Source organism: Gouania willdenowi, chromosome 20 (genome assembly GCF_900634775.1).
Source record: "Gouania willdenowi chromosome 20, fGouWil2.1, whole genome shotgun sequence".
NCBI lineage: Eukaryota > Metazoa > Chordata > Actinopteri > Blenniiformes > Gobiesocidae > Gouania > Gouania willdenowi.
Window position 1 is genome coordinate 17,195,936 of NC_041063.1, and position 109,089 is coordinate 17,305,024.

At 39.2% G+C, this 109,089-nt stretch overlaps 5 protein-coding genes across 22 annotated transcripts in view; 1 reads left to right on the top strand and 4 right to left on the bottom strand.

The window, feature by feature from the left end:
• The window catches only part of hhatlb (hedgehog acyltransferase like, b), a 9,106-nt gene extending 4,099 nt beyond the window's left edge, over positions 1–5,007 (bottom strand). Inside the window, exons 1-4 of one of the 2 annotated variants that reach the window (XM_028434420.1) lie at positions 4,814–5,007; positions 2,632–2,773; positions 1,284–1,351; positions 1,090–1,203 (exon numbers count right to left, since the gene is read on the bottom strand). In XM_028434420.1, coding sequence (XP_028290221.1) covers positions 1,090–1,203; positions 1,284–1,351; positions 2,632–2,737 — 288 coding nt within the window. In that variant the 5' untranslated portion in view covers positions 2,738–2,773; positions 4,814–5,007. Of the gene's footprint in view, positions 1–1,089; positions 1,204–1,283; positions 1,352–2,631; positions 2,774–4,813 lie in introns of those variants that run through there. The other variant, XM_028434421.1, reaches the window with a different exon arrangement.
• Positions 5,008–11,537: 6,530 nt separating this feature from the next.
• On the top strand, positions 11,538–23,297 carry shisa2b (shisa family member 2b). Its single transcript, XM_028434422.1, has 2 exons — positions 11,538–12,418; positions 21,569–23,297. The coding sequence occupies exons 1-2, from the start codon at positions 12,115–12,117 to the stop codon at positions 22,132–22,134; spliced, it is 870 nt and encodes a 289-aa protein (XP_028290223.1). The 5' UTR covers positions 11,538–12,114; the 3' UTR covers positions 22,135–23,297.
• Positions 23,298–24,757: 1,460 nt separating this feature from the next.
• Positions 24,758–87,247, bottom strand: atp8a2 (ATPase phospholipid transporting 8A2). Of its 16 annotated transcripts, XM_028434135.1 has the most exons (38): positions 86,980–87,247; positions 86,700–86,886; positions 83,190–83,297; positions 74,007–74,184; positions 71,008–71,107; positions 69,089–69,187; positions 68,517–68,562; positions 68,240–68,280; positions 65,906–65,979; positions 64,509–64,578; positions 64,267–64,394; positions 64,069–64,180; positions 62,935–63,103; positions 62,705–62,832; positions 62,540–62,617; positions 62,366–62,454; positions 62,162–62,206; positions 60,604–60,679; positions 60,289–60,477; positions 60,151–60,200; positions 60,007–60,076; positions 59,837–59,921; positions 59,620–59,759; positions 57,780–57,918; positions 56,319–56,383; positions 48,124–48,296; positions 42,578–42,761; positions 41,137–41,247; positions 39,386–39,460; positions 37,869–37,991; positions 37,335–37,413; positions 37,181–37,242; positions 36,789–36,845; positions 35,819–35,926; positions 34,328–34,416; positions 34,030–34,134; positions 28,023–28,114; positions 24,758–26,213 (listed from the first exon to the last, which is right to left on the bottom strand). In XM_028434135.1, exons 3-38 carry the CDS (start codon positions 83,221–83,223, stop codon positions 26,119–26,121), a joined length of 3,558 nt encoding a protein of 1,185 aa, XP_028289936.1. In that variant the 5' UTR covers positions 83,224–83,297; positions 86,700–86,886; positions 86,980–87,247; the 3' UTR covers positions 24,758–26,118. The 16 variants fall into 16 exon arrangements, with proteins under 16 accessions (XP_028289936.1, XP_028289932.1, XP_028289931.1 ...); XM_028434131.1 differs by lacking the exon at positions 86,700–86,886 and having other exon boundaries at positions 74,007–74,151; XM_028434130.1 differs by lacking the exon at positions 86,700–86,886.
• A 1,790-nt stretch (positions 87,248–89,037) lies between these two features.
• Positions 89,038–94,061, bottom strand: LOC114454501 (E3 ubiquitin-protein ligase RNF6-like). 2 transcript variants are annotated; one of them, XM_028435043.1, is made up of 2 exons: positions 93,945–94,061; positions 89,038–90,973 (listed from the first exon to the last, which is right to left on the bottom strand). In XM_028435043.1, the coding sequence occupies exons 1-2, from the start codon at positions 93,955–93,957 to the stop codon at positions 89,859–89,861; spliced, it is 1,128 nt and encodes a 375-aa protein (XP_028290844.1). In that variant the 5' UTR covers positions 93,958–94,061; the 3' UTR covers positions 89,038–89,858. The 2 variants fall into 2 exon arrangements, with proteins under 2 accessions (XP_028290844.1, XP_028290842.1); XM_028435041.1 differs by lacking the exon at positions 93,945–94,061 and adding an exon at positions 91,673–93,515.
• Positions 94,062–102,637: 8,576 nt separating this feature from the next.
• Positions 102,638–103,649, bottom strand: LOC114454502 (E3 ubiquitin-protein ligase RNF6-like). Its single transcript, XM_028435044.1, has one exon. The coding sequence runs from the start codon at positions 103,542–103,544 to the stop codon at positions 102,684–102,686; it is 861 nt and encodes a 286-aa protein (XP_028290845.1). The 5' UTR covers positions 103,545–103,649; the 3' UTR covers positions 102,638–102,683.
• Between the last annotated feature and the right edge of the window lie 5,440 nt (positions 103,650–109,089).

A 109,089-nucleotide genomic window follows, 5' to 3' on the forward strand; every position in this document is an offset into this window, starting at 1 on the left:
TAGGTTTCAAGGTGTTTTTACCTCAAATCTGGAAAAATTTAGATATGAAATCAAGTTTTCCTGCCCTAAATTCATCTCTCTACCATCATGCATGTCTCCCTCACAGTATATTTTGCAATACAAACACTTAACTCTGTACTTATCTCATTTCTTAAAGGTCCCACATCATGCTATTTTTCACCCATCTTCATTTGTTCTACGTACCCCAAAAACATAGTATTTGAGGTTTATTTTCCCAAACTTGCCGGTTTCCAGAGTTTTAGCCTCTGAAAAGTCACTTTCTGAGCAACTCTACACAAACAGGCTGATTTCCGTCCTACTTATGCATATTCATGAGTAGGCGTGTCTATAGACGGGACACTGACTTCCTCCTCCCCGCACGGTGACGTAGGGCCAGAGGACGGCCCGCCCTCCTCCCACCTACTCCGTAGCTGAGCTCATGCTGCTTTATAAACACGAGACAGAGCGTGGGGGCGGGGCGTTCACCGGTACATACATAGACTGTAGAAAATACATACATAGCACTGCGCGAAGGACGCTGAAATGCTCACCTTTGTGGGCGTGTCTGTTTACATGTCAATCACGGCAGAGAGCTTCCTGGAGGCGCGGCTTCTCCAGCTCAGTGCTGCGTCAAATTCATCATCAAAGTGGGAACGCGTCATCAAATTGGAGCGAAGTGTTTGGGCTCACCCTGCAGTAAGAAAGGAGTAAATCACCCTTTAACTAATGATTGAGGGACTCAATGAAAAAACTTTGGACATGTGTATGAAGCCCATAATGACGTTTAAAGCACAGAAAAGTCAATTTAGCATAACATGGGCCCTTTAAGCAAACCAGTTGAGCTCCCTGCCTTTTATTATCTCCAAAAGTCCCTTCACCAGTGAAGCCTGTGTCTACCCACCTGCTCCGATTCATCATCTACAGTTTAGCTAATGATATAAAAAGCCACTGTGCCGTGTTGTAAAAATACACGACAACAAAGATGGTTTCGAATATCAACAAGATTTTCTGACGGCAACTTACAGTCAGAGATCAATTCACCCTAAATGACCCACAATAAATGTCTTTATCCTTTATTTCAGTGTTCACCTGTGGAGCCAGCATGGAGCAGATCTTTGCAAACAGCACATGACCAGAGAGAGCGAACAGGATGTGCTCTTTGAAGGTAGAAAACCACATCATCCACTCATGATCACCAGTGTCCTGCAGAGCAGAGAGAGCAGCATCAAACACCAGAGATCCTCATGCATCACCATCATGATGATCTGTAAAGGCTCGCTCACCATTTTTCTCCCAAAATAATACCATCCTGGCTTCACGTTGGACTGGAAGGTCTTCCTGTTCACATTAGCTGAAGAATAAAGACCAAGTTACTCTTGTTCATCAGTCTAAGTGCTTTCATAATGTTTGAATTTGGCTTTTTTTTTTTTTTTATTAAAAGACAAATCCTTTGTTACTCTGACAGTTGGAGACGTGCAGAGACTGAGGTACTATTTTCCTCCGATTCACCGCGTCGTTAATACTGACATCCGATCCCTCTCGGCATACGTTGCATAGCTACATCTCCTCACCCTCACACAGGGCCACGCCTCCATGTCTTTCCCTCACATTGTGTTTGAACGTGGCAGCGCCACAGTGTTAAATTTAACCCCTGAATCCTAAACATACTGCACAGGAAGGACAAAAAATAAGAGTTCATTTAAACTTGGATTTGATATTTACGAGCAACCCCTAGGGAAAAACGTTTTGGTCTCATCTCAGTAGAAATAAATATCAACTCTTTATTAACACTGCTGAGCTGTTATCGTCAGAGTTCTTTCTAAAAACTACCATCTGTGCAAACATGGCGCAATGCATCAAAACCAAGGGCTGCTTTAAAGCTCATCAGTGGTGTTAGCAAAAGAAATACGCCTTCCATTGTTTTATATTTTAAATCCTTAGCGGTTATGGTCGTAAACAAGGTCTAATATTCTCATTCATGACAACAAATCCTCAAATCTCAAGTTGAAGAAACACAAACTGTGAGTAATGCGACGATATACTTTTGTCCTGATTCTATTTTAATAAAGATAATTGGGTGCCGATTCGATTTATATTCATATTTGGATTTATTAATTGATGTGTGATTCGATTGTAATGATTGTGGTGATTTTAGTTTCCTTATCCAAAAACAAAAGTTGAAGCATACACTTCTAAAAACAATATACGAGTCATAGTTTCAAAAAGACAATGCACAAGTCAGTGACATTATTTCAACCCCATACGTATGTATATATATATAGATATATAATCATTTTTTTCTTGGATTCTGAAGAGGAAAATCACTGTTCAATATTGTTACTCTTAAAAAAAAAAGACAAAAAAAAAAAAAAAAATCACAATACATCCACTTTCCAGACTACCGTATATTGCCTTTAGCCTGTAGATTTACATAATACATACAATGCAATTCAAAAACAACAACCAAGAACTGAAGTTTTTAAATCTATATTTTAATATTTAAAAGGACTTTAGACTATGTTTCTATCTACATTTTGTGAGCACGTCAGACTAACTGGAAATAAAGTGTATTTTGTACATTTTAAAACAGCTACTTCTTTCCTGAGTGTGTTGATGTGTGCAAATACTTACAACTGGAGGCCTCAAAGACCCAGCTGGCTGCCCAAAACATGGCCAGACACAGCACAGTGTTATAGAAGTACAGCTCATACTTTGGTAGAGCAGCTTTAATGCCCATGGTGACGCTGGGAGGAGAAGAGACCAGTGGAAGCTCCTGGGGAGAAAAAACACAAAAAGGAAAGGCAACAGTTGGGAAACAAATCAAAAAGGAGTTTTAGCGTGTTTTTATAGTAAATATAAAACCTAACCACACTATACATCCTCTATGACTTACTCTGCTCTTCATATGTTAAAAAAAAAATCACACTTAGGCTCAGAAAAGCCTAAACAATAAAAGTAACTTTCAACAACACACATCCTACAGGGTGTGCAGTGCACAACTCGGTTAATTATCGACATCCTTGGGATTATTTCCTAATTAACTCGGTTAAGAAAGTCCAGTAATTCAGTATTTGTGTTGGTTCAAAGGAAAGATTTATTTGTCATTATTCGTACCTACATTGTAGAGGTTCCCATGCGCTGATGCGTTAAAAGGCGTGAAAAACCAGTTGACACTCCTCACTCTGTGTGTGTGTGTGTGTGTGTGTGTGTGTGTGTCCTGTTTAACAGGTGAATGCAAACTGAGCATGCGCACTGAGTCCCACAGCGCTACCCACATACACCTGATTACCAGGTAAAGACCAGCTGGGACTGGATTGAATAAGTGACCAAAGCAAAGAATATCAACATTTCATTAATTTTAGATTATTGGTTTAGTTTAAAATTAAAATAAAAACAGCATTTAGTGTTTTACGAAAGATTTTTTGCCTCGAATATTATATCTTAGATATTTAAATTCCTGCTATGGGGTGAGCAAAAAGCACTTCTGAAATTGAGTTGTGAATTGTAGGCAGGAAATACGCAATAAAGTTCAAAGTTTTGAGGTTAGAAATGATAACAGGAAATGGAGATGTCGTGTGTGTGTGTGTGTGTGTGTGTGTGTGTGTGTGTGTGTGTGTGTGTGTGTGTGTGTGTGTGTGTGTGTGTGTGTGTGTGTGTGTGTGTGTGTGTGTGTGTGTGTGTGTGTGCGTGTGTCAGCTTCCATCTTCTATTCAAAATATATAATATATACTATGATTTCCACAATCAGCCCCAAACATGAATGCTTGATCAATTCAATTTAAAGGATCTGATACGTCCATGTGTGTAAATGTATAATATTTGTAGACTTAACTTAATTGTATACGCTCTATATTTATAGCTATAATTTATTCACTGCAGAGCCATTGTAATAAAAGTCATTATGGAAATATTTCAGTATTTCTGATTGTGGTTGTGCTGTAACAGTTTCCAAATGCTAATGGTTTATTTAGAGTCAGTGACAGAAGCTAATCTGTGGCTGTTTTTGGCCAAAGTTGGCAGCAGAATCTGACACAACAGGTTGCGTAGCATCATTAAAAATCCACACACACACTTTCTGTTTTATCTCCATAGTTACGTGATAATCATTGTAACCCTATAGTGATGTCACTGAAATAATGTCAATGAATCCTGTTGCTTCTGCCAGTTCAAAATTGACAGGTCGTCAACAGCCACATTATGAACTGGTTTTAATTAAGACATGTTTTACTAGATTTAAAATCATTATTCATGGACAGTGGATTGACTGCATAACCAATCCGATCTATGCAGTTTGCATGTTTTCCCCAAGAGTTTGTTGGGTTAAACCTCCACTGATCAACAACACTCCAATATGTTAGTATCAGGTTTGGTTTTTGCATGGAAGGGAAATGTCGAGATGGTTTTCTTTTATATTTCTGCTTCTTCTTTATTTTGATACAAAGACGAACGATTGAAGATGGCTCTCCAACATCTTTGAATTGTACATTTTACAAACAGTATCAGGTTTGCTTTTCCTCATCACAATTAAAGAGTCTAAAGATACCAACAAAGAGCAGCTGTCTACTATTTATAACCATGCACACAGCACTAACCAGCTGCACGTCACACACACTACAACAATTACACAAAGCTTCAAAACATAAAAATCAAACTTGTGTTGTTGTTTTTTGTCCCTGTTCTCTTGCTGTCTGTACAACATATCAATCACAGCAGATCACACTCCCTGGTGTGTGTGTGTGCTCAGAGATGCCTTTAAATGCCACACAGTCACGGGCCTCACTTTGTCCTCTGCAGCACCTGTCGTGATACTGACCTTGAACGCAGCAGTTGGAGGCCCTGAAGAAGTTTTCCTAAAAGTCTTTGAGGTTCCTTCACAACACGATGAAACTCAGAAGGTGGAGAGGTTTTGATGATTGAAATGGATGACAACGTGAAGTTTGACATGTGCTGGACGCACAGGGTGGGCTGAGGATCCCTCTGACTCCCAGAGAGGGAGATGCCACTGGTTAAAGGTGACATGGTGTATTTATACTTTGACCACTGACACAGAGGGAGGCGGAGCAGCTAAAATCAGAAATACACTGTAAGCCATGGTCATCAGAGCTTCCTTTCTTATGTGTCTCCATCAAAATTAAATTAAAAAAACCAGCCTTTTATCAGATATAGAAAAGAATATAATCATTTTATTGTAATTGCACAAAGTACAATAAAATTGCACACGCCCCTCCTAATAAAATTCAAGTACACTTCAAAGATTCAAGCCAAACAAACACAGCTATCATAAAAACAACTTAAGTTACGGTAAAAGTCTGTCGGAATAAAAAGTTCATCAGTATAAAAGTTCATGGCGTAAAATAATAAAAAAGAGACATATTTCATTTTCATATATAATGTAGCTGTGATCTCAACATAAAACATATATGTTAAACTAGGGGTTCTCAACTGGTCTCACCCACATTTTGCCGCAGTCATTAAATGGTGACCCACTTTTTTTTTTTTTTTTTTAGAATTCAACCAATCAAATTTAGTTTTTCAAAAATAGCTGTTGAAAACACACCTAAATAATGTTTTTTTAAAACATAAATCCATATATTTTCCTGTACAACATGCATTTCACAGCGTGCCTGGCAAAAGAAAATATTATTTCAAAATAAAAGACAAGTTCAAAATCAATGGGAAGAACGCGGTAAGAGGCAAATTCTTCTCCTGTTGGTTGGTGCGGTTTGATTTGCGCGGCAAGAGCGTTGGCCGCGACATGCATGCTCCCGTTGTTCCGTGACATTTGTCATTCGCTTGAGTTGTAAATATTGAACTCCTGCAAATGTTTCACGTAACGCGCATTTACGAAGTCAATCAGAGTCTTTGCTGTCAATGACGTCAGGCCGTCAGGCCGTCAAGGCGTAAACTGGTCTTTTCACCCATTTCAGCATGGTGGCGGTGCGTGAACACCTGGATCTCTACAACATCATCAGAGCAGCGATGTTACTGGGGTCCTCCATAGTTTCTGGTAAAAAGGGAGTCTGGTTTTATATTCGCTTCAGATGTGCATATGAAGCAAATTTTGGGGAATATGTTTTTCCATCCTGCAGAAGCATTCGCGCGATGCCCGCATTACAAATATTTGTGCCGCGTCCGATGTGAATAAGCTTACTTGAAAGGAAGTGAAATGTTTGATACCTGTTCCACTGCATCTCCCAGCTTCATGATCTGTGCAGACTGACCACTGGTCTGAGCTTTGGATGAATATAACAAGATCTCCAGATCCGCCACTTTTGAAAACTTCGGGTGGACTTTCTCATTCGGGTCCACAAAGTGTTCAATCTCAGCCATGGTGAACTCTCTGCATGCAAAGCAAAGCAAACGTCTTGCTAAGTGTTCTTTGATCACCAGCTAAGAACGTTTGAAATGGCCTGAGTTTAAGCACCGAACACGAATGAGTCCAGATCGAGGAGATATTTCATTTCTGAAGGAGTTTCCGATCTGAGCAGCTGCGAATGGCAGCTTTCCTTGGTTAAACTCCAGCAAAGGTTTGAAGAAACATTCCCTGAGCGGTTTCAGGTCTCAAAAAACTGCAGAGATCAAATCACATCAAACAGGTTGATCACACTTTCTGTTCTTTACACCTTAAGCACACTGAGACGATGCTTTACCCAGGCACGTTTCCTCCAGGCCCGATGGATGTCTGAAACAGTGGGTTGAAGGAGACAGGAGGACTGAGCTCATTCTTTGTGGAAGGAGACTTAACTTTATATTTCACAAACAACTCAGCCAGTTCTTGTTGACTGGAGTTATCCATCTGAGATACAAGAAATCACATTTAGAAGGTTTACTGACTGACCACTAGATGGGAGCCTTACAACCATCACAGGACAGTGACTTATGGCCACACACTTGACTGAATACAGTGTCCATCTCAGCTATCTTCTCCTTTGAGCATTTCTCATCAGACATCAGCTTTTTCAGGTGAGCTGCAGGGGAAACAAAACAATAAAATGTATCAAGACAAAAAGCGGCAACATTGCTCACTCCCTATTAAAATGAATAAACTCCCATCAGTGAACATATGACTTAAAATAATATGCTACTGTTAAACTGAGGATACAAAATATATATAATCAGTAAAAACAATTAAAGAAAACATCAGGTTAGAGAATATATAATATATAAAAACAATGAATATTGGTAATAAAACCTCTTTTAAGTAACACTTAAATAAAATTAATAAGTAACTAATAATTAGAAGGGGCACCTTCAATATTGTAATCAAAATATAATGACTCACCTGGTTTGTATTACAATTTGGAAAATGTAAATAATCGATTTTTGGAAATGTAAGAATCTATCAGTCAAATAATAAAATTCTGATTAATCCATCTCTCTTTTTTTTCTTTGTTTTTCTTACCACCCCAATACAAATATGATAAGACACTTAGAAAAAGACAATGATAAAAAAAAACTACAAATCATATGTAAAATGAATATTAATAATAGTATTAAAATGTGAAGTATATTCATCACATCAGCTTTTTCACTAACGCAGTGAATAATAGAGAGATAACAAATTATTTAACAGCAGAATTAATACAAGTCTACTGCACCAGTCCTTACAGTGCCACAAGATTCTCCCCTATGGGTCACAATTCAACTTCAAAAGCAACACTATTGCTCCGTATGTAAAATAAATGATGTGTTGCTTACATCATTCAAATATGAGTGAAACATCTACATCCTCCTCCACATTTTTTCCCAATGATTTGTTATCATTTCATTCTTCAGAAACCTGCTCTGCAATAAGAACTGCCCTGAGTGTTACCTTTAAAGAGGTGAGCTATTTATTATTTATATTCACTTGTCACCTTTGAAAAGATCATCTGCTCTGTAACATTCTCCTGCATGGACATCCTTCACCATGTTGTCTGTAAATTTATCCACATGCCCCGACGTCCTAAAAAGAGATGAATGTCGGGTATAACACTGCTCTCCCTTTTTATATCCTCCCTATAATAAAATGTTTCTTACCCTTCCTTAGGGAGGGCTGGTGTTGGTCAAAATTATACAATAAAATAAATGAATTTATTTCATTGCATTGGTGTCTCATAATGATTGCACTTCTTGTAGTGTTAACCTTTGACAGCATGTGCAGACAAGTGAGAACAAAAAGTATTTATACCCATAGCCTGAGATTTATTTTATTTATTTTGAGTTCATTGGTGTTATTCTATTTAAAAATGAATTGTACATTTTGACAAACCTCGTATTTTATACAGATGCCTTTGTGGTAAATAAATTCAGTTCCAATTGTGAAAGATTTGGTCTCTTCCTTTTTAAGTTTATTCATGAGATGTTTAATGTATGCAAGGAAACCGTGGCAAGATTTATTACAAACAATAAATGTGAGGCGTGAGGTTAAAGTAGTAACTTTTACTTTGAATATTGTTTTATTGAGCTACTTTATACTTGTACTTGATTATTTCATGTATGACTTACTTCTACTTGAGTACAATTTCAAATGAGCCATTTTGAAAGTCAGATCTTTGCTTCCAGGTCCTTCATCCTGGCTTTTAGCTCAGCAGAAGTTTGGCTGACCTCCTGTACAGAGAAGCCTTCATCCTTCAGCAAACAGAAAAGCCAAGTATTGACGTCCCAGAAGTATATTCTGTCATATGAATTATAAACATTTGTGCTCCAAAGCTGAGGCTTGAACCAGCTCTGACAGGTTTTCTGACGGATGTCAAAACTGAGGAAAGCTCATTGTAAAGAGAAGTGAGATCTGCTGGCTCAATGCCCTGCATGTACACTGAAAAGAACATCCTAACTCAGTTGCATACATCTGGCTGCTTGGCTGTGGTAAGCCCAAACATCTGGATTGACTGACCTGCTCTCGTACAGCCTGCCTTAAAGGAGTCAGTGTGTCCTCCATGGTGATGGTTCTCTTGTGGCTCTGTGTGTCCAAAGAGGTTTCTCTGTTCAGCTCTGCTTCACTGTGAGTAGCAGTGAAAGGGGCGTGGCCTGTGTCTGCACACTGACTATGGTAACAAGGTGTTCTTACTGTACACACAGCTTTTTGTTGCATCGTCCAAGAAGTTCAAACTAAACTATTCCCTCCGAGCAGTGTCTTTAATTCCACTGTGAAACAAATGATCAGGAACTAAGAACAAAACATATTGTCACCTCATCCAAAACTGTGCAATCATAAACATGCGGGTCCTGCTAATATGCACTTTTATTGCAATTTTTATTTCTTTTTATTGTTATTTTTATTTAGTTTTAGTAACTTTTTAACCTTTTATTTATTTGTGTATTTATGAGTATGTGTGGAATTTATGGCACACTATATGCTACTGCTACTGGGTACTTGAATTCCCCCTTCTAGGGATGAATAAAGTATCTATCTATCTATCTATCTATCTATCTATTTATCTATCTATCTATCTATCTATCTATCTATCTATCTATCTATCTATCTATCTATCTTCAGAGCTCTTTGTTTGCTTTTTTGTAACACTGCATAGATCAGGGGTCTGCAACCTGCGGCTCTGGAGCCTCATGTGGCTCTTTGACTCTTTTGCAATGGCTCCCTATAGCTTTTAAAAAAAAACCTATTGAAATAAAGAGTTGTTATTTTCCAACAGAGGTTATTATTGATTAATGACAAATAAAATCAAGATATAACAATTTGTTAACCTAAAAATAAATCACATTGTGCAATGACTCAGCACCTTCCTATACTTCACTTCCTGCAACATCTACAGACCATTAACTTTCCTGCACCTGTGGCTAACCTTAAGTTTTAAATCCCTGGTAAATAATTAAACCAACAAAAACACTATTCTGGAAGAAAATAGAGATTTTAATTGTGTGGGGACAGATTCATTTAACCACCAATGTGCAAGTTAAATATGCATGTTTTATGTGTGGCAAGAAATGAGAAATTAGCATGTGTTGTCAAACTTCAAGTTACTTTTTGTAGCTCTTTAAATACATTAACTAAAAATAATCTTCTTTATATAACATTGTGTTCATGTAAACTGAGATGTGTAAGAATTTGAAGATGCAAGATACTGTTTTGTTGTTATTTCTTGATGTTAATTTATTTCATTTTATTTTAATCTGTTTTAAAGTTGCCATTTACATGATCAATATAAATCAAATCATGAAATCAAACATTATTCTATGTCATTTTAACTGTATAGAATTTCATTCACTGTATTGTCTTCATTGAGAAGGTTTTTCTTCTGGCTCCAGGAGTTTAATACAGGTGAGATGAGGCAAAATGGCTCCTTTGAGAGTAAAGGTTGCAGATCCCTGGCATAGATTGTGCACAGAACTTGTGTTTTTCTCCTAGTTCCACCTCTCATACATTCATTGCTTCTACCCCTTGTTATGTATCAATATAGATTATTTTATTGTCATTATGATTCCTGTATAATTTCCTTTTTGCTTTTATTTTCCCGAGAAAAATCCAAATATTCAAATACACACAAAAAAGATGATCTCACAGTAGTGTGTGTGTGTGTGTGTGTGTGTGTGTGTGTGTGTGTGTGTGTGTGTGTGTGTGTGTGTGTGTGTGTGTGTGTGTGTTTTTCATGATTTGTGTGTTTTCCTTGTTCTAAAAATTGTTTTATGTGTTTCTGAAAATATTTTTTTGTATTTCCATCCATCCCCGTCATTACATGTTTTTGTTATTATTATTTTTTCTGTTTTTAAGAGTTATTTTGTGTATTTTTGTTGGCATTTTGTATGTCTTTGGAGTCACTCTGTAAGTGCACTATTGTTTTGTGTATTTTGTGTTTAAGTGGATGTTTTATGCTTCTCTGGTCTTTTTGTGTGTTTTATAAGTTAATTTGTGTATCTTTGAACACTTTTTGTTGTTATTTTGTCTACTTTTGTCGACATTTTGCACATTTTTCGGCTGCTTTGTGTGTTGATGCAGTCATTTTGTGTGTTTTGGGAGTTTTTGTTGGTCTTAACGCATTCCAAACAGCTTATTTTGCAAAGAAGAAATCCTGTAAATGCACCGCTAGATGGCGCTGCAAACTCATAAATCCTGTTTGTTTCTAGTGCACACAAAGTATCTCATGCATGGTGATGGTTAAACTTTTACCAACATGAGCAGCTTCAGCAGCACAAAGTTACCAAAGGGTCTAAACACAGTTTTACACCAAGAAAAGTAATGTCACCTGTTAAAAATCAACTTCAAAATAAAAGCATTTTGTGGATTTTAAGTTTGTAGATAGATAGATAGATAGATAGATAGATAGATAGATAGATAGATAGATAGATAGATAGATAGATAGATAGATAGATAGATATAAATTAAAAGATATAAAAACACTCTGGTTAAAGTTAGTTTTTTTTTTCAAAATAAAAGCAAGCAAGGTGAACTTTTCTCAAAGTACAACATGTGTCATGGCATTTTACACAATTTTTTACTAACTCTTTAATTTGGGGGAGGTAAAGGTTTCATCATGTCATTGTTTTTGGCATATTTCTGAGGCTGGAAAGGGAACTTCATGCTTTACGCGTCAAACATCAGCCCTTCAGCCTCTGACTGTGACTCCTCCGCACGCCCTCCGTCCTTCTTTTTCTTCTTCTCCTCTGTGGCACTGACAGGGGCGGACGCAGCTCTGCTCAGCGGTGACAGACCAGTGACACTCAACAATGCACACCGAGCCACAGACGTGTGAAACGTTATCTTTACGCACAGGGCTGTGGGTGAGGGCTCTGTGGATTGACAGCTGCTGTGCGTCCAAGGATCAGACTGCATGTGTTGCTTTCTTGGCATCTCCGCGAACAGTTATTTGAAGAACGAGGAGGAGACGCCAACAGATTTTTTCCCCCACCTCTACCTGGATATACCAAAGTTTGAATGTGTATAAGTGGAGTAAATTATCTGTTTGTTGGATAATCAAGCCCGTGGGTCACTTTTGGAGACGTTGGATCAGATTTACGCACGGGATTTACCCAACAAATGACAGCCTTTCGGAAGTTTGTGGCTTCCTCTTTTCCACCGGACCCCCTCGACCACCTTCACCCACTGGATCCAAACCTTCAACTGGGTTCATCAACAGAGTAAATCGGGCTCGTTTGCTGTACGTCAGCGTGCGGCCGACAATGTGCGTCGGAGGTTTCACGGTGTCTGTCACCGTGATTGTGACTCTTCTGCTGGTCATCATTGACGTGAAAGCCAGTGGAGAGTACTGTCACGGCTGGCAGGACTCACAGGGTGTGTGGAAGGAGGGCTTTCAGTGCCCGGAGAAGATCGATGCCGGGGACGCGATCATCTGCTGTGGAAAGTGCGAGCTGCGCTACTGCTGCTCCAGCACCGACGCACGGCTGGACCAGGGCAGCTGTGACAACGACCGACAGGCCCTGGAGCCCGGGGCGGAGAGCAAAGAGGACAGGGACTCCAGTGCAGGTACAGGAACCAGCAGTAGTGTTTCATACTGGGAATGCAGGTGCCAGAGCAGTGGTTCTCAAACTTTTTTTGGTCCATTATTTCTCTATTTTTCTGAAAATCAAGTACAGTACCCCCTTTGTCCAACTACAACATTTTGTTCAGAATATTATTAAATTATAGAACATAATGATGGAATGAATGATTTCCATTTTGTAAATAAGTGAATGAAGCAGTATTTAGTGCCTCCTGAATAGATTTATTATTATAGATTGGAGCATTTCTGGTCATTTCATGCCTGATGATATTCTAATCAATATAATTTCATCATCATTATTATGATTATCATTTTAAACTAAAAAAATAAACATTATAAAGCACATATTTTTATTATATATAAATATAAATGCTTTCATTTGCTAATTTTCCGCTTTCTCTCTCTCTCTCTCTCTCTCTCTCTCTCTCTCTCTCTCTCTCTGGCATCACGTACCCCCATTTGAGAAGCATTGTGTTAGAGGATGCACATTAGAAATCAGAGCCTATAAAAAAAAAAAGCATGCCTAATAATGAAGTATTAGTGACTAATTTAATAATAATCATTATGTGAGATGTGGTTTTAAGGCAGCACGTCTGACAAGGTCCAGAATGATCATATATGAAGGTTTCATTTATTCACACAACTTTTTTTTCAGGAAATTACTTTATGTTGCAATTGTCAACCGCCAGTCTTCTTCAGAGGCGTCTGCTGATCACTTTGATGTGTGCTTGGCTTTGGTAGTAATTCCAGCAAGTTCATTTGGTCTTCTTTTTGAATATGTCGAGGTTTTATTCAACAAGGCAAGCTCTCGATCAGTTTCACAATAAGTTCCAAATCAGATCATTAAACCAGAGAGTTTTGTTTTTTCACTGTTGAAGATTGAATAGCTGTCAAATCACAGGGATAGCACACACAATCAAAGAAAAACACAAGACCAGTCCACACACACACACACACACACACACACACACACACACACACACTTTAAAAAAAAAAAACAATAGGGAGGATTAGAGTTGATTTTGTGTGTACAAAAATAATTAAAGCTTCCTCTAAATCACACCTTTACTGTAAATAACAGGTTAATAGTCACAGTATTAACATCTGATTGACTTGTAATTATTTCACTATAAGAACATAAGTCACTGTTTGTTTTATAAGCCACGAGACCAAAGAACCAAAGCATTTAAAAGCTGTTTTTTGTATTTAATTACAGACTTGTTATTGTTGCACTGGGATTTTGATGTACAGTAGGTGAAACATAGAGAAACCAGAGGAACCTGAACACATGGGAGTGGTCACATGGTGGAAAAGGCTTTATCAGCCTGATACAAATACTAATAATAAGTAAATAATATGATGTGTTTATGAGAATTGTGGGCTAATTTCCACACTAAGGCTAACAGGGCTAATGCTACAGATTTTTGGACGAAAGGACAAAATATAATTACCACATATTTAAATAGATCCTTTCAATCCACACGAGACATAGTCAACTGGGGGGGGGGGCACATGTGGCCCTGGGTCTAATTTTGTGCAGCCCCCAAAATAAAGGCAGATAATGACTCCAAAAACACAACATAGAATGACAGAAACATACACAACAGCAAAAATACATAAGATAAAAAAATAAAAATAAATAAAGTACAGAAAAATGCACAAAAAGACATTGAAAAAATACAAAAAATAACACAGAACAACAAAATACACAGAAGGACTCTAAAAACCCATAAAATGACAACAGAAATACACAATATGACTTTAAAACACGCAAAAACATCAACAATTAAAAAATAAAAATAAAAACACAGCCATTGTTCTTTCCTTTATTAATGCACAGATTGGTCATTATTCTAATTGTGGACGTTAATGTTGATAATGTTACCCTTGTGTAGGATACAATCAAAGTTTTTTTGTGGCTCCCACTGTGATAAAAGTTGCCCATCTTATTCCACTTTTAAATGCACATCCTTCAGGGACCAATCAAACAGCCAGGGTTGCACCTTTGTCCAATCAGGTGCATCGTCCATCTTCTAGCTCCTCCCCTGGGAGACACACAGGTGGATCAGCTCTGTTTCCACATGTGGGGGGTTCATTCTTGGAAGCTGAAATCTGTCTTGTTGCTTTGCTGAGTGCATTGTTGAAATGCATTTTTCTTCTTTCCTCAAACTGCCTGAAATGATGAACACCGTATAAACCTGGGAACATGACATCATTCAGTCTCAGACATGTGGATATACCAAGTGCTCAGTGGGGGAAGCTTAAGTATGATACTCAAACCTGGGCGCCGTTACAAGGCTCAGTTTGCAGACTCACTGTGTCTTCCTGTCACCGGCTTCATCTGCTGACTTCCTGTTTGGCAACGACAGCTGCACTGGAGACAGCAGAGGCAACGCTCCCAAAAAACCAGTTAACTACACTCACTCACAAATGGTAATCTCTGCTATCCCACTGCACTTCGTACATAGCCGTGTTTGTTCTGTATAGAGGAGTGGGGCCAGGCTTGGATCAGGCCGTCCTCACGGGGATCAGGTTTGGACTTGACCGGATCTTGGACAGTTCTTCACCAGAGGTGCTGACAGCTCTGTTCATAAAAAAATACAAATTGTGTTATGTATCATTTCCTTGCAGGCTTGTCAAGCAGCTCCTGTGTCCAATATGTGTGTCCATGCTTTCAAATCCCTTTACGCACTTAAAGAGAATCATCATTTAGAACAGTGGTTCTCAAACTTTTTTGGCTCAAATACCCCCCTGTTCTCTTATTTCAGAATCCAAGGACCCCCTTAGTCCGACTACAACATTTTGTTTACAAACGATTTAAAAACAACTAAAGAGCAAAATGATGGGCTAAAAAAGTGATAAAAAAAAAAAAAACACACATTTTAAAGACACTAATTTTGTAAATAAGTGGAAAGAAACAGTATTTAGTGCAGTGGTTTCGCAACCTTTTTTGGATCGTGACCCCATTTTGATATCAAGAATGTGTGGCGACCCCAAAGACAGCACAGATTTTTTTTCCCCCTGAATTTTAGTTGAACTAGATTCACAAAGTGAATATATAGACATACAGTTGTTTAAGATTGTGTGCTGTTTTAATCTAAAAAAGAATAATAATCAAAAATGTCAAAAAATTGATCTTAATTTTTCTAAAATTTCAGGCGACCCCATTTAAACTCCAGTCGACCTCACATGGGGCCCCGACTCCAAGGTTGAAAACACTGATTTCGTGGCTCCTGAATAGATCTATAGTTTTTTTCAACCGTCATCTCAAGCTTGGATGAGACCAAGACTGACACTTTATTTGTTAATTTGCCACTCGCTCTCACTCTCTCAAGTGCCCCCTGTAGTGCCCCGAGGGGTACGCGTACCCCCATTTTAGAAACACTGATATAGACAAAACTGTGCTTCTATTTTCCAATTCTTCTTGGATTAGTTTACAGTACAATCTTTGTTCCCAACTCCAGCCCCTCATGCATCATTGCCTACATTCCTCTAAGTTAATCTACCATAAATGGCTCCAAGATGCATCATATCTCAAATAGAAAGTCAACAAGTCGATATGGATTCTCCCTGAAACTGGGAAATACTGACATGTCAGCAAAAAGCAACACAGGCCAGTTTGATCGCTCCCTGGAGGATTATGCCCACTTTGGTCTCCCAGCCATATTCCATCATTTGCTAATGCTATCATGTTTTCATCACAACAGGAAGAGATGGATTCGCTTCATTCATTGGCCTCCAGCCAGAAGAAAACACAGAAAGGGGTTTTTTTCCTTCTGTTTTCTGAGAAAAATGTGTGTTTTTTTTTTTTTTTTACAACCTGATTCACCAAAAAAAAAAAGGTAACACGGCACAGTGTCAGAGAGTAACAGACAGGAAACTATTAATGCAACATGAAGAAACATATGGTGTGCAGGAACAGGAGAAAACCCAGGAGACAGCGAGAGTAGAGCTAAGCTTATAGCAGGCAGGGAGCTGCATCATGGGCCATGGCTGCCACAACTCAAGCACAGCAACAGGTGTGGAGCAGTGACGGGAACAATAGCAGCCGTCCAACTGCTCAGGAAGGGATTTCACTGCTTAAAACCTGCTCAAAGCAACAGGACGAGGGATGAAATCCTTTGAAATACGGGGAATGTCTTGGATTGGGTTTGACCTGACATATATATTCCAAGTGGATTAAGTAACCACATGGATCAGATGAAACCACTGCAGTGGGTGCAGTTACTTAAATATAGAGTACGGTTTGTGCAAGGCAAACAGAGGGTAAAATATATACTTACTGTATGCTGTGCTCAAATAGCTTTAGTTTTGGACATAAATTCAATTGATTACTTTGAACATCAATAACAAAAATACAAGAAACCTTAATTACAGGTGGTTTTTGTTTCTGAGATTTTCAAAACATCTGCGTTCTGCATCTCAAGACACTTTCAGGAGAAAATATTAAGCAAAATGAGAACATATTTATATGAACAGAGCTGCATTGATCTCCAATGTTTAAGTATTTTAGTGTTTTTTTTAAAGTTTAAATTTATTGTATATAACTACAACCTTTAAAGTTAAAGTTTACTCTCGTATTTGTGCATGTAATCATAAGCAAATGCACACGAAACTGATGAAAAAAGCCAGATTTACCTTTAATTCAGACGTCAAACAGTTTTGTATTTAATTTGCTTTTTCGACTTTAAAAAACTGATTTTAGGGTTTTACATTTAAACAGTTATTTGGTAAATGTTAAATAGGTTTACCCTACAAATGTTTGTACATAATGGTCTCATAATAAATATATTTTTATTAGTTTAAAGCTTGAGGCTCAACCTGAAAAAAATATATTATTATTATTATTATTATTATTATTATTATACATTTTACATTTTTTAGGGATTACAGAGATTTAGAAAATTATTCACATGATAAAACATGTGCACTTTTCATATTTCTATTGCTTCAGGATTGATTTGTAGCCAACATTTGTTAGTTAATGCTCAGTAAAGAAAGGAATTTTGTAGTTAGAAAACATAAAAATTATCTGGCTCACCAGAGATTAATAATAGGGTGTTTTTGTGGCCCCTGAACTAACAAGAGTTAGTTAGACCCCTGCTTTAAAGCCTCTGTTTTCTTTTCAGGATTAACATGCCAAAAGGCAGATTTGTGCAAGGATTTAAAGAATTTTTGAAACCACTATTTATGCAGTAAAAATATTAAGAGAAGTGACTCCACAGGATCAAATGCAACTTGAATTTACTTCATTAGAACAAAATAAAGTCGGCTGCTCGCTGTGTTAGCATTGTTGCTCTGCTGGTGGTTCGATTCTAGGCCTCAGCCTGTGCATCTTTTTAGATGATGCAAAAACAAGACATTTTTTGAACCAGGCTGCACCACATGATCAGGGTCATGTGATGTAAAGGAATAGACCAGCTCCCTCTGTGCACAATACAGGCCATGAGGATTTTACACTGAATTTGGCATGCTTTTTGTTGGTGGGAGAAAAGCAGAATGCCTGGAGAAAAGCCATGCATGAATTTACAGGGAGAACATGCAAACTTCACACAGGGAAGACATTAGGTATCCACATCCAGAAGTGTAGAGTATTGATATATCCTAGTAGAAGCACAAGTAAGTCATACATAAAATACTCAAGTACAAGTAAAAAGTAGCTAAAAAAAACGTTTATTTATTTTTAGTTATTTTACTGGTGATGTTCTGAGAAAATAACCTCCATTCAATGCTGTTTTAGCGCTGTGCGTTACGTTTAATCTGATTGGTCGGCTCTAATGTATTGCATTTGGTTGTTGTCTGGTCATTTCATTTTTTGTAGTTTTCACTTATCCGTCGATCACATGGATTATGTTCAAACTATAAAATGGAAATACAAAAATAATCATAAAAAATACAAATTCACTCAGTAACGGTTGGGTGTAGAAATGCAATGAATTACTTTACTTCTTTTAAAACATATTTAGTAAAATTACTGATTTAGAAATACACTCAAAAAAGTACAAGTACCCGTAAAAGCTACACAGTTACAGTAACGTGAGTACTTGTAATCCATTACTTTCACATCTGTTCATATCAGGGATTGAACCTATACTGTAGGACCTTCTATATGTAAACTGTTGTCAACAGTGACATTTGATTTAGATTTTAGGGGTAGGTTTTTATAAGTTCTTTGAACTTCTTTCTGCTCCATTTGAGCACAATTGTTTTAGTTTTGTTAATATGTAAAATAAGTTTGTAAAACACTGCTCAACTGAATGAATGAATAAATAAATACTGGTTAGAATAAAACAGAAATGCCTTTAGAGACTAAAACTAATACATTTTTAGATGTAAGGCGTGAGTTAGTGTGTTTAGGTTGACTTTGTGAACAAACCTCATAGAACAGTGTTTCTCAAATGGGGGTATGCGATGGCACTACAGGGGGTACTTGAGAGAGAGAGAGAGAGGAAAATTAACAAATGACAGCATTAAAAGTCTGGGTTTTTATGTTTATTTATTTATTTTTTTTTAAATAATAATCTTACTAAATATTACCAGCAACTCACAAAAATGACAAACTAAAGAGAACAAACAACAACAAAATACACAAAATGACAAATGATAAAAACTATAAAAATATTAAATACTATTTCATTCACTTATATACAAAATTGATTCTTTAAAATCTCACTCATTTATGCCATTATTATGCTCTACAGATGTTTTTTTTCACAGAATTCTGATCAAAATGTAGTCAGACAGAAGGAGGGACTTGCATTCAAAAGTAAGAGAAAAGGTACTTGAGCCGTTTGAGAACCACTGTTCTAGTGAATCTAAGAAGTCCTTAGTCTGGTGTTCACCAAAGCAGGACAAAGGAACGAGGACAGAGAGCTTTAGGTAACATTCCTGCTCCTGTATGTTGGGAATCTGATTCTCCTCCTAAAGCCTGTTCCCTGTGAGGGTGTGCTGGCCTCCAAAGTTCACACCACTTAACGTTGAAAGGACGTGGGTCAAGGTCCTGGTTTGTTTCATCACTCCTTGGCTCATATCATCTGTTCCCAGGACTTCAGGGTTGTCTGCCAATGAATGACCTCACTCAGTAATCCATTTAATGCTCGCCCACTTCTGATATACATTTTCGAAGTGTTTGATTTAAAAGTGGTACGGTTGTGTTTCAAAGAGACCACAGACAAAAGGAAACCGGAGCCAGTTGCCACCTCTTGGTCTCTGGCGTACAGTTACACCACCTCGTAACACTCGGGCACATTCAAAGCGGGGAAATAACGACACCCTGCAGGAACAATAAAACACAACTAATCACTTATAATGTAACACGGAGGTTTTTTGTGTTTGTGAGGCGTTTGTGAGCGGTGAGCATGGGAATGAGGAGAACACCTCATTAGTGACCTCATTGTTAGGTGCCGTCCTCATCCAGCCAAAAATGTTCACGTCTCTCTGAGATGTTTGGCCAAATTGTGAGAGTACGAAAGCTGGAGAGTGGACGAATTGTTGATCGAGTTTCTCCTCTGAAGACTCTCCAGCTCATTTTAGATTTACTGAGTGAAACTGAGATCCGTGCGTGTAAAAACGTCAAAGCTTTTACCTGAGCTCAAGCAACGCCTCAACTGGTCATATCGTAATCTGATTGGTGGAGCTGTAGGAGCCGCATGAGCATGATTTGCTGTTTCAAACAAAAGGAAAAGAAAAGGTCAGGGAGAACGAGCTGGCTCCATCCTCTGATTTAAAGGCTTTGGATATCTCGCTATCGAGCGACTTTAAATCAGACCACTTTATAATACCATTCTCTAAGCACACGCCAAGCACTCAAGCTCTCAAGCTCAACCCAAGGAACTTCATTTCAAAGGCTTAAGTCATAAATAGCAGAAGAAGGAAAAAAAAAACACACACACACACACACACTTGTCACAAATATCTGGAAGCCGAGCTCAGGAATGTCCTCGTCCCTTGCGAGCAAAACGTCCACATGAACACAAGCACAGGTTCCACACACAGTGTTTGTGGAGGCTTGGAGACACAGTAGGGTGCAGAGGATTAAAAGTGATCAAAACAAAGTTAATAACTCCTAATGAGAGCCTGAGACTCCCTGTGGACTCACCAAAGCCTGCCTCCACCCAGTCTCCCACTCCAGTTTGGACTCGTTTTTGTTACTTTCACCTAATCTTCTCTCACATGTGGGAACTGAGGAGGTCAAAGACCAGATGTGAGCAACTGATTGATATTACTGGGATTTGGTGGCAAAGCTACATTTTTTTCCTTGGGTACTATGAAGTTGAAATCAAATGTGCATGGCTTTATTGCTCAGTTTTGGGGAAAATTCAGTTTCCACCATGTTCACAGCCTTTGCAGGGAGGGATGTGCAGAGTGTGTGTGTCTGTGTGTGTTATGATGTGTAAATAGAAGATTAAATAGATATACAAGGATTAAATACAAATAAAACATAATTATAGCAAGTTAATTCAGTCTTCTTTTGAAAAATCAGAATCAGATATACTTTATTTATCTCTGGGGGAATTGCTTTTTTTTAATATATATATATATAGATGCTCCAGAATATTGAATGAAAAGAACAAACTAAAACAAAGAAAAGAAAAAAAAAGATGTACATAAGTAAATAATAAACTATTGATTAAATAGGGATTACATTTACTTTCATCTCCTGAAATGTTTCGACTTTCAACTGCCAGTCTTTTTCAGAGGAATCTGCTGATCGCTTTTATGTTTTCTGGACTTCCGCGTTTCTCCCACCATCCAAAAAGGTGCAACATTTTTGCCTTTGATGGAGTTTACCACCTGCTTTGGGCTGCATTCCCCAACAACCTAACTCCAAGAAGACGAAGTCAAGGAAACATCAAAGGAAATATCAAATCGATCACCAGATGCCTCTGAAGAAGACTGGCAGTTGACAATCAAAATATGTCAAGAAATCAATGTAAAATTTTATGTAAAACAGTTTTCTGAATAAATGAAACCTTAACACAAATAAAATATATAGATCTATTCTAGATCTTCTTTCAGGGACTATAATCATGAACACAGAATATACTGACTTGGTACTTCCGTAGGGGGATGTTGTCATAATCTAACCCTGTTTTGAAAATGTTTTTTAATTGCCCCCCACTCTTGCTTTGCAGTGCCCATATACGTGCCCTTCCTGATTGTGGGCTCAGTCTTCGTAGCCTTCATCCTGGTTGGCTCAGTGGTCGCCGTGTGCTGCTGTCGCTGCCTACGACCCAAACAGGAACTGTCCACCACGGGGGCCACAGGAAGTGGAACCAGCAGCGGCCGCCTCCTGGAGACCATCCCCATGATGGCCAACACCTCCAGAGGATCGTCATCCCGACAGTCGAGCACTGCCACCTCTTCCAGCTCCTCGGCGCCCCCTGCGGCCCCTCGCCCTGCCCCGCCCCCTATGATGAGAGCTCAGGCCTCCTGCTGTTTGCCCCCTGACGCCAGCGTCTTTGTCAACATGCCCACTAACTTCTCGGTGCTTAATTGTCAGCAGGCCACGCAGATCATGCCACACCAAGGACAGTTCCTCCACCCGCAGTACATTGGTTATGCCCATGCTGTGTCCCCCGCTGCCACCTACATGGACCCCACCCAGGGGGGCTACCGTCCCCTCCAGTCCCCCTGCCCTCCTCCCACTGTAGGGTCCAGTGTCGCCTGTGAGCAGAAATACCCTCCAGTGACAGTGTGATGAAGGCCAACAGCAGATCACTCCATCACTGCTGAAGTTGAACCTTGACGCCACATGAAGAAGCCCCTCCTCTGCTCTGTGTCTGTTTAATATGCTGCCTTCTGGCTCGCTGTACTGTGACAGGTTTGGACCAATGCATAAACATCTCTCTGTCTTGATGCAAAGATAAAAGTGCATCTGAAGGGTTCTGCAGCCCAGTTGGGTAACAAGGCACAGCTCACTGCAGCCTGCATGTGGTTGTGTTTGCAATGGATGTGTTTGAGAATAAGATTTGTTGGCTTTATGTGTTGGGGAGTGATGCCTGGAGGATTTACAGCAACAGACAATATGAGAAAATAGGATATTTGAGCAACTAAAACTATGACCACATGTGCACATCTGTGCTGTCGAAGGACGGTGAGCGGCTTGTTTGTTAGTGTTTGTCTTCTAAGTATGGAGAAAGAAAGCGGGCTGATGGATGTTTGTACTGTACGTGTGTGTGGAGTGAGTGACTGTGATGGGAAACGCAGGTGGTGTGATGTGAAACACAGTCAGAGTTTCCCCTATAGGCCATTTAAATTCTAATGAAGTGAACACAGGACACAGGAGTGTGACGCTCCACCCAAAACTACACCGTCCTCCAACCACCCACAGAGAGAGAAAGCAGAAAAAGCCTGAGTGGAAACAATACAATATTCACCTCAGGCTTATTGGAAGTGTGAGTGTGATTGAATGCTCCCTGCCAGCTGCCACTTCACTTCTTTCCAGTCAAAGGAAAAGTGTGTGTGTATGTGTGTGTGTGTGTGTGATACCAACACACTTCATTGCATTGGCAGCTTCAAAGCAGCTCTGATTCATTATTTTCCACTTTAAATGGCACAAAAGAGCCAGTTATTAGTCCTTTAATCCAAATTGGCTGAATGTTATTATTATTTTGTAACTAATGTTTGCTTCTCTGCTAACTGAGGAACATGCAACCTGAGGAATGTGCTGCTCCACTGAGCGTGCAGTGCAGTCTCTTCCGTACCTCCGAGCACAATGTCTGTGGGACAGTGGGCAGCTTGGGTGCACCTTTGGAAAAAAAAAAAATGATGAAAATTATCCGAGCAGCTCGCTTTGATATTTGAGTCATATGAATTGTTGTTTTTCATATGAAAGTGAAAAATAAACACTTGAACACAGAATTTTCTATTATTTTGCAATTGAAGTCAACATCAAGAGGCAGTGTTCGTGATTTTCAACTTTGGGGTCGGCGTCCCACGTGGGGTCACCTGAAATGTCTAGTTAAAAAAAAAAAAAAAAAATCTGGTAAAAAATTTATTTTGAATCACACAATAAAATATAACTGTATCCTATACTTTCTCAAATATAAATCTAGTTAAATCTGCATAAAAATGCAGCAGAAACATATGAGGTGGTGCACTTTGTGCACTAATCCTGGCTGTTCTGTATTTCTAACACACTTTAATAATAAACATGATCAAAAACTAATCCTTGAAAATAAAAATGTCTCTGGTGTCACCAGACATTTGTCATGTCAAAATAGGGTCACAACCCGAAAACGGTTGGGAACCACTGAACAAGACTAAATAATTAAAAAATAAACATACGATTTCAAAAACTTTTCATCTACTAACAAAAACTAAACTATGAAGTTCACATAAGACAAAACCCGATCTGAACAAGTTTCATTTTTGGAAGGTATCAATCGAAAATACTTTTGTTGTGTGGAAGGCGGGACAAGCTGGTAAATGGTCCAATAGGAGGGGAGGTTATTGTCTTTGATGATGTGTTGATCAAATCAAATCTATCTGTATTTTACAAACATTAACCCCAATATCAGGCTTTATATTTTAGTCAGATTTATAGTCCCTTTGATTGTTTGTAAACATTGTGACATATTTTGTTGGGCGGGGCTAAGCCTGGAAGCAAAACCACAATTGTCTGTTATTTCTGAGTAACTGCTGGAATCCTATAAAACTTTCATTTTCGTCCATTAACGTTACTCCTCCTATTTTGGCACCCAAACACAACTGAATTTTGACTAAAACTATGTTGCATTTTAGTCAAAAAAGCTTTGACTAAAACTATATCAAATTAACACTAATGGTTTACCAGTAAGAACGTCCGTGTGTGTGTGTGTGTGTATTGAACAGTGGCTGTAATCCCCTTAAAATGCAGACAAAGACACACATACTTTAGTTAATAGGAACATAACACACATCCACAGACAGCTCGACCTCCCACATTGGACACAGAGCAAATAGCTGCCACACACAAGACAGGAAATCAGCAGCCACAACAATGGAGAGTTTAAGCCCACGGTGTGGAGGAGGCCCAGGTTTGGCCCTCTGCTTTGAAAAAGTCGACTCTAGTATAATGTGGAAAGTGGAGCGGAGCCATTGGAAAGCCACAGGGGAGGACTTGAAAAGCACAAACGGCTCTCTGACTTCTGCTCCTGGCCCGATGGATTCTCCATACTGCAGCAGCTGTAGCTGGTTTGGACTGGGACACATCCAGGAAGGTGGGTGGAAGTGGGGCTTATAGGTGGTGGGATAAATTAATTTGCTAATATTCCATCTGCAGCGACTCTCCTGAGTTTGAAAGGGAGCGTGAGAGAATCAAACTCGCCTTTCCATCCGTATTTTTTTTTTTTTTTTTGCTTTAATTTTAGAATGAAACCAACTTCCCTGGAGCTACATCTGCTCCAACACTGTTCATGGTGAGCGGAACTCTACAGCTTCTCGAAACAAACCACAAAAAGTCATGAGATCAGGCTGGGATTTGGTTAGATTTAATGATAAGGACCTGGATGGACTCCCCGCTCCCCGCACTTTCTCCCAACCCCTCACACACTTGCATTCCTGAAACCAGAGTGTCTTAAGCACAGAACACACATACAATGGACACTCAGACAAATCCCAGATAAACAGAAGTCTTAGTCCAATCCCGTCTGGATGTCTATTTGGACCAGTTCAAGTATAATGCTTCCTCTACAACATGAGTACAAAAACAGGCCTTGTGTAAAAGGAAAAATAAACACACGTCAACTTCAGTGATATAAAAAAAAAAAACTCAGTCTGGTTAAAGTGAAAATCCAACATAACTGAGGAAGAAATTGCTGATGCTAGGCATGCTGTGGAAGCTAGCCAGTTAGCATCAGGAATCACAGGAGCAGTCGGAATAGCAAAAATGAAATAGGAAAAAGTTAATTTTTCTTTTTTTTTAAAGATGAGGGGATCAGCTGCAGAAGACAACAGACATGGCGGCTGCAGATCAGCTATGAGATGAGCAGATATGGATGTGGTGGGAGGGGCTTCAGCGGGGCGATGGTTCAGTTCTACCTCAGTAACATCTCTGCGGCTCGATGCAGGACCTCTCAGTCAACACGTTGCTCTCCTCCTCCTCCCTCCACTTCTCTGCGTCTGGATGTATGAGAGCGTTTGTGCGTTTATTTTGACGTCCCCGTTCTGCGTCGGCGTGTGATGACAGATGAGCTTGAGGCGCCGCGTGAGTGGGAGATGATGGAGAAGCGGACACACGTGGACATGCACACAAACACGGGAGCACCATGGCGTGCAGACATGCATGCACAGGCAGATACAGACGCACTGGAACTTACACGCACACTCCAACACACGGCGGCACAGGCAAAAAAAAAAAAAAAAAAAAACGGTCCCGTGGGAGGGGGGGGGGGGGTGGGGGGGCAGGTTCTACAGGAGCGAGTAGCAGTTTGAGTCCAGCCCGTCCCAGCTGTGCATGGATATGATTGCTCATGCCTGTGCAGCGTTAGTTGTGTTTAAATAACGTGTTCCGTTCACCCGGGTCCAACGACGACCCCCATGTTTGACCCTGAAGACGCACGTCACAGTTCCGATAAGGCCGCAACAAAGGGGCGGCCACCCGACGTGAGGGGCGTCACTGCAGTCTGTCACCCGGACAACTTTTGCTAGGGTGAGCCCAAGCCTTGTTCATGGGTGGGGTGGGGGGGGGGGGGGGGGGGGGCTAGATGCTGGGGCGCTGGCGGGTGGTGTCATAGGAGCGCACCACCTGAGATTGGGACACCACGCCGTGTTCCTCCTGAGAGAAGGCGTAGCCGTCTGCAGAGAGAGAGTTAACTTACAACTTAAACTAAAATGAACAAAGTCTTTGATTTAAAAGTGATGGTTTATTCATTAGTGGAATCATTACTATCTCAGAGGAGGGACCAAGTCATTGTTTTGCAAGTAATAAGTAAGTCTCAAGTCCTTACCCTCAAGTCCTAAGTCAAGACCCAAGTCCTACCACTTGAGTTTCAAGTCCGTTTAACAACAGAGTAATAATATTTACAAACACTATGTATGCTTTAATCGTCTATATTTATTGATCATTTTTAATGTTCTTTTCACATGTTAAAATTCTTCACATTAGAAAAATTATTATTAAAAATTATGTTAAGACTATATTTTCTTTTATCACTAATAATAATATAAAAAACCTGCCCCGATTGCCCCATAAATCCTGGCAAATTACACATTAAATTGAACAAACTATCACAAATAATGGTAGTATATTTGTCAGTTATTTATAATTAATGTTATTATTTCATAATGAATAAGTTCATAAACCCAACGTAAAAATCCCTTGACAAAACAGCAATTTTACCTTGCACCACACTGAAATTAATGCTTAACTTTTGCTTCAATAATTATGTTTCTTTGCGTTATTTCGTGTGTTTAGTGATCGTTCAGCTTAGTTGTGAATAAATAAAATTAAAAAAACGGCCCAAACGAGGCAAAAAAAAACAGAACTGCGGCTGTATGCTGCAAAGTAAAACTGCAGTTTTTGTAAATAGAATCTGGCGTGCTGAAGAGAACTGGCCGAGAAAAGTCATCTGACAGGAAACTAAAACTTTTTCTTAATATTGATGACCTATAAAACTGACTTTGATTTGAAAAGTTTTAGTTGTATTTTTTGCTTTCATACATGTGCTTTAAATGACAAATGAAGTTAGAAGTTGTTGCTTCTCCGTCCGTGATCTCTGAAGCGCATGTTTTGCATACTACAACTAATTTTTTTTTTATTACTTCATAGTCTTCCGTCGTTGCTATTAGAGTGTGTAAACCCTATTATCGGAACATGCCGTCAACGTCAGCGCGGATTGATGGAAACGGAAGAGAAAATAGTGCCGATTAAAACTGGAGGTATGAATTTTTTTTGTGGGCGGTTTTGTGATGTAAATGAATCAAGCTTTCAAACGCATATATTTTTTTCTATTAAAAACGCACAGTTTTGTGGCCCCGGAAACTAACCGGGACTACTTTCTTGAACAACTTCAAGCGGCCAGAACTCGGACCAGGGAGGTGACCACTGAGTGAGACAATGTGTATGCACTATAGTGCTGGTGAGGATTGCATACAACGTCATGTCTTAAATAGGCGAACTATCCCTTTAAAAACGACGTGCGTCTTATTTGATTGGATATTGTGCTGACAACACCACCTCCCCACCTACAAACCCACTCCTCATATGAAGACACACACACACACAAACATGGCTAGACCGGTATACAGCAACATGTTTGGCTTTGGGGGAAAGTAGGAAGTCCTTCCATGTCACAAGGCTCAAGTCCAAGACGAGTCGCAAGTCTCTTTACATTTTGTTGAGTCTAAAGTCATCAAATTCATGTCTCAAGTCCAAGTCATGTGACTTGAGTCCACAACTCTGCTTCATCTAGACCTTTATACTAGACTTCTGAGGTAAAGGATTTCTGTAATATGTTTGATGATTACATAAGGTACAGGGAAGCTGCCTAGGACCGTTACTGTTCACTGTGTTCATTAATGACAGAGGGAGCTTACGTTGGAACAACTCATCTCTGAAATTCATCATTTTCACCATCAGTTTCCCTGTAAAAGCTCGACACTCACGTGACACAGTCTGCTGCACAGAGTTGGAGCGTCCCACGCTTGAAGGTGTTTTCCTAAAGACTCTTGTCAGGAGATGGGCACGTTCGTTGAGACTGGGAAAGAAAAAAAAAAAACACAAAAAGTCAAACCGCAGCTTCAGGAAAGACGTGAACACTAAATGACAGATTTATAAATATCTAGCTATGAAACACAAGCGACTAAAGTATTACAAGTTTGTTTGTGGAGGGGAAAGTTTCACCTTCCCAGATAAACATGGAAACACTCAGATCAACATGTCCTCCTACAGTCCTACATGGATTCAGGGTTTGATTATTCAGAGGAAGTCGTTTTGACACTGACCGTCTCTGACAGCCGTTTTTCTCCTGACACTGAGCCGTAAACAGAACACCCGCAGTAAAGCGTCCCTCACCCTCCGACCACTCCTTCACTCTGAACTCGCCCTGTTCTAAAATGAAGACTGGATCCTCTGTTCAGGGACCACACGCCGTCTGCACTCCTCTCCTCCGCTGACCAAAAACAACAAAGTCCTTTCCAGGTATTTCACACAGATGCACGAATGCGCGCAAAATTATTCAGTTTGTGTGTTTCTCTCCTGGCATCGTCAGCGTCATCACGGCCACGGCCACAACCCCCCCCCACCGGCTTTGGATGTGAATGTTAGCTACTGGCTGCCATGTTGGAAATTGAAGGGTTGCGAGTTTAATTCAAAACACAAGATTTCGCGAGATTATCTTTCAATTCACACACACATGAGTTTTCTCTGGCTCAAAGTGGTGATGATGGTTGTGGTGAGCAGCCAGGTCTCACAAGGCTAAAACTTGGAGCTGAAGCAGAGAGGAAATCTTTTAAACTGCAAACGACCGCTGGAAACCTTCAGGAGGGGAAAAAAAATGTGGCTCTGAGGTTTTTGGCCCATTAAACGCCGTCGTTAGGATGGATGGCTGCACTGAGTGAATGACAGAAGACGGAGCAGCGGCTAGACAAACCATCGCACCACTCACGCATGACTTAAGCCCTCTTTTCCCCTCCTGTGATGTTTCTCTCACGATTAATAACAGCCTGAGGATGTGCTCTGTTTGAACGTTTCCCTCGAGACATCGCTGATCTCCACCTTCTCTTTCCTTTCATGACGACACCAGGATCTACTCAGGAACTACCAACACAGATGTTCTCTCTTCCATGTTGCTCTGCTGGGCAGAGCTTTTAAAGATAATTAAAGCTGCTTTGGACGATAACTAACATTTCTAAAAAATACAGATCAAGGGGAGAAAAATGCGAGGATTCACCGAAAAGTAGAAATTGGTTTGTTGACAAACTGTCATGTGACTTGAACTTTGGAAAAGTTTTGTGCATTGCATTGTGGGATTTGGAGTCTTGTAGAAAAATGCAAAGATGGTGCAGAAGCAGAAAAGTTTTTTCATGAAGTGTTTCTAGTGAGACATTATTTATTAAAAAACTTTAGTGACAAACACTAATTCTAATGCTTCAGAGTATTTATGTCTGTTATTGATTTTATTTGAGTTGTATTTGTTAAAATGTCTGTTTTGTAGGTGTAATGTGATTATTATTTTCATTGTATTGTCAATGTGTAATTTGTGGACCTCAGGAAGAATAGCAGATAGCTTATGCTGGAGCTAAATGGGGATCCTAATAAACAAACAAATGAACAATTTATTGTGATTCGAGACAAGAAAGAGAGTGATTCGCTTGTTGCTTTTTGTTTTTGTTCTCCTTTGTATATTGATTTTACCGTGATATGCAGTCAAGATTTTCTGGTTGTTTCTGTGTAAGCTAAAGTATCAACATTGTTTTGTCAAGAACTTCCAATCTGTAAAAACAACAAAAATGTCCCCTTGCCAGTGTTTTTGGGGTCACACTGGCATCAGTAGTGGATGAGAACCATCTTTGGATGAACTATGGGTACATCGTCTCCAGCAGCTTTAAGGAGTTATGTGTGGTTTCCTTTTTATACATGGCTCAAAAGCTTATTCTTACTTCGCTTTAACATTATATTTTTGATCTGAGCTCGCACTCAAAATATCTGTTGGAGTCGTTAATGTTGGATAGGAAGACTGTGTCTGTCTCTGTTACTGTGAATTTAATTATTTGCATTCTCTGGTTAAATCGTCGGCATCTGAAATCCATCCTTCATACACAACCTCTGACTGAACTGAACCATCCTTTCTTTTCCCTACAAGCCCAACAAAATGTGGCAAAAAATGACTTTTTCGAATCTTCTCCATCGACTTTAAGGGCACTCAAGAAAGACCTGAAGCCACTCAGTTTGCCTCACCCACTGATTTTAAACTCATTGCTTAACTTGGATTGGAGATGTCCTGTGTAAATAAAGAATAAACATATAATTTGAGGAAGTTTCCTCTTATTCATCATTGTAGGGCCGTACCTGGAGGATGTAATGTATATTTAAATACTGCAGGAATGCAGAAAGTATGATTTTCTCATGGATGTTTGTATTTGTTGAGAGAAACGGCTGGTTGAACTCTGGGAATGTGTTCACTTGTGATGTGTTTCACATTTATATTACAACTGTTAAAGCACTATATGTTGCTGGCCTCGGACTTCTTTCCCATAACAAAGATTTGCTGCTACATTAACCAACACAAACAAAGCTCATTTTAAGGTTGGATGATAAAATGCTATTCAACCCATTAACGGCCTATTGTAACCATTGTGATCATAGTAGGTCTTTCTGTTTCTTTATACAGATTATTTTACACGTCAAGCTATAAATGTTATACATGTTAGGGCAGCCGTTCTTGTAACAATATTAGTAAATAAGTTACTTTCTAAAATACTAACATCTGTGACTTGTTCCTTTTCAGATCGTGAAAGTCAAAACATTTATTTTGAAAATCCACTTGGTTTGGTGACACTTCTGTAAAGCAGAGCCGTTCAAAGAGAGTGTTGTGAGAACTTTGTAAGTGCCAATGGACTTTTTTTTTTTTTTTTTTTTACAGCAATAGTGGTTCATGGAGCCTCAATAGTTCTGGGAAGTGAGCAGTTGACTATTGCAGCGCAATAGAGCTAGAGCGGAGTAGACGGTTTATGATGCACTTTTGAATGATAAGATGCATAAAAAATCATATTAGATACTATGATTATAATTATCAGCGTATCTAAACCCATTAACGTGCATTAAAGCAATGTTTTTCAACCTTTTTTTTAGCCAAGGTGCATCTTTTCATCGAAAAAAAAAATCGCAAGGCACACCACCAACCGAAAATGTAAAAAAAGTTAAATAATTAAAAGTTAATTAAATAAACAAAAAGAAAACAGTTTTGATGATATTTCATTTTTTTTTTTCCCAATAAAAATTGCAATAACAATTTGTAGTAATTCTTATAAGGGTTTTTAATCAAATCAAAAATATATATATATATATATTCTTTAAAAATACACATGGGACAAAATAACAAAAACTATCTCCATCCTCTTAAATGAAATCTAAACAGCACAAATAAATCGTATAATCACATTAACCTGGAAAATAGTTCAGTCCATATCACATGGTTTTACATGCGCGCCAATATATGCTATTTAATGGGCTTTCCGGAAATGGTCCGGTTTAACCCCCACGTCCACACACAGAGGTGGTACACAGGAGAGCTACAGGTGAAGTGAGTAGACATCGACCGTGCCCGTTAAATGCACTACTAAAGCTGGGAAACTCAGGGGAAACAAGGCACAGTCTGTCAGCGCATGCTCCACAAACACTAAGCGCCCACCATTTTCACACCCGCAGCGCGGAGCGAGAGAGAGACAGAAGTGCACTGTGGGATGTGGCAAGGTGTTTACAGCCACTCCGTCACAAGAACAATTAGATAAAATTGAATAATTTCCCACGGCACACCTGACAATGTCTCACGGCACACAAGAGTGCCGCGGAACAGTGGTTGAAAAACTCACTGTATTAAAGCATGTTAGTGGATTATCCCCCGCTAAACTAGTACATTAAGAAATCATTAGCAGATACACAGCGTTTACTTCACACACACAACTCAGATTTATCCACCCACATAGGCTACATATCTTTTTTTTTTAAATTATTTTTATTTTTGTTTATTTTTTTTTTTTTTAAATCAAACAGTAAGCTTTTCAGTTGTGTTGAAAAAGTGCAAACGAAGTGTTTAAATATGATCACCTCACAGATTTTTTTATTCTTATGATCCTGATTTATTTTGCGATTGCTCCTGTTGACTGTGGCTAACTTTCTCCTCTCTGGTTCGGTTGGAAAGCCATACATTTACACTCCTTTTACGGAGCAATTGGAGCATCCCCATGCAGCACAGAAAACCATGGTGGCGACTACATGCAAGGACACCACGTATGAAAGGCACAGATAAACTGCATGACAGGCATTTATTTAATGAATTCATCTTGGTACGTAAGTGCATAGTAAAAATCTAATGTCCATTTTTATATATGTATAAACACAATAAATGTGTTTTCAATGTGTCCTGTGAATGTGGTGTGTTTGTTAATGACCCCCTTTTTCAGATTTCGGTACATGTAAGCCAAAAATATATTTCTGCCTTTTGCAAAAAAAAAAAGTCGACAGTGAAGTTATTCTGAATTTGTAAATATTATGTATTAAAGTATACAGTATATCGTATTACGAGGGGCAGGGTTGCATACAAATTGTAAACAGAAAGATTTAATTCAATGTATTTGAAATTGATTTCCTGGACAACACAACATTGTCATGCTGTTGATGCTAGTCCTCCTCTGACCCGTTGTGCTGTCAGGTGACGATTATTGATCGTCACCTGACAGACTCTTTTTGTCCCAGTCTGTCCTAGAACTCTTTCAAGGGCTCTGATGTGAACTGTCTGAAAGTCAAAAATGACATTAAATCATTAAGATTACATAGGCCCTAAATTATCATTGGATCACTGAAATGGAAGAAAACAAACTAATATGAATTTTGTAACACCCCCCCCTTCTAAATAGAAGTTGGTTGTATGCATAGACGTTGTATGGCTATTGGTATGTCAACAAACATTGGAATGTGATTGCTCTTAATATCATACAAGTTTAAGCAATACATCCTGTAAACAATACATATCAACACGTTTTTTAAACAAATTAATGTTGGCCTTAACTACGTCAAAAAAGCAGGTAAACTAGCTGTTTACACCAATCTTTAAAACAAATTTACATTAGGGAAAAAAAATATATTTATGGAACTACTTAAACATATATTGTATATACACATACATTTGACGGTGTACTGTATAAATATTGTAAATCAATGCAGTTATTGGAGTCACTCGGAATCAATGGATTCAAATTGCCCACCAATAACTTCTGGGAACTATTTGAGTCAACATGAATCACGTGACAATCAACCATTTTTGTTGCAACTCTCTCTCTAAACGGCACTGCTATAAAGTTGTTCTTTCTATTTTAGTTTAAAGTGATAAAGTATAAATATCTGTAGATTTAATCAATCACATTTCTACAATACTCAATACAGGTCTACATTTACACCACACACACACACACACACACACACTGCTAAGCCACAGCCTGAGTAGCTACAGTACACACACCAGGTCTTTACAGCAGTTCAAATTGATCCATCTGAGAAGAAACACGAGTCACAAAAAGAAAGGAAACAAAAACAGAAGAGACAGAAAGTCAATGAGGATTTAATGGAGGAAAAACTAAAGGGAAACATGCAGGAATCGGTGTAAAGCAGTTTCTGATGAGGTCAGAGTTCACACAGTGGGACAGTGCAAACCCAGAGACTACCTCTGTGAGCACATCTGACTCTATGCGACCTCAGACTTGGCCTCAGCCCTGTGGATGTCACCGCAATGAGAAATAAATCAACAAATAATGAAAAATAATACTTGTTAATAAAGGGGTGGATTCACACTGAACCTGCAATAGTTTCATTAACCCTAAAAATACACTTAAAATCAAGAAATTAAAAGAAAATAAATGTAACGTTAATTTAATGACCTTTGCCGTGTTGACGTACCTGCGTCCGCTGGCGTCTCGAAGCACAGCTGCGCCGGGGTCGACGGCTCGTGCCTCCAACTCCTGCACCTCCTCTAGCAGAGACTTCCTCACTGTGCGACGCATTCTGTGCAGCAGAAGAAGAAAAAAAAAAACCTCATCAGGCCTCACAGAGAAAAGCTGACATGTGTAACTCATAACGCGCATAAAATGCGTAAGTGTTGACATGGACGTGATTCAGATTACATAAACATGTCGACAGATTTAGATAGCCTCCGTCTAAAAATGTAATGTATTTACATTATATGCATTTAACTTACGCCGTCCAAGCGAAGTCTTTGAGTAAACAGGCGGTGGGGACCAGGATCAGACCCAGCCAGAAATACCAGCACTGCATCACTTTGCCAGCCTGCAGAAACAACACAGGCTTCTTTCATTTTCCCTCATACATTACTTCAAACTCAGGATTGAGTCATTTTTTTGTCTGCGCCGAGGAACTCGTCTGCTAACGTCACGGAGTGGGGCGAGCCAACGGGCAGTGAGTGGGCCAGACTTCTCTGTCAGGACCTTTTTACAACGAGAGTCAGACGTGTAACTACAGACGCTTCACTACCGGCCTGTGCAAACCAGCTGCAGGCACGTCGGCTGACCCTTGACCCCTCTTTTTTCAGTCTGCCTCCTCCAATTAATCAACCATCCGAGCACTGTCTCAATGCGTCCGTCTACCTCTGCTTTCATTCCAACCTCACTTTTTCCACATCTTCCTTTCATCATCACAGTCTGCTTCTTCTGTCCTTGCCTGTTAGCATAAACCACCCTCTTTGTTCCTATTACCCAACAAAGCTTCTGTGGCTTCACATCTAGATCTCCCTTTGCTCGATTAAAATCTACTATGCTTGATCGTCCAAACAATGTGTTTTTTCGATTCTGCATTTAAAAATGAGGCTTTTACTTCCCAGAGGAGGAAAAACAGGGAAAATGTATCAGACAGCTGGAATCACAACCAAAGCAGAGACCTCACAGCTGGCCTCGTACCAACATTTACAAATGGTTAATCTGTGTAACATCCAGAACAGAACAGAGGGAATTAGGCTGTTACACACTTTTGAATGAATTCAGAGGATGGTTTCCCAGTTTTTCAGCCAACGCAAAACCCTACGAGTGTCTCCCACAGTTATTCTGAGCTGATGCACACAGCGTTTTTCCATCCTCTTTCCCCCTGTGGACAGATGGAAGTACAGATAGCAGGAGCAGAGGGAAATAAGAGAAGTAATAGGGCAGTTAGGAGGGGATGATAGAGACTGGATGAGGGGGATGGCTGAGTGTATCTGACCATTCTCCAGTTAAACACAGCAGCTGCAGAGATATTTGACCGCATTCCAGATTTCTGACACAAATTGAATTAATGGGCAGAGGGGAGCTGAGACGCTCCTATTCTCTTCTACTTCCCACTCAGTGGGGCACCTGGTCTCAGCCTGGCCTCTGAAATCACTATCCTAATTAAGAAATCCTACAGACATTCCTCTGGCGCCCGCTTCACCCTCATCACCCACAGCAGCAGCAGCAGCGGCGGTGGCCCACCCTCCTGAGTCAACACCTCCACAGAGGGCAGTAAAAGCCCAGAGCTCGGGTGACACGCAGCAGGTGCGGGACGCCTGGTGAGGGGCTGCAGGGGGCTGATGCGGAACACCCAGGAGGTGGGTCGCGTAGGCGCCATGCACAGCAACCAAGAAGGGAGGGGATGACTTTTAAGACCCCTCCATCAGCCTGTTATTGAGATGAGTGACATGTGTTCACAGACAGAGACTTGCCTGGCCCAGCATGTCAGGAGCAATAGGGAAGGTGGGCCAGATGGTGGAGTAAACAGCGAAGAAGAGCATCCACAGCACCATGCTGCCCCAAACCGCCAGGTGGGAGAACTACAGCAGAGGAGGAGGGTGAAAAAGGGATGGAGATTAAGAGACAGAAAAGAGAGACAACATGAGGTCAGATGGTTTACATACAATTCGTCCCAATATAGACAACCTTTCCCTGTCTTCACCCCACTCTCTGTGATCTGCTGAAAGTGGACACTGTGTGAATGCCTGCAGGACTCTGCTTCATTACTGCAGGGCTGTTGTGTGGACAGCTGAGGGCACAGAGGTGGCCTGTCCCGCCTGTCTCTGGGTCACATGGGAAAAAAACCTACAAGTATCTGCATCATTGCTGAAGCTGCCCTCACTCCAACCTCACCTACTGATGAAGCCAGCAGGAATTTTTCAGTTTTAATATCATTTAAGTATTATTTAAGTATTTTAAGTATTTTAAGCCATAGTGTGACATAAATATTTTACAAATTTTGTGGCTTTACATGACTGTATCCACTATCTGTTGATAACATGGTGAGAATGCTGGATTGGCTGCAGGTTTTAGATACCATCTAGTTTTGCATACGGTCTGTTAGCAAGACATTCACTGTAATTAGAGTCGCTGGAGTGAAGAATCTGAATTTGTGGCAGATATGTAGTGGCAAGAGGTTTTTTTTTGGTTTCTATTGGCTGATACAGGCTTACACCTAATTATTTGGAGCAGTCTTTGCAGCTGCATCATAACAAATATACCTATTCTTATTAAATGAACTTCAGTCTGAAAAAAACCTTCTTCAAAATCAAGGTAACATTGATACTCAACCCAAATGACAAAAGAAAGCTCAACTGAAAGACAATTATATTTAATCTGAAAGCTGCAGTATAAAGCACATTTTGTGGTGCTATAAGTATGCAGTGCATTAATGTTCCTCACCTTGGTCCAAGCAGTCGTCTCCATTCCAGCTTTCAGGCATACTGTGACCACCACGTACTACACAAACACACACAGAAAAAGAGAAAACGGATTAGCTCGCTGGCAACTGTGGCGATAAATACCCTTAATGGTACACAGTAAACTCAGCAATGTCTGCTAAAACACACTGGATCGCTCCAGCTTACCACAATCTACACAAAACAACAGATTAAAAGTGCTGACATTCAGACAAGCCTGCAGGGAGTGAGAATAGATGAATGTAAAAAGGAGACGGGCTGGCTAGACGAGACAAGATTGACTGGAGACTTGGAGGATGTACAGAGCCAAGTGTACACAAATATGCAAATATAGACACAAAATGCAAAGAGAAACATTACAGAAAGGATGCTTACAGTGTAGACCATATTTCCTGCAAAGAGGTAGTCGTTTCCTTGACCGTTACTGAAGGGAGAGTCTGTGGAAAACACGCACAGACACACGTCAGGACATCAATGTGTCAACAAAAACTTTTCAAATTGAAGATAATTGCTCGACTCCATCCCTTACCGTGCTCCAGCATCTTGAGTGGTAACCAGAAGAGGATAATTGAATGAATCAGTGCATTGATGCAGTGCCCCCAAAAAACCTGACGGATGGAAGACGAAAGAAAACGTGCAAGATGAGGAGAAAATAGAGGAAAACATGCTGGTGCAAACGAGTGCCAAAGCTCATACACGGCATCCCTTGCTCCCACACACCTCAAAACACACTGTACTCAATGGCACACACACCTTCCACTGTTTGAGTGTGCGCGTGTTTGTGTACAGTACTTTGGATGGCCCAGTCTCTCGCTCTCTCTCACACACACACACACACGCACACACACACTTGAGCAAAGATGCCACCTTCTCCTTTAAAATGAAGGGCTTCCTTCTTCTGCCACCATGAATCACATTACAGGTTACCATGGAAACACCCAAGTGTCCACGCTATGCTTATTTACTTAGTGGGTCAGTCATCGGTCCTAAAGTGCTGAGGGTTTGATGTTACAGAAGACGAGCGTCGGACGCAGCTTAGATTTGATTGCTGCTGTTTTCCCACCTTGGTGTTGAAGCCCTCTGCATTCTGGGTGATTCTGTACAGCTGTGGGAAACGAAGCATGTTCTGCTGGCTGCACGGCCGGTCCACGATCCCAAGCGTGAAGGGAGGCAGCGCAGTAAATATCTGCAACAGACAGCAGAAAGACGTGTTTGTAGTGAGTCATGATGACTCACTGTAAAGCCTTTAACTTATGATAAGCTCCTCAAAATTAACCAATGACAATTAGTTTGGATGAATTTTTAGCGTTCAAGGGCATTTTTCGTCCTTATTATTAAAAAGAAAATGTGTTTCTGTTCATAGTTTTAATCATTTTGCTTTTGTTTGCAATTTGTCTCAGTCTAGTTTTTTGCAGGAGAAACTGTTAGATTTGTCGACTAACATTTTCCCTGCCTAAAACTAGACTGAGACTAAATGGGAACGAAAGCAAGATGACTAAAACTATGACTAGAATGACATTCTTTTTTAGTGTATTGAATGGAATTTCAGTAACACTTCACAATAAGGGTCCCTTAATTAATGCCAGTTAAAAGCAATATATAGTAATATGGAATTATGTATTATTAATTTAATAACAGTAAACAATATATTATTAATTATATTACCTAACATAAACTAACAACTAAATGCATTAATAAGCAGTTAGTTCATGTCTACTGCACAGAGTCAATCAAAAAATACATTAATAAAGGTTACATAATGCAATTAGGTATCCCCGTGTATGCATACTTAATATGCATTAATTAATATATTACTGAAAACGTAGTAACCTAATAATCATTTACTTATGGTATTTATTAAGTAAGGTGTTACGTAACATAAGCAACTTGACAAAAACCTGAATAAATGTATTAGAGTCCCTCATAAGTATTACTTAACCATAATGAACTGGTATGTTAATTAATGTTAGGTAAGGTAAGAATTTTAACATGTTTTCAAACTGTTAATGAAGTTACAAAATCAATTTGAATATATCCTTCAGCCTCATCCCAGCATACCTTTGCATTAGCAGTGATGTTCATGCAAACATCGCTGGTTTACAGCAAAGACTCATAGCATTAAATACGACCCAGAAAGAGTGATAACTCTTTATTAAAGTCCATTCAATTTGACCAGGCCAGAAAAAGTGAGACTTCACATTTTTTTTCCCCATGACTAGAAACTATCAGGATTTATTCTCACGTTAGATAAACATTAATCTCCATTTAGAGCTGAAACGGTCCAGTTTTTATCTAAAGCTGCATTTGCAGGAGTTGTAGGAATGAGTGTAAATCAGACTACGAGAAGAAAGCTTATGATGTAACCTTGCACAGAAAGTCCAAGGGTTTCTGTTATATATATATATATATATAGATATATAAGGCACGGTGTAAGTGTTCTATCAAGACATCCTTGGAAAAAAATAACATGAGAACAACTTCACAGATCTGTAGAAAGGAATACATAATTATAAGAAAGAAACTCCTAAGAAAACACACGGTGCATGCTAAAAAGCTAAAGTGAAAGCTAAAGTCACTCACCACATTGTAGAGGCCTATGCACCAACGCTCAAAGAGGATCTGACCAGAAAATCCATTCACAAAAGCAAACCACAGCTAGAAACACAAAAAAGAGCGATTAGAGGAGGTGAGAGGAACAGAAGCTGAGTGTCACTGATTAAGGGGCTACGCAATGACGTGTCATTAAAAGAGGCATAACACTACACGTAATTTTTGTTATAATGCAGTCAGACAGATTATCCTAATGCAATAACTTCACTTTCTACACCTCTATTAATAGGCACATTTCTATTAGCATCCTTTCCTCTTGAAGTTACCCTACAGAAGTTATTGTAGTAACACACACACACTGCAGACCCTGGCTGATCTGAGGGGCAGATAAAGAAAATGTTTGGGGCCACTACTGGGAGTTGTGGCATTCCTGGGACATACAGTGCAGCTTACAGCCTCAGGGTGAGGTCAGATACACAAAAAAAAAAAAAACACTCACACACTCACTCAAGCCTCAAATACACCGACTCCACTTAGAGGACAGAGACAGTCTCCAACCTTTGGCCCACAGTCACACAAACACAACTACACTCACTATATTTGGTAAACTATTGTATTTGGATGCGAGTCAGAATAGCAGATATACAATGAGTTAAGATCTCACAAGAGAATGTTTGGGTTGGCTTTAGTTGTCCGAGTACACAAGTGGATTAGGGCCAATTTTGATGGAGAAAATTTTTTTGGGCAAATCAAGAATAAAGTCAAAACTTCGAGAATAAAATTGAAATATAATGTGGAGATTAAAGTCTAAAACACAGCATTAAAGTTGAAATTTAACTCAAAATACAATATAGTGAGATTTATCACAATTTTGAGTTTTTTTTCTCGAAATTTCATCTTTTTGACTTTAATCTCAAAATTTCAACTTTAATCTCCACTTTATTTGTCGACATTTCGACTTGACTCTTCATTTGCCAAAAAATATTCTATAATCAGAGATTCTAGTAGTTTAAAGTAACAATGAGTTCAGTGGTCTTATGTCATATTTAGAGGCTATATTCTTAACTATCTGTGTATATAAAAAATAAATTTGTAGAAAAGAAAGAAGATATATAAATGACATACAAGAATAATATGTACACATTTACAGCACACACACACACACACACGTAGACAAAGCAAAGTTCTCCTAGGGATCTGCACCTGCTGGCATCCTTAAAATCTGACTTAAGGGCAGGGTGGGGTGTCAGCACATGTAAATCCCAACAACTGGCCGAATGGCATCCAAAGTGTTCCTTTAACACACACGGAAACTCACTCCTCCTTCCATTAAATCATTTTAAAAGCTATAAAATGTGTTTGTGTTGAAGACATTCTGTTTAAACTCATTTAACACACACACACACACAAACACACCGTTTGGAGGCAAGCTCTCAACCCTGATGATTGAGAGACAAGGTTTTTTGTCAAGTGTGTGTATGTGTGTCTCTGTGTGTGTGTGTGTGTGTGTGTGTGTGTGTGTGTGTGTGTGTGTGTGTGTAAGAGAGACAGAAAGCAGACACCAGAAGGCCACCTCGTCCATCACTGTCAGCCTTGTCGACAAACAGCTGCAAAATGCCTCTGTTCATGTAGCTGTGTGTGTGTGTGTGTGTGTGTGTGTGTGTGTGTGTGTGTGTGTGTGTGTGTGTGTGTGTGTGTGTGTGTGTGTGTGTGTGTGTGTGTGTGTGTGTGTGTGCGTGCCCATATAAACCCCACATGAAGTGGCATGGGGAACCTTGTACCTCGATAATGTAGAGGACCACGTTCTTATAGAAGCAGTAGAGGATGCACTTGGTGACACGGTTGTAGCTCCAGGCTCCATGGACCAACAGAAGTTTCTCTAAGTAGGAGAACTACGCAGAGGAAGGACAGAGAGAAATAATTATTTCTTCATCAGACAAAAGTCTAAATTAAAGTATCCATCCACAATGTGTGGAGGTATAGAGAAAGTTGAGACAAGAGGAAACTTGAGGGTTAATGTTTCAGGCTCTGTAGAGGAAAAAAAACTAACATGATAAAAGTGTCAACGTGTGTTTGTGTAAGAGACAAAGAGAAGAGAGGGACTCGAATGTAATAAGATGATGTTAAGAAATATTTAGTTTCATGTGCAAAGCAGTTTGACATTCAGATATTTTATACAGCTCACAAGTGATTCAGTACAATGTAAAGTAATATGGCAACAATGATGTCAAACAGCTAATAAAACCATACTAGTACATACTATTACCCACGACGACGTATCACTGCCACATGAAAATAAAAATACAAATCTGGGCACTACGAGATTAAAGTCCTAATATTTCGAGATTAAAGTCATAAATTTATGAGAATAAAATTGAATTACAAACAGGATCTTGTGTGCATTTAGTGAGACTATACAGTACTTCTCTTTAGGTTTCACACATGGTGAAATACTGAACCATTTGGCCCATCATCACCACGCTGGTATCAGTTTAAGGACTTTAAAGCCACTTTGCAGATGTTTGCGTTTGTTCCGACTAAAGAACCAGACTGATTTGGATCAAACAGCCTCTTTTGTGGAGGAGGAACTGGCAGGAAGTGGTTGACTTCAGGGCTATCAGTGATAGTTGCTTTCACTGGGAATTTAAGATACAGCTTTATTTTCATAAAATGACGACTTTAATCTCGAAATATTACAACTTTAATCTTGTAGTGCTCAGACTTTTTATTTTAATGTGGCTCTTATATGTCGTCGTAATAAATCATTGACAAAATGATGTTTAACTTGAAAGAAGAAGAAAAAACTGGGTATTAACCCATTTATGGTTAAAAAAAAAAAAAGCCTTAAAACAATAAATACTGATTGATTTCCTCTGAAAAAGGAGTTCATAATTTTTTCTCTTTAGTCATTATCAAATGCATCAAAACAGTAGATTCAATGCTACCAATAGGGAATGGAAGTTTGGTGCAGAGGTTGAAGAAGAACTTGCCCAACCCATTTTGAATGGAGTTTGCATGTTCTCCACAATAGTTCTGTGTTTTCTCTCCTTTTCTTCCACAGCCCAAACACATTTATGTTAGTTAGAATCTAAGCTTTCTGCAGGAGTGTTTGTCTGCTCCTCCCTGATAAAGATAAGCTGGTGATTGAATGGAATGCATTTAACATATCTTATCAGTGACAATGTAAAGACTAGAACACGTCTGCGTTTAAATGACGCTTACCTGGGCTATGGAGTAGTCGGAGGAGTTTGTGGCCTGCATGCCTTCGTTCCCGCTGATGCCCACGCCGACGTGGGCCGTCTGAATCATCCCTACGTCGTTTGCACCGTCACCAATCGCTAGTGTGATGGCTTTTACGTGTTTCTTTACCATGTCCACGATTTCAGACTTCTGCAGCGGAGACACCCTGTGGAAGCCAGCATTATCAGTAGAAATCAAGTGATTTAAAGTTCAGAAAAAGGGAAAAAAAAATGTTCCATCTTAAATGAGAAAATGATTGACATACTGGCAGAAACATAACACAGCACTGAGGTTAAACACGGGCCATGAGAAAACAATGACTCATTGTTGAGTAAATGAGTTAATTAAATTCAGAGTGGCTCTGCTTTTTGTACGTGTGTGGTTGAAGGACTCTGTGCATGATTGAGTAAAGTGAGTGTGTGCTTCCAGTACTGCTCCACCCTCTTGACCTGTGTCACTGATCCCCTCCCTGTAACCGGTTCTGTCTCTCCCCTGACAATGGGCGACCCAGAGAGGTTTGATTACAGCCCACCACTCCCCCCACCCCAGCATCCCCCTCCCCAAGGCCATGGAGCCAAAGACGGTCAAGTGTCACATTCGAGAGTTTTCAGCTATGATGCCATGAGCGCTCATCATAAGCGTATTAAAAAGCATTGCCTTGATGCAACAGGCCCCATTAGTAGGAAATAGCACGTTAACATTCCAGTGATGCAATTATTGCTTAATTGTATAGAATGGAGGAATTATATGAGATACTTTGATAACTTGGACATTATCGGTTGGTATAAATGTGTCAGCCAACATGGATTGTTTGCACTCTGGGCACCTGAAAACTGAATTTGCCTAAATATCTGTTTTCAAAACACACTTTGTAAGAGGGGGCGTTTCCACGGTGCGTTATTCACATGCACAAGGCTTTAGTGAGTATTTCCCCTATTATCTCTAACTGGTAGAGTGTAAACAAACCCTTTTCTGAGAGGAGGAAGCTGATATGGTGACTAGGATTAACACTGTACAACAAAGCAATTTATTTCCCACAATCCAACACATCACATTTTTACATGCAACATAATTTCTTTGGTTCACATATTCAGACAAAAGTCTGCTCTAAGTGATTTCTTTCATTGCTCAAGTGGAAACAGTTGATTTATGAACAAAGAAATCCACAAAGAAAGCTCTTCTCACCGAGTGAAATCAGAGGCTCAATTCTTACCACCATGAATGGTGTTCTCTGATAATGATGTTACATAATTCAATTATGTGCAGCTGCATGACACGTCATGTGCAACTAGAGTCTAATTTATTGCTGATTATAGACATATGACTTAATGAAATTGTGAGCAGATGGTTGTTGACCCAGTGCTCAGAAGCAGGCAGAAAAAGCTGAGAGACAAGAGAAAGACCAACAGCCAATCAGATGGACATAAACCGATTCAGACTGGTTAAGCCAAAAAACTGTAATTGAAAGGGAAAGCCGGGTATAAAAATAGGTAAGAATGTATGACGCATATATTTCTGTTACAATGAAGCAAAAACGAGTTTTATTTAGGTCTCGCTTGCTAGAAACAGAATAGCTCACCCTGCTCATGCCGGTTGGATTGTATGAGGTGTAGTTGATGTTGGTTACTTCCAACTTACAGCTGAAAACAGATGACTCAAGGTGTATGACGGGAAGGCAAAAATCCTTTTAGGAGCAAACAGCGATGTGCACATCTGTTTTCCAGGGCTACAATTCCACAAAACTTTCTTTGGACATTTTAAAGAAAAGTCTTTAATTTAACCCATAATTTTCCAACGTAATCCAAAATATAATGACAAGACTGAATAATAAAAAAATTTAAAATACTTATTATGCATAATACAAATATGAGGTAACGGCTGATCAGCTGTCTTATTAGGCCACTGTGTGGGTTTTCAGAGGTATTTTATTTTCCTACACTCTTTAATTAATTTCTACAGCCTATAAAAAGGACTTGATTCCTTTTAAGCTAAAAATTACAGATCTATGCCAATAGACAGGTCTGACCTCAGAGGGAAGCTATAGCTTTCCAGCAATTATCAAAGTAAAAAGAAACGCTGAGTTTTTTGATTAAAGTTGAGCCCCAAATATTCCCCTGAAACGCTCTTGTAAATTGATGAAGATTAGATCAGACTGTTTAATGAAGAAAATAACATCCGTGTCCAGCATGGAGCACATATGGGAGAACTCGTCATCGAGTGAACAAAGAGACCGACAAATACAAGTGGTCTTTTTTCACTGATTATGCGAGTACAGTGGGTCCATGTCCCTGTCAAACCTAAAAGCAACTATTGGGTGGTCCGATTTGTTTAGCATTCATATGTAAGCATGTGTGGGAATCACATACGCGTATAAACACACTCAAACACACACACCTTAGTAGAAATAACTTCAGAGGGAGTTTTAATCTATAATTGATGAATGGATCAACCTCCGCCCCTTTGCGTTTCCTGTTTCTGAAGCAACTGTGCGAATACGTCTGTCTCTGCGTCCCTCGGCCTCTGACCACAAATCTCCCTTCATCTGACTCTCAGCCTCACTGTACCTTCCCTTTAAAGTCCTCCAACAAACTCGGTGATTGTGTAAAAGCGGGAGCCGCGCAGATGAAAGGCTCTAAGTGCTCTCCACGGTGGAACTGAGCAGAAAATAAGCCCTGCCAAGTCCTCCAATAAACAAACTCAGAGTAAAGTCAGGAGCCCATGCGTATGAGTGCACTCGACGCAACCGACATCCCACACATACAGTGGATCAGATACAACCTGCATCTTAACTTCAAGCCTTATTAACACTGCAGAGCTTTGTCTGTAAAAGACCTGCTCATTAACGCAAGCACTGGTTCCAGACTTCCCAGGAACACAATGAGATGATCAAAGACAAGGAGCATGCAGAGAATTAACAAAAATGTTTTAAAACAGATTTGACTTGAAAATATTGTAATAACAAATCCAAATGGTTTAGTTTTTTTTCGTAGTTTAAGGTGCACAGAACAGATAGATTACTTATTAAACACTCTATAGTGTTGCTTAACCATTTACACCATTTAAAAAGTTTCATTAGGATCAAATCTGCAGGATTAGATATAAATGAGTTCCAAACATTTCCTGACTTATTCCTAAATATTCTTCAGACAAATCCAAAGTGTACGCCACATAAATCAATAAATCAAAGCTGTAAAAGGTTGAAAGTGCTGTTTTTTTTTTTTTAGCTCCACTGTTTATTGAAACAGTCAGAAGTTTCATTGCGGGATGTGGAGTCCACGGAGACAGATGCATAGAAGTGTTGTTACTTCATTCCAAAATCGGGTCCCGCAAAAGAATTTCCCCATAAATGTCAAAATATTACAGAAACAGAACAAAATTTCACCAAGAATAATTTAATTTTAAAACAGAAAAACGCTGCTCATCTGATTTTAGTTTTTTTTTTTTTTTTTTAGTGTATTTTCGTTTTAGTTTTAAATCAGTAAAACAAAATTACCACACCATTTATTATTACTTTTAAAAAATAAATTAGGTTTTTAAAAGAAATATCTAAAGAACAAACAATACACAGATTTATTTCTAATAGATTCTGGTGAATTCTGTGGTAGAACTTGAGCGAGGATGGAAGCATACAGGAGAGGAGGCTGCAGGCTGTTTGCAGGGTCTGTGCGACCTGAGCCCGGATATGGCTCCATATCCAAGAGACTCAATTACATCCCTCCTGGCCACACACACACACACACACACACACACACTCACACTCACACACACACACTCAAAGAAACAGACAAAAGAAGAGCATAAAGTCTTCAGTGACATATCACAGCTAGTGTCTAGTGGAAAATGACCAAATAAGGTACTTGGTATCAATGGAAATGGGTATGTATAATGGCAATGGTGTCCACGTGCACATGCTAGTGCGTGCGGGTCCAGTCTAATGGTACGAGCAGTGAGTCATGACTGACATTCCCATGAAGCGTGGTATATTACGTTTCTCCTGCTGTGCAGCAATGCAAGCTTTCATTCACACACACACAGACACACAACTTAATGATGATCAACTGGTATGTGCACAGATTCAGTGACTCACTAGAGAAGAGCATCCACTTGCAAACACAACACCTTAACCATTTTCGCTACATGTCCAGTGAAGTAGAAAAAGTTAAAAATGAATACCATTTATTGTGTAACAACAAATTTGCGTCCCTCTGTAAGTGAATAAAATTCGTCCAGGACAAATCATTATTAGATAACTATTTGAGGTGCATGCGCCTTCCGTCTTTGATCCTTTGAAGTATTTAGGTATTCTGGTAAACCTGATAAAAGCAACTTTCTTGGTGTTTCCCAAGAAAATGCATCCAAGAGGTTTCTCTGTTACACTAACATGTTGAGAAATACCTACAAACCCAAAAATAATAATAATAACGGGGCATTAAAAGCTCCCAGTGTTTGGCTTTTGTTCAATTCATTGAGGCTCTTTCATATCAGCACAATGACTCTGTGTATCTGTAAGCATGTGTCCCACAGTGTGCCTGTCATGTAGGCAGATTAAAATACCAGACTTCGTCTAGACGTTTTGCAGGCTGATTTTTTACAGTTCGTCAGTCATGAGATGTACAGTAGCAGTGTGTGTGTGTCTGTTTGGGTGAATTTCTATTACATCACAAATAAAAACTGTCACTCAGCACTGCCAAAAAGAGCAGCTGAGTCAGTGTGTTGATTGAACAGGTAAAAAAGAAATGAGGATAAATATCAAATCATATGGAGGGAAACAAAAGTCAAATAAAAATGCTGCTCCTTCTTCAGAGGTATGATAATATTCTCTTTTATATTGATTTCTTGCCACAAAGGATCATCTTCCTTCAACAATTACAACAAATAACCCATCCATGAATGTGTGGCTTTTAGAACGTGTTATTCTATGTCAGAGATAGGCAACACAGCGAGGGCCACAAAAATGTGATTGTATCTGATCTGAGAGCATTATCAACATTAGAATAATGACCAATCTAAGCATTAATACGGGGGGGGGGTTTGTCTTTGTTTGTGGTTTTGTCATTTTTTAGTCATTTTGTGTGTTTTAGGAGTTAAAGTGTGTATTTCTGTTGTAATTTTGTGTACTTTTCTGTCATTTTCTGCATTTTTTTGGTCGATTTATGCGTTTATAGGGGTTTATAGGGCAATTTTGTTGACAGTTTGTGTGTCTTTGGAGCTATTCTGTAATGTGTCATTTGTTTTACTAGTCATTTCGTTTGATAAGTGGTTGTTGTGTCTGTCTTTGTTGTCATTTTATGATTTATGAGTCTTTTTTTTGGAATTTTATCTGTGTTTTTGTGTACTATGTGCAGTTTGCTGTTATTTTTGTGTGTTTTGGGAGTTATTTTACGTATTATGTCGGGCTATATGTTCCTTCCAACTTCTTGAAATACAATTCTTGGGGATTTGTTCTGTGTGTTAATTTCTCAAGCCAACATTAGGCCTTTTGTTTGCTTTTGTGTGCGTGAATAAATGTGTAATGAAGTGTTTCTTACCTGCAGCAGATGACAGCTTTGCAGGACAGTGCCAAATCCAGGAAGGCCTGTCGAAGCTCAAACGACAAAGCGTATTTCAGCGTCTGTCCGTCAATGATCAGAGCCAACTCGTTTTCTTTCCTCAAAGAGTCGCCGAGGGATGAGCAGTGAGTCGTCAGCGTGGCACGAGTTGCCTTGGAGAGAAAACCAACAGGAAGCATTGGGTATTAAATCAATGAATTTTATATTTTTAAAGCCACTGATGAGACCATGAAATCTTTATCTACTTTCCACCCAATCATAACTCCTAATCTGTCAGCTGAAAATGGACTTCCTGACAACTGGCCTATCAAGTGACCACATGCGTTTTACTGGATATTGTTGTCTCATGCTGTGTTGAAAAAGCAAATCCCACACATAAAAACACAGAAGCCAATTTGTTGAAAGGTCAGACCTGACTGCAGTAAATTGAAGACACATGCTGCAAGCTGCACCGCTTTCTTTACTTTACTTTGAGGGAAACACTTTGACTTCAGTGTGCAACAGAAAAATATTTTAAATGCAATATTAAGATCACAGTTGCTCTAAGACTTCATCACAATATTGTTAAATATGGGATTTTCACCACTACACAACACAGTGAAGATAGAGACATGGAAAAAAACACAAACAATGTCATGGCAGGGGGACATACATCATTCCCATGCGTGTGTGTGCGTACGTGCCAGCCCACTGCCTCCAGGGCAGTAGTTTGCAGTAGTTGTGATGGTGCCCGTGATAATAGAGGAAAAGGAATTAATAGAGAAAATAAACATCCCACTGAGGTGTAATGAATACCATGTGGAGGAGCAGACACACTACAAGCTCAGAACAACACACACGTACACACAAACATTAAACACTGATAAAAGCAAGGCTACACAAACATGCAATAAACTGACAGAGCATAAATGTCTTATTTACTGATATTAATATTGATAATTCTCTTAAAATGAAAGTTTGAAAAGAGAATAGGTAGTTCGTCTCCCCCAAAAAGATACCAATGTGCACACACACACACACTTGTGTATGTAAGAATAAGAACAATAGAGTCTCTCTTCTTCATGCCCAATAGCAGCAGCATACAAATGCACACACACACACACACACCAAAGTGTCTTTCCGCCTTGCAAAATTCTCTGCTTGTTTTCTCAGCCTGAGGCTGTGTTTTTTTCTTTGTATGTCGGAATTCCTGTTTGCATTCACCTTTTTTCCCCAAACAGGGGAAAGGAACACAAAAACATTATGAAGGGATTAAAGTAGATTATAGGTTGTCAGAGGTCTGAAACTCAAATAGGCAGTTTGTGTGTCGTGCACACGGCGCGTGTATATTTTGTGGAGCTAAAACATGTGCAATCATGTGTGCGTGAACTTGGATGGTGATTGTGTGTGTGCGCGTGTGTGTGTGAATGACAAGGAACTGACTAAACCTTTTCCCTGCTTGTCCTCGCCTCGTCAGAGAAAGGACTAAAAGCCATGGAAAGAAAACCTATACAAACACAACTAAAAGGAACTAAAGCCTTTAAAGCATACCTGGAATCAAAGTCAATGAAAGATTCCTCTGATAATAATAATCACTAATTTGTTCATTTTAATGAAAGGTGAGCCATTGGGTCACTGCAGCCTGGGGCTGAACGATTTTGACTAAAAACCTAATTGAGATTTTTCGGACCAATATTGCGATAGCGATTCGATTTGCGATTTTTTTACATTTGATACATTTAAATGCAGAAACTGCTAAATGATGAGTGAAGGAAGTCATGCTACTTGTAGACTCTTGCTCAAATTAAAACAAAACACATTATTCTACTTTCAAAAATATTTGGTTTTAAGTGGACAACGCCCTCTACTGGAGGAATCACAGAGCGTCTGTCTAAACACTTGAGGATCTGCTTTATGGAAACTCAGACCTTTTATCTGTTCCAGCTGAATCTGAGATCGCACGGCTCCACCATTCTGATTGGTGAACTTCACTCAAACACCAGAGAGAAGAAAAAAACCTCATCCTCTTGAGGTTACGTTATTGCAGTAGTCAAAAACTTGATTGCGATTTGACATCGATAAACATTGCAGCCGTACTGAAGCCCATTTGATTCCTTCTTTCGCTCATTAATGTTCATTCATGAAAGCCACAGAATCAAGGGTTGGGTTCATAAATAAAGTAAAGCTACACATCTGCCAAAGTCTCAATGTAAGTTTTACTGAACAAGGACATTTGAATACAAATAGGCATCATAAAAAAAAAAGGAAAAATTAGCGACTACAAGAAAATTCTGTTGAGGGAACTAAAGCGGTCTGCCATTGCTATTGCCGGTTCTATTATTATTTGATTGATTGATTATACTTTATTAATCCCCGAGGGTAAATTCAGTATCAGTTACATCCCGAAATATGAAAAGACAATCACATATAACATGGGGGAGAGGAACGGGGGGACTGTGGAGCAGCCAGCAGCAGGGCGGCGCTCCGTTTCTTAGATGAGAAATACAGAACAATGGGTAAGAAGAAGAGATCAAAACCAAACTAGGCCTTTGTAGAGAGGGGCGGAGTTTGGGATCATACAAAAAACTCCTCAGCAAACATTGCGACAAAAACCAACAAACACAACAATAAATTCAATTCAACAGCACGTTAGCACCATTTATTTAAAGACCTAAAGATACTGTAGATAGAGTTTAAAGTATGTGCTTGAAAAAAAACAACTACACTACATTAAAAAAAAGAAATTCAACTTATTTTGTAGTGAAAACCTGTATTTGTACCTAATATGATAAAGAATATGTTAGCACCCAGAGTATCTAGTGACAACAGGTTTATTTTAAATATTAGTGGGGGTTGTTGAAGCATTTTTAACCTAAGCTGCAGAAGATTACAAAAAACCTGAGTCACAAACAAAGACAGCCAGCAAGCCCCGACTGATTTCTCCTGACGAAAGAATGCAGCCCAAATGTGGAAAAAAGGTGACGGGGTCCGCTGCGATCTATCATCACGATAACAAAGAGAAATTTTTGACATGACACAAACATTAGAGCATCACCTAATGTGTGACTAAACTATTTCTAACATGACAGCCCCTAATAGACGGCAATATAAGCTCTATGTCTTAGCACGTAGACACACGTGCTTTGTAGATGCCGTTCACAGTCTTTTCGTTGAAGAATTTTATCAGGTTTATATTTGGAGCACAGAACAGACCAAGCATGGAGGCAGTTCGTGATAACACGGGTCACCTTTTTGTTCTTGCATACCATAAAATGTACAAACAAATACATACTATTTATATAAGCCCAAAAGTTGATGCCTTCCAGGCCACCCACTCTAAGCCAGAGAAAACCACTCTGCCCTCTGTTCACTCACACTGGTAACATTTATCAAAGAATGGCACGCTCATGTTTGCAGCAGAGATTTAATACACCGGAAACGATCAGACACATCTGTGCAAACACCTACATCCTAAGCGCGCGCACACACAGGTAAACTTTGTAGTGTGATAACCCTGCATCCGGATACAGGAAGCAGGTTTAAAGAAAATGAAAAAAGAATTCAATCCTGGATTTAAGATATTCTGAATTTCCAGATTAGAGGTAGAAGTACTCAACATACTTTGTGAAAACAAAAGTTGTCCTTTTTAGGACGGCTTAATATACACAACTTTATTTGGAAACTTAAATGTAGATCTAAAACCACTATTTTGTAGTTTATTCGTCACTCATGCAATATTGCTCAACAGAAATATTAAAATATATTAAAAGATGTAACACTATCAAACAAAACAACACATTGTAGCAAAATACAGTACTCCCCATTAGAGTTCAAGCTCAATATTTGTTAATACTAATACTGTGTTAATTCTTAACTTTATAGTGTGGTTTTTTTTTAACTCGCACAGATACAAGTTCCACTACTGAGTGTTTGATATGCCTTCAAAGGTCCCTGGACTAATCAAACTATTCAGTTACAACAGCTGCAGGTTGGAGCAAGTTAGAAAGCAAACGTAGCAGTCAGAAAATAAAACACAAGTAAATAAAAACAGGCCACATACACCCACGTTAAAAACTCCCAGATTACACATTAACTTTAGAGTTTGAGGTTCCGTTTGCTGTACAATGAGGATAACTGGTTTTTCACAAACAGTCAACAGTAATCGAGAGAAAAGCTTATTTAACCACTGTGGATGTTTATCAGTAGCTAAACAATTCAAATGATAATATATTTTTCACACAGTTATGAAACGACACACTCTGGATACAATTCCAAGCAGTACAAACGTTTTATTTCTTTGAAGATGAAAAACCATAAATTGTCTTCTATCATTTTTAATCACTCGTCACTCGTATCAAAACAAAAACGAGAATATAAACTTAAGATGTATTTCTTTCACATGAGCTCTTCCTTTTTTCCTCTTGCCAAAGCAGCTGTTCAGAGCAGGAGCCATGTGGTGACAGATGACTTTTTCTACAGCTGCACTCATAAATCACTGTATCTGCACTCTACTGGTGATGCTTCAATGTAGTCATCACACATGAGCCAAAAATCCCTGAGTGACCTGTAACGACTGATCTGCTTCCCGAAAGGAGAAACCGGGATTATTTAATTCAAGGTTTGGTAACTGAAGATTATGAAACGGCAGGTCCACTTTGTGATTGTGAAACAGGATTCTGATGCTGAGAAATAATTAGTTAAGTCAATAAGGCGCGGCGGGCATATGGCAGGCGATTTGAGGCTTTACAGATTATACATGTTTGAGAATGAAGATGATTAATGAGCAGAAAGACAGACTGTTTGTTTAAGAGTTGTAGTTAAGGCACCGTAACGAGGACTGCAGGATTGTGGGAAAGTTAAATGAAATATAAAAGAACTATGTGCAGACTTGGCGCAAAGCATTATGGGTAAACCGTGCATGAGAAGTGGATGTCAGAATCAGATGGAAGAAGACTGAGGAGTTGTCGGCCTGTGTGTGATCTAAAGGTGACAGATGGCGCTCCTCACAGCCTCGGTCGCTGGCAAACCGTTTACCCAGGAGGCATTGCTGACGCGCTTTGTTTTGATAAGAGGAAACACCAAAAGGAGATCGCGTTACGAGTCAGTCGTCGCCCTGCATGGATCAGCCATATCCCTCTTTTTACCCTCACTCCGTCTACAAAGTCCATCACAAACATGGAGTAGCATGCTTTGCTAACAACACACACCTAAGGCTGCACAATTAATCAAATTTTAATCGTGATCACAATTTTGGTTGCCACGATTAAATTAACCTGATCGTCAGAAACATCTACATTTAAAATACGGTCTGTGCAGGCTGTAATAGTGTATTTATTCAGTTAGCTTTTGGTACATTTTAAATTGTTGGGTTGATTTTTTATAATTCAATTTTAAAGTTTAATTTTGCACTGTAAACTGTACACATATTGTTTGTTTAAAAGTAGTGCATTAAAAACACAGATTTTTCCCTCATATGATAAATAATTGTAATTATAATCGTGATTACAATAATGATTACACACACACACAGTTGATAAGCAGCTTCTGCTTCCCCTCTGTTACAGGTTACACTTTCCAAAAGATAAACATGCAGAGAGAATGTGAGCTGGTGCCAGTTATTTTAAGTGTGAGATAAGTGTGAGCTAGTGGCTTTCATCTGCATCAAACCTCAACTCTCTGATGTTGTCCTGAGAGATGACAGGCACTGTGTGCACACGAGAGAACGCCTTTACAAACGGTTATTTATAAGAGATGAAAGGTAGGGTTAAAAAAAAAAAAAAACCCTCCCTAACTACAGACATCAGTTTTGTATTTTCTATATTAACATGTAATCAATCATTTCAGCGATTAACCCCCTCTGACTATTTTGTGCCTCTCAGCTTCCCATCCTCATGCATACGACACATCATGTGCCAACACAGCTATGTTTTAAGTGAGGCTTCCCAGCGTTCACAGGTAACATCAGTAGAATCTCTCATCTCACCATCAAGAATGTTGTTGCAATAATAGAGTATAACTGTTGTTTACTCTGGTTTATAAGGCAACCGTACAGCTAAAAGGTGTAATTAGGAGCTTATTGGAGTAGAGTGGTACTTAGTTTCTCCCCTCGTAGGCTTTATGTCCACATTACTGAGACCTAAATTAAAAACTGGGAGCTGCACAGTTTGCTCAAGGTTCTTCAGGAATCGGCTCCAATGTAAAATACAAAGTTGGTGAAATAATAACTAATAATGATGTTACAAATAGACTAAAGTAAGATGTGAGCTGGGATAATATTGGCCTTCCCTGACCCCAGACTCAAATATATGGGAACGAAAAGATGGATGGAAGAATGGAAACGATTTGAACTGTTGGCTCCATCTTCAGACAGCTTCTCTCCGCAGCAGTAAACATTATTCATGGCTCCATTTTGCCTCATTTCAAGTCACTCAACTGTAGAGATTTTTTTCTTTTCTTTTGCTGAAAACAGTTCCTACGAGGAGAGAAAGGAAAGTTTCCTCTGACCTGAAATAGTGAGACGTACTTCCACTCATATGACATTTCAGGATAAAAAATGTGTGATGTTTGCAGGTTTAACGATAATCCAACGGTTTCCTCAGAAACCTGGTCAAGGCATGTGTAGAGATAAAAGTTGTTTTTATTTTCTGCTTGATCCAGATGTTCATTCACTCATTTATTCTACACTGACCTGAATAGTTTCATGGTTTTGACAGAACGTGATTGAACTGTGTGGACAAGCTGCTAAAAGAATCCACTAAATCGATCTATTTAAATTGATGTTTTCCCTCGTGTCCTGATCGTACATGCAGCTTTTTGACTTCAGCTCCCTCGTTGCCTTGTTGATAAAAGTTCACCCTGTCTAACTCAATCTACAAAGCATCTCAGTGTCTGTCTGGCTTCTGAACAGCAGCCTCTGTCGTCTGGAAACTTGAAAAACAGAAATGGCTTTGATAACCATGAACGAGGAAATGTTTTTTATACTTTTCAATTAAAAAAAAAAAACAAAAAAACATTTCATTTCCAAATAAATAGGTGCAATAACAAACTATGAGTCCAGAAACTCTGAGGCAAACTGGCGGCCCAGGGGCCACATGCGGCCCTCGCTCTAATTTTGAGCTGCCTCGAAAGTAAATGCACAAAATAAGTTCAAAACACATACAAAATTATAAAAATATACAACATAAACAAAAAATGACTCCAAAAACACACAACAGCACAAAAAAAAAACACAAAAATGATTACAAAACGACAACAAAAACACAAAAATGATTACAAAACGACAACAAAAACAAATATACAAAAACATCTCCAAAACAAAAAAAATGTCTTCAAAAATCACAAAATGAAAACCAAAAACCACATATTAACTGGTAACACACAAAACATTAAAAGAAAAAAAAGAAAAACGGGTATAAAATATGCTTCAAAAACACAAAACAACAGTAAAAACACATAAGAAAACAGAAAGTGCAACACAAGCTCATTGTTCTTCCCTGTATTAATGCTCAGATTGGTTATTATTCTAATGCTGACATGAATGTTGATTATGTGACCCTCAGATCAGAAAACCACATCCTGCCACAGCAAGACCTAAATATAACCACAGATTCCTGAAATGAAACTACATAAATAAACAAATGCTTTATCATAAATAAATGCATGAGACTTAACGTTCCATTTTTCACACATAAGACACTAACAGTAAACGCACGTTGATTGCTGAATGCTGCGATGACACATGTGGGAGACTCACACATGACTGTCATCAAGCCACTTAAATAAAGGATTCATGCAGGAAACCTGAGAGCAAAGACAGCATAACTGAGTTAATAAAACCTAACCCAGTGATCCAAACAAATACAAAGAATGCTTGAATGAGTCTGATAGGATTTGGCTGCGAAAAGGACACAGCACTATGTGGAAGAAGGCACCCTAAGGCGCTCCAAAGCAACATATGAAAGAGAGAAAGAGGTAATAGTCAACTATTCATCTCTTTTCATCCCACTCTCTGAAGGGGGACACCAGAGACTTTAATGACCTGCACCTGTGAACACACAAAGAGCCCCACCCACCAATCAGCAAGCAAACCACACCTAGTTCGCCACAATAGCCCACGGAGACTCCAGCTCACACACAATGGTATCAATACTGTATGAAGCCTTAGAGATCAGCAGGAGGTAGAGAGTGGTACTCACGTCCAGGGAGTCCTCGTTGACGATGATGAGGGACATGCCGTGGGTCACCAGGCGACAGGAGTAACCTGAGAGAGGACAGATGCTGGATTTACTCACAACCAAAAATCATGTAGCGACTGAAATCACAGTCCAACTTCCTGCGGTGTTCAACTGACACCCTGTAGTAAACTGATCCATCAGTCAGAAAATTCTATTTTAAGAGCAGGTTTGAGATCTAATAGAAACATTTAAACAATAATAAAAGCAAGAAAAAAGAAGAATCAAAGTATTAAAAAATATACCAACTTTTATTGTGTTTTACTTTTAAAGCACACTGTTATTAAAAAGGAATTTATTGTTTACCGTACAAGACTTTGTGCTGTTGATTTTTTTAAATACTGTAGACCAGATAATAAAAAACATCAAAATTATAAATTGAAAACTCAGAAAAACTAAATATATCTCTGTTTTAATCTCATAATTTTTCAATTGCACATTTGTTGTCTTTTCTATGCTCTTGTTTTGTTTTTAAACTCAATTTGTATTTATTTCATTATTTATTTCTTATTCATACATTTTCTATTTTATAAACACAGTACACTGACAAAAAAAAGAGGAATTAGAGAAATAAAAAACTTAGGGCAGGGCCAAAATAAAACAAAAGAACAACAAAGACATGCTCTTATAGGATATCTTACAATACAAAAAAATTAGATTTTTAAAGAATCATTATCAACTGTTGATCACGGTGTCTGTATTTATTTTATTTTATTTTTATTTATGTCTGTTCCACAGTCGTATGTTTGTACTGTTATCCAACTTTGGTATTTATTTTTGTGTCTTATTGTGTGTTATTCTATTGTGTAACTGCAACGTGTACATTTCCCTTCTGTGGATCAATAAAGCTCTATTCTATTCAAAATATTCATTTAAAATTTAGGAACTTTTCTTCACAATAAGGTAATGTTACATGTGGTGTACAGTATGTTATTGCTCATGTAATATACCTGTTGCATGGATACCATAATTTATAGTTGTTGTTGCTCTGCAACCTGTTGTGCTTCATTCCATACTGTAGTGAATTGAGAACAAAAATAAAAAGTTCAACAAAAAAAAAAAGAAATTTGGGAATTAAATGTTACTAATAAGGTAATGCTGTCATGCAGCAGTCGCACACACGCTGTCACCTTAAATCTAATACCTCTGATGACATCCCAGCTTTAGCTGTAAAGAATTTACGGTGCAGTAAAAAAAAAAAAAAATGCCCTAAACCCCCTCAAATCTTGGCTCTTTCCTTTTCTTGACTTTGGCACTTAGTGACGTTCTGGCTGTTCACAGCTAACAAAATCTTGGTTCTTCATCTGGAACGGTTTAATTAACCCCACAGTGCACATTTCACCTACAGGCTGCAGCGACCAGTGAGGCTCTATTTGGGCTTGGCAACGCATTCCTTCTACTCTCCCTCAGCAGCTTCTTTCTCACCTATGTTGATGGCGGTCTCTTGTTTGTCTCCGGTGAGAACCCAGATCTTGATGTCGGCCCTCATCAGTGTGGCGATTGTCTCTGGCACGCCGGCCTGGAGGCGGTCCTCGATGGCCGTGGCCCCCAGCAGCATTAGGTTCTATTAGATGAAAAACAACACGCCAATGAAATAAATAGATAAAAAACTTAAATGCAAACATATGCAGGATGTCAGCAGTCTGGATGAGATTGCTTTCCCACGCCAAAGATTACCATGTTCAGGGCGATGCCAGAGAATTCAGTTTAGTGAGTAAAGCAGCTCGTTTTGGGCCATAGGTATTTTGTGCCAAGAAGTCACCGAATTCCCTCCCCTGATATTTTAATTTGTTCAACATTTAAATGTGTGAGTGTGTGAAGCCCCGTAAGACGCACACAGGCACACAAACAGACACAAGTTAACACTAACTTGTTGTTGACTCCAGTTTTATTGGGCTTTTGGCAGACTGTTGCAGGTAATTATCCATGTGGTCTCCCAGTAAGGACTCCCTGTCTCCTCCTCCTCCTGCTGCTGCTGCTTCCTCCCCCCACCCGCTGCATCTTGACTTACTTTTCTCACCTCGATTCTCTACTAAATCCTTTCAGTTCGCTCAATATTAAAGATCTTTTCATCTGAAATCTAAACATCATGTCCACTAAGTCACTTAACAAGACAACACAGATTTCCACACAACAATAGAGTGAAAGAGGAAGCTAATATTTGGTAAATTCAGCTGTTTCAGTAGAGTGGAATGATGTTAAGGTCCAAGAAGTGAAGTCTGACTGCCACCTGCTGGACACTGAGTAGTAACTCTTCATTTTACAGCCAATGGTTTACAAACAAGTATAAATTTTTATGAATTAGAGAACAACCAAACTTTATTAGGTTGTCAAAACAGATTATATAGATATGGGCAAAAAGGACAGACTTGTAGTATTAAAAAAAAATTAATTAAGTTCATTTTGTTATATAGTAACATATCATTTGATTAATTTTCACCATTCAGAATCCTTTTATTTAATCGTTTAGCTCACATGTCAAACTCATGGCCCAGGGGCCAAATCCAGCCCTTTGGACTATCCAATTCGGCTTGCAGGAGAAAGTAAAAATTAACAAAGAAAACATGAATCATTGTGTAAATGAAACTCAAAATAATTTGCAGGGGCATAAAGTTTTCCCGGTGCTTATATCGCATGGTTGCAGTCATTTTATGTTAAAACTGTTGAAAAAACCTAAAATTCATACAAAATCATTTGATTTTCTTCAAATTATTATATAATATTTCCCTTAATTAATTAGATATTGGTCACAAAATCTAGGAAATTTAAAGTGAAGATCTTGTCGGGACTGATACCTGTCACCTAATGCTTGGATATTGTGGGTTTCTAACATATTTAGTGTTATCTGTATACGTATAAGGGCAAACTAGGGCACAATAATGTTGAAATGACAAATTTTTCTGCATAAAATCTGTGGCTCCGTATTTGGCCCCTGAACTAAAATTAATTTGACACCCCTGGTTTAGTTTGCTTTTTGAAGTGTTACAGAGACACTGGCTGTTTTTTTAACATTGGAACCTTTCAGTGTGAGGTTTCCTTTTATGTGGCTGAATGTAGTCAAGTGAGCAAAATCACAAAACTGAGAGCTGTTTAGGGTGTTCCTTGCCTAGCACTCTGAATAGAAATAAGTTACACCTGCTTTAATCAGATTAGTATTCGTCTTTGAAAAGTAGAAAGACTCGCCCTGAACACTTAAAAGTTTCCCAAGATCAGTTAACAGAATTAACCGAAACCACAACAGACATACAGTAATCCCTCAGTTTACCTTTTCCAATAGTTCATAACACTCCTCCAGTTTCTGAGCACGGTCTTTGAGTACAGTGCTGACTTGATTATACTCCTTCAGCCACTCCTGATAGGCGTCTTCCTCCAAGTCCACATATGCAAAACACAATGTCCTCAGACCTGAGAAAATAAAAAGAGATGAGGGTCACACATCAATTTAATCTTTGCTCCAAATGTTCGATATGTGTCGTTCTCACCTTCAGTAGCAAACTGTTCCAGATGAGCCACCGTTATGTCTTTGTACTGAGATGCTTCAGTCAATCGTTCAAAGATGACGTTGTCCTGCAAATAATTAAGTAGTAACACAAGAATGAAGTCACAAACATGTAGAGGCATTAAAAGTGTTGGATGAGGATGATAGACCTACAGCTCCTTTGCAGTACAGCCTCAGCTTCCCGTCTGGCGTCCGGACCACCACAGACATGCGTTTGCGATTACTACAAAGAAGCCATTGTGTTTATAAAGCAACAAGTAACACTTTTAAATCTGGATTTAATCATCATTGAGGTACCTGGAAAACTCTAGCACATTGAGAAGCTCATAGCTCATCTCTTTTCCTCTCTAAAACACACACAAAACAAAAAATAAACATCAGCTCTGCTTAAATACACAAAATTACCATCAAATAAACATGTAATATAATACTTACAGCTTCAATAATGACTGAATGTGGCGTCCTAGCGCTAAAAACAAACCCAAGTCCTTTGGCACCTTTGACCAACGCTCCTTCATCAGGGGAAGAGGCCTGGTAGATGATCTGATTGTCCTCCCGCTCTGGTACCACCGTGTGGCACACAGCCATCATGGTGAGGAACTCGCAAATTTGAGGCGATGTGGGCTGAAAAGTGGCACGATGCAAGAGAGGGCACTTATATTGTTGTATTTTTACTTCTAAACTTGGTACTAAAATCTCTCGAGATTATTAAACTAAATGATAAATCAAAAACTAATGCAAGACACCTACATGGTCCTTCTCAATGTTCTGAATGAGCGTTGGGTCATCAAACTCTGTGGAATTATTGCTGCTGGACGGCAGATTGCTGAGAGATAACCAAAAAAATACACAATTACAAAAAGTGCACAATTACAAGGTAATCACGTTTCATTTTTCACAATAAATTTGCTTCAAAAATCTGAAGGCAATATTAACTCATTCAGTGCCAGCATTTTTCAGAATTTCTACTCCCGTCAGTGCCAGCCGTTTTACAGCATTTTGACTGATTTCTAAAGACCCACAGAATATTTTGTACTATGACAATCTAAAATCTGACACCAAATTCTGAAAGATTAGTCTTTACTTTTATCAGAAAGAAAAAAAAATGTGTAGCTTGTTTCATTCTTCCGTAATCTGCAGATGAATAGAGCAAGTTTTACACAAATCGCCAGTTTCAGAGCAAAAAGCTGAGAAAACCGGCTTTTTCTAGAAAAATCTGTCAGTGACTTTGAAGCAATTGTTTTTTCTTTATTGACATATATAACATCTGAACATTGGTTTCCTTCTACAAAAAACAACAACAACACTGAGACAAGGCTTTTTTGGTGGCAAAATTATTATGATTTGGCTATCTGGCTCATAGTTGAATGTTTTGCTTACTGTATTTTGTATTATCTGTATCTGCAATCACAGAAACTTCCTCTTCCTCCTGACATGCAGAGATGACCTGTTTGGCCCGGTTAGTTGATGGTTTTATCTCACGATCGCGACATTATCAATAATCCACTCAGGTCCACACATGTTCTTTGTTAGTATGCGGTAGGGGTTGAACATACTCGTCGATTAGTTGACTTGAGTGTTGTCTCGCGACTCTATCCACGTGACGTCGACTAGTCGCAGTACCTGACTTTTGTTTAAGATGGCGGCGCAACACAGAGTCCTAGTATCCCTGCACAGCAAGGTGGCACAACATCAAGCGTTTCTTGCTCATGCCTGATTTGTGCTCAAACTGCAGCTGGTAGGCCGATACTATGGCTTATATACATGCTAACGTTAGCTGTAGTGGTAACATGTCTGCTTATTAAGCAGATCTAGAAAACATCAGCAGCACAGGAGGGAGGCTCCTCCGGCACTTGGCTGCGGCTCTTGATGATGTCATCGACTAGTATGCACATTAAGTCAACCTTTAAAATTATGAAGTCGTTCAACGTCAAGTATGTGGTGCTGTGAGCTGCTGGATACTTCACAATATCACTTCATAGTGCCATAATCTCAATCATCCCTGCTTCTCCCTCCTTAGCTAATGGTAGCATCAGTGGCTAATCTATCATCCAAAGATGCGCTGCTAACACCTTTAGGGCACCAGATGGTCACTACATCAACAGAGATGCTTTATATTCACAGTAAAACTCCGTCACAGTGTATCCTAGCAACTTCCGTGAAAAAAAGCAATTGACGTAATAATACGCCATGACACCAAGTGTTTGGATTTGAAATGACGTAATATTAAGTCAATGGCACTGAGTGAGTTAAAGAAGAGTATGTTAGAGAAAGGGATGAAGACAAAGAAAAATCAGGCGGGGCTCACCTAAAATCCTCCATTGAACGATCACAGTCAAGGTCAGGGAAGTGGCTGCAGTTATGATTGTGGAAATAAGTTGATTAAATGATTAGTTAATATAATCAAGCATGCAGGAGATCAACAGCAGTTTCTACAGTTAGTCAGAGACATGCACTAGTTTAACGATTACTAGGGGGTAAATACATTTATCTTAGAAAAGTAGCCACTGACCCATAAGTGATTCCAGCTATGGTACACTTCTTAAAGTGCATAACGTTACAGGTCAGAGTTCCCGTCTTGTCAGAGAAGAGATATTTGACCTGGAATAAAAGAAGACGACACTGTCGTCTCGATTCTGAACACCTGAGGTGATTAAATGGTGGGAGTGGCTTGTGTGAAACTGACCTGTCCAAGTTCTTCATTAAGATTTGACGTTCGAGCCATGGCGGGTGTGTCAGTCTCCGAGTAGTACATCTCAACATCCTGACAAAGAAATTAATTACTTAAGATTATTTAATGGCGCATTTTTAAATTTACAGTATTTGTTTGGGAAGAGACGGGTCATCGTACCCAGTTGATGAAGAGAGCCTGTGTGAACTTAACCACCTCCAGTGTGACCAGCAGGCTGATGGGGATCAGGTTGTTGTACAGGATGATGAATGTCAGCAGGTTGTATGCAAAGTTGGTGGAGATATCACCTGGCGTCAAACACAAGGCGACCTTGTTAACAACAGCACACTTTAACGCAGTAAAATGACAGCGGTTGGAGGTTGTGGCGCGGCTGCAGCAGCTGCACTCACCTGCTCGGGACAGATACCAGCACGCGTCTTCAGTGTGTTCCTTGTTCCAGATAGCTGCACCCACAGAGCTGACCAGTGCCATGACCAGCAGGATGCCAAACAGGACAAGGATCTGCATGTTGGTCACCCGCTCCACATTGGAGCGCTTCAGTGGTGCCTTGGTAGAGTTCTGAGGAAATAGACAGCACAGATACTTTGTTATGTGCAAAGTAAAAAATATTCTTCTTTAGTCACAACCTTTTTTAACCTAGAGTGACCATACGTCCAGTTTTACACAGACATAATTCATTCCAGCACGTTCATTTTGTCTTCTTTTTTGAAATATACGCTAAGGTTCTGTTTATTCAGACAAGTTCCTTCAGGAAATTTTATCTCCTGACAAGTTTCGACTGCCAGTCTTCCTCAGAGGTGATTGATTTGATGTATCCTCATGAGTTCTCATAAAGAAAGCAAATTTCCTGAAAAAAAAAAAAACTTGTCTGAATAAACAAAACCCTAACATATATTTATCCGGACATGTATTCTTAACGCCTTGTCCAGACTGTTCGGCCGGATTTTAAAAACTGAAAATGTCCAGGTTTCCCAGGGATCCTGAACGCATCTCGGTAACACGTCAATTTCAAAGACCGTCACTCGTCATTACTGCAATTGCACACATGATAGAATCATTAAAGACAGCGATTTGTTTTGTCGAGACATGCAGCAGAAAAAAGAGAAAGACTTAAGTCCAAGATGAATTGAAAGAGACCATAGCAGGAAGACCCTCCTGGATGATAAAACTTCTATGGAGGAATTTAGAAAGTTGGGGGTAAAATAAGTTCAATTTCTGGTTGAATAATTGTTGTCTTGCTTTTATTTAGCTGGTTTTTACATGTGTACATTATTATTTATGCTTTTTACACCTTATGGATAAGTTATCTATCTACTGTATTGTATTTTGCTGTTAAAAATTAAATTTGAGAAAACCTTGAGTATGCCGAGGTTGGCCCAAGTGTCCTATTTTTTGGAAATCAAAATCTGGTCACCCTATTTAACCAGGATTTAAATAATTATGTTGGAGGTAATTGAACAAGTTGGCAAAAAAAAAAAAAGGTCAACTTTGAGTATAGAGGCATTGATTAGCACTGGATTCACCTGCATCAGTTTGGAGTCATGACCAGTGTAGACAACAATTCCTACAACCCACTGTGTGTTTCTCAGCTGGGCACCACGCAGCAGCACTTGGTCTGGGCCCAGGGGAACTGGGCTGAGATAGTAGAGAGAGGTGATTACTTTACAACTTAGAGCAAGACAAAAACCTTGATGAAGTCTATTGTTAACAGACAGTCTTACTTGTGGTTCTCCAGTCGCAGTGTCCCTGTGAAGTCGTACAGGTGCCTGTTTGGACCTTCACACTCCAAACGACCAGTCAGAGCCATCAGATCCTCCAAAGTCTGAAAACCAGCGGTGAGCGAGAGCCCCTGAACGCAGAAAAAAAAAAAAAATATATATATATATATATATATAAAAATCAACTTTTCATTACTGTTTCCCTTTCCAAGCCTGTGCATTAATAGAGCTCTAACACATCATACTTGTCTGATCTTCAGGTTTGTTTCTCCATCCAGGTTGGAAGTCTCTGTGTAACACATGGCCTGTGGCTCGCTGTAGGGGGAAAAAAGGAAACTAAGCAATCCATGAAAACTACCAGTGACGATTTAGGATACTTTCTAACTTTTCTGGACTGCATACACTATAGTGCCAAAAAAATGTGCCATATGAGTGGCAGGCAGCATTTCCCGCTGAAACTTTTCCATATTTTGACACTTTTACAACTCCAACTTTTCAGGAACAGTTGAGGGATGAGCCATCCCTGTTCGGTCCGTGTATGTTTTGGTCATTGAATTCTCTGTTATTGAAAAACAAGAAATGAGTGGTTATTGGATTTTAAAATTGAAAAATTGAGATTGAAATTCAGGGTTCTTAAGAGATTAGCAAAACTTTAAAATAGGTTGGTTTTCATTTTCTGTTTTAAAAAACAAAAAAATATTATGTTAGAAGGTAGAAACAAAAAAAACACCTGTTAATTCATATGATGAAGTTGGGTTTTCAAAGCGTGTATGAGGACAGTCCTGTTTCTGGCCAGAGTACAAAAATATGACTTGTACCTGTGGTTTAACCCAGGCTAAAATGTCTTTGGAAACTTACTTTGAGGAGTTTTTGTTGACATGGCAAAACAAGGCTTGTCAAGTGGGGGATTATATAAGGTTTCCCTGAAAAAAAAAACTCTTGTATCGTTTCAAAAAACAACGTACTGATCCATGTCCATCATTAACAGCAGCGCTGAAATTCTCTCTCCTCCACAGCACCATCCTCAAATGCGCTCTTACTCTGAAACACCAGCTTCCAGTTGCACAAAATTTAAAAAAAAATAAATAAAAAAATAAAAGAAAAATCAGCATTTTTTGTTTGTTTCTTAGTTTATCCCTTCTTGACTCTTAAAAACAGCATGGAATTTCAATCTTAAATTTGGAATTGTAAAATGAAAAATCAAATAACCACTAATTTTGGGGTTTTATTTTTCCTTTTCTGTACAGAAAATCTAATGACCCAAAAATATACTGACCCTGTTTTTACATTAAGTCCATTAAAACATAGACATGGTTAGGCCTTCTTGTTTACAATCAGTGCCTGACCTCACAAATGCACAATAGTTGGAAATTCGCTTTCCTAAACTGCATTGAAAGCATTTTTATGCATATATAGACATCTTATCACCCTCTAATAGACATTATAAAATGTATGTATGAGTAAAGGCAAACAAATAATGCATCACCAATTTACATTTCTGAATTCTATTTAACACAAGAAATGATCTAATAACACAGGGCATTTAATAATAGAAGAAAAAAAAAATGAACGTACACAATGAAAGCCACGCTGACAAACACACATGCACACAAAAAATAGAGACACACAACAACAGCCTGACCTGGAGGACACAATAACCATGTCAGCTGGGAGGTGCTGGCCATTGGTCACCTTCACTATGTCGCCTACTGCCACCTTGTGGACAGGAAGAAGCGGTGCAGAAAAATCCATAGGAATAAAGAGAGAAGGGGGGAGTAGAGCGGTTTAAAAAAAGGTAGAGAGAGAGAGAGAGAGAAGGACAGTGAGAGAGAAAACAAGCAAGTTAATAAATGACCAGCAAGGACTCAGCAAACAGAGAGAATAGTGAGATAAATTGACAGTGAGTGCAACAGTGCAGAATTAAAAACTGAGATTACTGGTGCACATGGCACTGGCTTAAAGAGATTGATTTAAACAAAGAAATAAAAACTATTGCACTGATTCTTTCTTGGCATTTCTGCTTCAGATTTTACACTGTAACAATATTTTTACTTTATGATGTGTTTAAAAGTTTTGATGTATGAATCTTTATTGTATTAACTGATGATCTGTGACTAGGTACAACTTTCACTATATTTTCTTTCTACATGCTCCTAATGACTTGCTGACAACAGTTTGGCAGTCTGTGCTGACTCGGGCTCAATTACAGATTGCTGATTTATGAACATTGCCCTCATCAAATAAACATGTGTAACGAACCAGGAAGCGTTTCACTGGGGAGAGAAAGAAGCTTGTGCCTCAGTAGACATAGGGGAATATTTCCCTAACTCAAACTCATATCCAAATCCTGGGAAACACTAACTGGAACATGAATTACTCTTAAGGACAGCTCTCTGGGCCATCTGTCTCTAGGCTGAAGTACCCCTCATCTCATACCACAGTGTGTCATCAAAAATCCATTTGCCCACAACAACAAGGAACCTTCATTTACTTTATAGATCTGAGAAAGGTTTCCATTAGCAGGAAGGTCTAAACATTATCCAAAAATAACGATGCTAAAAAAAAGAAAAAGTAGGAGAAATGAGTGCTGGAATATAAAGCTACACCAACAAAGGAAAACCGAGCTCTGGGACACTGGGTAAGACAAGCAGTAACATCCTAACCGGTGACGACACTGAGTGGCACTGGGGTTTATTTCTTTCTTATTAAGTTTGTCACCAACATAATAAACCCTCAAATTAGATTTGATACACCCGGCTGGAGCAAGACTGTATACAGCTGGCCTAGGTAATGAGCACACTGGATACAATGTGCAGATCTGCATGGAAACAGAAACCATGTGCAGATGAATACCACAACAGACACATCACTTTACCACAATAAAAGAATCAACACTACTGTGAGTTAAATACTCGCAGGACATGCATCATGACAAGTTCACATATACACCTACAGTATAATCTGCTTTTAAAACACCAATACTATTTTGACAAGTTTATTTTATTTTACTGCTTAATAAGATGGAGAATAGTTGAAAAGACTTTTTAAACTAGGCTGAGAAAAACCTGATCACAGACCACATACACAAAAATACATCTAGCATTACTATATAAATTTGCTGTTTTTCTTTTCTCTGCATTTGTCTTTCAAAATACAAGTTTTGTGTCTGTTTTTAGTGTTTTAAAACGTCAAACAAGTTTAAATTTATTACAATCACAATTCAATTACAATGATTTTTCATCCTTAGAAAGTCAATTACAATTATGTTTTCCATTATTGAAGATCAATTACAATTCATCACAATTACTGAGCCTGAAATAAATAACCTAATAAAAGTTAACCAACCAGCTTTCTGTTAGCATCTCCCACGATAACGGCTCCTAAATCAGCTGTAAAATACTCTAAAAACAAATATCTATCATCTAATTTCTTTCCTATCTATTGGTTACCTTGTTAGGCTTCCTAATCAATGTAAATATAGGTTTTAATCTTTTCAGTGTGGGCGTCTGAGCCTTTTTTCCATCAGTATACCCCTCAATTTCATTTCCTTTTTTTTTTTTAATAGTAAAATGTGGGGAAGCTTGATATGAAACATAACTGTTAACTACATGTGTGTACAACTGTACATAGAACTGTAACATGGTTCCCGAGTTTTGCGTTAAGTTATAATTGACAATTTTTAAAGAATTTTCATGGCAAATACAATTACAAAATAAATCATCTGAACTCAATTCCAATTTAATGACAGCAGCAACAGATCTTTAAAAGTACAATTATAATTATGCCATAATTGTAATTAATCAACAATTACGCGACTACAATTATAACTGACCTCCACCCTGCAGTATAGATTACTTTTCCAGACTTATTTCAATGATCATACATCATTGAAATATAATCCGGTGAGCTGTACAACAGACAGAAGGAGAGGAAAAAGTGACGAGTGATGAACTGAGGTATGCGATGATGGTGATACCTGTTTCCAGATAATCGTCTGCCAAGCTCCAATCCGCAGCACTGAGAGACAAGGACAACACAGCCATCAGTCAGCCTATAAAGCCACTCTCATCCAGTATTCATAGCCACTAAACTTTTTTTTTTGTCTGAGGCAAAGCCAGAGTGCGCCGTAATGAGTGACAGACAACAGCCATTCACGTAGCCATGAAAGGACAACAAAAAAACCCACACACGGACACAGACGGAGGCACACGCATGGAAAAGTGAGCAGACAGATGATCCAATACACACATTACCTGTTGTCTTCTTCTTGTTGACCGTGTTGTCTGCTTTATGTCTTTTCTGCAACAATAAGTGAAAAACCGTCAACTTATAACCATAACAAACAGCTATCAACCAGCTTTATCCATCCTTTAAACCGGTGGTTCCCAACCATTTTCTTGTCGTGACCCCATTTTTATATCACAAATTTCTGGCAACCCCAGAGACTTTATTTTCCTCTAAAATTTGTTTTTAGATCATATTGTTATACTGTGTTACAAATACAATAGAATACGGTTGTTAGAGATAGTGTCTGGTGTTTTCATATTGAAAATATTAATATTTAAGATTTCTGCCTCATTCTGCTCACTGACATTATATTATTGTATTTTTTTAATTGTGCAAAATGGATAAAGAAAAACAAAAAGGTAAATTACATTTCAACATTTTTAAATGTAAAATGAAGTAAAAAAATATTGGTTTTTTTAGATATAATTTTAATCTTTTTTTTTATTTATTATTATTACTAGACATTTCAGGTGTCCCCATTTTATTTCCAGGCAACCCCACTTGTGTTCACGACTCCACTGGCCATGGTGACACTCACATAATCCTCGATGATCTCTTTGATTCCTGCCACAGTGAGGATGAAGATGAGCGGGACCAGCGTAGTGTAACGACCAGTCGGTGAGACATCAGGGATTTGCTGATGAGAACAAGAGATCAAACTTAGGCCTAAATCACTGCTGATCGTGAGCACAAAGGAACACCTTAACCCTGCAGCCAACATCAAGAAAATGTTAAATTTCTGAGGATTTCTTTAAACCTAAGTGAGCATCTCCTAAAAGTAGTGCAAGGATCCCCAAAATCTAGCCCGTGAGTACTGGATATTATGTGGAGTCCTAATTGTGTCACCTCACAATGATCATGTCTGACTTTATTTATGTTTCTACGGAAGCGGATTCGGCCAAATTTTGATGGAAATAATCATTTTGGCCAAATCAAGAATAAAGTCAAGATCTCAAGATAAAAGTTGAAATTTCAAGCATAAAGTTGAACTATAATGTCAAGATTAAAGTCAAAGAGATGATATTTAGGTCCAAATTTTGAAAATAAACTTAAAATACCATATTGTGATAACAGCGTTCCTACAGCTTCAGTCAAATTAAATTTAAGACATTTTAAGACTTTTTAATGCTATTTAAAATAAAATTTAAGACTGACTTCACAGTAAACACAATTGGAGGAAAAAGAATGCCACATCAATTACATATTTTTCCAGTGTCTAGGGAAGGTAAACAATGAAAATGAAATAAATAAATAATTAAAATCACAAAACACACAAGATGACAAAAAAAAAAAAATTGCCAGAAAGATGTAAAACAACAAAAATAAAAAATAAATCAATTGCCTGTCCAACGAAGATTTTTCTTAATGGTTTTTTCTTTAAATTTACATTTCCCCATGTTGTTGATTGCTACAAGCAGTCCCGCTGCAACCACGTCACTGTTTTGTAGTTGGTTCCGCTGTCGTGATTTTGCAATGTTACGGTAAATTATATATATATATATATATTTTTTTTTTTTTTTTAAATGAATGTTGCCAATTGTTTTGAAATGTGAGACTAGTAACAATCATAAAATCGTACTTGTATGTTAAAATCTAAAACTTTTGAAACATTGATTTAAGACATTTTAATGACAATTAAGGCTTTATTTTTAGATTCATGAATTTAATGCCTTTTATGACTTTTTAAGGATCCGCGGGAACCCTAGACAAAAGTCGAAGGTTTGCTATTAAAGTCAAGTCTACGGAAGCAGACTAGGGCCAATCCAACATATACAACAACAAACATCAAAATGGTCCTAATCTGTTTCCGTACAGCTCCACAGACGGGACTGTAGGCTCCGCCTCTTCCAATTTGACTGGTTTTTCTTTCAAATTTGGATTTTGGCAATATCTCTTCAAAGTCCTTAAACAGAGATTATAATGCCATGTTTATGAGCTAAAAAAGAAATTATCTCATTGTTATTAAACCCAACTTTAAAGTATAGTTTAACGCATTCATCGATAAATAGCATTTTGTAGACGTCCACGATCGGCTGTTTGTTGTCATATGATGAATTGGCCTTTGTCAGCTTTCGTAGATTTGACTTCAATAGCAGACCTTCAATTTTTATCACGATATTGTATTTTGAGTTCAGTTTCGACTGTAATCTAATTTTTCCGACTTCAATTTTCAACTTTATTCTTGAAAACTATTTTCTCTATCAAAATTGGCCCTAATCTGCTTCCATAATGTTTGTACTACTTTTTCACAGCGACTTTTTTATTCTTCCAACAATGCAGTATATTTGGATAATTGCAGACAGACTGAAGCAGGTATACAGTAGAAGATGGAGGCATGACTTATTAATGCTTGCATCCTTGCAAAGGGATCCATTTGTCCAAGATTTAAGTTATTTACATGTATATTTATAATTTAGCAAGCTTCTCCTCTGAGGTTTGTCAGAAATGAGTCGTTACCTGCATAAGAGCGATAAACAGGAAGAAGGCATTGGCAGCCCGTCGAATCTGCTCGTACAGGAACCTTGGCAGGAAGGTAAGGATCCCATACTTGGTGGTGCTGCAGAGGAAGTGAGAGATGACACTTAACTTACTATGAATTTCATGGTCAGACAGATGAACTGAGAGCCAAGCAACCCTTTACAAGGATACATCATTTATGCATTCATTACAAGGCAATGATCTTTTTAACCTTACATGATTGAGCTGCATTACCTCAAAAGCTAAAAAGCCAAGAGGTCAATTTAAGTTTCATAACGCAGCAATTAGACAACTTTGAAACACTAAATTGAGATCACAGAGGGCGAACGGGGCCATTACAAAGCGCTCGCACATCACACTCAAGAATGAATAGACAGAGTCCTTTTATACAGCTTTCTAAATTTACACCCAAAACCCCAGAAAAGAGGTGCAAGAAACCTACAAGCTCAACTTTGTGTCAGTCTACATCTATTGATCAAGCAAACATATTGATCAGCAATGTTATACCCAAGAGCTACCGTAAGAGCTTTTAAGCAAAGCTAAAAATAAAAATAACAACCTTCAACTCAAGGCGAGCCTTGATTTTCTATTAGTGTTTCAAAGTGAATTATTAGTGAACAATGCACTCAACAGAAGCACACTTAGAGATTGACGCACAACTTGAAAACACACACTAATATATAAACTGTATGTTTGATAATAACATACAGAAAATGCAACAAATATTTGTTAAAAAAATGTACCTGTGATCCACCAATTGTGTTACGGAAATAATCAAAGACACAAGTTACTTTACTCCACACTTATCTGCACCTTTGCATCCAACCAGAGAATAAGTATGAAACAGCTGGCTCGGTGTTGTTCTACGTGGTGCTAACAGCTGTGGGCCGCAGGGATGATGCTCTCCTACTGCGATGTGCCTTTGTTGACATGAAAAACTGCTTTACTTTATCTTTTAAATGCCTAAAATACTGAGCTGAGTTGCCTCCGAGTGTGAAAGAACACAGGCAGGTGTGAGGAGTAGGTTATTTTGTATCTAAGGCTCATGTAAAAAAAAAAAAACAACTAAGTGTAGGCATTAAAAGATGGCAATAAAGGAGCTGGAAATGGCTAAAAGTCAGAGAAGAGTACACAGATGGACGCTGGAAGGCTTTAATCTGTAAGAGAGAAAAAATCAATAAGGCTATTGAACCTTTACAAGACAAACTACAGTGCTACAGGAACACACAAGGTAAAAAAACAACAAAAAAAAAAAACGCAGGTCTGTAGAGCAAGAGTCCAAAGGATTCTACAACCACACGTGACCTGATCTGAGACTGGAAGCACTGACTATAATCTCATTTGTGGAGTTCAAATAGCCTTCTTTAAAAGTGAAACTAAACCTTTTAGCAATACCGCCAGGTCAGTGAGCATCTAAGACTAATGAGAATGTTTTCAACTCTAATTTGAGCCCATAGCTCAATACCAGAAGACTAATGATGACAAGAGTGTCTGCTTTTTTCTCCATTCACGTAAATTATACCATCTACAGCTACGTTGATGTTCATTCAGAGGGTTTGTGTTTTATCTTATGTGAAATAACCTCAGACATTAAGATATATCCTCAGAGTAACCCTGAAACCATGACAAGTGACAAAACAGGTACATCTAAAGTGATCAGCCTTAATATATGCGTAGAAGTGTACAAGTAGTTACTTTGCACTCAATTACAAACTTAAATATTGATTAGGAAGTGTGAAATAATTAACACGGTCACTTTTGGCTCAGCGCTCACTTTTCCACTTGAGATCATGAGTGGCTGTCAGGCAGTGACACATTGTGCCTCACCCTTTGAGAAGACTACAAACAAGAACCTAATGGGTGAGTTATTATTAAGCCGCCTGATTGTAAATGTGATGTTATTTTCAAAGCACGTTTTGTTTCTCTTCACAAATACCAAAGGGAGATTATCAGGAGAAAAACTACATTTCAGAAAGTTCCAAATTGATTTACAAAAAAGAAATATTAAGTTGCCTACAGGTCGCGTTTGCATGATATCTGCAAATCCTCTGATAATTTGTGTCAAATATTTCCAAGCTGACTGTGCCATGTCTTTAGGCAATTAAATGAAAGCATCTAAAAGTACAAGACTTGTTAGCGCTGGTCACAAATCTTTGCCGAAAGCTAAAAACAAAGTAGCAAAGAATTAGAGAGTAAGCAAAACTTCCAATCACTTTTTTTTCCTTCTTTCTATCAAACCAAAAGTTTGGACTAAAAAATGTGAATGAATACAATGTTTTTTTTACGTGTGTTGTATAAAAGGGTTTTTAGTTATAATATTTGATTACAATGGGGTTAAATTGAATATACAGTACCTGCAAGGTGAGCATGCACAAAAGGTGGTCAAAATGTTAGTTTACTTTCAGCAAAATTTTAATAGGTACAATGTTTTGGTTTTTTTTTTTTTAAAAAAGTGCTGTATAAAAGTGTTTATAGTCATAAAATTTTATTTAAAATGGGGTTTGATTGAATATACCTGCAAGGTGAGCATGCACAAAGGGTGGTGAAAAGTTTACTTTACTTTCAGCAAAATTTTTACAGCTACCATGTTTGTTTTTTTTGTTTTTTGTATGCTGTATATAAGTATTTTTCATTATAAAATGTGATTAAAATTGTGTTCAAATTAATATACTTGCAAGGTGAGCATGCACAAAGGGTGATCAAAATGTTACTCCACTTTTGGCAAAATTTGTGTGCTGCATAAAAGTGTTTTTAGCTATAATATTTGATTAAAATGGGGTTGAATTGCATACCTGCAAGGTGAGCATGCACAAAGGGTGGTCATGGCTGCAGCAGTAGACTGACATGTTTAGATAACTTGAAGTATCAGAAAACTTAGGATATGTATGGTATTTGATGCTCTACTGTTATAAAAAAAAAAAAACTTTAAAAATAAATGAATGGATATTTTAGTGGGAAACGCATACACTTGGTCCTACCTGACATGGTTGTCGCAGAACTTGGTGTTCTGTTGCCGGTTGAGCAGCACCGTCCGTGCCGAGCCGTCTACGGTGTCCGCCTGGGAAGTGGTCCCGGACATCTCATCATCTGCCTTTCGGTAACCGGCAGACGAGGAAGCGGGTCCTGCACCGTTGGATTGATGGGAGAGAGGCGAGGCTGGGTGAGTGCGAGGCGGAGACACGGAGAGAGAGAGAGAGGTAGACAGGAGACGCAGATTTACGGTAATAAAAGCGACCAATGAGTACCACAGTCTGCTGTACGCTCGTTTCCCGTTACAAACCCCCCGCCCATCCCTCGAGCCTCAGGTACCCTCACACACAAACACACACCCACGGGACCCCCGTTCATAAAGGATGTGCTGAGAGATGCACAATGGCGAACAAACACGCGTGGGTCTGCCCCGTTTCAGCTGCTCCTACCAAATGATTCACGCGGAGCGGCTTCAGAAGCCGGGTTAACATCCAGTGACAGGTGTGAGGGACGTGCCCTTTGTCCTACAGCCTCCTTCTGACGTGCACATGGAGCACAACTCCCAGTCAGCAGCACTGGATGGAAACGCAAACATGAGGAGTCGCGCGTCCGTGTCTCCCCTTCCCTCCCTCGGCTCTTCTGGCCGGGAACCTCCCGGTGGACGGTTCTTTCCCTGCGAGCTCCGCCTTCGCTGCCACCGGCTCATCAGGACAACAGACACCAAATAAAGTGGATGACAAGGGGGCTTTAAAATGCTGAGTGAGGTCGCTGCTGTCGTCGCTGCTTGAGCGTCAGGAGGCCATGTGGAGCCGCCCGCACAATGAGGAGGAGAAGCCGGGCACCGACTTAAAGGGCCAGCAGCCTCTCTCCACCTCAGGAGCAGGTGGGTCACATCATGCAGGACATCCCCTCAACTTTACTGCACACCATTGCTGTGGTTGGAGGTTCCCAAAGTCACAGACACACAGCAACTTTCACCATGTTATCATGTTTTAGCAATAATAGGCTAAACCTAACTTGTTCAGTGATGAATAACATTTTTTGGGACAGACCCTGCTGCAACATGTCACATTACATAAGAAATGACACAGTAACTATGGTCACAGATGAAAGACAAAACTTGTCATCAGAAAGCGCTCACATTGATTTGTTTGTTATATATATCAATATTTGAGATTAGATTTAACTCATTTCGGTACAAATGATTGAAATGGGGCTTTTATTCTCCTTTTACAGTAATTACAATAAAATAGTTTGTATTTGTTTGTACATATCTGATGTTTGAATCCCTAAATATTTTTTCTGCTGACAACTCGTAATATTGATGTTTCCAATTCCACTGCTGTACATTTGTAATTACATGTAAAACACCACCATGCACACCTATATATAACTATAAAACAATGTCAAATACTTAGCTTTGATCGTGCTAAGTGTAAAGCAAGCCTTTTTTAGATTGTGTTTAATGACAAAGAAATAAAAAAATATAAGCCACTAATTGAATGGATTTGTTCAGTTTTAAAAAAAAGTGATGGAGGTTAAACAATGGCGCCCTGTCCATGGTGTACCCTCACATAGCGGCCCAATGAGAGCTGAAGAAAGGTCAGAAAATGGATGGATGGATGAATGGATAAAGGTCTAACCTAAAATATAGAACAAGTAGCAAGTACACCACATTCAAAAACACACTTTCATTAATACTATTGCCAACTTAGAATAACACAACAACAAAAATCCAAATTGAAGCAAATCAGTAACTAATTGACATTGATAGAGTTTTTTTTTTTTTTTTTTAGTTTATTTCTATGCATACTGTAAAACAAAACTGTTCCCACTAGTTGGTGGTATAGAGAGACAAACTGAGATTTGTGCAAACAGCAAACTGACCAATGAACAGCAGAGCAGATTTCACCCTGCACCAACATGGGGGCCAGGTGTTGATCAGACTGTCTGTGTGAATAACGATAAAATTAACTAAACGCGTGCCGTTCTTGAGACAAATCCAAAACAATACACACATTTATGAAAATGAATTCATCAGTTCACAATGGAAATAATTTAGCTACTCTAAATATGCTTATTATCTGATCTCCTGATGGTCAGTTTAAAAAAAAAAACAAATATGCCTCAGAGCAAAAAGTGTAGGACTTTACATCCTCCACCACATCTATATCTTCACTTCACAAATTGGTTTGATTCCATTTTCCAGCATATTTAATAGCATTAACCTTCATCTGTTTTAGAAAGGAATGGATTCAAATCAATGTAAATTTATGCTTTATATACACCCTGATTCTTGCAAAAGGCCTTTATACTGGGCACACTTGGTGAACCACTTGATTCCAACACTGGATGATTTGGGGTATGCTTAGGGAGAACATGCAATTTCTGCTGAAGAAGATAGCTTAGATGCTGCTAAGGTTAATTAATTCTCAAAACTTTCCAGTATTTTACTGAATTTGATGGAAATAAAATGCTCATTTGTAAATGTTGCAGGATTACTTTAATATGTAACTGCATTCGACGACTTCGTGCAGCAGACTGTGTTTTAAGAGGACTGTATCTTTTTCCTTGGGTGAGTGCGCGGGTGTCGTCTGTGGGTTAGTCTGAGCGAAAACAACAAGTGGCTAATTGCATAAATTATGTAGAAAAACAATAAGTACTGGCAGAGCTGAGCGGATTGAGTTTCCACAGTGCTGAGAGTGGATTTCTGAGCGCTATATGAGACTTTCTCCTCGCTAGTCAATAACCAAAATCAGGTTAAAAACATTATATTCCACTCAGGCTTGTTGTTCCAAGGTGGATGAGATCAGGATAAAGCTGGACTCTGCTTATCTGCTGGATATGTGATTATCAGTGTTGATACAGTCTGAACAAGTTTTGCATTTAGTTTCTAACACTGGCCACGTTTACATGATGTTTTTTAATTCGGAATTAGTTATTCCAAATTAAATCATTCGGAATTAAAGTGTTCTGCTTCAAAAAACTTATTGTTGGCTATAACACAGAAGACCACATGAGAACTGTTTTCACTTTTATTTTGATTGTAGTTTTGAAGTAGCAGCTGGACAATAACATACGGTTTCAGTGTGGACCGCAGAGCGGAAAGGAGATGGGAGCTACAGTATGTACTGCTAAAAAGCCCAGTAAAATGCTGGAAAACAATAACCAGGAATAAATAGTTGCTCCATGGTAAAGATAGAAGATCTAACAACTGGTACAATGATAAACTGATGATATTACAGCCTGTGGATGCAGTACGGGGACGCATTTACTCCGTCTCCGGGTCCTAGTGCCAGCCGTCCAGTGAAGCCTGTTCCGTTTACCGTGTTTACCGAGGTCCGTGCATGTTTAATAAGTCTATGCGAGTCCGTGTGAAAGTTTACATATTCATGCTTCCATCCACTCTTTTCATTATATCCATGTCTTCTAAGGCTCTTATAAATAAGGCAGTGGCTATCCGTACGTAATACGTGTCAATAGACCGGCAGTCTATCCGTACGCAGTGCCCCTCATTGGCCAGTTCAGGTCACGTGATAGGTGCACCACGTGACTTAAAGTTCCGTTGGTTTTATTTTAGCTCATATTTATTTTTAGCTACCCTGCTAACCCTTTCATTTTAGCCCTAACCCTAACCCAGGAAATACCCTAAAATGTAAATTTTTTTGTATATGTATTTTCAAAGGTGAAATTTGCCGTGTTGAATATGTTAAAATGAAAAAACTATATATGTCAAATGTGGGATTCGAACTCACGGCAGAAGAAAGGAAGAATCCTTGAGTCTGGCGCCTTAGACCACTGGGCCATCTTGACACGGTGATAGCACAGGCACATTACGCATACAGTATGTAGAAAAGGTACGACAACATCATCTTTCCTACGGATAGACTGCCTGTATAAAGATACGTATTACGTACTAGGAGACACTTCCTAAAAATAAATAGTCTCGACTCTAGTCCAGGCGGCCAACTTGGATGGTAAATCGTGCATGCGCAGAACGACCCAAATTAACTTAAAGCAAATTTAAGCAAGTTAGGTGTTTACAAGAAAGAGGAATTAGCTAAATCAGAATAAACCAGCCACTTAATTTGGATTTAAGCTTAATTCAAAATAAAATTTGCATTAGGAATTAAGTGTTTATATGGTCAGCTTAAAGAGGAATTAACTTTTATTTTGCTTTAAAGAGGAATAAAAGCTCCCATGTAAACATGGCCACTAATGAGGGTATTTTAGTTGGTATTTAATTTTTAATAAAAATAGAATTTGCTATTACACTTATATGTCTAACTCACTGAAACATGCAAGGTACAGAGCAAAGATCAAAGTTTGAACCGGGGGGAGGATTATTTACAGCATATCTCTCTCCCATCTCTATATCTGTGACTAGAGTGTTACCTCTGGACCATGCAGAGCTCCAAACTACAATCTCAGCTCAACATTCCATACAACTAACGACACCAGGGTCAATCAAGATAATGGCTGTTGGAAAATAATTAAGAGATACTAGGTCAAAGGTGGTGAAAGACAAAGCACTTTCAAGTCACTTTTTTTCGAAACATGAACTAAATATTACCCTGCTCTATGCCATGTACTTTTCATCATACTTACTACATTTTCATGACATCATCCTCATCTTGTTATACTTTCTCTTTTTAACCCGTTGGCTCCACCTTTCAGAGAAGATCGATAGGCTTTCTCAGCAGCCTAGTTCTGCCTCTGATTCATTTCTGAGGAGATCAATGGCCCGGTTATTCATCTCAGATGGAGCAGAAGAGCCGTCACCTCCAGAACGCGTGAATAATGCACCCCTGATGAGTCAGCAGTAAACTCCAACAGAGCACAGCCTTGTCAGTTATGTACTAAACAGCATGCATAGGTCTAATCCCCTGTGACCAAAAGTTACTGGACAGTCTGATCCTAAGTGCCATTATTAGTATATTTCAGGATTGGGGTCAATTATAATTGTGTAATTTATTCCAATTATTACGTAATTACAATTACAATGAAAATTGGAAAAATCTGTTGCTGTTGTAATCGTAATTGAGTTCAGATAATTGACTTTAATTGTAATTGTCATACAAATTCTATAAAAACTGTCAACTACAATTTATTTAAACTCAAACTCGGTGAACCATGTTACAGTTCTATGGCTTACACATATGTAGTTAATAATTATTAAAATACGTTTCAGATCAACTTTTCCCACTACCTGTTCTCTTAAGGATAATTTTACCATTTAGAAAAAATAAATAAATCTAGGGGTATACTGACAGAAGTGATGCCCACACCAAAAATATTGATACCAATATTTTCATTGATTAGGAAGCAAGGTAACCAAGAATTCAGAAATAAATTAGATAATAGATAATATTTTTTAGTGTGATTTAAGTAGGCTTTTCTTCTTACCCCTTTTTGAACATGAATATCTTACTATCTTTAATGAGAAGATTATCAAATATGCTTTAATTTATTATTATTATTATTATTATTATTATTATTATTATTTTTCTATATCACATCCATTCTGTGAAAATTGAAGTCAAACACCCTTATTTTATGTATTATATGTACACACACCTTAGGCTCTGAAAAACTCTCAAATTGTTCAAAACACTAATCTCCATGAAGTATTGAACTGTTTTTTTCAAAGAATAAAATGTCCAATATATTAAAACCAGAGTAAAAAATACCTACAAAAAACAGCATGAATTCATATGATGATGATCGGTGATCGTTTTTTTTAAACTCAACGATTGGTGATCGGCCCAAAAATCCTGATCGTGTAAAGCCTAGATTTAACAAATGGGTCAAAGTGACCGCTAAGAGATGCTAACAGAAAGCTAACACAAGAGGAAGGTTATGTTTTATGGTTTGTTTTGTTTTTTATTAATTCATTGATTAATTTAACTTTAATAATTGGAAATGTAATTGTAATTGACTTTTAGGGGAAAAACAACAATTGTTATAGGAAAAAATTCTGTGTAATTTAACATTGGTTAATTGAAGACCTAATTGTAATTGAACACAACCCTGCTATATTTCCACTTATTTGTTTTAAATAAAGTTGAACAAGCTAAAGTTTTCCTTTATCATTAAAAAACATAGATTTCTAGCAGACTTTTGATCAACACTCTAGCAACAGTGTCAGAAAGAGTCAAATGTCTTTGCATAATTGGCAGATAGGATGATCTTTTCCTGTAAACGGAGCCAAAGCAGGACATGTGAGCTGCGTGAACAACAGCTCCCTGACACACTGTATGGAAAAGAATGAAGCTTCTCTCCGAACGTTCAGAATACTTACATCTGATTCTGCAGTGTTGCTGTTTGTTTCTTAGTTTGAACCCACCACTCGGAATTGTGCCAGAATTTCCTGAGTTTAAAAGCAGTGCAGGGCCTGCTGAATAATGCACGGTGAGAGGATGCATAATTAATCCCCGGCTTTCCAGTATGGCAGAACATATTTCACTAGACACTGTGCCATGGCGCTGCGCCTCAGCCGTCGCTTGAGAGGTTGATCTATATGTAAGCCGCCGCCGCCGCCGCCGACAGGGCTCTCTCAGCAGCTGCATGGACAACTGCCTGAATTTTTTTAATCGGTGAAAAGGCAGCTTTTTGACACAGTAAAGCTAATCACCTCTGACAGAGCTGCATTGTATTTGAAACTGTCCTCCCAACAGCAGCCACCATCATCCTCAGCTGCTGTCCAAGTCACATGACCCACACTAGCAAAAAACACATTAATGCACCGGCCAAAAATTTAAAAAAATCACTTGGGCTGTGTTCGAAATCGGATACTACTCATACTAAGTCTGACGTCAAAATGAAATAGGTAGTGCGTTTCAATTAGATGGTATGGAATGATTGAGTATGCAAGAAAAACCTGTATGTGTACTATATCGGGACATTTTTTAGTATGCACGGTGGGCACAATAGCCATATTTAACCACCCCATGATACATTGTGAGCGGAAAGTAAAATCGTCCTGGGTCTGGCTTGAAGCTAAAAATTAAACATCCCTCTAGTCTTCCATGAGTTTTTAACCCTTTTAGAAATAAGGCTCTTATTGTGAAGTTAAACGGAGGTTTAGTCAGTAGCACAATGGCGGGTCTCTCAAAATCTCAGAAATGTCGGTATGAAATGTGTTTCTGCAAGTTTTATGGATCAAATGCCAACACGTTGATATTCTATTTGGTCCCTTTTTTGCTTAAAATGCTTTCAGAACTTTCAAGGGTGCCAAATTATTATTATTATCAATAGATTTTTAGCCTCAGTGTGCTTCAGGTTTTTCTCTTTGTAGGTTTGAAATGCATCTTGGGAAACTTGGAAGTATACTTTATTGGTAAAGGCCTTCATCCTAATCATACTAATAAGTTAGTAGGGTTTACACTGATCTGATCGGCTCTATCGGATCGGCCGATATTTTGCATTTTATGCAATTAATGTGATCGGCTGTAATGTCTTAATTGGCCGATCCGATCAATGACGTCATTGTCGTGGTGAAACTTTCTGTAGATGCTCCCATTGCATTGTTTTATCGGTCTCATTTACACTGAAGAGTTGTTTGCTTTATGTGACACGGCTTTATTTCACTTGCATTCATGCACAAAGGTGAAAACCTGTAAGTCAACGGCGAAAATGTCTCTCGGTTGGAGCGAAGTGGCTGAGCGCTGGACTTCTTCCCCAGTCTACCGGCTCTGAAAGCAGGGGCAGCATCTGCTGTTAGTGTCTGTGTGTGTGTTTGTAAGCGTGTGCTTTTATGTGTGCGCGCTTGTTTCCTTTATTCAGCCTGAACATGTTAAATGATGTTCTCCCATTTACTTTTGCTTTCAGACCTGAGACTTCTGTCCGTTTCAGGGCAACCATTCAGTGTTGATAAATGAAGTAAATATATTACGGACTATAAGCAACAGCAGGTTTTGCGATGCCACAGTCAGGAAATAGATGTGTTTGCTCCAATAATGCTAATGCTGATGGAGGCTTCACGTAGTTCCAGTGTGGTCTGCCTCCACAGCTTCATCTGCACCTCTATTGTAGTTTAAAGCCAGAGGTGGGACCAAAACTGTTAGAAACAGAGCCAGAGTTCTAGGGTCAGAACACCTGGGTTAGATTTATGACTTTTTAAAAGATTTGTGTTAACAAAAAGCACCACCTTTTAAAACAATCATTTGTACAGCAGAAACTCTGATTTTCTCATCCATGCACATTGTTCACCACATTCAATCAAACACGAAACCCCACAACATCCTCCTGGATTATTCAAATCCATCCATGCAGGCCTATGACCTGCCCACAAAACCACTACAAGCTCTGGAATGATTTACCGACAGAGTGCCGTCTCCCATGGCGACCTCGCTGTCCCATGGCTGTCTTTGGTCTCCTGGGGGTGACTCACAACGGCCTATACCAGGATCCTGGTTAACCTGGTTGTCGCCATTCCCACTTTGTGTTCAGTGGTAACGGAGTGGGAAGCAAAGCAAAAGAAAGCCTCTTACTGGCCGAGTGAGCGGTCATGATAATCCCGGCTGTGTCTGCTCTGCAACTTCATCTGCTGTTAATCCATAACCTGGTAATCCTACAGGTGTGGCTTCAGCACTCACGCAAAAAAAGAAATCGCACTACTGTAGGCGAAGGCACATGGGCTGAGACCATGCGATACGCACATTGTGGAATTTCCTGTTGCTTGGAAATTAAGACTAAGGTCCTGGCATGCAGATGCTGCCCACTCAAAGTCTAAACCCATGCATGTAGCTGTGTTCATGTGCATGCTTTATTTAGGCATGCCATATCCAAACATGCATGTGTTATTTTTCTTTTTTACAACGTGCAAATATTTATTTTCAGCATTGAAAATTTTCCTGATGAAACCCATTCATAATTAATTTCCTTCACCATCGTAGCTGTTCACCACATGCAATAAATGGTCCTCAGCATTCATCCCTCCAGGCCTCAAGGAGCTAAAGAATCTGCATCTACCACAACGATCTGATTTATTTAACCTTTTTGAGCCACGAACATTCATGGGTACTTATTGCCGCTCCTAAGGGCCAGGGACTAGGAGGAAGACATCTGCTGCTCCTGGCTGCTACACATAACACATGCAACCTTAAAAGTCTGCACACAAGCCAGGAGAGGTGTGTGTGTGTGAGGTGGGGGGTGGAGGCATCATCCAGTCCAATCTGAGCAAAACTCACGTTTCTCAAACCTGTCTGCGAGGCGGGCACACATGGTGGAGCCGGCACTCTGGCCTTGGTCCTGCAGTTCAGAAGCCTCCTGTCTAAGGCTGGACAACACTAACTGCTCTGTGGGCACCAAAAGACACCATGGTGTGAAGAAAAAACAGCACACACACACAACACAGGAAGTTATTAAGCACATTCTGCACTGCACTGTGTAGTCTGTGACTGAGAATGTACCCGAGTCTAAAAAACTAGTTTCATCTTCATTCAAATGCATCTTATAGTGCCGCCTGCAGACATGGAGGACTCTTTAACCCTAATCGATCTACAAATATTGAAAGTTACATAAATAATGGCAAGAACATGCTTTTGAGACCACCATTGTACAGTTTTCAACGACACACCTCATGATCTCACCCTACCAGGGGTGGACAGGCCATGTGGCATACCAGGCATCGTCTCAGTGGGCCGTCGACCCAAAATGGGCCGGTCTGCTACGTTTTTCTTTTGGACGAGCGAGTGGGGGCAGACTTGGTAACACAGGTGGCTAAAAATGGTCCAAAAGTGGCAAAAACATTGCAAGGAAAGAGTGAAAACTGACTAAAATAGGCCAAGAGCAGTCAAGAGTGGCCAAAAATGGGCAAATAAAGAGGAACCAGGGGGTATATAATGGCAAAGGGTAGCTTAAATGGGCAAAATATGGTAAAAAAAAAAAAAAAAAAAAAAAGGGCAAAAATGTGAAACAAAAAGAGGCAACATGTAGGGAAAAAAAGGAAACAAGTGCTTTTTATTTGACAAAAGTTAGCTTATTTGGATGAAAAGTGGCCAAAAAAAATTTAAGAAAGGACAAAAATTTGATAAAAGTATCAAAAAGTAGGAAAAAGGGATATTTATTGGCAAAAGGTAGGTAAAGTCTAAAAAAAAGTGTCCGAACTCTTTGAAAAGGGGCACAAATTGAACAAAGGAAGTTGCAAAATAGCCAAAGGAAATTGGTCAAAAGGGGATAAAAAGTTTCCCCCATTAAAGGTTTTCTGTGGGAATAATAATTAAATTAAGACATAAAGAGCCACATGTTGAGCATCACTGATTTAATAACGGCTTCTACGTGGTGTCGCTGATATTGTAATGGGCTGGTCTGGACAGAAAATGCCAGGGCTGAATTTTTGTCCCAGTCCACCCCTGCACCCTACACACTATTATTGTGGTTGAAAACAGATGGAGGAGACGTTGCTAGGCTACAACAACCTTTCAGCTGGCCCTGTAGTGCCCCTTGGTGGCCAACACGCATAAATACCTCGAAATTACAACATAAGGGACTGTATCTCCCAGATTACATCTTGTGTGCCTTTGCAGCCATGACAACCGGTCATTATCTTCTGAAAACACATGTAGGGCTGACAGTTGGCTGAAGCAGGAAGTGGCAAAGCTGCAAAATGTGACCATGCGACAAGTAGGATGACTATTTGTATAAATTGTCCAACAGAAGATAAAGCCATAAAGTTTATTTAGTATTGTGGGTATGTATTTACAATAAATCTACCTTTATTAACAACAATCCAGCTGTGCAACAAGGAGTTGTGGGTCGTTCATCAACAAAGGGTTGTACCACTTTGATATATTGCCAATAGAAGAAATCTGCTGGAAATAATACTAGCTGTGTGTAAATGTAACAGATTGGTAATGGCAGACGTCATTGACAGGCAACATGGCTGCTAATTGGAGTGAGGATTCAAGAGGTCAGGCTGCAGGAGATTATAGAAAAGGCACCAAGAGGAACCCAAGAATGGGAAACACGTTCAAGATTATTCTACTGTCTAGACGCAGTGAGGTACCGTCCAAGTTTTCTCTGCAAAATTAAGACAAACTGAAATAAAACAAAAAACTGTTTATGTTCGGAAGTTTTATGAACTACATGTTATGGCCTTTCATCTGCATTTGTATTAAAAGATAAAGCAATCTAATAATTGTATGCAATGTATGTGAACTTATAGCCTAAAGACATCATGGCCCAGTTGGCGCTCATCTCTGCCCTGCTTTCTATTTCTGGAAGCTGCACATTCAGCCCGCTCACTCGCACACAAACCAACACAACAGCATCGCAGCCCCCCAACAGTGTGTGTGCCAGCACTATTTAGTATTTAAAGCCGCTGGATGAGACCAACACATGCTCCTTTCTTCCAGGACAATCCAAACCAGGATCTGTGAAATCATCCCAATGCCAACAACATCCTCTCTCCAACTTTTCTTTTCTTTTCTTAAAAGACTTGGAGACTACTGTTTGTAGAAGAGAGAAACATTTGCTTGTGTGTCCATAAACGTGTACATACCATTCATAATCTGAGGAATTTAAACATGCGTTGATTCACTACTTAAGGGTAACACTTATTGGATGACCTAAACCCGAAAGAAAAAGTTCAGGTAAGGACGCTAAAGGCCTGTCTGAATCATCCACGACAAACTCACTCATCCATGGCATTTGCTTTCTGCTCTGGTGAGTAAATATGTTGTAACACAAAGGGACCATTCAAAAATTGTTTTCACAAAGGTGGGTGTATGACATTGTCTGAAAGAGCATCAAGGGCATTGCAATCAGCATCAAGAACTGATGGAGATTAAGGGGTCAAACCTAACTTGCATCAGCAGACTTTCTTGAAACTGGGTGTTTAAATATTGCATTGTATTGGGGTTTTTTTTTCCATAGGTTATTTAACTTGTGAAATGACTGGGTGTATAACATTGTTTGAAATCGTAATGGATGTGTCAGCATCAAGAACTGATGAAAATTGATAGATAAAACCTAACCCTTGAGACACAACACAGGATTAGAACCACCTCACGCCTTCAACCAAGTTTTAATATGTAGTCACAATAATAACAAACCTCCATTTGTCCATCAGAATGTCAGAAAATAGTCCCAGCAGATGTTCCCAACCTATTTCCTCTTATGTATCCGCAAATAATTTCTGAGAGGCACACAAACGGTAATTGTGTCATTTGTTCATATTTGTTGCCAATTAGTTGTTAAAGTGCTTTATGTCTGAAATGTTTGGATGTTTTTACTTTGTAGTTTTCACGGTGTCTGATGACTTATGATAAATAAATGTTAAGACATCTGTATGATTCGTGGCCTTCGTACGCTCAAACCCGAGTAGTTGCACTGGGTGTTTCAATATTGTATTTTACTGTTTGTTTCATATGAATTATTTAATTTGTGAATTTACTTGGGGGGTGGGGAGGATCCTTTTTAATCTGAAGTGAGAGGATTTACTAAGAAGGAGCGCGCTTTGATCGGTCACGAGGTTTTTAAGTCGAGGAGGTAATTGGCTGATCTTCAAAGCCCACAGGCTGCATGTATATAGGCTTATTTCACATGTGCAACACATATCTGTATCCTTAAATTGCTATCAACGCATTATATTGTCGTCATTGTGCAAATGGCGGCAGTGAAAATGAAGCAGACACATGATAATGTTGGTATGAGGATAAATAAATGTCTCTAATGTCCACACAGCGCAGTGTTGTTACCAGGCTCTCCATCTGTCCTCTTGTCCTTGTGTCCCGAACCGTTGCCAAAAGAAATGAGGTGAGGTGAGGTGAGGTTGGAGGATGAGTACCGGGACAGTCAGTCACTTTAGAGGCGTGTCGCAGTCTCCGGTGCTCCGTTAATATGCCGAGCACATAGCAGATATGCAGGCCGCTCCATATGTAACGGCTACAGGCCAAAATAAGCGCTTTACACGGACTGTTCACTGCGTGCGGTCGACAGGTGGATATATCGCATATTAATGAGTTATTTCGTGCTTACCCCGCTCGCTGTGGATCTTCTTCCCTCTGCGGTTGAAATACATTTTGCTGACAGTGGTCGGGTGTCAGTGAGGCTGGGACGCTGAGGCCCGGGCGGAGGCCTGCTCATGGCTCACCTACAGACCGGGGAGGACCGCACGGTGTCCGGGGCGAGCTGCCAGCTGGCTCCGCCGCTGCTGCCACTCCGAGCTCTGCATTTTGCGGTGGGACAGCGGCTCTGCTGTTAACATCATTCACGGCCTCAGCCAGTCCGACACAACCAGTGAGGATGGAACTAAATCCGTTTACGAATTTCAAAATAAAAGCTTTCTCGATAACGCGGGGCGACGGAAGAGTGATTTTTTATTTTTTATTTTTTAATCTGAGGGCCACATGATCCACATTCATGTCAGCATTAGAATAATAATCAAATTGAGCATTAATACAGGGAAGAACAATTCGTTTGTTTGGTCCTTTGTTTTTTTTTTTTTTTTTTGTTTTTTTTTTTTTAAATAATTGAGCATATTTTCCTCTCATTTCATTTTTTCATTATGTTTTTGTGTTATGAGTCAATTTGTGTATTTTGGTTTTCATTTTGCGATTTTGGAGACATTTTTGTGTATTCGTTTTCTGTGTTTTTATTGTATAATTTTATATTTTTACTCTTTTTATTTTATTATATTTTGATTTATTTTTTGCCGTTGTGTGTTTTTAGAGTCATTTTGTTCATTTATCTTGTCTAGTGTATATTTCTGTAATTTGGTGCATTTACATTTGGGGGCCGCTCAAAATTAGCGCGAGGGCCACATGTGGCCCCCGGGCCGGCAGTTGCCCATTTCTGGTATAGCATGTCAAAATTGTCCCTTTATTGTTCTGAAATTTGGTTTTGATTTTTAAATGACTGTTCCTACTTCATTTCATAAGTCTTTATGTGGATTTACTTTAAAATAAATCAAACATTTTTAGAATCTCTATTTGTGACCCAGATTTTTTTTGTTTTTTGTTTGTGAAGTTATTTCTAATCAATATCTATCTATTTATTTATTCATCCATCCATCCTTTTTCTGACCCGATTGCACCTTTCTTCAGGGGCGCGAGATCTGCTGGTGCCTATCTCCAGCTCTCATTTCTTTTTTTTAAATGACGCTACACAACCTGACATGACTAAAGTAAACACTAGCAAATATTAAAATGGACTAGATCTAAATAGAGCTTTAATGACAAAATTGTTCCAAAGTGCTTTACAATATCAGCTCATTCACACAAGATTATCACTGAGTGAATATGTAAATATTATTAATAATAATACAATTTACCTGAATATGTAAATACATTTACAGTATTACAAAACAAGCAGTATTTACTAATCTGATACAGGAATATCACTGGATTAGTCAAAGTTTACAATATTACAAGATACTCACTTAAGTCACAAACGTTTACGATGCATACTAATGGTTTCAAGAATACAGAAAAATAAGTTTTACAGGGTTTCACCTTTTTTCTTTTAAATTATTATTGTTTTTGGTGATATCAAAATATTGGATCGGGACACCCCTACCCAACTAATAATTATTGCACCTACACATATTCCAAAAGTTACTGCATTTATCTTTTTCTTTCACATTAACGAGATGTATGAAATATACTTATGTATAAATTACAGTTTACACCTAGCATATATTGCTACTACTCTTTAAATCAGTGCCTAGTTATAGTTGAGGACATTTATATTGAAAGGTACAAATCTAACTTCCGCTTCAATCATTCTCTAGTGGTGTTCATCCGCGGAGGCGCGCATCAGCTGTGGCTGACTCTTTTATGGTCGATTTTTACACTTTATACTTGTAAAAAAAAACACATAAAAAGCCCGTATACACACATGAAATAGGTGATGCAGTATTTAAGGTCTATTCCATGTAATGTTGACCAGTTTTATAAAGTGTGGTAAGGTCTTGATGGGTTAACTGCGTTTTTTTTTCTTCTTATTTTTGGTTTATAACGAGCGTGTGATTACATTTTCTTGTGCTTGCGTTTTTTATTTTATTTTTTTTAAATAAACATTTTTATGAAGGTTTAATTTAGCTTGCATTTATACTTTATTTTTCGCACCAATAACGTGGCAGAACCCTCATAAAAGTGTAAATTATAACTGACTGATCACACAGTCATTCATACCACATTCCTCACATTATCAGGCATTACAAAGCAGCATTTTTTTTTCATTGTTAAGGAGCAGAGAAAACAAAACAAAGTATACTTTACAAACGAGCATCTAGAAACATTCCACAAGTACACAGTGAAGCTTTAAAAAAGAAAAGAAAAAATAGCTCCTACAAAACCAGCCCTACATTTTTCAACCCACTGTGAAGGGACAGCTTAAAATTCATGAATCCAAGTTAAAATAGTTGTTAAAAAGAAGAAGGAAAAAAGGGACTCAAGGCTTTTTATCCTGTTACCATTTGAAACAGACATCTTGTCCAGAATAACTTTAAATTCCCTTAAAATACAAGCAGTTGTGAGTTATTTACAGCTGATACTGAAGTTCAGTCTAAGTTTGTTTTTTCCATGTCCAGTTGTGACAAAGATATCACAGAGATCAGACGTCAAAGGGTTAAAGTGAGTATTAAGCAGCTGCAGTTGACTCAACAGTTAACAGAGTTGCAGGATAGACAAAATGCTAAAAAGAAAAGGTCTAAAAAAAAATAAAGTTTAGTTTAGTTAACCCTCTGCATTTAAAGTTTTTTTTTTTTTTCAAAACCACACTTGGTTCAACCTTCTTCATCAAATGTATTATTTCCAAAGAATTTAGCAGATGAAACCGATATGTACAACAAGCATAAGTTCATCCATCAAGTCCAGCTAGCCTTTGAAAACCTTTATTTACTGAGAGCTAACGGATCAGTCATGATGTGCTGCCAGTATGGGCTGCCTGCACAGGGGACAGGTGTTGTTTTCAGAGAGCCAGTGATCAATGCAGTGAATGTGAAACTCATGAGAACAGGGCAGTCGGCGTAGCTTGCTGCCTTGAGTGTACTCGTTGATACAAATGCTGCACGCAAGGCCGACCTCTCTCTCCACACTGGCCTGGTCATAGGTTGTGGATAGATTGTCAATCTGCTCTTTGGTCAGACCTCGAGGGTGTTCGTCATCCTCCTCATTGTGAAAAAAGATGAAGCGCGCTAGCCGCAGGACGCGCACGGGCTCGTTCTCCACCCGGTTGTTGGTGTCCCTGCTGGTGGCTCTGCTGTCTGTGGAGTTCACGGCTCCTGCAATGAGCCTGGCCAGAGCTCCTGGCTCCTCCTGAATCCCCACCATCTCCATCCTCTCCTGAACAACATTTCCTCCACTCAGCTGAGCAGGTGGGCTTACAACTCTATGTAAGTGCCCAACAAGGTTAGCATTACTATTTGTACCACTAGCGTCTGCATGGTTGGGTGCAATACTTTCAGAATCAGCCTCAGTTTCCATTGACGAGATGAGCTCCCCAAATCCATTCACGATCTGGTGCAGATTGGACCTTAGAGCAGTTGTGTTTGGTTCTCCCAGGCCTGTTTCACTGATTCGTCGAAGTGGAATCCTGATAGTCCTCACGGAGGTGCGGATACCAATTCGCTCGAAGTGGGAGAGGGGGCGTCTGACACCGCCGTTGTCACTTTCAAATGTCACCGTGTTCTCAGCCACTCTGGCACGAGACCGTGTTCTGCTGGCGATGCTGTACCGGTCCCGGTTCTCACCCGGGAGAATTCTTCTCAACCGCAGGTTCAACATGATGGTTGTGTGGCGACGCCCTGCTGAACTCCCTGTTCCTGTTCCATGTGACTCGCCCTGCTGTTCTACTGTTTCTACAGCTCGTTCTGTTTGGATGACAGGTTCTCCCGTCCCAGCTTCTCCAGTCTCCACGGACACTGCAGAGGTTGTGCTGCTGCCTGGCTCAACAGTTGGTCTGAAAGTGTTGAGCCACTCCAGTGATGAGTCACTGTTTGAACTCTCTGATGCTCCTCCTTCTGCTGCTCCTGTGAAAATACAAAAACAAAACTATTGAAAATATGTTGGAAAAGGTTACAAAATACAACAAAAATAGACTTTTTTTTTCTCTCTCTCTTCTTTGTCTGCACATACTGTCAAAGGTCAACACCACAAAAAGTGCAATCTTTTTTAAGACAGCAATGCATGTTTTGTTCTTGCAATTAAATAAATTAATTTATTTTATTGCATAATTGTGACCATCACCAGCCCTCCCTAAGGAAGGGTAAGAAATGCTTTATTTTATAAAAAAGAGAGGGAATAATCACAACTTTACAACGTGACTCTATCTGTGGAACTACTTGCAGGAGATTGTCCTTTTAGAGAGGTGGAGCATGCGCACTGTTGACTAGTATGGCAAGCGATAAAGAACAATCATAACAGAATGATTTACATCCTCTCCTTTTAGTTTGAGCCTTCTGTACCAAAATGGATTTAGCATTTCGCATAAAACAAAACCATAGCAATTACACAGCTATCTTAATAAAATATCGTTCCTGCATTAAACAACCCAAACTATAAAGTGACATGTGTAAGCCAAGTATAAAATTACGAAAATAAATGTATCATGTAACCTACCTTTTTAAACATGACCAATATGCATAATACTGTGCTATTAACATTAAACAATGAATATGCATACAACACTGAAAATGTTACTTTGTTACATATGCACTTTGTTACGTTCCCTTTTTTTTTTTCACATCCCATGGTAACATTCAATTCAGTCGTGGTGCTTCGGATTCGGCTAGCCCGTTTGATTGTGGGTATTCAGGACTGGTGGTGACGTGAGCAAAGTCCCATTGTTCTGCAAACTCTTTGAAATGTTGGCTTGTGTATTGTCTCGCGTTGTCGGAGATCAGGGTGTGAGGCGCTCCATGTACAGAAAAATGTCTTTTTAGCTTTTTGATCACAGAGGCTGACGTATCATGGAGAAGGTCTATTTCGAACCAATTTGAATATGAGTCTACCAGTATGGAGTACTGCTGACCATGCCATTCAAACAAATCAGTTGCGACTGTGGACCATGGCAGGGTAGGAACTGAATGAGGTTGTAAAGGTTCCTTTTGTTGGTGAGGGCGAGTAGCGTTGCACAAGACCGAAGTTCGTTTGTAATGTCTTTGTTCATGGTGGGCCAAAACACAGTGCTTCTGGCTCTGAACTTTGTGGAGTCAAGGCCGGGGTGACCTCTGTGCATGATTTGCATGTATTCATGCTGCAGTGAGTCTGGAATGACTAGTCTGTGACCTTTCATGATGATGCCATCCTCCACCACCAACTCATCTCTGTAAGGAAAAAATGGTCGGACAGGGGGAGGTACCCGGCGTTCTTTGTTCGGCCAACCGTTCTGAATCACGGTGCTTAGAGTTTAGAGTAGTTGGTCTCTCGCTGTGTATGTTCTGTGAGTCTGGCTGTGGAAACGAAACTGACATATGACTTTGAATGTGTTATTCTTTGTTTGAGGCACGGTCTTTGTTGGAGCTCTTGACAGGGTATTGGCAAGGTACCTGTGCTTCCCCTTTTTGTAGACAAGAGTGATAAGCTTGTAACCGAAGTAGCATCCTCTGTAAACGAGCAGGAGCTGTGTGGATCGGCTTTTTTAGGATTGTGACCAGGGGCTGGTGGTCAGTTTCAATGACTGTGTGTTTGGTTTTACATCCTGCAGCTTTGCTTGTTTAAACCTTGTCATGTTGTGCCCCCTGGTGGAGCTTTTCTGCAGCGCATCCACGCACGTACAGTAACTGCCTGTTTTGTTAAGGCTTTAGTGTTCTCCTCATTCACTTCATATATACGGCAGATGGAAATGGCTTTGACTAGTGTTAAATCACTATCACGCACCAATGCTTTTCTGATGCTGTCATTATTTATGCCACACACGATTCTGTCGCACATCAGTTCATCATTTAGCTCTCCAAAGTGGCAACTTTTGGCTTTTATTTTTAAATCACTGATGAATGATTCGATAGTCGCACCTTGTTTTTGATTTCGAGTGATTTCGAACTTGTGCCTTTCCATTGTCTCATTGTGTTGTGGATTGCACACTTGCCGGAATTTTTGTTTGAGACACTCGGGGTTTTCTCGACTCAGCTGGGACGTGGACGGCTCCATCGACACCTGGCGCCCTAACTTCTGTGGCGTAGACTTCTGCTCCAGCGAGATTGAGGAGGATATAAGCCTTGGTTTTTGCAAGTTTGTCTGAGTGTGCCGCCTCAATAAAGATGTCATAATCTCTTTCAAACACATGCCAGTTCTCAGCCATGTCTCCCTCAAACACGAGCGGGTCAGGTCTCCGAAATCCCTCCGCCATCACGTTAGCCAGCTGTAACGCTTTTCCTTCCTTCTATCTTCAGGACTTGCACAGAACGGTGTTATAACTCACCGGTGACATGATGCTCGGTACGTCTTCTGACACCATGTAAGAATGTGCGAGGAGTCCACCGTGAGCATTTAGTTGGTTTATTCACAACTCGTAATCACAACTTTACGACGTGACTGTATCTGTGGAACTACTTGCAGGGGATTCTCCTTTTAGAGCATGCGCACTGTTGACTAGTACGGCAAGCGATAAATAACAATCATAACAGAATGATTTACATGTAGGACTAGAAAGGTTGTACACTTCTTCTTACCCCTTTTGAATATGAGTGTCTTTATTGAGATTATCAAATATGCTTTTATTTAATTATTATTATTATTATTATTATTATTATTATTATTATTATTATTATTATTATCTTGCCTAATCGCATCCATTCTGTGAAAATTGAAGTCAAACACCCTTATTTTATATATTATATGTACACACCTTAGGCTCTGAAAGACTCTCAAACTGTTCAAAACACTATCATCGCCATAAAAAAATTGAACTGTTGTTTTCAAGGAATAAAACGTTCAATGCATTAAAACCAGAGTACATATAATTTTCACATGATAATTTGTAACAACGGTGAAATCTCTTACCTGATTCAGCCATTTCTTATCAGAATGTAAGCTTTTGAACAAATTGTATTGTTTAACTTCTTAATACTCAGATCACTAAGAGAGCTTGTTCCACCCGATCACAAGCACTAAAAGAACCTATACTAAAGTCTTCGATGCGTTTGGTTCTTTATTCCTTTTATTTTTCGACATTTGATGATGATGTCATTAAACTGTTTCCTGTATTGTACAGGCATTCATTCAGTGTTGGTAAATGACGTAAATATAGTACGGACTATAAGCAAAAGCAAAAAAACCCTGCACGGGAGTAGTCACGGCTAGTTGCTAGTAGGGGGCCTCGACAGACGGCAGATATCAGTGACACAACTTGAAACCCCGCGGACACATTACAGTTATACGTCGGGAACCTCCCTAATGGGGCCCCACTGCTACCGGTCCCTGCATCAACGTGCTGATGTTATCAAACACACACTGACAAAATGAAGCAGACATATCCCACGTGGCTCATGAAAAGAAGAAAAAAAAAACAAGAAGAGGATGAAAAGAAAAAACGTGATAGTAAACGTGATATGTAATTGTGTGGTAATTGTAAAAAAAAGTTTGTCCCAGTTAGTCCCAGGCACTTTGTCCCAAACTCCCAGTCATCCACCAAGCACCAGAAAAGATAACTGCACATTTAAGTCTGTGTAAAGTGAATTCAGCCATTTACTTTTAAACACATTAATAAAGTGTGTTTATATGTATATATTAATCATTCAAATTTGACAGTGTTTAACAACAAACTTCGGTGGCATGACAAACTTAGAGCACATATTTATTCTTACTTTACACCAATTTTACCAGCTTTATGTTAAGAAGTAGTCCAGCTTTGCTTACACATTATAAGTCTTGTTGCCAATGGCTGTGTACATACTGTACATTCATAACCACACAATAAGTTAGTCCTTTGCTGCCAATGATATTTTCTCAGAATAAAGTGTTTGTTGTCAAATGGTAAAACTGATACATCCATAAATGTTCTGCTATAGCCTAAATGTTACATTAAATAAAATGTTAACATGAAGCATTAAAGTTGTTACTGCAAATTAATATTCATTAATTATTCCATACATATCTCAAATGTTTAGTGTTTATGTAGCATGCACATTTCTTTACTTTACTGTAACCAACCAAATGCATTGTGCTCTTTTCTTTTTTCTTAAAGAAGAGTAGGACATGATGGCACTTTCATGCAGCAGCAGCAGCAGCATGGCAGCACAGCATTCCAACACCACCTCCTCACCACCCCCATGACACCACACCACCACAGAAGGTACTCAAATAATAGCAAATCAAATAATATCAGATGATCCTGCGCTGTGGCCAAAAGCTATCGACGACAATGCTTGGTGTCAAATTGTGAGAAAAGAACCACTCCAAATAACAGACATGGATTTCCAAAAAAGTTCAGAAAAACCCACCTCGGGAGATTCACCAAAGAAAATTACAAAATGACAATGAGGAATGGTTAGTGCACTCTTAATTTCCACTTCAATTCCTTGTTTTTTTTGTTGTTTTTTTGCTTGGTTGCATTTTTATCATACATAAAATTTTGTACATTTCAGTTGTGTTTACTGTATATATTGTGTGTAAAGTTTGCATTTAGTTTAGATAGTTATGTTATTTATTTTATATGTCAATTATTCAATAAAGTATTTCTTTACTGATCCCTCGTCTTGGACTTCATTCATCATCATTCTGGGGCCGGGAGGCCCCATAATCCTTCTTGCCTAGGGCCCTCAGGGGGTCTAGAAATGCCCCTGATTGTAGTTGGAAGCCAGAGGTGGGACCAAGTTAAAATTTTGCAAGTCAAAGTCAAGTCCCAAGTCTTTGTGCTCGAGTCCCAAGTCTAGACAGTCAAGTCCCAAGTCGAGTCCAAGTCCTACGCTTTTTAAACGTCAGAGGAAAGCTCCGTGGTTTAGCTCTGAAACTCGCACACTCAAACAAACAACCCGTAAATTAGAGAGAATGTGGCGTTCCAATAAAACAGAGGAGTCACGAATACTCTGACGAGAAAGCCTTAGTAAATACTTGACAGCCTTACGACATACTCGATCTACATACTACTCCTCACTAATTGAAGAAAATAGAAATAATCCGAGGTACCTTTTCAGCACTGTAGCCAGGCTAACACAAAGTCAGAGCTCTCTTGAGCCCATGATTCCTCTAGCCCTCAGCTGTGAGGACTTTATGACATTTTTCAACGATAAAATTTATAAGATTAGAGATAAAATTAGCCACTCCCTGCCTTCACCTGGTCCTGCTGTACCATTAAATGTAAATAGGCCAAACCTAAACTGTTTCACACATATAGGACTTCAGGAACTTAACTCTATTATTTCATCCTCTAAACCATCGACCTGCCTTTCAGATCTGATCCCAACTAAGCTGTTTAAAGAAGTTGTTCCCCTAGTCTGCCCATCTTTGTTGGAGACAATAAATATATCCCTATCAATAGGCTATGTGCCACAGTCCTTTAAAGTCACTGTAATCAAACCCCTTCTAAAAAAAACCTACTCTTGATTCCAGCACTTTAGCAAACTACAGGCCTATATCTAATCTTCCTTTTATTTCAAAGATTCTTGAGAAAGTTGTGGCGGCTCAGCTCTGTGACTTCCTTCAAAACAACAGCCTGTTCGAGGACTTCCAGTCAGGTTTTAGAGCTCAACACAGCACAGAGACTGCTTTAGTTAAAGTAACTAATGATCTACTCTGGGCTTCAGATGAAGGACGACTCTCAGTGCTGGTTTTATTAGATCTTAGTGCAGCATTTGACACTATAGATCACTATATTCTACTAGAGAGATTAAAGGAATTACTTGGAATCACAGGGACTGCCCTAAACTGGTTTAAGTCCTACCTATCTGATTGGTACCAGTTTGTACACGTGAATAATAGGTCTTCTGTGTACACTAAAGTAAGCTACGGGGTTCCTCAGGGCTCTGTGCTAGGTCCAATCCTCTTCTGTATCTATATGATCCCCCTTGGTAATGTTATGAGAAAATACTCTGTTAACTTTCACTGCTATGCTGATGATACCCAACTGTATGTATCAATGAAGCCAGGTGAGACAAATCAGCTATCTAAACTTGAGGCCTGTCTAAAGGACATTCGGGCCTGGATGGACCAAAATTTTCTTCTTCTTAACTCAGACAAGACTGAGGTCATTGTACTGGGCCCACGACACCTTAGAGAAACCTATGCTAGCCTAACTGCCCTCGATGGCATTACTCTGGCACAAAGCACAACTGTTAGAAACCTTGGGGTTCTATTTGATCAGGATTTATCCTTCAACTCTCACATAAAACAAACTTCAAGAACTGCCTTCTTTCAACTCCGTAACATTGCTAAAATCAGATCTATCCTGTCTCAGAGCGACGGCGAAAAGCTAGTCCATGCTTTTGTTACCTCTCGACTGGATTATTGTAAGTATCTTTTAGTAGGCTGCCCAAGCAAGTCGCTTAAGACACTTCAGCTGGTTCAAAATGCTGCAGCACGTGTACTGACTAAAACTAGGAGAAGAGATCACATTACTCCTGTATTAGCCTCTCTGCATTGGCTTCCCATAAAATATAGAATAGAAGTCAAGATTCTTCTTCTCACTTATAAAGCCCTAAATGGACAGGCACCAGTCTATCTCAAGGAGCTTGTAGTGCCATACAATCCCCCCAGAACACTACGCTCTCAAAATGCTGGCCTACTCGTTCCATTTGTCTCTAGAAGTAGTATAGGAGGAAGAGGTTTCAGTTATCAGGCCCCACTTCTCTGGAACCATCTACCAACCACGGTTCGGGGGGCAGACAACCTCTCTACCTTTAAGGTTAGGCTCAAAACATTCCTCTTTGGTAAAGCTTTTAGTTAGGAACCAGCTCATAGCTCATAGTTAAGATGCAATAGGCATAGACTGCCGGGGGGGTCTGGCATGCTCGGTTGGAGAGAGGTTGGAGAGGGAGTTAAGAGAGAGGTCATTTAGGTTAGAGAGGGACCGGAGAGGGTCCCATTCCTCTCTCGAACACTCCCTCTATGTCTGCTTCTTCCCTTGTGTGTTTGCTCCTGTACTCCTTCTGGCTTTTGTCTTGCAGGTCCGTGGGATCCTCAGTGTGGAGTTACAGAGTCTCAACAACTCTGTCTCCACCCTTTCCTCTGCACACACCCAACACAGCATAACGTGGATGGCTGTTCATCATAGGAATGGGATCCACACAAGGTTCCTGCTGCTTAACAGAAGGTTTTCCTTGCCGCCATGATGAATTCATGTTGGGTGTGGGATACATATGTATGTGTATATACGTATATATGCATATGTGTGTATCCATAAAATGAAGAGTCCGCCCTTAATTCTGCTCAACTGTAAAGTGTCTTGAGATACCATTGGTTATGATTTGGCGCTATACAAATAAAAGATTGATTGATTGATTGATTGATACAAACATCGGCTCATAGAGTATGGCGTTCCTACAATGCGGAACATCTATCGAGTCTTAGCCAGTCAGTAAGACCCTTTGGGGTTCATCCTACCCTACACCACCCAAGCCAAAATGCTGGAAAGACACCTTTGGGAGAAGCAACGAAACTGGGATGATCCAGTTCTTCCCAAAGACCTCCTACAAGTCTGGAATGACTGGGTAGAAGAACTTCAGTTTCTGCCACAAGTTACTCTGTCACAACCATATGTGCCTGCTGACGTAGATCAATCCAGTTTCACCCATGATGTTCACATCTTTAGAGATGCATCGGAGCAATCTTATGGCTCAGTGGCTTACTTGAGAACAGTGGACAGTCAAGGTCAAGTTCACCTGTCTTTCCTCCTGGCCAGGTCCAGAGTTGCGCCTAAGAGATTCCTCTCCATGCCCCGACAAGAACTGTGTGGAGCGGTTACAGGAGCCCAACTGGCTAAGCTCCTTGAGAGAGAGCTAACACTGAAGACAAACCAAACTATCATGTGGACAAACTCCACCACGATGTTGATGTGGCTACAGTCAGAGTTTTGTCGCTTCAAGATCTTCATCGGCACCAGAGTAGCAGAAATCCAGGAACTGACCAACCCATATGCCTGGCATTACGTGGACTCAGCGAGGAACCCGGCTGATGACATCACCAGGGGCAAGACCCTGCAAGACTTTGTGAAACCAAACCGGTGGAGTCAAGGGTATCCATTCCTCCATCAAACCCCAGAGACGTTGGGCCTGTCAAGCCCAACGTCGAACCAGCTGATGATGACTCTGAGTACAGGAAGTCTACCTTCTGTGGAGTCACTTCCACCACCTCTAGCACAGTAGACGCGGTGGCGAAGCAGTTTGTCACCAAGAAGGAGCTGCTAGAAGCTACAGCGCAGAAGCTCAATGGGGTGGCAGAGCAGAATGCCAGCTGTTCCGCTGAAGATTATCGCCGAGCAAATTTTCACAATATTATAAGTGTAACAAATGTAATGCCCCACTCCTACAATCCCATACATTTGAAGACACTTTCACACCTTGAATTGAATAAAATGAAGAATGTATACATTAAGAATCAAGAAACCCTGTGGCAGACTGCCGATCTATCCAGGGTGTATCCTGCCCTCACCCATAGTACGCTAGGACTGGCTCCAGCAATCCACGGCCCCTGAAAAGGATAAGCGGCTTAGAAGAAGGGATTGATGGATGGATTGATCCAGAAAAATTCTGCTGCTGTCATTTTGTGCAAAAGATAATATAAATATATTAACTTCAGTTTCATTAAAAAATGATATACGGACATTGCTTCAAAATCTTTATTTCTTTCAATGTGTTTTTTCCCCAAAAGGTGCCACTGAATTTTAACAAAAATAAACCCAACACACAACTTTTTCTGTTGCTTATAAAAGTCTTTGGGCTTATTTTATACAAGATTGTCCTAAAATAATTCTTATGTAATGTTTTGTTTTTAAATGTAAAATTTCAACATTGAAGGACCACTTCACCTATAAAATCAGTTGTTCTATCAGTGACACTCCCCATAATGAGTTGAATACAAAGATATTTTAGGTTTTTGTCACATTCCTTCAAGAAATCCAGAGTGAATGGCTTTTATGGAAGGGAATGAGATCTGCTCCCCCAGGTGGGCAAAATCAATCCCTGTCATTTCCATTATTTCGGAATTTCCTAAATCACTTTAAAGGAATGTGACAAAAACCTAAATTATCCTTGTATTCCTGGTGTTCATCCATAGAGGCATGCATCAGCTGTGTCTGACACGCATCATTTATGGTCGATACTGACACTTAACACATAAAACACATAAAAAGCTTGTGTACATACATGAAATGGGTGATGCAGTATTTAAGATCTATTACATGTAATGTTTACCAGTTTTGTAAAGTGTGGTAGGGTCTTGATGCATTGACTGCGGGTTATTTTTGTTTGTTTATAGAGAGCATGTTATTACATATTCTTGTGTGAGTACGTTTTATTTTAAATAAATAAAAATGTTTATGGTGGTTCAATTTAACTTTCATTTATACTTCATTTTTTGCACCAATAACGTGGCAGAACCCTCATAAAAGTGTCAATTATAACTGTTTGATTGATCACACATTCATTCATACCACATTCCTCACATTATCAGGCATTACAAAGCAGCATTTTATTCCAATGTTATGGAGCAGAGAAAACAAAACAAAGTATCCTCGTGTCATCACATAAATTTTTTATTTTTTTTATTTATTCAGTTTATTTCCGACATGGTTACATTCACTTTTTTTTTTTTTTTTTTTTTTACATTTTTTGTACATGCCGAAAAAGGAGACGAGAGAAGCAGTTTGCTTATCCGGGTCCCGTCCCCTGTTTTACCATCGCAGATTTACATGGGTTTACATGTCTCTCTGGTCAAAACATTCTTGATTTCTTCTGAACGTCCTTTTTTGTGTATTTTCATCTGTAGTCAGTGTTGTCCTCTATCTTTGTTTTTGTTGGCCTTGTTCCCTGCCAGACGTTGTTAGCATTCCTCCAGTTCAAGAATAGTTCCTCTTTCGAAGGTGTTTGGAAGGTTCTTCCCTTTTCATCCACAATGTCACCTTGTTTTGTCTCTACATCAAGGGTAATCCAGCTGTTGTTAGTTCTATTGGCAGTGTTGTATTTTCCACTGTCTGATGATGGGATCCGATCCAACTTGTATAAACACATCACCACATCCCAGTTCACAAGCAAAGTAGTATTTTAATGTAATATATCTTAGTTCATAAGCGTGTTTCTAACTGCTGTTGTTAGTTTTATTGGCAGTGTTGTATTTTCCACTGTTAGATTTAACTTGTATAAACACATTATTATATCTTAGTTCATAAGCAAGGCAGTAATTTCATTGTATATAAAAAAAATCGTGTTTCTAACTGCACATAGGACAATAAACACTTTGAATTTAAATTTAATGTAATCCTTAATCACCCCACCACCTAGCAATTAAAATGAATAAATGACAGACCTTTTTTACTCTTGGTTTCCACATTTAATTCGGTCTCCGTAAAATAATCACAGTCTGAGTTTTGTTTCCAGTGTTTATATAGATCTGGGTCCATATCCATGATTACCATCAGTAATGTTGTTGTTTAGGTGGATCCTTCGTATTTTCCCAAATTGTCCATCGTTTTGATGAGAACTGGTTTTCCGTCCTCTTCTTCCTGGATGTAAATCCTGCAGTTTTTTGACCACGTCTTCATAATCTTTCCTTCTTTTTTTATTTGGCGTGCTTTCCATGCAATGCTTGCATTTTGTTTCGTCAGGTTTTCATTGATGTACACCTTCGTTCCCTTGAGTTTGTTTCCTTGCTTGATTATTTCTCCTTTGAATTTTATATTCGTGAAGGTTATTTTTACAGCTCTGGTATCATTTCTCTTTGGCAGGAGATGGCAGGAGTTGATGTTGTCAGGGTTCAGGACAATGTCCTTCGACTTCAGGTAGTCAATGACCTGTTGTTCAATCGATTTTGTTTCTTCGTCACTCCTGGGTTTTATCTTTAGGCCTGTGATGATGACATCTTTCTCTCTTTCCTTTTGTTCCAGCTGTTCAACCCTCGCGTTCAACATTTTTATCTCTTCAGCATTTCTTTCAGTTCACAGGTGAGCATTCTTTTCTTTCAGTACCTTTGTTTCGCTTTGTAGTCTTTCCAGTGAGTTTTCCAGCGTCTTTTCCAACGACTTTATCTCGGCAGATAGGTTTTGTAGACCCTCGCGTATCATCTCCTTGACCTCTTCCAAACCCGAATTGGGTTCTGAAGGGCCTCCCTGCGGTTTTTTCACCATTTTCCTTCAGTCTTGGGCCCAGTTTTTCAGGCTGTTCAGGCTGTTCAGCTGTAGCCAGCTGTAGCCAAGGTCGTGTTATCGGAGCAAAGGAAAACACGTCTGCTCTCACCAAACACCAGAGAATATATGAATACAATGGCATAGCTCTTTTATTTACTCACATTTTAACATAACAGCTTTTATATTTCAAATGTTGATTTCCATCTCATTAAAAAGGAACAGAATGAATATCAAACTTCCGTACTCGTTGTCCTCTCCAAAGGTGGACAATCATTGAGCAGAAGCTTTTAAAAGAACCAGGTTTCTTTTTTTTCAAAACCACACTTGGTTCAACCTTCTTCGTCAAATGTATTATTTCCAAAGAATTTAGCAGATGAAACTGATATGTACAACAAGCATAAGTTCACCCATCAAGTCTATCAAGTCCAGCCAGCCTTTGAAAATCTATATTTCTGAGAGCTAATGGGTCAGTATTGATGTGCTGCCAGTATGGGCTGCCTGCACAGGGGACAGGTGTTGTTTTCAGAGAGCCAGTGATCAATGCAGTGAATGTGAAACTCATGAGAACAGGGCAGGAGGCGTAGCTTGTTGCCTTGAGTGTACTCGTTGATACAAATGCAGCACGCATCATCGACCTCTTCCTCCACACTGGCCTGGTCGTAGGTCCGTGTGGATAGATTGTCAATCTGCTCTTTGGTCAGACGTTGAGGGAGTTCATCATCCTCCTCATTGTCCAATAAGAATAACTGTAATAGCTGCAGTTCGTGTATTGTGATGTCCTCCACTAGGTCGCTATCTGTGGAGTTCACGTCTCCTGCAACAAGCCCGGCCTGAGCTCCTGGCTCCTCCTGAATCCCCACCATCTCCATCCTCTCCTGAACAATATTGCCTCCACTCAGCTGAGCAGGTGGGCTTTCAACTCTATGTAAGTGCCCAACAAGGTTAGCATTACTATTTGTACCACTAGCGTCTGCATGGTTGGGTGCAATACTTTCAGAATCAGCCTCGGTTTCCATTATCGAACTGAGCTCCCCAAATCCAATCATGATCTGGCGCAGATTGGACCTTAGTGCAGTTGTGTTTGGTTCTCCCAGGCTACCGCCGCTGTGACTTTCAAATGTTATCGTGTTCTCAGCCACTCTGGCATGAAACTGTGTTCTGCTGGCGATGCTGTTCCCACCCTGGAAAGCTCTTCTCAACCGCATGTCCAAAAAGATGGTGGTTGGGTTACGATCCACTGCTAAACTTTCTGTTCCTGTTCCATGTGACTCGCCCTCCTGTTCTACCGTTTCTACAGCTTGTTCTGTTTGGACGACAGGTTCTCTCATCCTAGCCTCTCCAGTCTGCACGAACACTGCAGAGGTTGTGCTGCTGCCTGGCTCAACGGTTGGGTTGGGAGGACTACTAACAACACTGTTTGATGGAGCAGGTGTTCTGTGCAAAGGGGACCGACTACGCCTTTGACTGGCACTGGGAACAGGTGTTCTGTGCAAAGGGGACCGACTACGCCATGGACTGGCACTGGGAACAGGTGTTCTGTGCAAAGGGGACCGACTACGCCATGGACTGGCACTGGGAACAGGTGTTCTGCACAAAGGGGACCGACTACGCCTTTGACTGGCACTGGGAACAGATGTTCTGTGCAAAGGGGACCGACTACGCCTTGGACTGGCACTGCGAACAGGTGTTCTGTGCAAAGGGGATCGACTACGCCTTGGACTGGCACTGCGAACAGGTGTTCTGTGCAAAGGGGACCGACTACGCCTTGGACTGGCACTGCGAACAGGTGTTCTGTGCAAAGGGGATCGACTACGCCTTGGACTGGCACTGCGAACAGGTGTTCTGTGCAAAGGGGATCGTCTACGCCTTGGACTGGCACTGGGAACAGGTGTTCTGTGCAAAGGGGACCGACTACGTCTTGACGCACAAGAGGAAACCCCAGTCAAGGCAGAAACTCTGCGTACATGACCACGTGATCGAGTCCTGCTGCCCCGTGGCTTGTGTGTTGCTGCTGCTGGGATTGCTGACTCCGGTGGAGAAAGAACCTGGGTGCTCAAGGGCAGCGCGGTCGAGCTGCTGCGCATGCTCCGTGTCTGCATCCTCCTACTGATAGCTGGGCGGGGAGACAAAGAGGGGCTGGGTCTTGAAGTAGCTGAAAGCCGGGAAGTTGAAAATGAGGAAGAGGTGGCCGTGTTTGGACCACTGGGTGGCGGCTCTGCAGTTTCTGTCGAGTTGTTGTGCTCCCCCGGCTCAGGTTGATGTTGATATCCAGGCCAAATCGAAACTCTCCACTGTTCGGGTTGGTCCGACTGCCTGCACGCCGTGTCACGACCTGTCACGACAATCTTTTTTAAGACAGCAATGGATGTTTTGTTATTGCAATTAAATAAATGAATTTATTTTATTGCATAATTGTGACCATCACCAGCCCTCCCTAAGGAAGGGTAAGAAATACTTTATTTTAGGGAGGATATAAAAAGAGGGGTCAGTGTTACAACTAGGTGAGGGGGAAGGGAACAGGGAGGAGAGAGTCAAGGTAGGAAATGAAAGGGTGGGGAAGAGATGATTATTTTAAAGTGAGCGTGAGACATGAAGTTGTAGTTGTGCATATTGTGCATATTGTGTTGTGTAATCAAACTTTCTGTAGATGCTCCCATTGCATTATTTTCTCCGTCTCATTTACACTGAAGAGTTGTTTATGGGGTGCCAAGTATAAAAATTTAGTATTAAAGTTGTAGCTAACACATTTTCATTATTTATCTTACTTTTCTCATATTTAGCACATTTTCCTACATTTAACACAACATTTAACCACATATATAGAGGTTAAAAAAAGCATTAAATCTAAATATTTAAATCTAAATGGTATTTGTTATATCTAAATGTTAAGTCTATATCTAAATTTTAAATCTAAATCTAAATGTTATATGTTATAGAGAGAAACCCCAAGGTTTTGTTCAATACTATTGAAAATCTTGTTGCACCCTCACCGTCCCATGTGCCTGTACACACACAGGAGGACTGTAGCAATTTTTTAAATTTCTTTGTCAATAAAGTACAAGATATCAGGGCTAGCATCACTCCTCCCTTGGTTAGCTTGTGCAGTGCATCAGCCCCTGTGAGCTCATGGTCCTCCTTCACTCCTGTCAGCCGATGTTCAAGTTTTAGTAGGAAAGATGAAACCCTCATCGAGCACTGTAGACATTGTTCCTAATTCTCTGCTTTTAAGTGTTTTTGATGTTGTTGGTCCTTGGGTGGTAAAATTGATTAACCTCTCACTTTTATCTGGCTCGGTCCCCAGCTTTTTTAAACATGCGATAATAAACCCCATTCTTAAAAAACCCAATCTTGATCCGGGGGAGCCTATAAACTACCGGCCCATATCAAAGCTTCCCTTCATGTCTAAAATCATGGAGAAAATGGTTGCTAAGCAGCTAACCTCATACATGGAACAGCATGATGTTTATGATAAAAATCAATCTGGTTTTAGATCAATCCACTCCACTGAAACTGCTCTTCTGAGTTTCTAGTGACGTGATGATGGCCACTGACTCTGGTCGTTACACAGTTTTAGTTTTACTTGATCTGACAGCTGCCTTTGATACAGTAGATCATAGTATACTGGTTGATCGACTCAAATCCGAGATGGGGTTTTCTGGTACTGTTCTCCAGTGGTTTACCTCTTACATTAATGGAAGAACCTTTAATGTGGCTATTAACGATGTTATGTCTAATATGTCCAACCTGTCATGTGGAGTAGCCCAGGGCTCTGTTCTGGGACCTGTTTTGTTTTTAATGTATCTGATGCCTCTTGGTCGGTTGATCCGTGGTTTTAAAAATGTGTCTTATCATTATTATGCTGACGATATCCAGTTGTACTGCTCCTTTAATGAGTCAGAGTTTCACTTTTTATCCGAGTTCTTAGACTGTATATCCTGTATCAAAAACTGGCTGTCATCAAATTATCTCCAGATAAATTCAAACAAAACAGAAACTCTGATCATTGCTCCTGATAAAAACATCCCTCTAATTAAAAACTCTCTTGGTGATCTGGGCTCATCTGTTAAAACCAGCCTCAGAAACCTTGGGGTTGTTTTTGATCAGTCCATGTCTTTGGAGGGAAATTGTCGTCAATTGACTAAAAACTGTTTTTACCACCTGAGAAATATCTCTAAAGTGAGGCATATATTATCAAAATCAGATCTGGAACTGGTCATACACACATTTATATCATCTCGTATTGACTATTGTAATTCTGTTTTTACTTGTTTTAATAAGTCGACCCTAAATAGACTCCAAATCGTTCAGAACGCTGCTGCCAGACTTTTAACTGGTGCTTCTAGAACATCCCACATCACCCCATTCTTGCTACTCTGCACTGGCTTCCAGTTAAGTTTCGCATAGAATATAAAATATTAGTTCTCACGTTCTGAGCATTACATGGTCAGGCCCCTAAATATATCTCGGACTTGTTGTGAGCCTACTCATCAGGGCGATACCTTCGGTCTTCAGGTCAGGGTCTCCTAAAGACCCCAAAAACTAAATTTAAGACCAGAGGAGACCTGGCGTTCCAGGCTGTAGCTCCCAGACTCTGGAATAACCTGCACCAGTCTTTCAGGGAGCTCAACTGTGTGGACACTTTTAAAAAACTGCTGAAGACTTCACTTTACAGAAAAGCTTTTAGTTAACTGGATTTGAATTTTTATTTATCCTTTAATGTTGCTGTTCTTATGATATTTATGCACTCTTGTTTTATTATTCTATTGTGTTGCACTTGTACTTTTACCTCAACTCTGTACAGCATTTTGTGATTTTTTTCTGCAAAAAGCGCTTTATAAATAAACTACTTACTTACTTACTATATCTAAATGTTAAATCTAAGTCTAAATGTTAAATATTATATATCAATATTAAATCTAAATCTAAATCTAAATGTTTAAATCAAATTTTAATAATATATGCTAAATCTAAATGTTTAAATCTAAATGGTATATATAATATCTAAATGCTTAATCATAAATCTAAATGTTAAATGTTCAATCTAAATCTAAATGTTGAACTTAAATGTTTCGCACATATGCTAATTGACCCCGCCCCTTGTAACCTCAACCAATACACAAGCAGAGACACACACAGCCAATCCCACCCATCTCTTCACCCTTCACCGATGCCTGCCTGGGTGATATGTATGGCTGGTTCTCCCGGCGGCGGAGATCAAGCGTACGGTCATGGCAGGTGGATGAGCTGCCCTTCACAGTACACTCCCGCAACACAACAGCGCCACGCAGTTATTAAAATGTATTTTAATGCTGTGGTTTGTCTATGTGTGTTAATTTGATGCAACATGCTGAGATCTCCTGGTTTACATGTGGTTACGGTAGCTGAATAGATAAAGAGGTTTCAACTTCAGGCCATCATGTCATTTCAACGTTGGTCTGCTCAGCAGACGAATTCCAGACATCCCAAAAAAGACGAAATAAAAAAAGGGACCCATGGTAAGTTTGATTGTAAGACCTTATGCGTTCAAGCGCAGTACCTTATCTATTCAGCTACAGTAACCATATGTAATCCATGAGATCTCAGCATGTCACATCAAACTAGAGCATTTAGATATGCTATGTAACATTTAGATTTAAAAACATTTAGATTTAACATATATTATTTAGATTTAGATTTAAACATTCAGATTTAGATTTAATATTTAGATTTAGATTTAAACCTTTAGATTTAGATTTAACATTTATATATAAGATTTAACATTTAGACTTAGATTTAACATATAGACTTAGATTTAACATATAGACTTAGATTTAACATTTAGATATAACATATAACATTTAGATTTAGATTTAAAATTTAGATATAGATTTAACATTTAGATATAACATATACCGTTTAGATTTAGATTTCAATATTTGGCTTTTTTTTAACCTCTTTATATGTGGTTAAATGTTGTGTTAAATGTAGGAAAATGTGCTAAATATGAGAAAAGTATGATAAATAATGAAAATGTGTTAGCTACAACTTTAATTCTAAAGTTTTACACTTGGGACCCCATAGTGGTTTACCGGCGGTGGTGGACAATACGGAGTCATAAGTAATATTTTGTAGTACCTGTACTTTGTGTATATGTTTAAATAAATAATGCAAGTGGGTAGGACGAGAAACATTGTACACTTCTTCTTACCCTTTTTGAACAAGTTTCTTTATTGAGATTGTCAAATATGCTTTTATTTATTCATTATTATTATTATTATTATTATTATTATTATTATTATTATTATTATTATTATTATTATTATCTTGCCTAATCGCATCCATCCTGTAAAAACTGAAGTCAAACACCCTTATTTTATGTATTATATGTACACACCTTAGGCTCTGAAAGACTCTCAAAACACTATCATCGCCATAAAATATTGAAGTGTTGTTTTCAAGGAATAAAATGTTCAATATATTTAAACGAGAGTAAAAATAATTTTTAAACGATAATTAGTAACAACGGTAAAAACCTCTTACCTGCTGCAGCCGTTTCTCATCAGAATTTAAGCTTTTAAAATACACAAATTGTGTTTAACTTCTTAATACTCAGATCACTAAGAGAGTTTGTCCAACCCAATCACAAGCACTAAAAGAACCTATTTGAAAGTCAGCGTTGCGTTCGGTTCTTTTTTTCTTTCATCTTTCAACCAATCATATTTGATGATGATGACATCAAACTGTTTCCTGTATTGTACAGGCATACATTCAGTGTTGGTAAAAGAAGTAAATATATTACGGATTATAATCATACCTGTCAAGTTTTGGATTTGAAAATAAGGGAAATTTTCAGTCGCCCACTACGAGCCGTCCCACCTGCCCAACCAAGCTCCA

Coding starts and splice junctions, on each gene's coding strand:
- shisa2b (XM_028434422.1), top strand. CDS start 12,115: ATGTGCGTCGGAGGTTTCACGGTGTCTGTCACCGTGATTGTGACTCTT. Junction 12,419..21,568: donor GGACAGGGACTCCAGTGCAG/GTACAGGAACCA, acceptor CTTGCTTTGCAG/TGCCCATATACGTGCCCTTC.
- atp8a2 (XM_028434130.1), bottom strand. CDS start 87,022: ATGTATTTCAACCGCAGAGGGAAGAAGATCCACAGCGAGCGGG. Junction 62,833..62,934: donor CTGGTATCTGTCCCGAGCAG/GTGAGTGCAGCT, acceptor GTTTGACGCCAG/GTGATATCTCCACCAACTTT. Junction 39,461..41,136: donor TGGTCCTCTACATTATCGAG/GTACAAGGTTCC, acceptor TTGTGTTTCTAG/CTGTGGTTTGCTTTTGTGAA.
- LOC114454501 (XM_028435041.1), bottom strand. CDS start 91,694: ATGGGATGTGAAAAAAAAAAAG. Junction 90,974..91,672: donor GGGATGTGAAAAAAAAAAAG/GGAACGTAACAA, acceptor GTATTTTCACAG/GAGCAGCAGAAGGAGGAGCA.
- LOC114454502 (XM_028435044.1), bottom strand. CDS start 103,544: ATGAGAGAACCTGTCGTCCAAACAGAACAAGCTGTAGAAACGGTAGAA.